This window comes from Natator depressus, chromosome 9 (assembly GCF_965152275.1).
Source record: "Natator depressus isolate rNatDep1 chromosome 9, rNatDep2.hap1, whole genome shotgun sequence".
Lineage (NCBI taxonomy): Eukaryota > Metazoa > Chordata > Testudines > Cheloniidae > Natator > Natator depressus.
In genome coordinates, this window is record NC_134242.1 from 88,374,313 (window position 1) to 88,516,297 (window position 141,985).

Below are 141,985 nucleotides of genomic sequence, written 5' to 3' on the forward strand. Positions count from 1 at the left end.
TTGGTCACCTGAGGGCCGGGCAGTAGAGTTCAAACCGATGACCAGAGAGGCGAGAAGAGGCATTGTGGGACACCTGCCAGGGGCCAATTGCAGCGCTGTAATCGACCCGGGTGTCTCCACCGGCACAGTAAGCTCTAACACGGCAAGCGTGCGGTTTCTGCGCACTACGTGGCTTGGCAGTGTGCACACCTCGGGAGTTACGGCGCAGAACGCTGCTTCACTGCGCTGTAACTTGCCCGTGTAGACGAGGCGTAAGTCTGCCCCTCCAAATACTGGTGTGTCCGACCTTGCCTAGCTGGGAAGAGCTGATCCCACACAAGTCCTGTGCCAGCAGCAAAGACGCAGCCCCTGCCCTGAGAAGCTCACAGTGGAATGGCAACTGTGTAAGGCAAACTTTCTAAAAACTGCGAATGTCTCGCTTTTTTCATTTCCACAAAAATGAAGTGAGTGAGTGAGCGTGAGGGCGGGGCACGAGGCTGCAGCGGCGCCGGGGAGGCGCTGGGTGTCGCTGTTCCTGCGGCCGCCTCCCCATCACCCCTTGCTCTCTAGCCCCGCCCGTTCCTTCCCTGCGCCGCCATTGTGGTGACCGGTTCGTCGCTCCGCACCATGGTGAGACAATCCAGCCCCATCCGCTGCTGCGCGGGCTGATCCGCGCCCGGCACCGGGGCCCGGGTCTGCGGGCTCCCCCCGCCGGCTCTCCCCGCGTGGAATCGGGGGGTGGGACAGGCGCAGAGGGCGGGGGGCGTCTGGGACAGGAGCCGCCCCTTTCCCGGCTCAGCGCCTAGCCGGGCCAGCCACGAATCGCCCGAGCGGCTTCCTGGCGGGAGGCTCAGGCCAGCGAGCGAGGCCCCCGGCGGGGGTTGGGAGGGACTGTCCCGCCCGCAGCGCCCCAGGGCCTGGGGCCCGGTGCTGTCACACCGTGTCCTGGGCGCGCTCCTGTCCCTCGGTGCCGTCCTGCACCCCGCTGTTGCGGGGATTGGGACCCAGGGCTGGGCCATGCGGAGCCCCCCCCCCCCCCCCCCCCGCTCAGTAGGGGAAGGAGGCTGCCTGGTGGAGGAGCACTAGGCTAACACGTGGCCTTGATCCCTGGGAGGCAGGGGGGGGGGTTGAGCGCTCCCTGTCCTGTACAGAGGCCCCCCCGTCCCCCGGGATATTTGGTAGCGTTGGCATTGGAGACAGGATTTGTGGTCTTTACTGTTTGTGATGCCCACTGAACTCTGGAGGGGATGCAGGTTGTTGTGTCCCACTTAGCCCTTTAAGTACTGCTGCTCCCTCTCTCTGAGGTCACAGTTAGCTCCATATTTGTCAGGCCTGGTTGCACTAGTTTAAGTGTGAGATTAAATCTGTTTAACTAAACCAGTGTAGCTTTGAATAGGGAGAAACTGATGCAGCGTGTCCCTATGCACACAGTTGCACCAGTTTACCTCAATCTGTTTAACCTTGCCCCTTTAGTTTTGTTACCACTGATACTTCTATGTGTAGGCAAGTTCTCACGGGCTCAAGCGGCATCTGTAGGGAGGTCTCTGAATGCAACTTCTTATAGGGGAGAGTGTCTCTACTATCTTCCCTTTATCTTTTCATTCTCAGTCGTCCCACAAGACCTTCAAGATCAAGCGATTCCTTGCCAAGAAGCAAAAACAGAACCGGCCCATCCCACAGTGGATACGCATGAAAACTGGCAATAAGATCAGGTAAAAACAGCTATTGCTTTCTGAGAGTTCACAGCTTGCTGCCACACCTGATCAAAAAATATATATAGACCCATGTCTGCATTACACACTTCTGCTGGCACAGATAGCTTGTGTGTTGCTTGGGAATGGGAAGATCCGTTACTGACACAGATGTACTGACCAAAGCCCCTAGTTATACAAGCTCCATTTACGTTATGAGTAGTGGCAGGTGGATCGAAGAGTCTTGTACTCATGGATGTGTTGTGAGGAAAAACCATCTGTGATTACCCTCGGCATCCATCCCCTGTTCCTGGAATACAGTGTCTGGGGAATCTTACTACTAAAGAATTTCCTTCACTGAAGGTCTGTGTATGGTGATGGGCTAATACATAACATTTGGAGGATTTGTAACCACAAATCATTACCAGAATGCATATGTAGGCTGAAATATTGTACTTGATTTTGTCCACCTTTATTGCATGTTGGTACTTGCTTGGGCTAGATTATAAATAAGGATACAGTTTAGTCATGGAGGTCACGTCAGTCACAGATTCCATGACATTTACCAGTTTCACCAGACATCTGTGACTTCTTCAGCTGGAGCTGGGATTGTGTGTCCCTCTCCTATGGCTGCTGTTGGAGCCAGGACTGTGCGAACGTGTGTGCACGCGCACACCCCACGGCGTCGGCTGGGGCCATGCGCACTCCACCACCCCTTGGAGCTGGGGCTGTGTGCTGCCCCGATTCCCCCAGTGGCTGCGGCCACTGAAGCCAGGTTTGTGAGCCCCCCAGCCCTGCGGGGAGCTCCCCAGCCCTGCGGTTATTTTTTAGTAAAGTCACAGGTCATGGGCTCCTGTGAATTTTTGTTCAAATTCACGGTCATAGGATTTAAAAAATCATAAATTTCATGATTTCAGCTATTTAAATCTGAAATTTGACAGTGTTGTAATTGTAGGGGTCCTGATCCAAAAAGGAGTTGTGGGGGAGGGAGGTTGCGGTTCTGCTACCCTTACTTCTTACTAGTTGCTGGTAGCGGCACTGCCTTCAGAGCTGGGCAGCTGGAGAGCGGCGGTTGAAGGCAGAGCAGCGCCAGCAGCAATGCAGAAGTAAGGATGGCATGGTATGGCATTGCCACCCTTACTTCTGCACTGCTGCTTGCAGAGCTGGGGCCTCAGTCAGCAGCCGCCACTCTCTGGCTGCCCATCTCTGAAGGCAGCCGTGCAGATGGGTGGCATGGCATGGTATTGCCACCCTTACTTCTGCACTGCTGCTGGCTGGGCGCTGCCTTCAGAGCTGGGCGCCTGGCCACCCGCCGCCACTCTCTGGCCACCCAGCTCTGAAGGCAGTGCAGAATTAAGGGCAGCCCCCCTAAAATTGCCCATAACCTCATTGTGACTTTTACTAAAAATAACTGTGACAAAATCTTAACCTTTATTATAAATAAAACTTAAACTACAACACTTGGTGGGCATTTCTTAAAGTGCCTTAGGTTTATTTATATTGTCAGGTGCTGCAGGTGAAGTACAGAGCTCTTGCAGGAAAAACTCCCTTCAGTTCATTTATATATGTATATTTCTTTATTTTACTTTTATTCTTTCCACTGCTGGATCCCCTTTTTTCTCTGAGTAGCTAGTGGTTAAACTAGGAGGCTGGGAGTCAGGATTGCTAGGTTCTATTGTTGTCACTACAGCTAATTTGCTCTCTGTTTTTAGGAAAGTCATTTTGCTCTGTGCCTCGGTTTACCCATTTGTAAAAGGGGGATGATAGCTATCTAGCTGTGTTCTAGGCATATTGAGCATTAGTATTACTAAAGTGCATAATTTTAATTATTTTTGTCTTCCAACACTTAGTGCACCAAAAGCAAGAGTTTTCTGCCCAAAGTATTTGATAAAGCAGGCTGCAATTACAGTGCTTCATTCTGTGGGAGTACTGCCATTTTCCTGCTGAGAGTAACTCTGTTAATATTGCCTTTGATTTCACCTATGCATTGGTGAAACCACTAATCATTAACACGTACAAGTATGACATTTATAATCTTCAATTACGCAGGTTTTGAATGACTGCTTTAGTGGATTTCCCTGGGAAAGTGCTTTTCCATGCTGCAATGCACTGCTCTTGTGTTCTCGGATTCCACTTCTGTTGGGAATGTGAATGTTTTCTTCTGGTAAAAATGGTACTTGTGATGTTTTAAGAGCTAGCCAGTTCTTTACTGCCAGCACTTGAACTCATGAATTCTAGGCTATCTGTGACTGTCTTCTCTTCTAAAAGTGGCACAGTGTATGTCCATGCTCAGTGCTGCTGTCTCTAGGTAAGTTTGCTTCTGGGAACTTTCACCTTTATTTAAAGCTGCTGATATTATTACACCAATACGGGTTCATATACCTAGTGAAAAAGGAAAGCAAGTACCTATGGAAAATAGTTTAAAAAAGAATATGAAGTAATTTTCTTTTACCATAATTAATTGACAAATTCCCAACTAAACCTTTACAAGAGATTCCAGCTCCTTACTAGTGGGTTCATTCTGACTGTTATTGTGGTCTGTGTTACAGACTGTCAAGTGTGCCTTGCTTATTAAGTGGTGCTGCTTTTGTTTTAGGTACAACTCTAAAAGGAGACATTGGAGAAGGACCAAGCTGGGCTTGTAAAGAGCTGCTCTAATGGGAACTCTAATGACACATGCGTCTCTCCTGCCCCAAGTCCTGAAATACCCATTGCTACAAAAACCACCACTGACCCATTTTGGAGTGTTGAATCTTGTTGTTCTTCCCTCTCTCCCCCCGCACCGCTAAAAACAAAACCATACCAAACTGTAGTCTTGAAAGATAACTTTAATAGACTCTTTGGAATATTATAACTGAAAAATGAAGACTCTGTTCAATTAGTGTTCTTTATTTCTGTGCTCAAATATATTGACTTAATTTGTATTGCCAGTTTGCAGGTTTGTTAATAAATAATAAGCATTATTGATCCTTTGAATGAATGATTCTAGCTGAATTTATTACATGCGTTACTTGAGACGGGTGGGTAATCTGGAGAATAAAGACTGAAATTAATGTGAGCATTTACCAGTGTGTATGAGAAGATCCTGCCATCCCAGTCTCTTACCTGTACTATTTGAAACAAGCAGACCAAACTAGTATCTCCCTTTTGTACCCTTTTGCCATAATTATACATTAACAACCAAAGTTGGGATGCAATTTAGAAATATGAACTTGCCCTTACTTAAAAGAAAATGTCAATCTCTACTGAGAAAGAGAGGTGGCTGAACTAGTGAGGGTCACACTCATGTAGAATGTGCAAAAGACTCTACATGAATAAGTAAAATAATCAAACACTTCTAAAGCAAACTGGAAAATCCCAAGTTACCAGGACATGCCATCCTGTATTGTCTTAGTGCGCATAAATTGCTGTATTCATCTTATCTAAGACATCTTGCTACTATTTAACAGTCTGCCTAGTCGGTTTGCTTTATTCTGATAACCTTTTTGTACACCAAGGGCCAGATTTTTCAAAGGTATTTAAGCACCTGTCTGCATCTTCAGATTCCTAAGTATCTTTAAAAATCTGGCCCCAAGTTCTTTTGCAGTGACTGGGATGTTGTATATTCTCCAAAATCACAAACAATGTATATTGTGAAAATGAAGCGTAGAGCAATCCACATGCACTGGCCACTTCTTCACATTCAGCTGTGGTGCACAAATCGTTTTATGTTGCAGATCCAAAAGTGATGCATTAGGAAAACATTGCCGAGTCAATTTATTATTCTCAAATAGCCAGATTTAATTTTGGAAACTTGCATTTGGATAGCCACACAAGATTTTGAAGAGGTATAAAAGGTCAGAGATGTTGGGGATGACTGGAGGTGAAAATCTTTCCAGTTAGGGTTTTAAGTGACATCTAAACACTGAAGACTCTCTTCCCACTTCTGATCAGTTATCGGCACAATTGAATGATTAATGCTTCTAGTTACAACATAGTAAAAAAAAAAATTTGATTGTTTAGGAAGATTGCTCTGTGGAGGTGGGGAGGAATAGAGTTTGGGAATATAATTGGTTGAGTCATCAGTAATACCTGCATTCTGCAGTAGTGACCCTTAACTAGATGATGATGCAATTACATGGCACCTTGCATGCAAAGAGGGAAGATCTACAAAGATTTTTCTTGGGGGGGACTGAAACACGGTTCCAAAGCAAGGTGATTTGCTCAAGATCACACTGAGTGGGTGTCAGGGGGAACTGAGACCTGTCTTGATCCCCTGCTCTCCACCATGTTGGGTCTGGTATATACATTCTGGTTACCTGAAAATAACTCTGGTTTTACTTCTGTGCACTGATGTGGCAGATACCAAGCTAGCTTGGTGCTGAATGGAGCAGAGGAGTGAGCTGCAATTGCTGTCCCTTTTAAGGGAGTTTAGTTGAAACTCAGTTCCCTGGTGGCAGCACACCACATCCTGGGGAAGCTCTAAGCCTTTATCACCAGGCTCTGCGGGACCAGCAGAGAGACTGTCAATTTTTAAGAAGATAAATAGGTGGAGCTGATTTTTTTACTGGCGTTCATAGTAAGGCAGTGAAGGTGCAGCATGTACTGAGCTAGATCACATATTTTACTTACGGCAGCTTGTTGGGCCTTGCACAATTACCTCTCTCTCCAAAGGCATTTTGGAAATCCTAGTTACCAAAGGCAAGTGAGGCTAGTGCAGCATTTCTCAATTGTGGGCCACCATGGTTGCATGCAGCCACCTGGGGCTTTTTGTGTGGCCACAGCCTCCTGGGCAGTGACTGGGGGGGGGGGAAGCAGTGTTAAACGTACAAATAGCATTTTTCACAGAAACAGACTTACTAGCTAGCAAATCTTTTTTTAAAAAAAAGCCAAAGAAACAACAAAAAAGACAAGAACGTTGTGACAAAGTTCCTACTCTACCTTGCGCTTATTGGCAAATTTGCTCGTCTTGGAGCTTCACAGCAGCCCTCAGTTTGGCCATTTTCATGAACGCACAGTCCAGGTCAACTCCTCCTGTGTCTGACCAAGAGTTGGGAGGTTTGGGGAGAACCTGGGCCCGCCCTCTACTCCGGGTTCCAGTCCAGGGCCCTGTGGAATGCAGCTGTCTAGAGTGCCTCCTGGAACAGCTATGCAACAGCTACAACTCCCTGGGCTACTTCCCCATGGCCTCCTCCCAACACCTTCTTTATCCTCACCATAGGACCTTCCTCCTTGTGTCTGATAATGCTTGTACTCCTCAGTCCTCCAACAGTCCGCGTTCTCACTCTCAGCTCCTAACGCCTCTTGCTCCCAGCTTCTTATACATGCACCACAAACTGAAATGAGCTCCTTTTTAAACCCAGGTGCCCCGATTAGCCTGCCTTAATTGATTCTAGCAGCTTCTTGATCGGCTGCAGGTGTTCTAATCAGCCTGTCATCTTAATTGTCTCCAGAAGGTTCTGGAACCTTCCCTGTTATCTTACCCAGGGAAAGGGGACCTACTTAACCTGGGGCTAATATATCTGCCTTCTATTACTCTCCTGTAGCCATCTGGCCCGACCCTGTCACAACATACAAAGAGCATTATTTAGTAACGAATAGAGACAAAATTGTACATTATTTGTATTGAGTGCAATACAAGCCTACATAAAAAATTACAATGATTTGGACGTGTCTGTGTACATATTGATTTGTTTTGCCTAAAGTTAATTAAGTATTTCAGGAAAAATTGTCAGGGTGGCCACCGGCAGGAGTTGGTGGCTGCACTCTGAGGCCACCAAAAAATGTCTAGTGAGACCCCTTGGGCAAGTATTCGGTAACAGGGTTAGGACACATCAGTAATATCTGATCTTCCAGCAGCCCTTCCTGGGGATGTGTAATAGAAGTCTAATTTCTGCATCATTGAGCGGGGAGGATAAGTCTGCAACAGAAGATGAGCACAAAGCATTAATAAAGATGATTTAAATGCTTCAAATCTAACTGGAGACCGCATGCGGCAAGTAGTCTCACTCCAATTTTTTTAAAAGGAGCTTTCTCATGCTCAGAGGTTCTCCAGGAGCCCTGTGTCTGAAAGCTTGATCCACCGGAATCTCTTATAAGTTTTCCTCGTGTTTTGTTTTGTTTTTTTAATCCAAAAGTTTTTGTGAATCTTGAATTTTTTCTCTCTCCACAAGTACAACCACTGAGGAAGAGACCTGCTTGTTTGAGGCTGCAGGCGTTTAGAAGATACAGCACTGAGGAAGGCTGAAAACCAACCCTGTTAGATCCATCAATCTCACCCCTCTCCTTTCTTGTTTGCTTTCTTTCCTTAACCTGGGCAGGAGGGATCAAAGCAATTATACCTACCAGGATAGGCTGCTGACAAAGTTGCTCCCCATCATGAGGGTCAGGGCCGGGATGAAACCAGTCACTAGACAATCCTTTCAGAAGGTATGTGTGGCAATGCTGGTCCAGGCAATCGGTTAAACTGATGCTTTGTTGTACAGCTATTATTAGATAATTGTCTAGATAATACTTAGTCCTGCCCTCAATGGGGGGACTGGACTGGTCCCTTCCAATTCTATGATTCTACTACTGTTATTGTGCTATTTTATTCAGACAGTGGCAACTTCCAGCAGGGAGCTGCTTTTTCCTTGGGAAAATAACTCTTATAGTTGTTTTTAAAACGTTTCTCCACCGAATCTTCCTTTTGATTCAAACCCTACCTTAAAGGGACAATGGTCCAGACATAGTTAGGTCCAAACTGGGGTTTGGTGAAAACAAGCTTGCACAGAATCTTGGCTAACAGGCCTATTTCTGTATTTTAAATGATTATTATTTCAGTGGCCGCTTGCTTTTTTCTCTTTTCAGTTAGATCGAAAGCTCTTAGGGACAGGGACTGCCAGTTTATACCAAGCCTAACCCAATGGGGTTCTGGTCTAGGACTGAGGCTCTTCTGCATATAGCAACATAAATCATAGCTCAGTTAAATAAGTGTCCCTCCGCAGCCCTGGGAACCCAGATTTTGCAAAAATGTGCTAATGCACAAGAACCAGGAAATCAGGGCTGAGGTTTTCAAGGCTGCTCAAGGAATTTGGATGTCCAAGTCCCACTAATTGTAATGGAAATCAGGTGTCCAAGTCCCCTAGGCAACTTTGGAAATCTTTGCCTAAGTGGAGTAGGAACTGAGCACTCTGTTCCCATTATCTGTGCCGAGTGAAATGCAGAGTAATTAGACTAGTCGGGTTTAGTAGTCAAAGGCACTGTTGATAAAATACGTGGGGATATTTTGTTTTATAAATATTTTTTAATGTGACTCTTCCTCTGTAGGTATAAAAACGTGCAGCTGAGGCGAGAGGGCATGGGATTGCTAGCTGTGAGGTGGGATTCTGCACTGTAAACAATGGGAATGGGGGTATTGTAAGTTGAACGAGTTTCTTCTTCTCAGGAACTTGTAATTATAGCATCAGTTTAAAGGCTCAACTGTGGTGGCATGTAGTAATATCACTGATAGTAAATGGGTCCATGTTCTTGCTCCCCTTGAAGTCAATGGCTAGCTCTCTGGGAGCAGAATCGAGGCTCAGACCAATGAAAAAATGGGAAAACCCCATGCCTTCAGGTTTTTCTGTTAGCTGCAGGAGAGATACCCTGTGCTAGAAATCATTTAATTTGATTTTCAGACAGTTTTGGACTAACTTTTTCAATTGTCATTTGCGTTTCAGTATTTAATACAGGGGTCACAAACACACTGGCCGTCCTGCAGCCCACCATAGGAGCCAAGCTCCCCTCTGACCACATAAGGAATAGTTACAGGTGTTTATATTTTATTAAAACCCCTCTTCACATTATAGTTTTTAAAAAGTTAATACATTTTAATATTAATTAATTAAAGTCTTCCTTAGCAGAGACTTTTAATAGCATACTATATTACTCTTCATTTTTTTCATTTTTGACTATACTTTTGTATCGTTGTATGAAAAGGTTTCAGTGATGCGGCCCTCGGGCCAATGTACTGGTCCTCGTGTGGCCCTCGCGGGGATTTGAGTTTGAGATCCCTGATTTAATATAAATAAAATCTAGTTCTGCTGTGAAAAGGGATTATGGAAAAGTGGCGCCTTCTTAGGGCTGATGTATACAGAGTATTCATACTGATTTAACTAGATCAGTTTAGAAACAGTTCTAGTTAGATCCGTGCAGCCCCCCAGCGTGGACACAGTTATATTGCTATAAAGGCATTTTCTCCTGGTATAATTTATTCCCCTGTACTATATCTTCGTTTCTAAACCAATGGAGTTAAAGCAGTACAAAAAAGCCACTGAATAGATCAGGCCTTACCTAAATAAATCCATTTTCAGTGTCCGTTATGTATCCTAACTGCTAAACTAAGTCTTTATGTTTATTAACCCTGCAGTCCCAACTCAACTAGGAGTCAGCTGGATTCTATCTCACATCATCATATGTTGTTTACATAGTCCTGGTCAGTTACATCGGTGCAATCTCACTGAAGTCTATTGCCCAGGTATCACCGTGGGCCTAATTTGGCCTGCAGCATCTTTATTACTGGTGATGATGCGCAGCAAGGAAAGAAACTAGCTTGAGTCTCAGAGCCCCTCTTATATTTCCAGGGCTGGTAGTTAGAGGGAAAACATTTTCCCTTATAAATGGAGTCTAGAGAAGATGAGCATGAAACTCCAGAAGGCCATTTTACAGTCATTTCTCAAAGCAGAACCACACAATAAATAAATGGGACAGTTAAAAAAGATCTGATTCTGTGTGAAACCGAGGCTGGGGCAGCTGTTCATTTCAGGACACTCTGAGGCTGCCCCAAAACTTAAAACAAGTTGGGCAAAGTTCCATTTTTCTATAAATAACATACACTTCAGACAGGTGAGTAGAATCGGATTTACCTTTTTAATACTTACAAATCTGAGCAGTGATACATTAGAAAGAGGGATTAGTAACCACTCCCTTCTTTGTCTCTCTGGAGTGTGACTTCACCGCATGCCGCTGTACGTTAGTTTGTTTGTTGTTCTTATCTATGTACTCTTTCCATTTCTCAGAACAATGTGTCACCAGCTCCTCCTTCCTTTAGGAATCTGATCTAAGTTCCTTTCCTCTGCATGGAACCCACCCACACTAACTTCCACCTAATCTGGCCCCCTTTCCCTCCCACCCAGGGCTCCGTTTATTAGTTTAAAATCTTCAAACCCAGGTGCAGAGAAGATGTCTAGCGCCCGACCTTTTCTCCACGTTCTGTCCGTCCTTTGGAAGTGCCAGAGCTGCTTAAACAAGCTGCTCCTCCTCACTCCACCATTTTCTCCGTGCTCCACCACCCGAGTCAAATTGGGGACTTAAGCTTTTATTTGACCCAGCAAATAGCTTCTAGGAAAAGAAATGCACATGATACTTTCCAGTGCATTTTGAAGGCACATGTAGTTTAGTGGCATTACCTGTTTTCTGTATTTTTTCCTCTGTGTTCTTCCTTAGCAGAGACATTTAATGAAAAGAGGATTTTTGTTTTTGGAGTTTCAGCGGCTGCTTATTCCCCACCTGAAGTCCAAATCCTCTGTGACATCTCACTGTGGAATGTGGAATGACACGCTGCTAGCTGTCTGTCCAAGGCCCTCCGAGCACCCTGCAGACAGCAATCACTCTAATCTTACACTCTCACTGTGAAGTAGGGACGGGGCATTATCCTCATTTGGAAAAGAAGAAACTGAGGCACAGAGAGATGAAGTGCCTTGACCAAAGTCATGTGAAAAGCCTTTTGCATAGCCAGAAATAGACTCCAAGTTCTCCATCCAGTCCTGTGGTTTAACCACAAGGCTCCACTTCCTCTGTCACTCCATCCTGTGACTTGTGCCTTTGGACAGAGAGACACTAAGCAGCGAGAGCAGAAGAACTAAAGGTAAACTAGCACCTCTTGCCATACTGCTGTTCTCAGTTACAGCACTGGAGCAGGCAGGGAAACAATGTAAACGAAGCAGAGGAGCCTGCTTATCCCGATGCTCTGCTTCTAGGACCATGCCCTGGCCAACTATGCAAAACCTGAGTAAAGGGGCTGCACTTCTGGGTCTCCATTCATGCTGGAGAGGTTCAGCAGCAGGAGAAATGTTTCGATAAGAGACTTCCATTGTACAAGCAGAATAGTTACTGCAGGGCAAATCCTGCCCCCAGCTATGCGTGCACAATTGCTAAACAGTGGCCTGCCAGGGGAGTGGCGCACAAATATCTATGGGCAAGACCCAAGCCTGCGCAGGTTTTCAGAAGCCTTAGCCAATGGCTCTTGAGTAATCTCAGTGCACCAGCGGCCATTGGTTAGTCCGGGCTCAGCAAGTCTCCTGTACCAACCCTTGCCACCCAACTGCAGCCCCCTGGTCTCCTTCCCCAATCCCCAGCCCCAACCAAGCTGCTCTTTAAAACTAGTTCACAGGCAACATCAAGCTGAGTCTTAGCCACAAAGGACAATTTAAAGGTTTTGGAAGAATGAAAGTGCCTTTCTGTACATGCTCCTGAAGGATGGCAGTCTGGTGAACACCTGGGTCCTCTGTTCAGCACCAGAGCCACCAGCCCCTCTGGACAACTTGCAGTTGTTGTTGGTGTTCCACACCCCAAGCTGGGCCAGGTCTTCCTCTAAAGCCCCTGACAGCTCCTTCAGCTCCCTGGAGGCACCTGCTTTCAGGTACTGCCAGGCTTTGTGGCCGCTGTGGTCCCGGAGGCTCGTGTTGGCACCGTAGGCTCCCACCAACACCTTGATGACCATCTCGTGTCCCTGCAGGGCAGCCAGATGCAGGGGGGTCAGCCCACCACTGGCCGTGGGAATGTTGACATCTGCATGGTAGCCATTCTTCTCTGCACAGGTGATCACCTCGATCAGGGCCTCATGGCGGCCATGCTTGGCCAGCCAGTGGAGGGCAGTGAACCCTGTCACAAAATCTCTCCTGTTCAGCAAGCTGGGATCCACGTCGAGCAACCTCATGATGCTCTCAGGGTCCCCCTGGGCCACAGTCAGCATCCACTCATGCTCGAGGGGGTCAAGGGCTAAGGACAAGTCCTCAGGGCTCTGTTCCAACCTCTGCTCCAGCTCTTGGTGCATCCCCACAGCAGGGCTGCTGCTGCTGGCTATCTTCTGAGCAGCTGCAAGCCACATGGCTCCCTCGGCTCCACTGCTCTGCAGCAGGACCTCCTTCAGGCCTCTCCGCCGCACGCTGCCCCGGCCTATGGAGAGCCTGGCCGCATCAGAGCTCACATCCCAGTTACCAGAACCTCTACTACTCCGGCCCAGGTTCCTGATCAGGTCCCTCTTGTGTGACGGGTGGAGATTCACGTTCCCCGCTGCTGCTGAGGAGGATGATAATGCCAGGACTGTGGGGTTGGGCGCCTGGCTGTCAATAAGTGCTTCTGCTTGAGACAGGGAGGCCTCTGGCAACACATGTGGCTCAGTGTCCTTTGGTACCTCCAGACTCTCTTCCCTCTGCATCCTGGCCATGACGTCTCCTGCAGGCTTCACCATCCCCAAGATCTGCTCCCCCCGAGACATCCGTCTCCCTTTAAGGCATGGTCGAGGCTCTCTGTGCTGCTGGGGTGTGGAGAAGTGGTTCCCTGTCCCGTTGAGACTCTGACTCCAGGCTCCCCTCTAGAGCTCTCCGGCTGCAGAGCTTCCTGAGTCTGCCTTAGAAATGTTGCAAAGAGGAACCAGCATTTAGTTTCTGTGCTCAGGGGGAAGGCACTTGTTGTGAAATAAGTTACAAGCAGCAGCACACCCTTCAGCTGATCACTGATTTTCAAAGACTTCACTGTCTGCCATTTATTTACCGAGGGACGCTAGAGCAATTTCCCCCCCACTGCCAGCCCCTCCTCTCCAAACTACCTGCTCCCTGGTTCTTAAGATTCAATAAGTCCCCAGACGGGGGCTGTGTTTTCTCTCCTCTCCAGATTTTGGTGGCTTGTATGATAACATAGCTACATGACAACCCACTGGCCAGCTGGATCTGCAGATCCGGGACCCATTTGACTTCCTCCTTCCTACACACAAATCAGTGGTAACAGCAGCCAAAAAAAAAAAAAAAAAAAAGAGCTCAGTCCATTCAAGCTGAAAGCAGGCAGTGAGTTTTTCACCGGAACGGCTGCCACTTACCTTTCCAATTACTCCTGTGCTGGGTGGGGAAACAGAGCTCTGGGTGGGCGGTATTCCCAACCTGCCTCTCGCTGGGCACTTTGATGGCTGCTGCCAGCAGCAGGGCCCCTCCTCCTCTGCCCGTGGGTTCTCGACGCCTCTCCAGACGCACCAGCCTGCTCCTTGCCGAGTTCCTTTGTGTGAAGGTTGCCACTGGTAAGTTTTGCTGCATAGTAAAAGCTGTGGCAGGACCTTTGTCCTCCTTTTTGACTGAGACAGATTAAGCTGCTGCACGTGATTTTTCATTTCTGCTGCGGGCCTGGCATTAGCCTTGGCCATTGGTGATGTGAAACCGAATGCACCCACTTCCCAGAGAGCAGAAAAACACGCACTGGCCACAGCCCTAAAGCCTTCAGCCTGTGAAGGCACCCCTGTGGGCCCCAAAAGAAGGGTTGCAAGTAAAACCAGTTGGGCCAGGCACTTTAAGGGATTCATCTCGAGCATAAACAGCCGGATGGTGCAATATCTCTGGAGTTAGCAATGCACAGGAATGAAAGTGAGAGAAGTGTGCGTTTGCAAGAGCTAGAGGTAACTGTAGGTCAGAAGGGGCTAGGCTAATCTACAGGCTGAATATTTCTAGGAGGTGCTGAGCAGCTTCTAAATGGGGATGTCTTCGTTCTTCCATTGAAAGAGACTCTAAAAATCAGTGTGAGGCAGCTACTTCCCCTCCCATGGAAACTCCCTGTGATGAAGTGTGGCATGCTCTGTGTGTGTGTGTGTGTGTGTGTGTGTGAGAGTGACAGAAAGATTGACTGACCGCCATCTGCGGGATGGAATCAGAACTGCTTGACTAGCAGCTAATGAGAAAAGGAGGACTTGTGGCACCTTGTACCGTCTGCTGCCACAAGGCAATGGGTTGCTGCTACTGTGTAGCAATGCCGTGCCGCGTCTGCCAGCACCCAGGAGACATACGGTGACGGTTACCTGAGCGGGCTCCATGCTTGCGGTGGTATGGCGTCCGCACAGGTAACTCAGGAAAAAAGGCGCGAAACAATTGTCTGCCCTTGCTTTCACGGAGGGAGGGAGGGAAGGGGGGGACTGACGATATGTACCCAGAACCACCCGCGACAATGTTTCAGCCCCATCAGGCATTGGGATCTCAACCCAGAATTCCAATGGGCAGCGGAGACTGCGGGAACTGTGGGATAGCTACCCACAGTGCAACGCTCCGGAAGTCGACTCTAGCCTCGGTACTGTGGAAGCACTCCGCCGAGTTAATGCACTTAATGCACTTCTGTGGGGACACACACACTCGAATATATAAAACCGATTTCTAAAAAACCGACTTCTATAAATTCGACCTTATTCCGTAGTGTAGACATACCCTTAGAGACTAACCAATTTATTTGAGCATAAGCTTTCGTGAGCTACAGCTCACTTCATCACGAAAGCTTATGCTCAAATAAATTGGTTCGTCTCTAAGGTGCCACAAGTCCTCCTTTTCTTTTTGCGAATACAGACTAACACGGCTGCTACTCTGAAACCTGGCAGCTAATGGAGATTCTTCTAACTCAAGTCCTAGTGGCTTGTGCTTTTGGAGCAGCAGGACCTGAGTCCTATTTCTTTCGTTGTCTTGAAGTTCTGACTGGCACTCTGTGCAGCAAAGCGACACCCCCAGCTATAAATGCGCACACGCAAAAAGATCACAAGAAATTCAGAGGGCTGCAGCTTCCATTTTAAGTCCCCCAGCAATCCAAACCATATAATCGGGGGGACAGTTAATTTGCCTCCTTATTAAGCAGACCTTGAATGTGGCCAACAGTGTCCCATTGGCAGTAACCTCTCATCCTCCCCCAGGGGCTAGAAGTGCCGGCAGCCATGCACGCGCCAGAGAGCTGCCACTGCCCCTTTTAATTCCAGATTAACGCAGAGCTGGATGTACACCATCAGCAGCGTCAGGCTGCTGGCTCTTGACTCAGAGCCTGCCATACACAATGAGACCAGGCTGTGGCACACTCATGCTGCTCTCAGACAGTCCAGGAGTCAGCTGACTTCTGGAAGGTAAAAGCTAACAACAGGAGAAACTTCTCTCCGGCGCCCCAATCATGGCCATGGCCAAGGGTTTATTAATTAATAAGCCCTTTTGGGGTCCCTCCCTTCTATTGGCCTTTACTTCTAGTTCTCAGAAATGTTGTAGCTGTAAAGTAGTTGGTAGGCTGCGCACTTCCCCACACGTTGCACCAACACTGTGTCTCAACCCTGATAAGGAGGGACAGCCTGGCTAGAGGGATGAGTCCAGCCCTGCACTTCTACTGAGACTGCAGATGAAGGGACCCAATAACTGTGCTGGAGGTTTGTGTTAGAGACACGTCTGCTGGGAAATGAACCAAACTCACTTCACGGGGGCTGCCAAACAGCCATTGTAGCTGTTATTAGAACTTACTTGTGTTGTGATAGCGTGTAGGAGCCCTAGTCATGGCCCAGGAGGAGTCCGTTGGGCTAGGTGCTGTACAAACACAGGCAAAAGGATGGTCTGTAACAAGTAAGGGTCAGATGGGCTAGGGAGTGGCCAGCCCTGTTCTGAGGAGGAGCCAAGCAGGGAGTAGCTGGGACTCACCCACCCCAGCTGGACAGCAGCAAGTGACTGGGTCTGATGAGTCCCAGCTAGGGAATATAAATGAAGGCCCCAGCTCTGGGCTGGTGCTTGAGCCTGGAGAGGGCTGGGAGTTGTCAGAGGCGAAGGAGGAAGAAGACAGTGATGGTGATAACGCGAGTGTCAGCAGACCCTTGGCTAAGGAAAATCCTGCCCATTGAGCTGCTGGAGGCCAGAGAGTCTTGGCTGAGAACAGGACTACTACTTTGTTATTGGTCCATGGTACCTTTTTGGTGCTGGAGAATAAGCAAGGCTCTGAGGTAAGGGTTACACACACTGAACCAGGTGTGGCTGATATCAGATCCACCACTCTTCCAAAGGGCTTTCCAATCAGAGAGGGAAAGGCTCTCTCCTAACCTGGTCTGGGTTTGAACCTCTTAGTCAAGCTTGACTGTCAGAGACTCTGTCTTTCTCTTTTGGTGGTGGGGAGGAGGGTTTGCAGAGAAAATTGCTCAAGGAGGGAGGGGCACACAGCGGAAGAGATTAAGGTGACCAGGCTTCCGGTTTTCGACTGGAACGCCTGGTCAAAAAGGGACCCTGGCGGCTCCAGTTGGTGGTGCAATGGGGGCCCCAGCTAAGGCAGGCTGCCTGCCTGTCCTGGCTCCGTGTGGCTCCCGGAAGCAGCCACCAGGTCCCTGCAGCCCCTAAACGCATGGGTGGCCAGAGGGGGTCTCTGCACGCTGCCCTCGCCCCTAGTGCTGGCTCTGCAGCTCCCATTGGCTGGGAACTGTGACCAAGGGGAGTGCGGGGACAGCACCTGCAGGCACAAGAGCAGCACACGGAGCCTCCCTGGCTGCCCATGCGCCTGGCGGCCGCTTCCTGGGAACCACAGGAAGCACTGTCGGGACCCTGCACCCCCTCCCACACCCCAATCCTCTGCCCCAGCCTGGAGTCCCCTCCTGCACCTAAACTCCCTCCTGGAGCCCACACCCCACAACCCTCCACAACCCCCTTCCCCAGCCCTGAGCCTGCTCCTACACCCTAAACCTCTCATCCCTGGCCCCCTTCCCCAGCCCTGAGCCTGCTCCTACACCCTAAACCCCTCATCCCTGACCCCACCCCAGAGCCCACACCCCCAGCTGGAGCCCATGCACCCCAACCTCCTGCCTCAGCGTGGAGCCCTCTCCTGCACCCCAAACTGCTCATCCTCGGCCCTACCCCAGAGCCCATTCCTCCAGCCGGATCCCACGCACCCCAACCCCCTGCCCCAGCCTGGAGCCCTCTCCCACACCCTGAATCCCTCATACCCAGCCTCACCCCAGCCCAGTGAAAGTGAGTGAGGGTGGGGAAGAGCAAGCGAGGGAGGGAGAGGGGATGGAGTGAAAGAAGGGGTGGGGCCTCAGAGAAGGGGCGGGACTGAGGGCAGGGCAGGGGTGTTCGGTTTTGTGCGATTAGAAAGTTGGTAAGCCTAGAAGGGCTGCGAGCCAGGACACCTGCTATTTGAATTGTTTTTCATTCTTTCAAAGACCTTGCCTCACCTTTGGTAAGCGATCAGCTGGCAAGCAGGAAATGAGCAGAACAGCACAGAGTGGCCTCCAAAGGGCTGATCCTTTTGTGACTGCTGAGAGCTGCACAACTCACACATGGGCCTGCATTGCTAAGAGCTTCTCTGGACCAAAGCCTGCTTCCTGCTTGGCACAGGGCATTATGTGAATCCGCCGGTCCCCACTCCACAGCATGGGGCAGATACCTCACTGCTGCTACTGCAACCTTAAGGTTCTCCGTTCTTCTGAGGCTCTTCTATGCTGCTGTAGCAGATCCCTGAGAGAGGGGCTCCCCAGACCAGGCAGAACAGGTCTAAGGACTCCGTGCTAGCCCTACTGACAATGGGGTCATGGCTAGTCTGTGGGCAGGAAAGGGGGTATGGCTGGAGTGCACTGAGCTAAAAGGGAGCCATGGGACGCTGAGGATAACTTAGAGCAGCCCTAAGACTGCTCTAATGTACACCACAGGCCTCCAGCAGCCCCACAATACAGAGAGTACAAAGGCAGCTTAAAGCTACTGTCCCAAGGACAGGAACAGAGGTACCTAGAAATGGGATCTGAAACAGGCCCTGGCTGCTGCTGTCTCTTCTTTTAGATCCAGTTAGTTCCCCAGAAGCCGGGGTATTTGAGTTAGTTTTTTGATACAGAGCCAAACTGCACGCCCCAGAACACACACAGCCCTGCCATTGAAAACACTGGTAGGTACATGCTTGTAAACCATGGCAGAAATTGGCACACAAGGAGCGACAGATAATGAGCCCTTTTTTTGCCTTATGTTTTCCTCTGACTTTTCCTGGGCAGAGAGCACTGTGTTAACTGAGAGTTTGTGCTGTCATCTGACTGATGACTTTGGCCTGTGGGTTTTAATCTCTGTCCTCTGAAGCATCATGACCTAAATGACAACATGTGCTTTAGACAGAAGAGGTCAAAAATCTCGGGGCATTACGAGCAGATGAGGATCTTTCCGGTGCCATTAGGAAAGCATCTCTCATAAGAGGTAAGGTACCTTCAGGCAGCTGATCACGTGCTGCACATGCAGGGCATGTCAGACAGCTAGTAGCAGAGGGAAATAAAGCAAGTCATCTTGTATTAGACACTGAGATCAGCATAGCTGGAGGGAACTCCCTGCTCCATTGGGAAGCATTTGTGTTTTCAAAACGAATCCCCTGATGAGCTTGCTGGGTCCCATCGGCTGCTTCGGTGACTCTCAAGTGATGTCACTGCGGCAGCTCTGTCCTGCCACGCCACCCGATCATTCTGTTATGGCTGGCGGTATAACAGCCATTCGAGATCTCTCCTGTGCATCAGTGACTCCCATTTATGCACGTCTGTTTGTCCCTTATGGGACACGTGCTGCTCTGTGCTGCTCTGCCCTGCCATGTGGTATGGAGAAAAAAGGGGTAGAAAAACTCTAAAGGGAGGGAATTGCACCATCTGTGTGACCCCCAGGCCCTGGAGAAGCCCCTCCATGTGACCCCATGCAGTAGGGTTTGCATTGCTGTTCCCCTCCTTCCATAATCTCTCACACACCCACACCCACACCTGCTAAGGTCATAATATTTGAAAAATCGGAAGAGGAAATAATTACTCTGGTGAGGCTGCTAACATTAAACATTGACGTTCCTAGGGAAGGATAGGAGTATTTCCGTCCATCGTTGTTCCACTTAGAAATAGTGTAAGCCACTAGGGCTGCGTTGGAATGCCAAGTAATGTTTGCTGGCTTTTACTCCTGGGGGCATTGCTGTAGCCATGGTGAGATCAGCAGAGTGGTCGCTCTTGTTGCTCTGTGTTGCTTGAAGTAAACATGGCTAATGCATTTGGTAGTGGGACTAGTGGCTGGTTCAGTCAGCACAGTAGAGAGGCTTCATTTGAATGCAAACTTGTTATGCTGTGAGGGCCCCATCCTGTGAGGTGCTAGCTGTATTAGGAGCTCAGGATTTGTCCCACACTGACTCATCCAGTTTGAACTGTCCTGTCAGCCTCTCTTGGTTGCAAACTCCTTAGGGCAGACATGGAGTTTTCCTCTGTATTTTGTACAGGGCTGAGCATGCTCTGGGTGCTTAGCAAATAATAAGGATCACCGCAGTAACTACACTGGCACATTAAAGGGCTCATTCTTGCTCCCACTGAAGTCAATGGAAGTTTTGCCCTTTACTTCTCTGAGAACAAGACAAGCCCAAATTCCATCGTCTCTGAAACGTCACCGCTCCTGTTTTTTCTCCCATAGGTCTTTATTGTTAATTACGTATTAAGTGCTCCTCACCTCAGGATGGCTTTGATTTGCCCTGCCTTCTAGCAACCTTTCTTCCCCTCCCGCATCTCCCCTGCTCCTTGATCATCTCATTTCTCCTCTTCCTTTTTCTGTGCTACAAAAGGGCATTGTAGGGTGAGCTAATTCAGCCAGTTACCCTTTTTACTTAGGTTACATCTCTAATACAATCTCACTGGGTAACATGCCTTAAAATCCTAAATTTAAAAAATATAAGACTGTTTGACTCACCTTTTCAGATGGCTGCCAACCCCAGAGCAAGGACATCTATGTGACCTGTCACTTGTGCCAATGGGATCAGATCTGGGGAAGGAATCTGCTGCACAGAGAAAACACACTAACCTCTATACAGCACACACTGCACAGACAGGCAGGTAAATGTGATTGTGGGAGACTGCAGGAGGCAAGTAAGTGCAATGCAACTTGAAGAATTACAACCAATTCTGATCAAAACACACTCGGCTCCTCAAGGGTTTGTCCGGGGGAGAATCGCCTCTTAGCCTCTGTTTGACTCACAGGCTGCTGGACTGAATTAACAACATGAGCAGTTTTCTTTGGCAGCTGGGCACATGCTAAAGAAATTGGTAAAAAAGGAGGGTTTGTATCTGGAATACTGAACAGCTGAGAAAGCCATTTTGCAGAGTAAGTTTAAACCACAGCAGCTCCAAAGACAATTACATTAGGAACCAGACTTTGCGCAACGGGAAGCGAAATGGTGCCCATCCTGGGAATGCCGAAGCACAGTGAACGATGTATGGTGGGACTGTGAAGTACTTCAGAAAGGTGGTACTCTGCCACCAGTCTGACTCCACTGAGGGAGGCTGCCCTTCTTATAGACAACCTCAACTACGTACTTTGGTTGAGCCATACTGTGCACCCATTTTAGAGGCTAGGTGGGGAAGCCTGGATCATGTCAGGAAGCCAAAGCTAGTGAAGGTTAAAACATAAATGTCCATTGGTTTCCTCTTACGGAGCTGCGTGGTTTAGTCAGTGACCTGTGGTGGTTAGAGAGGACACAGGGAGCCAGGAAAATGGGGCTGCTGGTGACTCTGAGCTGTGGGAACTTGGACAAGTTGCTTAACTTCTCCGTACTGCTGTTTTTCCCTATTGTAAAATGGGGCTATGAAGCCCCACCTTTGTAATGTACTTGGCAATCTTCTGCTGGAAGGGGCAGAATGTTAATTAATTCTGATTATCGTTCTGTAATGGACACACACAGGTTTCTAGCTGCTGTGTATCTCATCATGCTAGGAAAATCCAGTACCTGGTTTCAAACCTTTCTAAGGTGGCTGGAGTGGCTTACCTCAGAGAATGGGCCAGGTACTCCATGCCTGTTGAGATCCACTGCCAGGATGGGCCCGTGGATTCTAGTTCTTTACTCAAACAAGACCCTCATTGGCTTCAAAGGGAGTTTAGCCTTCAGCGAGGGTGGGAGTTCACCTCCCTCTGGTGTTGTCAGAGAAAGCCCTTTCCATGAGGAAGTCTAAATAGTTCTATTTCCTTAGAGTAGCAAATTTGCAAAATAGTTATCTATGAGATCCTAGTCAGAGATATGACACTGACACAAGGGACAGAGGGACCCACAGAGGAAGAGAAATGAGTGTTACACAGAACTTCACTTCCTAGCAGCTCATTCTTGTTTCCGGCCGTCTCATTACTATCTGCAAAATATTACCCCAGAACAGTGAATGGTTTGATTCCATGCTATGCCGACAACTTGCCAGCAGAATGTGAGCTAGGAAAGTTGAATGGGTAGAGAAAGATGGTAAAAGCTCAATGTGATCTCTGCAAGATTATCAAACTAACAAGCTTCCTCTGGGGCCACATGAATATTAAATCATATTTGCACATGGTTAATCGTCTCTGTACACTTTAAATCCCAAGAAGCTGTTTACTCTGCATGTGAATTCTGAGTCTGCTCCTCCTGTCACACCAGCATAATTCCAGTGACTTCCACTGAATTATTCCTAATTTACACTGATGTCTGCGGGGAGATGAGACTGGGACACAATCCTGTGAGGTGTTGAATGCCTCCTGGTTTACTCAGCTTTATTCATAGATTATAAAGACAGAAGGGGCTGCTGTGATAATCTAATCTGATCTCCTGCCTAACACAGTCCACAGAACTTCCCTGAATTAATTCCTGTTTGAACTACAACATATCTAGAAAAACATCCAATCTTGATGTCAAAGTTTCCAGTGATGGAGACTATCACAGCCCTGGGTGGGTTGTACCAGTGGTTAATCAGCTGCATTATTATAAATTTACACCTCATTTCCAGTCTGAATTTGTTTAGCATCAACTTCCAGCCATTGGACCTCATGATACTTTTGTCTGCTGTTGCCCAGTTCTTTAGTGGTCATTGATTATTATTGATTTCCAATTAATTATTCATTTAAAGAGCTGTGGCTTGTAGGGGTCTAGTCCCAAAATCAAGATTATCCAGTTCAGTATCGGGTTGAGAGCACGATGTGCACAACAAAGACATACTGAGGACAAAGCAAAACTTTAAGCAATTTTATTAGCACAGTTAGTAAAGACACAAATGCTCCAAGCCGCATAAAATGATGGCAGTAATATAGTATGAAGCTAATTTTTGTACCATTCCTTACATCTACTGACACCCTTTCTTGGGGATCTGGTGGTAAAATACAAAGGTCCTGCTCTGTCTCTGGCATGCCAAAAATGTCTAGTGGTACAGATATCTCCTTTCATGGTTGTCTGGCCTATTAAAGGGCCTATGGGCTGTCATGAATATTGACAATACAAATACCCAGCCTCCTTTGTCCATATCTAACTTCCTCACCTTAATTATGTTGCAGTATCCTTATACTACAGATTAGTATACTAATGGTCTTGACCTATTATCATATGTACATCAATTCACTGCCCAGGCAAGTTTATGGTTAAGCATCTGCAAACATTTCTGTCCTAAAATAGCCAAGACTAGTATCAGTTCAATGTTCCTGGTATCATTTTGTACACACTCCCCTTCCCTTCCTTCCCAAGCACAATGTTCCCAGTACTCCAAAACTCAGGGTCACTGCTGGGCCACTTATTTATGCTAAAGTTCATAGGCCTCAAAGCCTTATGCTAACTGCTTAATGCCTTACAGGTTGTAGGCCTGTAGGTTCCTTGTGTGATTGTTAAATGAAATGCTAAGCTGGCTCTATAGGCTACACTCAAGCAGTTATTAAACTTCTTCTTAAACTTCTGTCCCTCTTATAGGTAATTATAGCCTGTGATCAAGTCACCCTTTAACCTTCTCTCTAATAAGCTAAATAGATTGAACTCTTTGAGTCTTTCAGTATAAGGCATGTTTTCTAATCCTCTAATCATTCTTGTGGCTCTCCTGACTTGTGTATATGGCTCTCACTAGAAATGCACCCATTCACTAATGATTCCCCATTCACAATTACATTTTGATACCTGTCTGTTATCTAGTTTTCAATCCATTTAATATATGCCTTGTTGATTTTGTATCGTTCTATTTTTTAATCAAAATGTCACATGATACTAAGGCAGAAGGCTAAGTATGTTACATCAACACTATGACCTTTATCAACCACACATGTAATCTCATCAAAAAGAGATCAAGTTAGTTTGACAGATCTATTTTCCATAAACCCATCAACACTGATGGTCCAGAGAGCTCCTTGGCCGGGTCTTTTAAAACTCTCAGATGCAAGTTAGCAGGATTTAACAATGTCTGACTCTAGTAGTGACTGTTTAACATCCTCCTGAGTTACTGTTGGAATGGAAAGTATTTCATCAACATACGATAAGAATACATCATCTGACTTTTCCCAAAATACGAAACACAAATATTTATTGAATACTTCTGCCTTTTCTGCATTACTGACAATCTTTTGGGGTTTTTTTTTGTTTTTGTTTTTTTCAGCCAATGTAGCCTTCTTTCTCAGTTGTGGAATTGTGGTTTTTTGAGCACCTAGTAAAATATTCTTAAACAGTTTCCAATTAGCATTCATTTTTTTTCTATTTAAATTTTCTCCCAGATGATTTGGCTCATAATTGTTTTCAGCTTTGTGAAATTGGCTCTTTGTAAAATACCAATTATATAGATATTACTGGTTTGGACTTTATTCTGTTTCCACATTACAAACATAACCAAGTCATGATCACTTGCACCAAAGTAACCACTAATTTTTAGTTCTGTGATAAAGATTAATTAATCTATCAAGATGAGGTCTAATACAGAATTCTTCTGTTGAATGCAACACTTTTTTAATTAGGAAATTGTCATCTATAATTTTTAGAAATCCTGAGCATGCTTTAGTACTGGCAGCATGGGACCTGCAGCTTATATCACTCAGACTGATAAATATGAAGGACCAAATCCTTTCTTCAGATAAACATGCTCATAAAAGTCAATAAGAGTTGTGCTCTTATGGCAAAGAATTTGGCCCATAGAATGTACTGAGATGGAAAAGGTCTATTTGATTATAGAGGAACTATTGCCCCTTTAAATGAATGAGGTCTCTCCACTGATTTAATGGCTGTTGAATCAGGCCCTTAGTCCATCCCCCACAGGGACCAACACATTTCCAAATGTGTTGTCCTGACTGGTTTTATGATACACTTCATGGGACATAGAAGTAAATAGCAAAACTGCTACTAGTTAGACTGGGGAAAATAAAAGACTTTTCAGTTGTCCACTAAAAAGCCGGGCACGTTTTGCTTTTTCAATCTGATGAATGAGAAATGTGACAAGTGGTTAAATATAAGGTTATGAGGTGCAAAACTGGTTGGAAAACAATTCCCAGAGAGTAGTTATCAGTGGTTCACAGTCATGCTGGAAGAGCATAATAAGCAGGGTCCCGCAGGGATCAGTTCTGGGTCCAGTTCTGTTCAGTATCTTTATCAATGATTTAGATAATGTCATAGAGAGTACACTTATAAAGTTTGCAAATGACACCAAGCTCGGAGGGGTTGGTTGCAAGTGCTTAGGAGGATAGGATTAAAATTCAAAATGATCTGGACAAACTGGAGAAATGGTCTGAAGTAAATAGGATGAAATTTAATAAGGACAAATGCAAAGTACTCCATTTAGGAAGGAACAATCAGTTGCACACATACAAAATGGGAAATGACTGCCTAGGAAGGAGTACTGTGGAAAGGGATCTGGGGGTCATAGTGTACCACAAGCTAAATATGAGTCAACAGTATAACGCTGTTGCAGAAAAGCAAACATCATTCTGGGATGTATTAGCAGGAGTGTTGAAGCAAGACACTAGAAGTAATTCTTCTGCTCTACTCTGCACTGATTAGGCCTCAACTGGAGTATTGCGTCCAGTTCTGGGCGTCACATTTCAGGGAGGATGTGGACAAATTGGAGAGAATCCAGAGAAGAGCGACAAAAATGATGAAAGGTCTAGAAAACATGAACTCTGAGGGAAGATTGAAAAAAATTGGGTTTGTTTAGTCTGGAGAAGAGAAGACTGAGGGGGAACATAACAGTTTTCAAGTACGTAAAAGGTTGTTACAAGGAGGAGGGAGAAAATTTGTTCTTCTTAACCTCTGAGGATAGGACAAGAAGCAATGGTCTTAAATTGCAGCAAGGGAGGTTTAGGTTGGACATTAGGAAAAACTTCCTAACTGGCAAGGTGCTGAAGCACTGGAATAAATTGCCTAGGGAGGTTGTAAAAATCTCACTGGAGATTTTTAAGAGCAGGTTGGACAAACACCTGGCAAGAATGGTTTAGATAATACTTAGTCCTGCCATGAGAGCAGGGGACTGGAGTAGATGACTTCTTGAGGTCCCTTCCAGTTCTGTGATTCTATAATGTGGACTTTATTGCAGATTCAATGTCTGACATTGCTGGCCATGAAATTTATAGACTGAATGTTATGGTCTGGTATTTTCACAGGTGACTAAGGGATTTAGATGTTGAACTCCTCCTTTCTTTAGGAGTTGGGTACATAATCCTCTTAGGCATTTTTGTAAATTCTGGCTGTAATCATTTGCATCAGACTATATTTAAACTTTTTTAAAAAATAAGAAACAGTGAGAGACATTAATCCAGTGCCTAGGAAAGATCAAATCATTTTGATATACCCTGGACAAATATACAAATATGTAAATACTTTCTTTTAAAAATCAAAGAATTTACTGAGACTCACAGATGTAAAATACTTAAATCCAAGCCCTAAACCATGAACCAGTCCCCGAGAAGTGTTTACAAACACTGCATTAGCATAGGGTGCCATGTGTTATCCAGATTATAAACTGAGAATACACTTTTAACCAATGAAGTGTTTTTTTCCTGCAAAGTCCATAGTTTCTCATTGTGTGTGCATTCTGTTAGTCCCTTGCTCTGCTGTGGGTAGCAACAGCCCACTCTCAGATTAATACGAATTTGATTAAACTTCCAAAAAGAGTGGATTAGGAGTTTTATTTAGAAGTATAAATCAAATATTGGTAGTTTTTGTTTACTGAGCTCATTGGTGGAAGTTATGTGTAAAACACAGAATGAAACGTGGGATGAAATCTTGGCTCCAGTGAAGTCACTGTAAGTTTTGCCATTGACTTCAATCCCGCAAAGTTTAGATTAGACCTCCTGCAGTTCTGGTAGGTCACTTGCAGATTTGCATGGGCTTGATGCTGCGGATCATTACTTGTGTGAGTTGCCCTTCTGCATTCACATATATTAAGAATTAAGTCCAATTTTAATAGACCAGCCACAAAGTTTTGAAAAAGGAGTTGGAAAATTAGTGTCTCCTGCTGCAGGCAATCTAGACAACATCTTTTGCAATGGAACTAGTCACATTATAAGCACATCAGCAGTAGAGAAGCGTGTGTGGTCCCAAAACAATATTGTAAGCACCTGATTGCATTCACCCAAAGGACCCTATGGTTCTATGAGTTAGTGATTCCCACAAGGAGATGAATACTTTCACTTTGCATCAAACTCACTGGGAGTTGAGGGTATTCAAAACATTATTGAATGGGCCTGATCCTGTACTACTGAAGTTGATGGATACTCAGCTCTTACAAGGTCACACAGGCTCAGTCCTGCACTGGGCTCTATTAAAGTGGTCTCTCTTGTGCCCATGTGGAGTCCCACTGAAGCCACTAGGACTCTATATAGGCACAGGCTGAGACAGAGAATCCCAATGGAGGACTGGAACCTCAGTTGCCTAAGTATGGATTTTGGTGCCTAAAGTTAGCCACTCAAATTTGAAAATGTTGGCCCTAGTTCCCAGACTGAGCAGAGCGGTGGCTCCTATTGGCTCCTTTGATGGTCATGAAAATGCCATTTCATGGAAAGCATCAGCTGCTTTGCACAGAGGTCTGGATTTTGCAGACTGGCAGCTGGAAAGAGTGGCTGATAATTGACGTGACAAATTGCAGGACTCTGACAAAGTAAGGGACTAAATCCATATCCTAGTGAAGTCATTGGGGGTTTTGCTGTTGAGCTGAGTTGAATTAGGAATTTGCCCATGATCTTTGTTTTTCGGCTGTTCTGTAGGGAAACTGGACTTCATAACTGAGGTACTGTGTTAAGACACAAAGCTGATGATGGGAACACATCAACATGTTTAACTTCCGTATCTTTGCCAGTATTATCCAGATCCTTCCTTTCTCTTGGGCAGGGATGTGCAGAGAAGGGTTTCATCAAAACATTCCCCACTTATTCTGCAATGGAGCCCAAGTAAAAGGGGGGCATGTGCTTGCACTGTGAGTGAGTGACTCACTTTGTTCTCCCATTTAGACAAGAATGTTTGATCTTAACCATAATCAAGGCCAGAGACACCCAGCATACACCAACCTGCATGGTGCTAGCCTTTTTTATATTTTGTCCCTGAAATATGCTGAGTACATGGATAATATTCCCCCCTTTTAGAATACTTGTCAGGTGTTTATTTGTCCTCTTTGGCAGGCAGGGGGCCATGAATGAGGGGATTGCTCCTTCACAGACAGGGAAATCACCCCAACTCTCCCTTCAGAGGGGTGGCAAATTTTTAACAAGGGGGCTGTTTATGGTCCCTCTTATCACATCAGTATTGTGGAGACTCGTTCTCACCATTGGGAATTCTTCTCACCCAGAGCTGCAAGCTGCTTGTTGTTATGTGTTTACAAAATATCTGAGTTTGGCTCAAGAATGTGAGTTATGATTTTGTTTGATATGTAACTATTTATTCCCATCTCTCACACGAGTTTTTATTTGAATCTCTACTCTTTCTTTAAAACGTTTCCTTTTGTTTTGTAATGGAACTCCAGTGCTGTGCATAATACAGGAGTGGAGGTCTGATAAAACTGGTAAACTAGGGCATACTGTTCCTTTGGGAGCAGAGGCTCTCTGGTTTCTGTGGGTATCCAGTGATCATGGGTTCATGTTGAAGGGACTCAGGGATTGGGGTCCATCCATTATCAACCTGCAAGGCAAAGACAGGGCTGGTGTAGCCCAAAGGAGACTGCTTGAGTGGCTGACAGGCTGGTTGTGCTAAGGAGCTAGCACAGGCAAGGCTCCCTCATGCTGGAGGCAGGTGGTAACAAGGAGGCGACTCAATCCTGGTGCCCTGAGAAGCATCCCAGCCACCACTGTCAATCCAAGCTGTCACCTCCCAGGTGTGCTGCAAGAACTGGTGTGATCTGAATTACAAAATGAGGCTATGCTCTTGTAATGGACCCCTGCTCATGTGTGGGGCCCCATGACTGTGACGCAGCTTTGCACAGGCCCCGGGATCTGCCAGCATGCATTTTATCACAGGATGGGGGCCTTTAGTAGATGAAAGTAATATAGTTGATGTCATATATTTGAATACAGCATTTATACCGTCTCTTATGGAATCTGAACTGAAAACAATGCATGTTGGCTTGAGTAAGAACACTAGCCCGTGGACTGAAAACTGGCCAAAAGGTGTTAAACCAAAGGTAGCGATAAGCAGAAATGTATCCTATTGGCGGAGATGTGTAATGCAGTGTCATTGACAGTGAGGTAAGCACCAGTCATCCTGGGAGCAGCTCCGTGCACCAGGCTGGATCCTGGGAGCAGCCCCATGTTGGTGCATTCAGTGCTTAATTTGTAACAAAAGGGGTGCTGGGGCTCAAGCACATGTTTTAATTTAATAACTGATGAGGGGCTAAGAACTGCCATGCCCAGAGGTGCTGGGATTTACAAACTGCCAAATCCAGAGGTTCTGGGATTTACAAACTGCCACGCCCGGAGGTGCTGGAGCTATGAATTGCCACGCCCCGAGGAGTGGGGCCTCAGCCCTGACACCAAATAACCACTGGGTGCATCCCTCTGCATGAGCAGAGCACCCCTAGGGGCTCCACCGACAGGAAACTCAAAGCTGGTGGCCTTATTTAACATCTTAATTAATAACCTGGAAGCCTGGAGTGAATTGTCTGTCACTGAGTTCATCACAGATGATGCTAAATTGGGACTGAAGCAAGTTCAGAGAACAGCAACCAACAAAAAGGGGGGGAGAGACTGAATATTGAGGAAAGATTAAAGGAGCTGACCACCCCTAATGCAGCACATGGCAGCAGCCATCAGAAATTTTAAAGGGAGTAAACACCAAAATGGGGCAGGAGCTATTTAGTGATGCACACGCGAGAAGGGAGATGAAGGCAGGGAACAAGGCTTGAAATGCAGGAGGACTGAGGAAGAAATGGGGGCAGTGCTGCAGGATCAGCGGGGGGAGGGATGCATCTACTCCCAGCAGCAGGGCAGGGCTGAGATGGGAGTCTGCATGGCCCAGGGCTGCAGGCCGCCGTGTGCATCCCCTGCGGGCAGGTGATGGAGGAACGCTTCCCCCCCGGGGGGGGACAGGGCGGGCGGTGCTGCAGATGGCGGAGTCTGGCCTGGGGGGGCCCCGGCAGTGGGGCAGAGCTGAAGCTGGCTGTGTGTGTGCGGGGGGGACAGCAGGGGAGCGCATTTCCCCCCCCCCCGGCTAGCGCAGGGCTCGCACCGGCCCCCCCCCAGCTCGCGCGGGGCGCTCCGCCGCCCAGACACATTGTAGCCGAGAACTCGCCCAGAGCTCGGGCCGGACCATTCCGAGCCGGGGGGGGGGGGAAGGTTCAGCAGCTCGCATTTCGGGGCGCCCGGCGGGGCGGGAGCCGGCTCGGGGCCAGCCCGTGGCCACGCGGAGAGGGGGGGCGGTGCGGAGGGGCGCGGGCGCCGTGCCGGGGTCGGCCTGCGGGGCGCGGAGGGCGGGGCTGCTGCTCCCCCCCCCCTCGGGCGCAGTGGGCGGGTCCCGGGGGTAGCTCGGGCTCCCGGCCGCGCGAGGGGGCGTTTCCTCTTCGGCTTCTGGCGGCGGCGGCGGCGGGGCCATGGCGGCGACCGAGATCGCGCGGCAGGTGGTGAGCGCGGGGCCGGGCTGCCCGGGCCGGGAGGGGGCTGCCGAATGAATGGCTGCCCCGAGCGGCGCCGTCCGGCCCCGGAGCCCGGGCTGCGAGCGGGGCTCGTGCCGCCGGGGGGGCCCCGAGCTGCTCCCCGGGCCCCCGCGGAGCCCCCTAGGGGAGATGGGCGGGACTGGAAATTGGGCGGTGCCCGGGCCCCGCGCGTCCCCGTTGCTCCAGAGGCAAAGTTTGGAGGCGAGGTCTGCCGCCGGGTAGCTCTGTCGCTCTCATCCTCCCTCTCCGCCCCCCCCCGGGGGACCCCCGCTTTCACCCCCTTCCTGGATCCCCCTTTTCCCGGGGGACCCCCGCTTTCACCCCCTTCCTGGATCCCCCTTTTCCCGGGGGACCCCCGCCCCCTACTTTGCTTTCCCAGCTCTCCATCGCGGAGAGGGGGGCAAGTGTGGCCCGTGTTCAGAGGGGAGAGTTTCTGTGGCTGCAGGGCTGTGCTGCATTTGCAGCTCATCTGCTCTCTGTCCTGTGTAACTCTCTGTGCCACCGTGAAAGCCAAAGGGACTCGTGAACCCGACAGGAAGGATGGGTCCATGGTTAGGATGCTACCCTGGTGCTTGGGAGACTGGGGTTCAATTCCAGGCATGGCCACAGGCTTCCCTGGGACAAGTCACTGTGCTTCACTCCCCCCCCCCCCCTGCAAAAATGGTAATAGCCCATCCCTGCTTTACAAGGGTGTTGTGATGTTGCATACAGGGCTGGAAGGCGCTCTCAGTGCATGCGGTAGCGGGATGTAAGTGGGGAAGGGTTCCGAGTAAATCCGCCCTCTGTTGAGGATGAGAGGAAGTTGTACGCATGGTTCTAGTGGTGGTGCAACTAGTACATCCTATCACTTCAGGGTATGTTTGCACAGCATTTTGGAGCCCATGGGAGCAAGCCCCGCAGCCCGGATGGACCCACTTGGGCTTACAGGACTCATGCTGATGCTCTAGAAATAGCTGTGGTGATGTGGCTTGGGCTCTGGCGCCTAGGGAGGGAGATAGCTGTTAGAGCCCAAGCTATACCTTTAAAATGCTATGTAGACAGCTGTTTTTAGAGTTCTATCACAAGCCCAAGTCTGTCAACCCAGGCGGGGAGGCTTGTTCCCACAGGCTCCAAAACACTGTGTAGATATCTCTTAGAGGTTAGACGTGAAGGGCCTGTGAGGTCATCTTGCCATAGGTGGACATTGGAATAGAAGGTTAGCGTGGTATTACCACCAAGGGCTATCCTTGGTTGATCCTGAAGTTCTTTTAACAATAATGTGGCTTTATGAATAAACGCTGGCATTCGTATAGTCGCACTGTCCCTAACTCACTCTGTTATGACGAGATGTTGCGTTTATCTAATCTTGGATCAGAAGGCTTCACAGGAAAGTGACTGGTGCCAAATCCATCATAAATGCAGTAAGAATTAACTTTTACATTCGCAGGATTAGGGACGTTAGCAAATTTTCTGTTTATTTCTAATATTAATGGGAAAGTCTTTTGCCACTTCCATTGCCGTGAATCCTTGTTAACTTGGCATTATTTCCCATCCATAAAGAGCCATACTTTACCATTTTTGTTCTTAGCTTATTAACAGCTCACTTTGCTAATAGACTTTTGAATCTGTCCCGCATTGCAGACCTCACTTAGGACGCAAACAAGGCTCTTCCACCCTTGTCGATTTTGGGCTGCTCTTTGCATGTCCCTGTGATATTAAGCACCATACATTTTCTCTTTCTGAGTAGTATTCGATTTAGCTCCTTTTGCATTTTCCTCCAGCTGCTCATGGCACACCTGCTCTGGCTTCATTCTTCGCACATGTCCCAAATATTTCCATCTCCTTTTCTGGATAACTCTAGCTATAAGGGGTTGTGGAACCCGGATGAATCTCGGCATTTGTTATAAATTGATTTCATTTAATACCTAGTATTTTTCTATGGCATTTACTGTTGAAGGCATTTAGACATTTGTCTGTACTTTTGGCGGATTTCCAGCTTTCATATCCATATGTTAAGATGAACAATTGAGTTGAATATTCAGTTTGGTTTTTAAACTGTAAATTTTCGATGACCACATCTTGGTTAAACTGGTGATTGCAGCCTTTGCCTTGCCAGTTGGTGACATTATTTCCTTCTGGACATCCCCCTTGGCATATTGTCATGGTATGAAAATTGGCACACTTCTTGTATTTCTTTGCCTTCTAAAATAAAATTCAGCATTGCATTCTCGTAAAGGGATGTTGCTCAGGACTGTTAAGCACTCATGTGATGTGGCATGGCTACTGTTGCAAGGCAAGGTAGACAGCTAGCTATTCACACTGTGTGATTTAAAAAAAAATATTTTTTCTTTAGACAGATGAAAAAAATGAATGTGTCACAAACTGAAAATGTCTTTATCCTGATAGATGATTCATGCTGTCGTGGGCCAAGACTTGAGGCAGTGGTTTGTTGTGCAGTCAGTCGTAGCATAGTGGAGAAGAAGAGCACTGTTATCTTTTGAGAGCAGTTTAAATTGTATAAGAAGGATGGGGGGTTGGATGGCACCAGGGATTCGTTGCAGGGATACATAACCTTTCATCCCTGTGTTGTCACTTTGATACCAGCCCAGGTCAGTAGTAATGGAAAATTATTACCACTTAATGGCTGTTGAGTGATCTCTAGGGAATAAGTGTGGTATTGATCCAGTTTTCAGGGAACATGTATCCACAACACAAAAATGATTGCTGTTATTGTCAGCCTTTGCTGAGATGCAAAGAATGAACTCCCCCTTTACCTCTAGAAGGCAGTTCTTTCTGCTCATGGTTGAGGTACCTTAGCAGGGCAGTGTAGATGAGCTTTGGCTACCTTCTCTGTAGATGAATAGGGTGCAAGTCTCGGTGGTTGTGAATGACACCTTTCATGAGCAATAAAGTCCTGATCCTGCAAGCTGATCATCATGGGCAGAAGCCTAGTGCCAACGTGGGGCCTATTTGAAGTCAATGGGTCTCTGCTTGGATGAAGGGGTTCATGTTGGGGAGAGGAGGTCAGCTTGCAGGATCAGGGTCTAGATTTGGATAGGAAGCTGTCATATGTAATTTATATAGTATAAGATTGAAAGTAATGGGAGGAGGGGTGCTGAATGGTTTTTTTTATCCAATTTTTTTGGTTGAGGGGAATTTTTCCTGGGAAAATATCCAAATAGTCTGACATCTCTGCAATCTTTGGCAAGGGCATCAAAAAATGTTAGCAGTGGAGCTTCAGAGTCTGAAATTGCAGAAGCACTTGACTGTTCTTGGATGTTGAATGGATGATCAGTGCAATCAAGTTAAACAGGAGACGGCCATAATCTTTTCTTGGTGAATTCAAAACCACTTTTTTTTTTTTTTTAAATTAACCTACTGATTTATTCAGTAATAGCTGGGAAAGAAAAAGAAACATGAAGCCCTTTTCCTCCAAAAGTGTAATGCAGGCATCTGAAGTATAGATGTTTACACTGCCGACCAGGGATTTCTGTCATTGCATAAAAGAACCACATACTTGTACAATTCAGAAGTAGTCAGTAAAAGTGCTGTTATAGGCTGTCTTCTGATCAGAGCAAACCGGGGTCTAAATTAAGTAGGTATCATAACACAGGATCTTGCTCCCAGCAAGTGAAGTTGCTTGAAAATTCTTCTCGCTTAAAAAGATTTTCACTTCATCTTTATCTGTTAAAAAGTTAGATACTTCCTTCCTAGACACGGTTATCAAAGGACAAACTTCTTAGAAGAAACAGTCAGATAATGGCCTTACCCAGATAAGCTCTTTTTTGTACGAGTTTCTGGACAATTTCTTTGTTAACAAACATTAGAAAATGTGTGCCCCAAGTTTTACATCCTGGACTCTACCTTAAAATTCTTATTAAGGGCAGTCCATGGCAGAAGCTCTTGAGTGCTCCAAGCAAATGCAGGACAAAATACTGCACCGACTGAAACATTTTCCTTCAGTTTTGAGCAAAATTAATTCAGATCTGCACTGAAGCACTCAGGATGATTTGTCACCCTCACTCATACCTTGTTTATGACCTAGACATTACATGTAGCAATATTCTGAGTATTGAGTCTTCATTTTGTACATTGAGGCTCTGGTCCTGAAAACATGTATTTGCATAAGTAGGCTGTGGGCAAACAGAACATTTTTGGCCCATGAGTCTCCTCTCCCCACAGATCTTCTCATTTCTGATGATTTTCTGGTATGCCCCAAGCAGCCTGAGTCTAAACCCTTACTTTCCAATACATTTCACTGCTTCTTATTTCTCAACTTCTGGACTAAAGTGCCAAGGAAAATTAGTGGAGCTTTCTTAGGTGAGCTCCACTATATTTCATAGGGATGGGTTTCATTTTATGGCTGTTCTAATTTCCATATTTCAGGGCTGTTTATTGTTACAACTCTCCTTCTTTAACAGTGTCTAGCAGCCTGATATTCCAAGTTATTTTTACATAGTCTTTGTGTTTTAATGTGGAGGTTAATGTGCTATGATTAAAAAGTTACTTACATGATATTTGCTGCTTTGTCTGTAACGGATATGCAGTGTGGTTTAACAGCATTTTAAAACCACAGGTGACTAGAGAAGAGTGAACAGGAAGTGAATGGTAGCTAGAGTTCTGCTTGGTGAAATATGCCTTGCCTCTTGTTTTTTATGGGTAAACTTTTTTGTTCCATCTATATCACATCTATATTTAGGGATGAAGAGAGAAAATGTGTTCTGAATGAGAGCCTGTACTTCCACCCACATTCCCTGTAGCAAATCGGGTTGGATTCTTAGAGTTTCAGTGTTTTAGGTAATATTTCAGCACTGCAGATTTAAGATTCGGTATTGAAAATGCACTTGATATTTCTCCCTGTCTCTAGTTAGAATCCTGTTTGTGATTCCTTCTCTGTTGATTTTGTTAGTGCTCATCAGTGGGGTGTTTCCAACAGGGTACTGAGGTAGCGATGCACACTTAGTGGAGACAAAACAGTGCCTGAGATTATTCTGTTGGTTTTTATTTTACTGTGTGTTAACATATGCTTGCAAAGGCTGTGTGTATTGCAACCTGATTCACCTCTTCTTCCTCCTGTGTATAATATTGTCTTATTGGTACTCCTTTTTGAATTACTAGAATGCAGAGCTGCATACTCAGAAGGCCTTTGAGATAAAATAAAATCCCTTGGGTGACTAGAACGGATTCCTCTAATAAACATGTGATTTGGAGGCAAGGTGCTTTGGAATTCATCAAGCGCCATATTTGGTGAACATGTTGGCAGGAGGAAGCAGACGCGCACACAAAATATGGCTGGGGGAACATATTTATACATAACAAGGCTGTAAATATGGCTAATGGCTGGAATGTATCATGGAGCCTCAGATTAAAAAAAAAATAGCAACCATGTCGTAGTCTATTCCAGATGCATTTCTTGAGAGCGTTTTCCCTGTGCTAAAATATCGTTTAGTTCAATGAAAGAAAAACACATTTTATGGCCTCTTAAAAAAGAATTTTAGATATGTAAAGATATTCATCTGAGAGACGAAAAAAAGAAAAGGAGGACTTGTGGCACCTTAGAGACTAACAAATTTATTTGAGCATAAGCTTTCGTGAGCTACAGCTCATTTCATCGGATGCATTCAGTGGAATGAGCTGTAGCTCACGAAAGCTTATGCTCAAATAAATGTTAGTCTCTAAGGTGCCACAAGTCCTCCTTTTCTTTTTGTGGATACAGACTAACACGGCTGCTACTCTGAAACTAAAAAAAGTGACATGGATGCATTCTCTCACACTGGTTTTGGCCACCTGTTTAATGTAATACTAACAAACTAATGATGTGTTTAAAAAGCCAAATGTGAATTTTCTGCACTGGAGATTGAAATGCCTTATTTAGGGAGATGCCTTGAATGAGAGAAATGTCATTGTGGGGGAAAAACTGTTCTTGCTATCACATTTGCATGCAAATATATGAGATTAACACTGAAATACAAATTTGGATGAGTCAGGCCTGGAATATGAACCTTTGCAAATAGCTTAGGTATTTTTATGCAGATTTCTAGCTTGTGTCCAGAATGGCTTATCGTAAGTTGACCTTTGTGCAGTAGCCAGGTGAACTTTTCAAAAAGGCTGGCAGTGAGAAGTGAGCTACCTGTTTGCTGCTCTGTGTATCTGGGATGGGGGGATGGATAATCCGTTTTGTTTCCAGGCTCATCTCTCTCTTTCACGGGCAGGTGCAGGAGTCGGAGTAAGGACCTGTGTCCTTTCGCTCCTATCCCTTCTGCTGAAGCTCCTGAGGTGGTGCAGGCATAGCTGTTGGTTTGTTTTTTGTGGTAGTGCTGTTTGTGGCCCAGGAATGGATGGAGCCTTGGGGAAGCCACTCTCCCTGCATTGTTTCTAGCGGACCCAGTGGAAAACTGGGAGTTGCTGCTGTTTGAAAGTCTCTTCTGGGTTTGAACCAGTGCAGCTCTATGGGGATTTAGCTACTGGAACCAGGCTGCCAGTGGTCGGGGGTGGGAGAGTGTTGCTGAGGAGGAGTCATTGTTGATGCAAGGCTCTGTGTGACTCCAGGGGTTGGGATTTTCTTTCTCTACGGATCCCCACGATCGAGATGCAGCACTCATGCATGCCCCAAATCTCTTCCATCTGAGAAGACTCGCATTTAGAAATTTGTTCAACTCATGGAGTTTTTCTGGACCGTCTGTTGCCTCTAGTGGATAAATGTGCTGGAAGGTACATGGTCTGCCAACAAACACTAATTATGTATAGTATTGTCTGTAGCTTGGACAGCAGCAATCCCAGAAGTATAATATGTGGAGATGGAAAAGACCTGTTAGGTCACCTAGTCCATCTATCTGCAGTGTGGGTTTATTCCCTATTGGTCCCTGCAATGATGGCAATTGTGTCTGTTGCTAATTGTCATTATTAGGATTTTACTGAACTCTAATCGGTTAACTAAGATGTTTGCATTTGCATCAATATAGAAAATGTTGCCATATTCAACAGCTTTCCATTCAGGTTGTGTTGGCAGCAACTGTTACAATACTTACACTGTACAGCTGTGTTGTGTTTCAGTTGTCTGATTATTGGGTAAGGTTACAACTTTGTTACTAATTCTTTCTAGTCCTCAAGTTATACTGACATTTTATTACAAAATAGCTATAATTACTGATTAACTTCTGTTTTCCATGACCCAGGGGAGGGTCATATGTGTTGCTTCCATTATAGGGAAAGTCTTGAGTGTCCCGCCCATCAAAACTTTAAAAAATTATAAATAAACTGTATACACACACAATTGCAATTGTTTAAACATAGTTCTCTAATATATTTCTGTGGCAAAGCAATTTTGCAACACAAATGGAATCAGGTATTTTGTGTGCATTGTCTGGAGCGGTTTATTAAGCAGTGAGGGAAGTATGTTGACAAGAAGCAAAGATTTATAATATGAACAGATCTGTTTTTGGACTGCTCAATAGAAGGAAGAAGTGACACATTCCTCTTGGGAGGTCTTAAAAAGTGTATATCAATGAGTGTGTTGTACTTAGAAGTAACTTTTAAAAATGTGTTTTAAATCATTCCAGGGTGAAGGCTGCCGTACTGTCCCTCTTTCTGGACATGTGGGATTTGACAGTTTGCCTGACCAGCTGGTTAATAAGTCAGTTAACCATGGCTTCTGTTTCAACATCCTGTGTGTGGGTGAGTATTTCCATTCTGGGAGATTGTATTGATGAACAAGGCTGCCCTGCAACCAGAAGTCATGTATAGGTAATTGGGTGAACAAGGTAGCTTTAAGAAAAGGAGTACTTGTGGCACCTTAGAGACTAACCAATTTATTTGAACATAAGCTTTCGTGAGCAACAGCTCACTTCATCGGATGCATAAAAATGGAAAATGCAGCAAGGATGTTTTTATACACACAGACCATGAAAAAATGGGTGTTTATCACTTCAAAAGGTTTTCTCCCCCCACCCCACTCTCCTGCTGGTAATAGCTTATCTAAAGTGATCTTTCTCCTTACAATGTGTATGATAATCAAGGTGGGCCATTTCCAGCACAAATCCCGGGTTTAACAAGAACATCGGGGGGAGGGGGGAGGAAAAAACAGGGGGAAATAGGTTACCTTGCATAATGACTTAGCCACCCCCAGTCTCTATTCAAGCCTAAGTTAATTGTATCCAATTTGCAGATGAATTCCAATTCAGCAGTCTCTCGCTGGACTCTGGTTTTGAAGTAGCTTTGATTCATTCAGAATGCAATTTTTTTTGGTCATCTGATCCATTTTCAGTAACTAAATGAGATTTACTGGCACTCTGAGAAGTCTTCTGCTGAAGTTGTGGGGGAATGTAATGTGCAATTCTACTGAGCAAAAGAACTGTAAAAATAACGTATAAGATCTCTGGCTTTTTTATTTTGGGGGGGAGGGATTCCCCCCCCATATTTTAATGCAATGCTTTTAGTAGAAAATAAGCTGTTCAAGTCAAATAATTTGATATGAGGCCGCCTTTGGATTGCCAGTTATTTAAACAATAATTGTACTGGTCTTAAAAAGCAAACAATGGGGTTTTTTTTGTTTTGTTTTCTTTTTCCCTATCCACTTTTTTTTGTACTTGTGTATGTGTGGGCGTGTGTTTGCATGGGAGTTAAGTTAGTGTTTGGACCAGGCTTTGTGTATGTCTGCATTGTCCAAGCTGCCCTCACACAGCTCTGTCAGGGCACCTCAGTCATGGTATGCTGTTACTGTATGATTTTATATCTTATCAGTATAGTATCTGATGGAGTCCGTATCATCTTTTGTGGGATTACAGCACCAAATGGCCCTTTTTTAGCACAGGTTGAAAACTGTATGAAATTAGGTACTGGTGTCACAGTTCGGATGAACATTCCTTAATAACTAATGGAACAAGACTACCATACTTCCGCTGACTGACCTAAGCCCACCCTCCAGAGGTGAAGAGTAAGTGTGTTCGCTGCTTTGCTGCTGCTGTTCCAGGTAGACTGCTCCTGCAGATCTCTGGTTTCAAAGATCTGCTGATAGATGAGGGCAGGGGCAAAGGAAGAGATGATTCTAGTGCTTAATAAGAACAAAATTTCCCCCTCAAATCCTAATCAAGACATGTCTTGACTCTGACAGTTGGTGCTCACTCTGTATGAAGTTCTCTCTAGGTATGTCTACACCGCAATAGAACACTTGCGGGCCTGTGTCAGCTGATTCGGGCTTGCCAGGCTGTAAATTGCAGTATCGATGCTCAGGCGGCTCTAACCCAAGCCTGAATGTCTACACTAGAGTTTTATAGCCCTTCAACCCAAGCACTATGAGCCCATGTCAGCTGACACTGGCCAGCTGCAGGTGTCTTACTGCAGTGTAGACAGACCCTTCCTGTCCATGAAAGATCCATGCATGCAATGCAGTGTGTGGCGCTTATCCACTGTGGAGTTCATGAGAGAAATTCAGACAGGAAGAGCAGAATGGTGAGAGATGAGCTCTGCCAAATGGAGCTCAGAGGAAAACTTTCTCTTACAATGGAATTCCTCTGAGAAGATAAACTTCATTAACAAATGGAGGGGTCATTGTCTGGCTCAGCTGTGAGGTGATTCCAGTGCATGTGTTTGATGTACCCTGTTGACATCGTAGATAAAACACTGTTCCCAAAGATGGAACTCTAACAGTATTTTCTTTGCTGTTGTGTTGTTTTACTCTTCTTTCTTTTGCAGTTAAGGTGCAGTGTTTCCTCTAAGATATAGATGTGATGGCAGGTTTCTCTTTAGGTTATGTATTCTCCTTGATATGTGGAGAGCAGTTGAATACTACTGCTTGTTTTTTTACTGTATGCAGGACAAAACTTTAACATACTAATCAAACATTAGTCAATATGAATAACAAGTATTAATAACAAGATTAATATTATCACAGTGAATATTATAAGTATTAATAATGCTGCTCATATAAATAATCATTACAGAATAGACACTTCTGCTATCTTAGCTTCATTTTCTGTAATTACAATTTTTTTTAATGAACTTTACTAGGAAAAAATCACGTAGATGGCTTGGCAAAGGGCAGAATATAAACTTTCTTCAGCCTTATTTGAATGGTTCAGGTTGTTCAATGTTTGCTTTTCTTATAAGTTTGGGTTAAATTCATGTTAATAAAATCAAACTCCTTAGCATTCTGAAAAAATAACTTTCTCCTCTTCATTTGTCAGGTTTAATTAACATAATGGCATCATCAGTTCTTCTCATCCAGAAAGCGTTCCAGGAAAGCAGTAAAGATGTGACATTTTAATGCAAAAACACAACAAGGGAAAGAATAGCTTAGTTTTGTGCCATTTTGGGACATCTTAAAACATTAAAAAAAGGCATAAACTGATTCCCCCCCCCCTTTTTTTTTTTTGTGTGTGTGCTAACCTCTTTAATACACCATACTGATGGAGGGATAATTCTTTTAACAGGAAACGGTTACTCAACTAGTTTATAACAAATTGCATAGTAAGACAGTTAAATATGAAAGAGCAACATTTAAACACTTCAATCTCAAGTAACCTTTGTTGGAAAAAGGAGACTATGTAGATATTTTTAATAGATACCGCATTGGTTGTAAGCCTGTTATTCTGCTCTCACTGAATCCCTTAATGTGATTACATTTTATTAAGGAACGATTTGGAAGTGACTTTTAATGATTAATTCAGATTAAGGGCCATTTTCAGCTGTCTTCTGCTGAAACTGATCTTTGATTTGAGATGAAAGCCAAAAATGGTAAGTGAAAAATAACTGAGCAACGTATTAGAAGCCATGAGGTTCACGAACAGAATCCCTGATAATTATCCCTCAGTGTAACCGTTTCCATTCCACAGCTTTAGTAATAAATGCTGGTTGCCTTCCACTTCAGGGTATTACTTGGATAAATATTTTGGTGCCTCAGACTGTTTCCTTTTTGCTGTCAACATTATTTAGTGACATGAAGCGAGATGATAGAATTGGGTGGCTGCTGAGCTTCAATACAGGCCAGTGCACATTATGGTCATGTTAGACTAGTATTCCACTGTACACAAGTGGTTCCTCCCGCTCAGGGAATCTTTAAAATGAAAATATCTGCTCCTCTTGCATTTGGAGCTGTGAGAAACTGACACAGCCCCCACACTGGTACTTGATCTCCTAGTTTGTGACACAGCCACTCTGGGAAAAGAGACCCAGCTCCAGCAGATAAGAATGGTCTCGAGTTTTTTCACAAACTGTGTTTCCCAGTTTCGCACGCCTACGCTTCTCGTTATTTGCATGCAGTGTAGTTCTAGTCTCATTATTTGACAGCTTTATACTAAGAAGTGAAACTGTATTCGTGTTGGTAGCCTAAACTGAGCCCTGTGTTAGAGGTTCCGGTCTAGGTATCATTAACAGTTGTGCTGTTGGATGCTGGGGCTGAAGTTGGTTCATGCGCTGTCTAGTGCATTTGGGATGATGTGATCATTACAGTTCTCAATTACACTTTTCCCAAAGAGAACACTTTACTTGTCTGAAGCAGATTTGACAACAAAACTGGGTGGATTCAAAGGCATCTGGCTGACATGTCAATCTATGGTGCCAAGAGACTGGAATCGCCCTAGATGCCTGCAGTGCTTGATGATAACAGAGTAGTAATGTTTGTGAGCTGTGACGTTGAAGGGGCCATTGTAAACTGTAATACTTTAGATCTGTGGTCTTGATCAGAATGGGTTCAAAATAAGGAAGTTGCTTACAATACATGAGTGCTCTTGAGAAGAGGAGAGGGAAGTATCTTGTATGGAGTTTTCTGAATTTGGGGTCAAATTCTACCTTCACATGCATGTATGCAGCTCCTGCTGATTTCAGTGGAGTTGTGTGCTTATAAGTCACAGGAGAATTTGTCTCATTGAATATAAAATTAGCTTTCGAGCCAATAGGAGTACAGTCTTTGTCTCTTTAAGTCACCTGAAAAGCTATTGATAATTGTTTTTTTGTTCATCATCGTTTCACCTGCCTGGAAATGGCGCTGCCTGTCACTTGATGGCTTCAAAGTACCTCTTTTGAAATGACAGGTTTCAGAGTAACAGCCGTGTTCGTCTGTATTCGCAAAAAGAAAAGGAGTACTTGTGGCACCTTAGAGACTAACCAATTTATTTGAGCTACAGCTCACTTCATCGGATGCATACTGTGGAAAGTGTAGAAGATCTTTTTATACACACAAAGCATGAAAAAATACCTCCTCCCACCCCACTCTCCTGCTGGTAATAGCTTATCTAAAGTGATCACTCTCCTTACAATGTGTATGATGATCAAGTTGGGCCATTTCCAGCACAAATCCAGGTTTTCTCTGCATCTGACGAAGTGGGTGTTCACCCACGAAAGCTTCTGCTCCAATATGTCTGTTAGTCTATAAGGTGCCACAGGACTCTTTGCCGCTTATTCTAGAATAAAATCACTTTTATTCTGGAATAGTGGCCAGCTAGGTGCTTTATACTAGCATAGCTATAGCAAAATAATTATACCGAGTTAGCTATGCTGGGAAACTTCCCCATGCAGACAAGCCCTAAGGGAACTATTGTTCCTCTCTCCACAGGGAATGGTTTTATCATGCGGAATTGCCTGGGTGAACCCTTAATGTAGCCTAATCTCTTTAACAGGTAGTGTGGTGTTTAGAGATGGTAGTCTACTTTCCTAGCATACCAGAGTATGTGTGGAGGGGAAGAAGGTGGAGGAAGCAAAGAAGTGCCTGCTTTCCCTTTAAAAGACTTTTTTTATCGGAGGGGAAATGCTCAGCCCCAGTGATTGGGCTTTTTTTTTCTTTCTGATTGCTTGCTGCAGATCAGCGCTTGGAAAAGTGGTGTCCTGGCTCAGAAAACCTTTGTTCTGGTAGGGCAAGGGAGTGCCACCCTTGGGAGGTTGTGAGTTATCATATCTAAAAACTCACTAGTCTCTCAGTCTGGCAGTACTTTGGTACTGGTGCAGGATTGAATCTAGCAGCTCCAAGGTCTTGGGCTAGTTTATTTTTCAGTCCTTGAAAACACTTTGATTTAAAAGCTAAAATTCATTCACCTTTCATGTGCTTCTCATGCTTCTTTGTGCCAGGCTTGCCAATTATCAGGGATATCTGTGCTCCTAAAGGGCTTTCTGCTGAAGCTGAATTCGTGAAATGACATTTTTTCACTGAAACTACCAGGATGTCACAGGCACAGGGCTGTGTGTTGCAGGATCAAGGAGAAGGTGGTTTGTCAGGGGAAACTGCTTAAGAAAGCAGAAATATCTGAAATAATTTGCAAAGCAAAATACTGGCCATGGCATGGACTTATGACTAATGCTTCAGACTAGGGAGATTGGTTCTGTGCCTAATGCTGCCACCCACTCGTCATGTAACCTTGAGCAAATCAATTCCCCTCTCCGTGCCTCAGTTTACCAATCTGTAAAAAGGGAGAATACACTTGTAAAGATCTTTGGAAGCCTTTTGTGAAGGTTGCTACGGAAGTGGAAAATAAAAATATTGTTGTATTGCAGTGCAACTAGTCAGTTCAACTGTTTTACTCTTCCCCCACCAAAAAATTAAAATAAAAATTACAATTCAGCCGTGCTCGCTGCTGCTGCTAAGTGATGCATGCAGTGTATTCAAAGTCATGTTGCTTTTGCTTTTCCGTAGGTGTGCAGGCTGTCAGAGCTTCCTGATACAGCAAATTATAACAATGGCAGGTCAGCGCTACCTTCCTTTCCTTTCACTAAACAAATTCCCAGGCACGCTTTCGTGGCAGGGGGGCGGCAAACACTGCTGTAGTATTGCATGATCCTTAGATACATCTTCCAGTACTGAACTCTGTGTGTGTATAATCTTGACATCAGGCAGCAGCTTCTCCGGTAAGGATTCTCTTGTTAGTATTTTCGCACTGTAACACTCAGAGTAATACATCTCCCTTCATCCCCATCCGTTGTTTCTGTTTTCTGTGGAAGATTCTAATGCCGTCAGCTGGAATGAGCCCATACTACTTTGCCTCTTGTCCTTTTTTCCATACCATCTGTTCCATCTGGACTTCTCTCTCTGTATAAGAAGCAATTGGCACCATTTACATCAGCTGAAATTTCCCTCCAGGCCGGGCAGGAACTCCTGAGAGATCCAATAATAATCCTTCGCTTTATCCCTTGTTCATTTTAAAATAGCTTTGTTCCCTAGTTTCAGTCAGATGTCTTTTAAAAATAGCAGAGTTCATTTAAAAACTGAAAATGATTTGAAAATCTCATTTTTTTTTACATTAATGCTGACCCCTCAGCTTGTCTTTTGTATTTCTCCCATCTTATACCACAAAATTCATTTCTCTCTTGTTTATAGTCAGTTGTGCTTTCAGTTTCTTAGTGCTGCAGTGTTTGGGTTTTTAAACCTGGCAGGGAACTATTTATTATTTTAAAAACTTAAGTCTTCATTTTATTTACACACACGCGTGCGCACGTTTTTGGTCACAGCATTTCCATTGGTGTTAGTTTTATTGTAAATTTGGGTTAAGTTTTATTTGGTGGGTGTCCCTCTTAAATCAAAATACAAAAAATTGTCTTAATTGGGATTTGAAAAGAAAACCTACGGAAACAGATTTAGTCACTTTCACATTGATAAGATTTTGTTTTTACAAAACCTAAATTTGTGTGGATCTAAACTTACTTATGTTGTCCCTGCTTAAAGCAACTGATATGATTTTATACTGCACCATTGAAGTCAGTGGGAGCTTTCCCATTGACTTTGATGGGTTCAGGATTAGGCCCTGTATTCTCTTTTCTTTTTTTATTATTGAAGACACTGGCTTGAAAACATGCTCTTTTTAAGGGGTCACCTGCTTCTTCTCCCACATGAAGTCACACTGACATTGCAGTCCTCTAACTGTGTGTTGTAACCAGATTATATTGATTTTAGGTGAGCGGTAATTAGCAGGTGCAGGCTCTATAGAAGCAAAGTTATTGTTTTTGTGCAAAAGCCCTTACTGCTAGAGTGAGGGGAGGGAGACAGCAAAAAGGGATGACTTAATATCAGAATGATTTCTAAATAGCTTTCCTGGGGCATGGTCAGCTGTTTAAGGTTTACCGAATTTTAGACTTGACCCCTGCTGGTACACGAATGGGGAAATGCATAGTGGGAAAGTGTGCACTAAAGGGAATATTGAGTGTTTCCTTATTTTTCATACACTGTGTTCACCGGGCACAGGTTCTGTCTAGTTCCTCTACTCTCCCGATTCTGAGTCACCTGGTTAAGCATGTTCCCATTAAAGTCGGTGGCAAAATTCCCTTTGATTTCAGTGAGAGCAGGATTCAGCCCTTATTAGTTGTACCATGCATGCTTCCTGACTCCTGGATTTCTCAGGGAGGCTGGCATCCATCTGAACATGCATGCTGCTACTTCACCACTCTTATCCCACCAGTAAACGCAGTACAGCTTGGCAGGAATTGCTGGAAATACCACAGCCTTCTCAAAATCTGTTTAGATTTTCTTTTTTTAAACTACCATCTTCCTGGAATCCTTGAGAAAGTCCTTGTGGGGTCATAACAGGCATCTCTTTGTGCTTTCTGCTGTCTTCGCTCTCAGCGGATGTCTTGAAGTCCTGATCTAAATTCTGGCAATAGCTGCTGGGCTCAGCCATGCTTTACATATTTGCTCTCTGTTTGGCTTCTTTATTGGGGCAGGGCAAGCAGGTGCCCACGGAGAAAACATTCTACTGCAGCCTGAGTGAAAATCTCCTGCTGTCTGTGTTTTCACCCCCATGTGATCCGTCCTTTTCATTTGTGTACTCCTGTCCTGCCCTCAGGCTGATGTGATTGTCAAGCAAGCAACTCAGGGAGCAGCTGCACGCTCAGTTGTAGTGCTTTGGTTGCCCGGTGCCCTCTTCCTTTAGGGCAAATGGTCTTCGATCTGCAGTAGAGCAAACTGTGTCAGTGCATTAATGTAGCACAAAAGAGAGTACTAATAAAAATGTGGATGGCTACAACCGGGATGTTGTGTTTTAGCCCATTTTCCTTTTGATTTTTGTACTAATTCTTGTCTAAGGTTAGAGTGTGACCAGCAATCAAATTCATGAGCAATCCTGTCACTTATATTTGCACGTACCGGTAGATAGGTATATGAGGGAAGCTGTTGTTATATATCTCTCCTCTCCTCTCCTCTCCTCTCCTCCTCCTCCTCCCCCCCCCCCCCCCCCCAGTAATATTTATACACACACTGTTTCAATTTTAAAGTTGTAGTGAATTCGGGTGCTCATGGAAATATGTTAGAGCTGTAACCCTGGAGATCAAAGGCCACTCTGTCCTCAGAACAGGTCGAGTGTGGTCACAGCCGTGAAGGATTTTCCTGTACTGCCTTGCTAGTATACAGTACTTCAGCTGTGTTCTGGAGGAGTCGCCTTCAGGGCTGTGAAGGTAATCGCAGGCCCTTAGTAGGGGGTTGCATACAGAGGTTCTTTAAGAAGGAAAAAACAGACAAGTACTGTAACATTAAATGCAAGTCTGGGTAACAGGACTACAACACACTACCTTCCAAAAACGTCACGGCTTTTTAAAAACGAACGTGCAGAAATTAGGAAGTCTCTCCTTCTCCTGAAGGTAGTTTGGTTTTTGGCTGGGGGGAGTGCGTGCGCCTGCCTGCCCCCCTTCCTCATCGCAAATTCCCCAGCAGCAGAACCTCAGCCTGTCAGGCTCAGCAGTGAGCATTTGTCATGGTGCCACAAAGTGGGCGGGATCAGTTAGGCTGCTGAAATGTCAGCAGATGCCAGCTGGCAGGCACAATGACTTTTCAGCTTTCTTGCCCTAAAATCTAGCCAAGTCCCCAGTCCTCAGGAATAAAAGTTCACAGGTTTTAGCATCAACTCTCAATCATCTCACTAACTTTGAAAACTAACTGCATTGCAAAAATGTAGTCAGAGGTGGAAGTACAGTAATGCGTATTTTTTTCCTCTCTCCTCTAATTCTGGAACACCTTAATTTAGCTTCCAGTCTACTGTTGGATAGATGCGAACTATAAGGAATTTGGAGGGATGGAGCAGGGAGGGAAACCGCTTTGGACAGAAAGCTGTGTGCATCTAAAAACCGGTGGGAGTGGGGTAATAATGGAAGCAGTTTTACCATCAGAAGATGCTTTAGTAGAAGTGTAGGCTACCCTTGGAATTGAATGCACTGTTCTCTTGCTAGAACGTGTGATAGATAAGTTTGGGTTAAACTCTGCACTTCAGCCAACCTATGTACTGGGAGTTGTCTGTGCTATCTGGGTAAGGAAGCGTGCTCAGGTGTTTATAGATTCATAGATACTAAGGTCAGAAGGGACCATTATGATCATCTAGTCCGACCTCCTGCACAACGCAGGCCACAGAATCTCACCCACCCACTCCTGCGGAAAACCTCTCACCTATGTCTGAGCTATTGAAGTCCTCAAATTGTGGTTTAAAGACTTCAAGGAGCAGAGCATCCTCCAGCAAGTGAGCCGTGCCCCATGCTACAGAGGAAGGGGAAAAACCTCCAGGGCCTCTTTGAATCTGCCCTGGAGGAAAATTCCTTCCCAACCCCAAATATGGCTATCGGCTAAACCCTGAGCATATGGGCAAGATTCACCAGCCAGATACCCAGGAAAGAATTTTCTGTAGTAACTCAGATCCCACCCCATCTAACATCCCATGTGTTGGTAGACTGGGTCCAAGTAGCAGTTCAGTATTGTTCCAAGAAGCGTGGAAGCGGGTTTCAAAGTATTATTTTTGTAACTTGTACTGCCACCAGTGTTTTAGGACCCAGATACAGCAGGCAAGGTCCCTGGCCAGGCAAGCACCCTGATCCTGCCACTGGATCTGGGTAAATGCATGAGTTTAAGTATGTAAATCACATGTGGACTTTAATTCTACAAGAGGGTGGGTTTCCATACTTCAGTTGTGGATTCTGCAGAGACCTCTACAGGGAAGTGACCAGAGCAGCTGCATGCTGGAGAGGATTCTGCCAACTGGAGAATATTCTTCCTCTGTTTTGGAAATGAAGTTTCTAATGAGCTCTGTGTTTGACAGTGATGGTCTCCTCTCTGCTACAGAAGAGCTCGGTTCAAGGCACAGTGCAGGGTCTGAATGCTGCTTCCCCTTTGCCTTTTCACCTCTTTCATGTCCAGGTTTTAATGATCTAAATGACGCTGTGAAGTCTAGTGGCCAGCGAATACAGGCCTTCCATTGTACGTGACTTTCTGCTCACTGGACAGTTCATTTGGAGCATGGGTTCTGTTTCCATCTGTTGAAGTTTCACCCCTGCTAACTTTTCTGAAACTGAGGGGCTGAACTATCAACTCTGATAAAATGTTTTACCACTTGTTCTCTTTTTATTTTTAAGGGGAAACTGGCCTTGGTAAGTCCACACTGATGGACACCCTTTTCAATACTAAATTTGAAGGTGAGCCAGCATCTCACTCGCAGCCCGGAGTTCAGCTGAAATCCGGTACCTATGACCTTCAGGAGAGCAATGTTAGTCTGAAACTGACCATTGTGGGCAGCGTGGGCTTTGGGGACCAGATCAACAAAGAAGACAGGTAAGGAAAAAAGGATGAGATTTGTTTGTAAGTTGGTTAAGTCAGAGAATAAAACACCAGGCACGGGTTCCCCATCTGTTCCCTAGCCTGGCTCCATCCAGGCTCGTCCAGGTGGCTTTGAAATGGAGGTGCCTTCTCACATCTTAGGAATCACGTTTGAAAACCCATCTCTGTCCTGCTGTTCGGAATGGGATGGTGGAGAGGAGGCAGTTGGCCTTCTCGGAAGCCTACAGAACGTCCATGCTGCACGGAGCATTGGCCAAGAGACAGTGCTCATATACTGCAAGCTGTGTCTACCCGACTCGGTATCCCCAGCTGCATCCCATCCATTAGATGCCTGTGCTCCACCTGTCTAAAGAGCAGAGCAAGCTGAGGTATTTCCTCACTTGCTCTCTTGTGCTCAAGCAATGCAAACCACAATTACAGTCCAGGGGTTGCTTGTCTTTGTTGGTTGCTGGCTGTGGTTTTTCAAACAAGGTTATGTGATGTGCCCTTAAATACTCTGTGAGAACTGGTCTGGTCCTTGGCAGCTAGCTTCCCAGTGCCTGTAAACAGAGTGGTCCAAGTGTACATCCATTCTTCTCAGTGTGCTGATCACAGAAATACCCTCCTCCTAAATTGTAGCTTTGTACAGAGGCTCTCTGGATGGTTTTACTTTCACATGTTTGTTTTTAAAAGCACACCCTTCCCCCATCTTGGCAGTTAAGTGATAGTCACTCTCTTTTTGTACTGTGTCCAGCACTCAGTATTCCAAATCGCTTTACAGGGAAACTAAATGAGAGCATGTTGCTGGAAATGGACTTCTTGCTGTAGGAGGACTGTCGTGTTGTTTAGGAGGTGGTATTGAAAGCCATCCCAAGAGAGTAGAAGTGCAGTTCAACCCATGGAACTCTTGGCCACATGACAGTAATGAGGCCAAGACCTTATTGGGATTCCAAAAAGGATTAGAGATTTATATGAATAACAATATTATCCAAAGTTATGAGAGAGAAGGGTATATAAACCCTCATGCTTCAAGGCGTAAGTCGACAGACCACTAAGTTCCATGGGTAAGAAAGGAACTTATCTGTAGGCAGGGTATTCCATATTAAGCATGCTTTCATGAGTTTTCTTGCACCTTCCTCTGAAGCATCTGGTACTGGTCTCTGTCAGACAGGGTACTGGACTAAGAGGACCATTTGGTATGGGAGTTCCAATGTCCTAGCACAATGCAAATTGCTTACAAACGAGCAAGTTTCACAGGAGATTAGGTGCTGCACTGTGGGTTAGTAACCAGTGGATGACTTTTCTAATAATGGAGCATAATAAATGGACAATGCTCTGTATTGCAAGGTGTACAGTTCTTTTCTTCCTTCCTCATAAAGCTATAAGCCCATCGTTGAGTTCATTGATGCCCAGTTTGAAGCCTACTTGCAAGAGGAACTGAAGATAAAGAGAGTGTTGCACAACTTCCATGACTCCCGTATCCATGCCTGCTTGTACTTCATTGCACCCACAGGCCATTCCCTGAAATCCCTGGACTTGGTAACGATGAAGAAGCTCGACAGTAAGGTACGGGGCAGATCACCACAATCATCTATTCCTTTTCATCTGGTTACTCTTCAAAACTATGTGAAACCTCACTAATCTGTCACGGGGCTCCTCCCCATCTCTCCATCCCTCATGCTAGTGCAGATTAGTGGGGTCCTGCATAATATCCTGCAGCGTTACTGAGAAGGCTGCATAGTACACACTTGAATTCTATCATGTACCTAAGTTTTGTTGCTAGACATGGAAATTGCTTCTTTTGTGATTGTGACTGAATGAAGACCAATCCCTTTTATCCCTGTGTTCCTTTCAGGTCAATATCATCCCTATCATTGCCAAATCTGATGCCATCTCCAAGAGTGAGTTGACAAAATTCAAAATTAAAATCACGAGTGAGCTGGTCAGTAACGGGGTGCAGATCTACCAGTTCCCGACAGACGATGAATCGGTGGCTGAGATCAATGGGACGATGAATGTAAGTAACATAGCAGCCGTGATTTGCTCAGCGCAGAGCTGATTTTGATCTCCACTTTCTGTTTTATTCCACTCTAAAGAGCAATAAGAGGATGTTGCTTCAATTTTATATTTATAGTTCAGTTCAATCCACAGTGTGTTGAACAGCCAACTCTGCGGCCAGCCTCTTGTGCTGTTCTAATCCGCTAGTTCTCCCAGTTGTCCCTGGAGTTGCAAAGTAGGCACAGCTTGAATTTCTAATATTAAAAAAACAAGCAGAATCGTCCCTTCCCTCAAAATATCCTTTAAGGCCACCTTCATACTTCCCCTTAATGTCTTCTGTTAGTTTAAAATGTGCTGATACTATGTGTTATTTTAAGAGATGCACTTTTTGGAGGTGGGGAAAGGGGTTGGTTTTTGTTCTGAAAGTGACTGTTTTGGGCCAATTCATTTGTGGGGGGGGATTCCATTGTCTCAGTGTAATTTGGCCAGGGATCAATTTAGTGTGTGTGTTGCTCCTCTTCTGCCTCCTCTCCCCCCCCCCCCCCCCAGGCTCAGTAGTCTGGTTGCTCCAGATTCAGAGTGTGATGGGCTGAAAGGCTCTTCTATAAATTCTAGCAAGGGGAGGTGTTAAAATCTACCCCTCCACCCTGCCCCTCTGACCTTTAGTCAGCTGTCCCTGTACTCTGCTAACATGGCTGTATTCGTAGATGCTCCCCATAGATGTGGGGTCAGGGGCTTTGTTGGCTTCAGGCAGCTGGTTCTCTGAGGGCGGGCGTACCTCTGCAGGAATGGAGGGGGGGTGTGTGTCACTGGATGTTAGGGGAAGACCAGGGGGTCCTCAGTCTTTTCAAAACAAATCCTCTCCCAAGTTATGTAAACTCATCCCAGGCCGGCAGAGTCTCATGCTTTATTTACCACCTCTCCGACTGGCCGGTCACAGTTGAAAATAATGCATCCTTTTAGCCACTTCGCGGCTGTCTTGACGTCCATGTGCTGCAGCTGCTGACAAACGAATGGAAGATCAGGGCAGATGAGTAAGTCTGGCCCTACTACGGGAGTTCTGGGGTATGCTTTATTCAGATCAGCGTTGTCTGTGTTAGACACAGTGATACATTCATACCCCTCTGCTGTTCTCCACGCCCCCTCCCACCCCATCTCCTGGGTCTTTTGCCCAAGTGGTTGGTACTTCTGCATTCTTGTTTCTTGCAGAGTCATACATTTCCTTGGGTCTTCCTTCTCATGTAGCCACGTCTTTGCACAGCAATAACTCCCCTTGCTGGCTCTGATCGCTCTGTGTTCTGCCTTGTTGCTTTCACAGCCAGACGCTCATCTGGCTGGGTGGTCTAGCTGCCTTGCATTGGAGGCACATTGATGAAGGTGGCATGTTTTTGGCCATAACAAGAAGGCAGAGGGACTGTTGCTGGGACTAATAGTCGTAACGGTTCCCCTCCCCAAAAGGGCATGTGGCACATTAGCTTTGTCCAAGTAACAGCTCTTTCCCTATGGCTCCAAGAGATTCTCCTGTGCAGGTCTGGGTTTCCAGTGTAAAACACCATAATGCAAAGAGGGGCCAAACTTTCAAAAAGGCAGCCCTACTCTGCCTCTCATGGGCACCTCTTGCACCACAAAGCTTCTGTTAGCAGTTTTTGTGCTTGTGGTTGAAGTGTGGCTCAGACACCAGAACCTGTGCCACTCTGTCTGAACTCAGGGCAAACTGTCCCTGTAAATACCTTGGCCCTCTTGAAAACTGACACCCTCATGTTCTTGTCTCCTCACATCTCAGTCATTTTCTGAAGACTTTTGATGGAAAAGGCATTTTCTCTCTAAAGGTATTTGGACAATATTTTCTCTGGCTTTATCTAAGGAGAGCATGTGAAAGGGAGCCAGCACTGCGAAGGGTTGGAACACAGGACAGGGCGTTGGGGAAACCTGAGTTGTGGCCCAGGCTCTGACATTGGCTGCTTCATTGTGTTGGGCGTGTCACTTAACGTCTGCCTCACTTTCCCATCTGGGTAATGTCTACCTGGAAAAATGTGATGTGAAGTGCTAAGAATCTTTATTAGATGGATATGCTACCTACTGTGGCTGCTTTCTGTATTTTCCGTTGTGGTTTGATCTTGCCATTTGAATGGTTTTGCTGTTGCATCTCACTCTATGCATGGATCCTTTTGCTATTTTAAGATTTGAAATAATGTTGGGAAAAGGTAGACTCTGAGAATCTGGTGATTGACAGAGGAATAGCCACCACTTTCTTAGTAATGCTAAGGTCCATGGTAAATATCCATCCATCTGTCCCTTGGTCATTTCTGTTTCTCTTGAATGGGAGTTGCCATCACAGATTTTAAATACACTGTAAATTGCCAGCGGCTGAACAGAGAGAGAGAGAATCCCATTTAAATCCTCACATTTAACTGATAGAAATCGTAATTGCCAGGTTTATGAGGACTAATGATTATACAGGAAAGAATCCAAATTTGATTCATGTATTTTATCAAACCTGGGGAAGGTGCATTCTAGTAATCTGTTTTATTAATTGCATAAAATGAATCTGCTTAGATTTCAGGTGCTGGAGATAACCTGGCAGAGCGATTGAAACCCATAATAATAGTGCGTAAGGCAAAAGCAGAGAGATTTTTTACTTTCTAAATTATATTTAGAGCAGAAGATGATGAGCCTATTTGAAAGACTTCTCTAAAAGAAAGGGAGGCTTTCCATTTCTTTTCTCATTTCTTCCCAGATCTGCATACCAAGGGCAGAATTAAGTTTCTCTTGAACTATCAGATCATTCATATTTGTGCAAATCAAAACCCTCCTGAACTGGGAGAATCAATCCTTATATTGATGCTGTTGCTGGGTTACTTGATTTGATCTGGAGGAACTGACAGGGCTGTTTGCTTGTTTAGTGTATTTTTAAAAGATTGTATCAAGAGTGCCAGGAGCATTGCATGGGCCACTCTGTTATGACAGTTTGTAAAAATCCAAATAAACTAAAATTAGAATAGCGAAGGAAGCTACTTTGCTCTTAAGATTAAAATAACAGCCAGATGATAAAGTAGTTCAAACAGATGGTGTTCTGTCTTTGTGGGCAGAGCACAGGATTTTGAGCCAGAACTCTTGGGTTGTATTCCTCCTTCCAACACACACTAGTTTGACTTTAGAAAAGCTACTTCAGTTTACTCGTGTGTGAAATCAGGGTAACAATTGTGTACTTCATAGGGGTGTTCTGAAGCTTGATTGTTTGTAAAGTGCTCTGGGTTACTCAGATGAGAGAGAAGTTCAAACGATTTTAGTAAGGGTCTGAGCATCCAGATTTGGTAGTAGGCAAACATATAAAGCCTGCGGGTTGTTATCAGAAAGCAAAGAGCCGAGAAGTTAAATGTAAAGCACTACTGTGATGAGAGAACATTAGATCTGAAAGGTCCAGGGTATAATCAGAATGTCCTTGTAAAACACATCTGAAGGCTCATTAGATGAATATTAAAATCTTTCTGAACTGACTCTTTCCAAGAAGCTCAGTGAAAAGCTGGAAGCCAGCTCTGAGACTTCCCAAGCTTGTAAAGGGCTAGCACTGTGCAGTCGTTGCAGTTTATAAACTGGGCATTGTGAAAGAACAACTCTGACTGGTGGCTGAAGAGTCTGTGTGTTTCCAGCACAGTTGCACAAACTGGCACCCAAAACACTTCTTCAACTCAGTAATGTACCTCGAGCATTTGCAGCTTGAGATAACCGCTCTTCTCAGGTGGCTGATGGCCCTTGGTCCTCAGCCTGGTGCTGCTCAGAATGCCCTAATTGCCCTGGAACTCATAGGAACCATGTGCTGCTGCTCGCGTGAATGGCAAGTTTTAAACAGGACTTGGGGAATTAATAGAGGTCAAAGTCATGTTAGAGCAAAAATAATCACCATAGCCTGTGCTACCCCTGTGAAGAGCATTTAATTGGCAGACATTTATAGAACTATCGTATTAGCCAAACTGGTCTCCTTCAGTTATCCAAGTCTCTGAGACATCCAGCTTAAGTTTTCAATCAACTATTGAATTGGAAGCTACGGATCTAATGCAGCTTCACACATACTATGCCACAGAAGCACAGGAATTCAGACAGAAACTCGGTATGCTGGCGCTCCCAAGCAAGGTTCTCAAAACATCAGGAGACTATTCTAAAAACAGCCAAGCCAACTGGTCATCAGAAGATTGAACCTGCTTCAGAAAGGGTGACCAACATCCAGCAATGCAGCCCCTGGACTGTAAACATGTCCTGCATTGTGCCCAGCCAGACCTGCTTGATATCTGAACGTCAAGCAAATCAATCGCAAAAACAAAGGGGTGAAAATAGGCCAAGTGAATGGTGGCTATGAAGGTCCTAAAAAGCCAAAAGCACAGTCCGGAAATTCTTGTGTGATATGCACCAGCCTGGGAACCACAGAAATGGAAGAAAGAACTCAAGATGGGAGCCAACAGTCAGTCACTACCTACAATAACTAGTGGGTTATTGAAGGGAAAGGGTCAGCAGCAGGAAGCACATCAACTGTAATTATACACACAGACACAGACAGACAGAGAGAGTAACCATAAGAATGACACCAACATGAGAATCCACCATGTCTTCATGGCTAAATGCAGGCCAGCTGTCTAGTGGAAGGCTCTCAACTAAACGATGGTGTCACAGTCTCTGGAAGGAGTATTTTCTAGTCCTGGAAAGACACCTGTAGTCTCTGCACTTTAAGTACCTGAATTTTCTTTGACAATTTCTAACAGTTGTACTTGAACATGGACTGACGATGACTGATACCATGTTGACAAACACAGCATAAATGCCTAGATAGGCTAAATGCCACGTTCTGTTCTTAGTTATGCCACTTACATATCTGCAGCAACATCGTCAAAGTTATTCCTAATTTTTGCCAGTCTAACTGAAGGCAGAGTTTAGCCCTTGATCTACCTTGTTAATCTCTTTTAGTCTGGTTACATTTTTATCTTTTCTTTCAAATATTTGTTTTCTGAAAGCTGTGTTCTGCTCTTCCTACACCCTGCTGTGGGAAACAAATTTCCCATTCATAACCTTGTAGGTGGTAATATCCTGTTTTTCTGGGCAGTTGCTAATATGAATTCATTCCACTTCCGTGAGTAGATGTTTCCCCTTTAGGTCTCTGGACTGTGTGTGTGTGGGTGTTTGTAATTTTTCTGTCTGAAAAACCAAATACATTTTAAATGAGGACACAAAATGTTTCCAATTCGGTAACTGTTCAGTTGTTTTCTTTAAATGAACAGCACTGTATTTCCAGCCCTTCATAGTTAGCCGATTTCCAGCAGATATCTGCTTTCCAGCTGAGAGGCCGGATCCTTCCCTTTGGCCACTTTGCTTCCTAAAGCTCTCTGTACCCTCAGGCAGAGGGAGTTAAACCTAAACATAACGGGCCCAAGTCTGTGCTGACTTATCCGCAGCCGGTTGGTTTCAGTGGGAGTGGGAGTTGGTTTCAGAGGTGTCTGTCCACGCAGAACGTAGCCCAGAACATCCTCAGGGCGTTGAATGATTGCATGGTCCAGCAGAGCTGAGAGTCTATCTCCGCATTCAGCCCTTTTCTTTTTATACAGTATATTCATGTCTTCACTATTCTGACCATCAGAATGAGAGCAGTAGGGCCCAGGAGAAGGCCACATGGCTTATCTGAGTCTGTTGTGGATGCTCTCAGGCAGTTTCATAGTGTTTGGTTGGTTGGTTAGTAGCCTGATTTAAAGCCAAGGGTTGTATTTTCTATGTCACTGACATGTGCAGGTGGAAAATAGCTCCTAATGCTTTGTTTGAAGCTCACAGCATTAAAATTACTAGGAACTCAGTCCTGCTCCACTCAAGTCAACAGGCGAACTCCCATGGCAGGATCAGTCACTAGCTGTTCTCTGTGCACCACTGCGCCCACCCCCACCTTTCCTGGGGGGATCCTCTAGGTGCAGAGATTCCCCCTCCCCCCATCCCTACTCACTTTCAAAACCCTGTGTCATGTCTGACCATCCTTCAAGTTGACTGGGGCTGCCTCTGGTTCCCTTTGGGACTGACGTGTGATTCAAGGATGATGCCAGAGTGGTGCCTACAGAATGGCGGGCTGGTGCGTCCTCCCCTTTTCTAGGAACTCCACCTGCTGCGCCCCCACGATGCTCATATCTCATGTCTGCTCAAGGATTGAGGGGCAGATCTCTGGTCTCAGGCTCTGTGTGTCAGTGAGTGGGATGAGCTGGCTCTAATACAACCCTGTCAACTTAAAACCAAATCTCTCCACATTCTCCGTCTTGACTCTTGTCGCTAATCCAACAAATTTGTGATCTTAAACCTACTTGTGATCTTAAATCCTTATTCTTTATTCCTGTGAGCAAAGACAAGGTCATTGATCTTACTGGTGTAATTGGTATCCCACGGCTACATTAATTACTCAGAATTCAGTGCAGCTTAATGGCTCTTACTAGCAAATGTCAATGCATGCTATCCAGCATATGGGGCTGTGGTGGGGAGAGCAGGCAGAGGAGCTGGCTGCTTATTTTAAATGATGAAACCCAGAGTGTGATTTGTTCACTTCTGTGCAGAATGCGCTATAATCCTCTGCCTACCCCCCGCCCACCTTTCAGATCTAGTTTTTCACACGGCCAACAGAATAACCTACCAAGAGAGCAGCATTTTTAGTTCAGCTGCAGAAGTTTTTCTGAAAGATTTTAGAGGGATGGAGTGTACCCACAAGCCCCTGACTGCTGACTTTTAACGTTTATAGAGCTCTTTACGTTTTTCAAGCTTTCATCCGCACGGTGACCCTTTGAGGTTGCTAAGTATGGTCCCTATTTTACAATGGGAAGCTGAGACTGAGAGGTTATGTGGCTTGCGCAGGGTCACCGAAGGAATTGGTAGCAGAGCTGGGGATAGACCCTGGAAGTGCCTAGCTTCGAACCCTACACTCAGTCTCCTAGGCCATGCTGTGTTCTATTACTTGTGGGATGCCAATATCCCAGAACGGAAAGTTGGGTGAAATTCTCAAATCTCTCAGGCTTACTGCCTTGGGGTGGAAAGCAGCCTCCATTAACCTTTCTGCACATCTGGGCAGTGAGGGAAAAACCGTGCTCCAAAGCCTGAAAACTGGCATAGCAAAGACAAATGGCAGAGAGGATCACTCTGAAGTTTACAAGATGTGCAAGTGCAGGGAAAAATGTGCATTCTTTGAAGGATTAGCAGGCAAGCTGGTGGATGCAGTTTAGGATTGCTTTAGCTGGATTAATCCCTGTATTTTTCCAAGCCAAGTCCCAGAGTCCATGTGCTTATAGGAAAATTGAGTTAATACATCCCAGCTAATCAGAGCACCACTTCGGTTCTCCCACCTTTGTGCTATTCCAAAATGTATCTCTTTGGTTTGTCCCCCTGACTTGACCTGGGAATCTCTCCTTCCCTCTAGTGTGGAGTGAGTCACTTGCTGCTGTTGAGTTCATGAGGTGTGTTTGAGGCAGCCAGTGGCTCAGTGAACAGATCAAAAGCTGTTGGAGAATCTAGTTTGATCAAAAGGCTCTTGTGCAAGACTGGACCACTCTGAGGATTGGTGGTGGGCAGAGCCTTTTATTTTCTAGGTTGCAGGTTCAAATGCAATGCAGGCCATGGTAACTGCAGGTGGTGGCCATCTTGCTGGTTTTACGTACGCTCCCAATAGTTACTTGCCCACATCGAGACAAACCACCACTGGCATCTTGGCTGGTAGGCTCGGTGCAGAGGCCAAGGTACGAACGGGAATGGAGACTGACCTACCCCATAGACATGAGGGTCCCTTCTGGTCAGGGCTGAGACATGTCGGCAGGGAAGGCTGCTTCTGTTCTATGGCTAATGCTCCACAGAACAGCCTCCAGGACTATTAAGATGGTCACAGTCACGAGTACTGAGTTCTCTCTCTCATGTCACTCATGTGAGTGTCTTAAAGAGGGGAAATGTGTGAGAGCTGAAAAAAGCAAAGGAGGCTCCGAGAGGGGTCTTGCTGCTTCCACACCCCCGCAGGATTAACTCCTCAGGCCTGTTAGGACAAAAGCAGAGTTGGTCACAATGCAGCCAGTTCAGCTTGCTTGAGACTTGGGGAGAGTATGTCTGGCAGGAGGAGCCAGGTAATGAGTAGAGAGCGGTCACATTAGCAACAGAGGTCCCCAAAGCCCTTCTTTGTCTTGACCTGGGGCCACTGCCCCACCCCACTTTAGTGACTGGGCTTATGGGATGGAGGGGAGACTGAACTGGTGTCTTGGGGCCTGTGTTCAACAACGTCTCACTTGGTAGCTGTGGGTAATCCAGACGGTTTAAGTAGCCATAGTAAAAGGTGACTAATACAGACCTGTTGAAATGTTTCAGGCCCACCTGCCGTTCGCAGTGATTGGCAGCACAGAGGAACTGAAAATAGGAAACAAAATGATGAGAGCCCGTCAGTATCCATGGGGCACGGTGCAGGGTGAGTGCTGCTAGCCGGTGTTTCCTGGGTGTGCTGGGACCATTCTCCCCAGAGGCAGTGTAATCTCATAGGTGGAAGCACCACTGAGTCCCAGTCAGTCCGCTGCTATAGCTCTGCTGCTGACTTGGGCACCTCCATGCTGTAGTTTTCCTGTTAGGGATTACCGTCCATATTCTTCATTGTGATTGCTGTGGGCTCTTCTTAAGAGAAGCTGCTTGCAGTGTCAGAAAGGGTTACTGACGTCCCATCATGGGGTTGTGTAAGGCTGAGGGGTGTCTGGAGAAGATATCTCTCTCTCTCTCTCTCTCTCTCTCTCTCTCTCTGTGTGTAACTCCTTCTCACAACTCTGTACAGTTGAAAATGAAACTCACTGCGATTTTGTGAAGCTGAGAGAGATGCTGATCCGCGTGAACATGGAGGATCTTCGCGAGCAGACCCACACCCGCCACTACGAGCTGTACCGGCGATGCAAACTGGAGGAAATGGGATTTAAAGACACTGACCCAGACAGCAAACCATTCAGGTGTGATCCCTGGAGCACTGATTGTAGGAGAGTGAGGAGCTGGAGAGAGACTTGGAGGGCCCTGGTAGGAGGCTGGGTACTGTATAGCACCGTGTGAGTGCTCTGTGACCTGGTTCTGCAGAAAACGCCAACCTCCTGAAGTGTTCGATCTTGGGGATCTTAACTGGGCTCTGTGCAGCCTGGCTGATTTACCCTCCCTCCCGGTCAGTAATGAGTGGGAGAGCAGCCACCACAGCTAATTAACCCCTCAGTGTGGGCCCAACCGAAGTGAGAGAAAAGTGGGGGAAGGAGAAGTAAACAGATGAAGGGAGGATGTAGATGGGGTGTGAGTGAAATGGGGATTGGGGAGGAGAATGCTAGAAGCGCAGAGAACTATGGGAAATCTCTTTATGAAACAGAGAAGCCTCTTGCCCCATGGGAGCCCCTGCTAGGCATAATGTGGTGGTTTCCCTTTGAACAAATGTCCGTCTTGAAACACTTTGGCTGACTGATTTGCCAGCCTGCTCACGCCAGTGTCCAGAGGTGCTCTCTGCTGTTCTTTTCCACCCAGTCACAACTAAGCTAGACCTCTTCCATAGGAACTGCAGAGACCTGGGGTGAGGCTAAAACAGTCAGAGGGTGGTTCTTGGAGGTAGTGGGCTAGCCAACTGCTGCATCAGACAGGATCACTGTGACTTGTTAGTCAAACCATGAGGCTGGAGAGCCCATCCATTCAAGCCCTTTTAATATATGGCAGTAGTGTGATACTGCGCAGAGCTAATAATGACCTGGAAGGAAGGACCCTTGGAGACATATGGATTAGCGAGCAGCATGTGAAGGATCTGATGGTGAAGTTCTGAGCCAAAGTCGATTGAAATAAATTGAAAGCCTTCCATTGATCTCAAAGGGCTATGGACATGGACCTGAATGGAGAAGTGGGAGAAGGAAAATGGGCTGGGTGAGGAAGAAGGTGGGGCGGGCGTGGGGGGGAAAGCAGCACAAGAAAAAAGCTTGACTTATAATGGGGATGTGAGATTCTCATAGAGTTGGGGTGTCTGAAGCACTCCATCTTCTCTGAAGCAAAGTCAGTGCTCCTGCTCCCAGCAGGAGGCCTAAGGAGGGTGTGGTACCTGGTACATTCATTGGCAAATGACTGACCTTTAACAGTCACTCAGATTGCAAAATGATGGAGACCTAATTTGCCAAGTTTGGATCCAGAGTCAGACTTCCCCAGAGTCCTATGGGTGTTGGGATGTGGGTTTTGAGTTGGCCCCTTCTGTTAAGATGATTAATGGCATTAGAGCAGCAGGGTCAAATTCTGCACTGTCATGTGCATTCACCCCAGCCATCACCCTCATGGATTTTAATGGAGATACACAAAATGAGAGCAGAATTTAGACCACTGATGATTACTGGGTTTTTTTTTTTTTTTTTCCTCCTTAGCTTACAAGAGACTTATGAGGCCAAGAGGAATGAGTTTCTGGGGGAACTGCACAAAAAGGAAGAGGAGATGAGGCAAATGTTCGTCCAGAGAGTTAAGGAGAAAGAAGCTGAACTTAAAGAGGCCGAAAAAGAGGTAAAGGCAGCTCTGTCTCCAATCTCATCCGCGGCTGGGAGCATTAAATTCACCTCAAAAAAAGTTGGCACTGCAATTGCCATTGTGTAGAGAACATGGCCTGGCTTCATGGTGACACTCAGTAAAGAGAGAAGGGTTCAAATTTGGGCTCAGGAATGAAGTGTGTTGTGTCTGTTTTATGAGGGGAAGAAATCAGGTTGTTACATTTGCATGCCATAGGAAAATGCAACATTCTTCCATTGTGATGGCTACCAGACAATATCGCAGTACCATAAATAAATGCACCACTTTCACTGTGCTATGTCTGCGTGCCTGGCCTAGGGAGAACTCAGACCCCCCTAGTTCAGTTGTGATCCCTGGTCCATTGTCCCATTTGCTTTACTGAACTCCCCTCCACACTGCGTGAGTGTGCCGAGATGCAAGGAGTGAAACTGAGGCCTTGAAAGAAGCTGAATCCTCCGTCTGTTTTCTTCATGTGCAGGGAATTTAAATACACAATTTCCTGAGAATCATAAGGGGAATAAATCCTGTAGTGTGATGGCCTGTGAGAATAAAGTCTATGGCATGAAATAGCTGTAATCCATTTAGGCTAGAGCCTAAAGCCTATAATTTACTAACCTCTGTCGTTAATTAGGTACTTAAGAAGAATTTAAGAAATAACTAAGAGGTCCCATTAGAAAGTAAAATAAATGGATTAAAATAAATTAAAAAACAAAAGTTGACTGCTACCTTTTGTAACTAAACAGCACCTACCACTTGTCCCATCCCATCCATACCTTTCTCAATGATATATTAATACAATAACATCTAGATTGTAAACATTTTAGGGTAAGGACTGTTTACCACTCTGTTTGTGTAGCACAATGGGGTAATAAGCATGTGATTTCCTGGGCTGTATAGCATGTTGTTATGAACCTATGATGACAGTCTCATAGGATCCTAATCAGTTCCCCCAGGGAGAGTCAGGTGAAGGAAGAATCAATACAGTATTTCGGTGTTCTCTGGAATAGAATGGCTGCTAATGCCTTGTTCTCCTTTGATGATCTGTCCCTTTTTGTCACTCTAGCTGCACGAAAAGTTTGATCGTCTCAAGAAGCTGCATCAGGATGAAAAAAAGAAGCTGGAGGACAAGAAGAAATCTCTGGATGATGAAATCAATGCATTTAAACAGAGGAAGACGGCAGCTGAATTGCTCCAGTCTCAGGCCCAACAGGCTGGAGGATCACAGACTCTTAAAAGAGATAAGGAGAGAAAAAAGTAAGTGGCTAACCTGGTGGTGTTTGCTTCCTGGTAGTGATTTTCCTTTATTAGTTTCGAGAGGTGAACTGGGTTCTTTTCATTTAAACTTCTCCAGTACCATTTCTCACTCAGTAGAACTCGGCATCCCTAAGGGCCGACTTTTCAATGAGACAAACCTTCAGCCCCTAGTATGGCTGAATAATAGCCTGAAGCACTTGACCATCACATTTCATCTTGAAGAGCAAAGAACCCAGTGCTAACTAGGTGAGGTAATGTTGTGATTGCCACTAGCCAATGGGTGCCTTAAACCAGGCCTAGTCAGGTCTTTCTTTTTTGGGGGCTAGGATTCAGCTGTCTTTCCCTCTGTCTATGCCATGTCGTTCAAAAAAACCGAACCTGATGTGATGTTTGTTCAGGGACCTTCCATGTTGTTGTCCTGTGGACAACGTGTGAGCAACATGATGGAGAATGATCTCATGTGGTCTAGAGAGGTGCAAGATGATGGTTCTCATACGGAGCTCAGTTTGCCATAGTTAAATATAAAAGCAAGGAGAGCCCTGTAGCCACCTGGAGGTACCATGAATCTAGAGCAGGGTTTGAGCAGTGGATGTATCAAAAGATGAACAGAGGAGCTTTTCTTCTCTCATTAACCTGTTTATTTAAGTCAGTGATACTCACTGAGGCTGGGGAGCTGCAAATGGCTCTTGAATGTGTCTCCTGTGGCTCTTTGCAGCACATGATATTAACACACTGTGTGATTTAATTATTAACCAGTCTGGTTAATAACTTAATCAGGGTGCTTTTACTGTGTTGCCAACCAATTGTAGATGACTTGGTCAGTCATTTTACTGGTAGAATAATAGATGGTAAATGAAACAATGAATTCACACAACTGTGGCTCTTTTGGGTAATGTTGATCGCTAATTTAGCTCCTGAACCACTGAGGTGTGAGTATCCCTGATTTAAGTGAAGGGAGAGCTGAGTTTTTCCCTTCTCTGGAGCTCTTCCTATAGCTCCTGGTTACATTGTGGACATTTTCCATTGAAGCTAATCACCTTAGATACATACATGCAGATCCTAGGACTAGTAGTTGTTACTTAATGAATTCTAGCTGCTTCAGAACAACATAAGCCAAGTAATATTTTCTCATGGGAAAATGTAAGAACCTGGTGTGTGACTCGAACTAGGTGAAGAGATTAAGAGTGAAGAGAGGATTTCAGTGGTATTACTTTGGTGGGAAAACTAGTGTAACAGAGTGGAGAATTTGAGTCCATAACCTTTAGTCTGCAACCACTAGAGAGCAACATAGTCATGCATACTTAAACAGCCTGTCATTCCACCTGGAAGTGGGCAGTTATCGTTTCTCTGTGATGGTACATTACCTGAAACAGAGTTTCACTGCCATCTTATGTGTGTACTAGTAGCATTGTGCATATAACTGATGTGATACATTTTTATAGTTTCCATGATTGACACCTGTCTAGACCACCTGTGCAAATGCAGAGTAAATCTTGCATGCAGTCAGCAGTCCTAAATAAACCAATTAGTCCTGTTAATATGAAGAGTACGGGAGATGCCTGAGGAGCCTGATGAAAATTCTTGTCAGAACAGGGTGGCCCCTTTTTGTTTGGATTTTATTTTTTGTAGCTGTTTCATCACTAGTTCAGCAGTTAAGAATCAGGTGCAGCATTTAAAATGCTATTTTAGGTTTCATCTGAGTTCTTCTAATCTGCTACAGTCTCAGTATTTCTCTGGGCTGCACAAGTCTTGTAAAGCTGTGGCTACTGACTAATTGGCTTTTCTGTCCTTTCCTCATACGTTGGTTCCTTCAGCCTGCTAGTCATTTTTATCTCTGTTTTGAGTTCCCTTCAGTTCCTCAACAACTTTGTTACTGAGGTGACCAGGACTGAATTCAGTGATCTAGAGGGCAAAAGTCTGTCCTCCAACCTGAATCGCACCTTGCTGCATGTTCTGCACACGTTCCACATTTAGAGCTCACTGACATCCATAGAAATGTTACTTGCCAAACAGGAACAGTGATCTGCTCTGTGGATTGAAGATCTTTTGCCCTAAGATTGATCTTGCCAGAGCTGTATAGGAAGAGAGATTTTTATTCCATGACATGGTGTGTCTCTACAGTATAAACAGCTCCAGAAGCACCCAAGCGTGCTCTGTGTATCTGAGTTCAGACACCCCCTTCCCCCCATGTATCATTTGTAGAATTCAGCTTGATTAGGCCAAAACGGGTTAGTACTATCTTCAGTGAAAGGTTTAAGGGCCCAGAAAACCACCATCAAGAGTTGATATTGAGCACTGAAGCCAACATAGGGATCAGAGTGATTGAGTAAGAGGGTTCGGTGCTCGCAAATACAATAGCTGTCTTTAAAATGTGATATTGTGCTTTGCTGTCTACCTAAATATTACAGTTGATATTGTCCTATATGTTCCGTTACAGTATTTAGATCGGAAATCTCTAACAAGCCATGGATTATATATACAGTACTTTAACTCTTTCATTTCATAGTGGCTGAACATAAACTAGCCCTTCTCTTTCCCAGCACGTCTCACTTCTTTGTTTAGTTCAAACTTCATTAATTGCGCTAATTCATGACTTGATTTCTTTTTTTATTGTCATTCCATCATCAGTAGTTCTTACTTGTGTGCTGTTTTACAGTTAACTGCTGTTTGCTGCATGGTGCATGAGGTACATTGTCCTGGTAAGCTTTATTAACTAAAATAGACCTTGCAGTGGGGTGAATTACAGTTCTTAAAAACAACAAAAAAACAAACAAACCTAAAGTCAGTAAATTTTCTCACCTCCTTGCCCCGCTGTGGATGTATTACCAGTCTGTTGTTCTGCATACACTGATACAAAATTACAATGCATAGGTGCAGTGTGTGTGTTCTTTGAAGATGCTGCAAAGTAATGTGCATGGTTATTCCTATAGAACTGTTTTGATTTGTAATATTAAGACAGGACATTTCCTTTTGAACTTCACAGCCATTTAGCTCGTGTCACTAATTTAAAAGTTGTGTTCTTTTAGCCCTGTAGAGATAAATTATATTCTTTAAGCTTGTAGGCCTCTCAGATACTATGGTAACAGTTGCTATAGAAATGCATATGGTGATAATAGAATCAAGCTAGCTGTTGAAAATTGGCTTTGTTTTAATCTAGGATGGAGTGGGCAAACGTTTTGCACTGAGGGCTGCATTAGGGTTCCGAAACGGTATGGAGGGCCAGGTAGGGAAGGCTGTACCTCCCCAAACAGCCTGGCCCCCTCCCACTTCCTCCCCCCCCCCGACTGCACCCTCCAGAACCTCCGACCCATCCAATCCTCCCCCCCCGCCTCTTCTTGTCCCCTGACTGCCCCAACCTCTATCCACACCCCCGCCCCCTGACAGGCTCTCTGGGACTCCCACACCTGTCCAACCGCTCCCTGTCCCCTGACTGCCCCCCGGGATCCCCTGCCCCTTATCCAACCTCCCCGCCCCCTTAACATGCCGCTCAGAGCACCAGGACTGGCAGCTACACTGCCCGGCCGGAGCCAGCCACGCCACCACGCTGCCTGGCAGGAACTCGCAGCCCCGTCACCTAGAGCGCTGGTGGCACGGTGAGCTGAGGCTGCAGGTGAGGGGAGACACTGGAGAGGGGCTGGGGGCTAGCCTCCCTGGCAGGTAGCTAAAGGGCCAGGCAGGACGGTCCCGTGGGCCGGATGTGGCCCGCGGGCTGCAGTTTGCCCACTTCTGATCTAGGGTGTAGTATTATCTCGTGGTTAGAGTGCAAGACTTGGTTTCAAAACTTTTATTCTTGATTCTGCCACTGGTTTACCTGTTACTTGGGGCAAGTCAATGAACTTCTCTGAGCCTCCATTCACCTCTAGGCACCATATAATCACAAAGCATTGATTATGTTTTAAATCAGCTATTGTCAAATAAGACAAAATCCAATTCAGGTTGATTATCTAAAGCGATCCAGGATCACAGGCTGCAGGCTTCCATAAGTCAGATTGAGAGATCAGAAACATTATTTATGCTTTGTATATCGAGCAAGAGGTGCTAATAGTCTTTAATATTAAACATGGGATTTTTGGCAAAAAAGATTAGCACCCCAGATACAGTCAATCTTCTAAAACCATCCCCTGTAAGTATGCACTGACACATGCCTCTTTGGGCCATGCCATGCGCACTCAGAATTAAGGTAGTTGCTACAGCCTTATGGAAGAGATTGGTCCTGCAGAGAGGCTACAAAAATGCTTCTTCCTTAAATGGGTCAGTACATTAGTCCTCAAGGAATTTTTAACCAGCCTTGCAAAACTATTCACCCTGTATAGGTAGGTTTGTCTTGACTGCTATATCATTGGATCATGGGTCTCTTCTGCCTCTAACGACTATTCTTACCACATGCGTAGCATGGAAATGTTGTGGGCTGCATAGCGTTAGGGAAACTTCATTGTCTACATGAGGAGCTATGTCCTCCAACGCCGAACAGGGTAAATGTAACTTGCAGTCAGCATTCAGGGTCTGTGTTGTAAAGGGGAGGATAATTTATATAATAACTTTTGAGAAATGCACTCATCTGGCTGAAGGAGACAGGGAAAGCCACCCACATCTCTATGGGATGGATGAAGAATAAACTGATGATTACAGCTGTCTACTTACTTTTCCTAGAGCTGGAATGAATAAGTGTATATGTGAGTTTTTCTATTTCCTACTAGATAAATAGATGGTGGGGCATCAGCCCTGTCAACATTAATAGAGGCTGCATGCACTGCCGTAAGAACATGCCCTTAAAGTCATAATATTTACCCACCTTTTAGAAAGAGAATCAGAATCATATCCATTTGGACCATCACACACACACTTACTATAATATATTTAAAAGAAGTTCTCTCTTTAGGATCTAGCTGTTAACAAACCCACAGTCTGTTCTTAAACAGGGAAGTAAAAGCCAGTTCTAGTTTTATTCAGAGAGGGAGGAAACAATTCTAATTAGAATAGGAAGTAAGTGTTCGATTGTAAGTGAGGCATTTGAATTGAAGTTAACGCGTTTACCAAGCTCCACTTAATGGTAAGATCTCCAGAAGTGTCCTATACTGATTGAAATAAACCAAAGAAATCTCTCGAGCTGTCTGACCAGATGAGTGTTCTTGCTGCTGATAACAGTGTACAACAAAGAAAAGAACAATTCTTTGCTTTTCAGGATCTGAACGTGAAAAATAAGCTCAAAGAACAGCTATGTTCATTCTAGTGCAGAGTACAAAGCTTCAGTGCTAAAATGCAGTTGGAGTGAACTTGTTTGGCAGTCCTTGTAACTGGATGCTGTTGTGCGCTGGGCTCTGAATCCAATAAAGTTCTTTTGTTCAAAATACACAATTGCAAGACAGTGCCTTTTGAATGGATATTTGTCCTTACTGAGCTTAATATATATATCTGGTACTTTTTCAGCAATTCAAAAAATACTCGCAATACTTACTGATCCCTACAGTATTCCAGGGTGTCACTGTTTTGCAAGGGTATAAATGATCCACAGATGATAGATCCTGCAATCTGCAGAGATCCAAAAGGATTGTTTTAAATAGAAGCCTGGTTTATCCCACTGCTTTGTGTGCCTGTGTGAAAAGCATGTCTTGTAATCAATCAAATTAAACTTTATTAACACGTAGCAACATTTTCATTTGTTTTGTATGTTAGGAACCATATTGATTTTTATTTTTAAATTAATCCATAAAAACATTAATCTGCCTTTTTCTTTCATTTTCAGTTCGGGTTTCCTGTAGAACCTTTCCCTTCGCACCAGAACCGAATGCTCCCACATTCAGTTAACATGCAGTTACGCCACTGTGCCTGTTTGCCCACCTTTACCCCCCACTCCCTTCCTCTTCATCACTCTTAAAAAAGCAAAAGAGTCTGCATCCTTGGCTGTCTTTTTGGTGAAGAACCCAGCAATAACCTGTGTGGAACTGACAAGAGATGCTAAATGCTGCTATCTGTTCCCTGGATCAGTAGCACGTTTGCCAAGCGCTTTCAGAACTAATGTTCTCTGTCCTAAATTGTTATGATTATTTCTCTCTCATGTTTGTTTCACGGCTGCATGGTAAGAGAGCACGGCTGCTTGTTGGTTGCATTTAGTGCCATGACTCCTGAGCCTTATCACAGATTGCCTGTGAATGCTGTAGTCATGCATTTTGGTGAAATGTGGCTGCCTATAGATAGAGGCTTTTCTCTTTTTGTTTTCATTTCATGTATAAACATCTAATCCCATCATTATTTAGATGTGCTATTGTTTAATTTGAGTAATTTAAGTGACTGTTACAAAACTTGCCATGCTACCAGGAATGGGCCTGAGCCAAAACCCAGAGGATGGAACAACCTTCCGCCCCAAACTTCGGGAAAACTCAAATCAGGATCCAATCTTTGCAGCAAAATCCCTGTGATTTCTTCCCTTTCCCAATGGTGGACAGAACCAAAATGCCAGATCCAAACATCTCCCTTGCCCCCCTGTCTGGGAGATTCAGATCTGATCTAGGCTGCCCTATTAATTTGATTGCCCTATCACTACGATGGGTTGAAACAAACTCTGGATCCAAACTCAGGGAACGTTGATGGCTTGGGCCCATATTTACTTGCTAGAACAAGCTGGTGTTTATGAAGAAAGATATGTTGCAATGTTTCCATGTGACTTGTTCTTCAGGACCTGTCAATTTTTTTTATTTTTAATATACAAAGTATTGCCTAGAAAAGATCAGCATGTGCGTTCCTAAGCAGATGCTGCCAAGTTGCTTAAGTTTTCTATTCAGCAAAAGATTTTTTTAATGCGAGATTTGCACGGAAAGAGTGGGACTCTTGCCACTGACTTCAGTGGGGCCAGTATTTCACCCCATGGCCAGGTACACTTTGATCACTAAATATACATCTTACCACAGTCTGCATGTAAGTGTCTTGTATATTTCTTGATGGGGAAATGTTTAAAATAGTCTTCCTCAGACAGTGAATTCTGGTTAACATTGCATTTTTTTGCCCTTCTTTTACAGTAATCCATGGCTCTGTACTGAATAGTAATCCCTGAATACAATGGGCTGGAATGGACCTTCATTTACTTGTTAAATTGGGGGTTCTAATATAAACTGACAGCTTCTCATAATATTTCAGTCCTGGCCTTCCTATGCAAAACTGCTCTCTTAGGTATCTTCATCATGAATCTGTCTTTACTGTGTACTGATGGTTATTGCTTTTATTAAAACATGTAACATAAGTCAGTAATGAGGTTTTTGGACATTGTAACTTTAAACCTCTAATTTTTTCTTCTATATTTAATGGATCCCCCCCACCTAAAATATTAAGGGATGTGAAAATGAGTTCTGTGCTTCTTTTTTGTGCTTTCAAAATAACAGTACAGATTCAAATATATTTATTGGTGAGTTTAAGAAGACAACAGCACCTAGATTTGATTATGGTATGACTGAGAGGTTAAGAACTTTCCTTGTATCTTGGATGCTTTGTATAATAGCTGTAAAAGATTAATTCTTTCTCATTTGATTGCCTGAAAATGGACATTTTAATACTCATTTGAAATTCCTACTGGCTCTGATCCTGCAGTCGGATCTGTGTGTGCTGGGCTCTGCCTGGTTGCGGGGTCTGCAGGCACAGATCCCATTGCAGGATCAGGGTCTGTGTTGGCAAATATCGCCTTTTATAACACATTTTAAACTTTTTAAAACTCTGTGTAAGATAAGCACACTTACATTGTCATTCTGGGTGTAAAATGATCTTTCAATGCAGAGTTATATGCCGAGAGATAATTTTATCTAGAAGGATCTGAAGTGTGCACATCTTACAAAGTTTGAAACAAAACTCCCTCCTACCCCCCCCCCTTCCCACCCAAATACCTTTCTGGTTAAATGGTAGCTGGTAACTTCAATGTGTGTGTGACAGCTTTGCTATTGCCAGAAGATTAATCAGTTGTCTGCACATGCTCATCTTCAAATTAAGTACTGATCGACATTGATAGCACTCAGGTAAACTTTTCATTGTTTCTACTGAATATCATGATTTTTATATTCACGGACAATCTTTTGGGACACACACTGCCCCAAATCTTCTGGCAAACTCCTGGCTCTAGGGCTGTACATAGTCCTACATTCTGAAGTAGTTAAGCATACCCTGATACAAGGTGTTCCAAATAGTATCATTCTAAGGCTGGCATATAATCTGTTCTCTGTGATGTGCATTGATGTTAAGGGGGAGTTGAGTTTAAAGTACTAGAGTGGTGTGTGTATTTAGTCCCCTTTCTATCCATATAATCACTCAAGTGGTCAGTTAACCTCGTGCAGTAATCCATAACTGAAACTAAGGTGTGGCCTCGTTTTAGAAATCAGGACTATTAAAACTCTGTATTGCAATTTATTTATATTGTCTCAGGTATCCTGTTTCACTGTAAAGACAATTTTTTCCCCAAAAAAAGCATTGGTTTCTTTTTTAGAAGTTGAAATATTTTAAGCTTTTGCTTCTTTCAGCTATGTGGAATGTAAGCATGTTTTCCGAAATCGGTCAGTTTCACTTTGTCAGGGGTTCCAGGGATTAGCTGAAAGGGGCTTTTCATCTTGCTTTCACTTGCTGCATTGCCGGTTGTTTTAGATCATTTGACTTTTTTTTACAATGCTATTAAAAGTATTTTTTAAACAAGTTTTAACTTGTCTGGTTTTCTTCAAGCACTTTGAGCAGCCCCTGCGGGATCCGTAATTGCCTAAAAATGATGCATGTGCCCATCTCTCTTCTATTGTTTTCATGTTGAGTCTCTATTTCTTGCTTTTTTGAATGTCCTCCTTTTTGATAATCTCCTGTTTTTCTCTCTTTCTGTAGCTTTTTTTAAGTCTGTCCTCGCCAGCTGCACTGTGTCTGAGGGAGAAGACTGCCAGTTGTAGAAGAGTTTAGGGATCCTGTAATGTCTGGGGGGAAACAAATCTTCAGTGTTAGTGTCTTGGAAAGAAGCTCTTTTCTGACGTGCATGGTATTTAAAATTGAAGTGTCTTGTATTTTGTGTGACAAGACCGCACAATATTGGGGAAAGTTGATCATGTACAAAAAACTTGGAGGAGCAACAGAAATGTGGTGATTAGATTAACGAGTAGTGAAATTTTCAAAACGTTGGGTTACAACCATGTTTTTTCCTCTAATTTGGCCTAATAGAAAGGTCATGGACTCCCCTAAGGATCTGTTGAAGCCTGACAGGGTGTTTTCAGAATGTGAGTTCATTGGTTTGTTCTGTAAATTGTTGCGTTTGATGAAGGAGATATAAACAAGGGGTGATTTGCCACATTGACAGCCACAAAATACTTAATTTTAACAAGGAAGTAAAGCAAAACAAAATGTTTCCATTACTGTCATTTGGTGCCTCCACCACATTATTAAACTGCATCACCTGATTGACCACAGGTTGAGTGAGATTTTTTTTAATGTGAAATCATTTATTGTGTAAAACACTCCAAATAGTGGGACCTCTCCCTGTGCGCTTTAGTTAGAGAATGATCTTGCACTTAGTGTTATTGAGATGGGAGGGGCGGAGCTGTCAGTGGCTGGTAATGCTCCATCCAAATACCATGTGAGTAGAGTGCAGTGTCCTTAAAATGCATTTGATGCCTGTCCTAGAACTTTTTGCTTGTCTCGTTCTCTCTTGGAACATTCACTGCATGTTTCTCCAAACTGTATTCTACTGTCTCTCTCCTTTATTTTTTGTTTCCTTTTTACAAATGGAAGTGTGAATAACTGCACTGCATCTCTATATTTACATGACAAACATTAAAGAACCAGCACTGTTAAGCGTGATTCCTTTCTAACTTTAATGTAAATTTTCAATTAAAAAAAAAAATGCAAAAACCCAGCCGTGTCCTGCTGTTGTTTGTGTTGTGGGAGTCCCCTAAATCAATCAATCCGCCAGTCATGTTTTCTCTTCGAAGGAAATGTATGCAGCTCAGTAGATGAGCCGCTTTGCATTGTAGCCAGGATACTGGGATTAACACGTTTGTCAGAAGTCTCACAGGTTTTTTAATGGAAAACACATTGAGAGGCTAGGGGGAGGGGGTATTGGTGCTGCAGGGGAGGTTGTGCGATTTTTACATCTCATCCCAAGTACTTCATCTCTAGACAACACCCTTAACTCTGTGCTGAAGCTTTAGCGCAGTCCTGACTTGATGGAAAGTGCCCCCCACTAAATTGCCAGCACCACTTCCTGCAGCACACTCTGGGTTGTCTTGGAGATCTTGCATATGATTCTTTCCCAGGTCTGTCTCTCTGCTTAGTTTAGGAGATCAGAGCCTGAGATATTTTAAGTGCAGGTGAAAATACAGAACTACCTTAAGTATCAGGGGGTAGCCGTGTTAGTCTGTATCCACAAAAACAACAAGGAGTCCTGTGGCACCTTAAACACTAACAGATTTATTTGGGCATAAGCTTTCGTGAGTAAAAAACCACTTCTTCAGATGCAACTACCTTAGAGGCCAAAATGTACGGTGGATGAAAGCTCTATAAATTCAACGTGGATTTTCTCTAAGCCCGTTGCACTTTAAGATAAAGAATTGTTTAGCTGACTTGTTTCAGAAGGCAGTGTCAGGCTAGTAACATTTCCTTGTGTGTTACTAACACTGCAGATTATTAAAACTGAAAATGTAAATATTTAGTTTGCTCTTTGCCTTTTATGGGATGTTTGCTTTTTGCACTGTGAGGGTGGCTGATTTAAACTAGACTGGTCTGAACCTTAAAAATGTTTGTTTGGGTTTGTGTGAAACCTCAAATTGATAGAACCGTTGCCCAAAATGAGCAATGAAATATTGTATTTAAAGTATCCAGAACACAATGAAATACAGTATTTAAAGTGTCCAGAACAACCTGTCATGTACTTACTGTGTATTTCATCTTTATAACACAGTTTATATTTGTCTGCTTTTATATACAGCTAACTAAAGCAGTACTCTCAAATGGGAAAAAAAATCCAGTTTAAACTAGGAGATGCTCAGTTGGTTGAGGGAAGACTGTTTCTGTCAAAGTTATGAAACTGTAGGCGAGCTCTCTGAACTGCAGACTAAAAGTACAGTGAGATCTCTAAGTGGCTTCTCAAGGGGCTAACAAACTGGTTGCTTAAGAGGTGGCTTTAGATACAGTTGGAGCAGAATTGTACTCAGTGCTCTACAATTTTGGCGTATTCTTGTGGGGTCCCAGAGCCCAGGCTGCACCCCGAGCCCAGACATCTGCACTGCAGTTTTATAGCCCCACACTCTGAGCCCTCCGACCTTGAGTCAGCTGACATGGGCCAGCCAGGGGTGTTTTATTGCAGGATAGACATACTCTGAATGGGCCTACCATTGCAATTAGCAGTTCATTTTCAAACCTGCAGCATGTAGTAGGGCAGCTCTGTGTTTCCAATCAGTCTAAAATGTCCATTTCCTTTGATTGTTGCTCCCTGATTGATTTCACCTGTGAATTGCTCTATTGCAGGAGGGCCTCGGCCATTGTATAGCTTTATTGCAAAGGACTTGATACTGCTTTATTGAACTACATCCAGGCCTCCTGGCTTGAGGAGCTGGACTTGGGGTCACAGATGAAAGGGACCAAGGATGCCTCATGCATTCTTTAATTGCTGTGTGTAGTCTATAATAACCCTTGAGTATCACACACAGGGGCCTGATCCTGCAATCAGCCATATTAGCAAGTGGGTGTTATTTAGGCACTTATTTCCATTTATGTAAATGGAATTTATTGCAGAAGGGATGCGTGGCCCTGACTCACTGTATTATCAGTTGCCTGTATCTCTTTTGGAGGTACTGTTCTCTTTCCTATATGGGATCCAATTTGATGGCTATCTATAGTAACAACAGTGTAGGCATTGGCTCTTTCATACACAGGGCAACATTAGCCACCTGCCTATTCTCTGGAACCCCAGAAGTTTGCTCCTAGGGCAAATTTGAGACTCTTGAGTTTTCAGGTCTTTTGTCTCCCCACAAGTTGGTGTTTAATCAAGGTATTTGGGCCAGTAAGTCTGACCCCCCACTCCAGTGTGTCAATGTGCATCACTGTCTTCAACCCACATCTCGACAGTGATGCAGTTTCTGCTACCACCATCACTCTCCAGGCTCTTGGGATGCTTTGTATTTTATCTTTTTCAGAGATGACAGTCGCTCATTGCATAGACATAATCTCCCTGAGACATGGCAACCGAGAGGCAGAAGGTACAGGAATTGCAAGATGGTGCTCAGCATGCTGGTCATTGGGTCTGTGCCTGGGGTATGAAGGAATCCTCCTTTCCTCTGTGCTTTCTCTGTCTTTGCCGTTATTACCATGGTTTAGTGTGTCTCAACCATCCAGCACCAGTCAGAGGTAAGTGCAGAAACAAATGGCTTCTGGTCTCCAAATGTAAAAGTAGGGTTTTTCCCAAAGCAGCCAGAACTCTTCACTTCTTGCTGTCCACTCTCCTCTCTCCAGGGTTAATTTTGTTTCTACTCTGTGTCCCTTTCTGGTTCTCATGCACTAGCACACCACTGCAATGTTTGGACTGCAAATGGCGTGGGGGTGGTGTTTACACTGAAATTGCAATGAGAAATGTTTTGACAGTCAGGAAGATCATTTCCTCTGATGTAGTTAAGATTTTACGTTTTAAAAATATACTGTCCAATAATTTAAAAGTACATTGTTAGTGTGTGTGCACATACACATCTGCATCCATCCACCCACCCAGCCTTGAGTCCCCAGGGCTTGGGGCTGCTGGGTATACAGACCCAGGCCTGATCTTGCCAACAGTTACACACATTAATACCACTGACTGCTTGTGTGCAGAAAGCTAAGCATGTCCATATGCATTTACAGCATCTATCAGTAGGACAAGGGGGTCAAACTTGTAGTGATAGTCGCACAAAATAGGTCTAATATTAGTCAATGAGCAGGAGCTAAATTCTCATTTGTGCTCAGTTGGGTGCTCTAAAAATGTACACGGGCTATATGCATACGTGCTAAGCCTCTTTGTCTCCCTTCACTTGATAACCCTATCTGTGAAATTATCTAGAATCCCAATCTTGGGAGTGATCTGGCTAAGATCTACTCAGCTAAAAGGGGGGGGGTTGGGGGGGGGGAGAAGAAGTGCTAATGTTGGTCTTACTGCAATGGGTGGCTTATGAGCCGTGATGCTTGTCTCACACGTAGGAGTCATCATCCTGCAGGCCCCAGTTGACAATAGTGTGCGTTAGACCAGCCAGGCCATAAACAAGCCTTGGCTCTGCCGGGACTTACAGGAGACTTATTGCTGTTGGGCGATGGGTGGGGGGGAGAACAGCGCTCTTTTCGGCCTGCTGGCTCTGGGCACCTGGGACAGTGAGCACCCCCCCGGCCCTGGGCAAGCTGGTGCCTATCGCTCCAGCCCCGGCGTCTGTGCCTATACAAGGACCTGCAGGTTAACTTCTGAAGAGCCGCACAAGACTCTGCAGCCACGCGTTGGCCACCCCTGCTTTACGCTTCAGAGCACGTTAGTGCGGGTGCAGCCGGGCTGAGCCTGCAGCTAGTGCGCGTTGGGCAGCAGCAGGTGCCGGCTGCGGCTCCCTCCCGGGCCGCCTTGCTGCCTTCCGCGTGCAGGGGAGCAGCCCCCCAGCCCGGCCAAGCGCTGCCCCTCCGCCCTGGGCCTGCAGCGTTGTGGGAGCCGGCCGGCCCCTAGCTCGCCCGGCCCGCTGCAGCGGGCGCCACGTGCGGGCCCCTCCCCTCGTGCTGCGGGCTCCAGCGCCGGCGCTCCCCGGCTGCCGCAGCCCCCTCGGGGCACCGCTAGGTGGCGCTGTGAGCGGGGCCCGGTCCTTCTCGTGCTCGCGGGGTCTCGCGGTCTCTTGATGTCACGCCCACGTGACGAGCGTGCAACCAAAAAAAAAAAAAAAAAAAAAAAAAAGGTTACAGTGTAACGGGGTGCGGGCGGCGCGTGAGGGGCCCGGCGCGGGGGTCGCGGCCGCACGTGCGGGGCGCGGAGTTTGCGCGCGGGGCCCGCCCCGGGATCCCCGGCTCGGCCCGGCTTCTCCTCCGCCCGCCCCGGGCCGCACGTGGGGCCCGGCCCTCCCTCTCCCCGCAGGCCGGGAGCCGGCTCGGGCGGGCGGGCAGGCTGGCCGAGCCGATGGCCGGCGGCTGGATGCTGCTGGGCGGGGACTTCCTGAGCCCGCCGCCGCCGCCGCCGCCGGTGCCGCCTCCGGAGCAGCCGCCGCCGCCCCCGGAGCCCGAGGCGGTGCCCGAGCCTGTGCTGGAGCAGTGGCGCCAGTACCAGGAGAGCGACTGGCACTGGGGGCTGCGCCGCCAGTTCATCCTCCGCCACCTGGCCGGTTACCCGGGCGCTGCCATCGACCAGCTACTGTCGCTCTCCGTGCTCTGGACCAACCACGTCTTCATGGGCTGCAGGTGAGGGGCCGGGCCCAACGTGGGGGATCCGGCTTCCCCCCGGGGGAGGGAGGTCTCCTCCCCAGGGATAGGGGGTGGCCTTGGGGCAGCCTGGTTGGGGCGCCGGGGCCGGTTTTTCCCTTCCCGGTAACTTGGTCGCGTTGGCAGAAGCGTGGGGAAGTGACAGGAGGAAGCGCCGAGTCAGTGGGTTCCTTCCTTCGCTCCCGTCCAACCCCTGCTCATTGTGCTCGGCTCCCGCCTCCATCTCAGACCCGCTTTCCCGTTGGGTTCCTCCCCATCTTCCTGTCCCCCTCCAGATCCCACCTTTCCCCTCAGTGCCTTCCATGCTGCTCCCCCTAGGTTGCTTGGAAACCCCTTCCATAATCTCTCCCTGAAGGCTCCCATTCGCCTCGCTCAAACTGCTCCTTGAACCCCATCTCAGACAATGGACGTAGACGTCAATGGAAAAGAGGGGGGTGGCTATATTATTATTTTATAGCACCCTTCCAAAGTAACTGCCCACTGGAAGGTCTTCTGAGTCCATTGGAAAGAGTTTCTTGCAACATCAGCAATTCTGAGTGGAGCAAACCAAGCTAAGGCATCAAATATGGTAAGAAGGTGACAATGGACACATTTAGGACACGCTTTAAGGATGCCACCAACACGACTTTTACAGCAAGCGATAATATGGACACCACCTGGAAAGAGAAAAAGAGGGCGACCTAGAGAAATATTACACAGAAAAATAAAGGAAGAAGTGAAATCCATCAGCATGACACCCAGAAGCCTGAACAGACCAGCACAAGCCTGAAATTAATGATGGAAACTGGTGGATGCTCTATATACCTGAGGGAGCGGGAGAGTAAAGAAAAATGAAAGGATGAGGCACTCAGACAGAAAGAGCTCTCATCAGCTAAAGCTTCTGGCTTACTGTGAGCACTGCATGGGTCCAGATCTCCACCTGACAGAACTGATAGCACGGGGTGGCCAAACTGTGGCTCACGAGCCACATGCGGCTCTTTTACCGTTAAAGTGCAACTCGCAGAGCCCCCCAGACTGTTCGTCCACCTATCAGACTGGGGCGGTGGAGCACAGGACCTCTGCCTTGCAGCAGGGTGGTGCGGTAGAGGCTTCTGCCCAGCGGGGAGAGGGGTCTTGGGGCTTCAGCAGGAGAGGGGCTGAAGTCCCAAGCTCTGTCAGGTGCCTCCCGCGGGGCTGAAGCCCCGATCCCCATCAGGTGTGCCTCAGCTCTCGAACTTCTGAAGATTGTTGTATGAGGGTCAGAGAGCCAATACGTTTGGCCACCCTGTCACAGCAGGATGAGGTCTGAAATGGTAGACTTGATAGATAGCAGGGATATAACATACACCTGAGGGCTGAGGCAACAGCATGGGTTATAGTTAGTTATGCAGTTACTCTCTTTGGGCAGACTTGATAGTTCCTTGGTAGGTTATGTAATTAGTGTAAACACATTCATTTTCTGTAAGTGATGCTGTAGAACTGCATTTTTAGGAGTGACTTCGAATGAGTGTGGAGCCCTCAGGAATAGATTTTGGAAGGGGCAAAGTCATAAGGGGCAGCACAGAAGAAGGCATGGAGATATTGGTGAAGGTATCATCAAGCTGAGCATCATATGCAGAGCAGAAAGTATGTGGGGAAATGCAAAAGGAAATCACAGCAGAAAAGTAGGTGGGGCCTGCATAATAAAGGACATTGAACGCAAGGAAGATAATTGAAATAGACCATAATAGGGAGGGAATACCAGTTGATTCTGAAGTCTGAATATTCCACTCTTGACCATTACTCTACAGATGCTTTCTTCTTTAGTTATTCCTTTTGGTGCATCCCACTTTCCGAGCCCTAGCCTAATGCTGCATATTTGAGATGTAAATGCTAAGAGCAAACTGAACGTTTCCTTGATGTTTTTTTATTGAATGCTAAACAGAATCAGTTTTTAACACATCACCTCCCAAAATGTAGGAACTCCGTGCACGACAGCGTTTCTCAGCCTTTTTGACACCAAGTACCGCTTGCTGCCTTCCTAATCTGTATCAGGTCAATCTCAGGGACTGGCGCTGGTCCATGGAGGGATGGTTGATGGTTGAGAAACATTAGTATAGGGAGAACCTGAAACTGACCTGAAAACAAAAGTGAAACTGGTCAATTTCCATTGTTCAAGATGAGAAAAATGCAAAAAGTAAGCTGTATAAATAGTGAAAAGTAAGTTACATTTTTAAACTTTGTGGTCTTCTTAATTTTAGGGTTTTTTTAGAAAAGATAGTTGTATGAATAATTTTGTCTTTATGTATTTAGCGTTACTTAAAGCATAAAGCACCTGTTATAAAACATCTTAAAACTGAATTTTCTGGCTATGTTAAAACACACTTCAATAATGGAAGAGCTATGTAGTTACTATCCCTAGACATGGCAATCATTAACTTGTGGAAACCACAATATAGTAACTAGGATACTATTTTAGATTTCCACATCCCTGCTAGTCAGAATGAAAGGGCTGCTTTTCCTGTGCACTTTGACTGAAATTTCAAAAGTTAATGATTTTTGGGGGTGAGGGGAGGATAAAGAAATTAAAGAAAAATAAGTACTTGCTGATGACTTAAAAAGTATAGTGACTAACTTCAGTGAGGTAGGTAATACTTAAGCAAAGCTCTGAAACATTAAAAGGTAATTTAGACTTAAAATTTAAGATTTGTTAGTCTTCTTATGAAGCCTGTCTTTAGTAGACGCTTCTCATCATTTGTCTGAATTTCTGTTAACTGTCTTAGTTTGGATCTAAACATCCTCCTGCAGTGTTCACAATCCAAACGTTTCATCGTTGTGCTAGTGTGAGAGCACCAGAAAGTGAAACTGGTTACGGTTTTTATCGTTTAATCCATATGCAAATAACATGAATGGCATATTGTGTTTTAATATTTAACACTTAGACTGTAAGCTCTTTGGGCAGAGACTTTTTGTTGTATGTTTGTACAGCACCTAACATAAATGGGGTCCTGATCCTTGACCGGGGAGCCTACCACAGCACAAATAATCATATCCTCATGTGGTGTTGACAGAAGATATAAGGAAGCACTTAATAGTGTTTTAAAAAACCTATGGTATTTAATCTGATGATGTCCCATTAACCCATTTTCAACCATGGTTGCATGTTCACCATCTCTTTAAAAACTGCTAGGCCTAAAAATCAAGACCCACAGTTGCTTATGGAGCTAGGGTACCAGTTACCTTTATTAATGAGATGCATGCAGACTGACTCCTGCACTTGTATGGAACCCTGCTGTGCACAGGTGCAGGGTGCTGCCTGCCTGCATCTGGATGCAGGGCATTATCTGTCATGTGACTGGTGGCAAGGAAGACCCAGTTACTGAGGAATTACTTGTGGATTACAGAATGGGCAACCCTTATTATTTCTTCGGCATTTTTACTGCCAGCTTACAAAGCGGAGTAGGCATATTTAAATCAGTTACATAAGACTAAAATGTCCCCTGTCTGCACTGGAGATTTCTTTATTCATCTCTTCTACCCTGGCCCAACACATGAATTAGGAAGGCTGTCAGATCTTGAATAATGATGTTACTGAACTCTCTAAATGTGTAAGTGGTGCTGCACAGAACCCACCAAAAAATAGGGTTACTTTCCCTGAAGAATTTACAAACTCACAGTTGATGCACAAGGGAATAGTTCAGATATGAGAAGGTGCAGATGCTGTCAGTCAAGAGATTTGTGCAGGAAGACTTCCCCAAAGATACCGTGAGGTGCAAAATTAACATGCCCTACAGTGGTGGAAAGGACAGAGGAGGAGAATGACATGTGACTCTTATGAAATATAGCTGAATTTATGTGTTCTGAAAAAAACTTCTAATCTGAAATGGTTTTTGCTTTCCAGGCAAAGTGGAGGGGAAGTTTGCTGTTTAAATTATATTAACTAATAATTTGTTCAAGCCCTGGTTGTTAATCTTTCCCAGACACCTGCTAATGGGAGGATTGATCCATTAGCCAGAAGTAGTTCTTGTACCCTTGTGGTTGGGTGCCATCTTTCATATCCTCCTCTAGCTGAAAGGGGATAAAGTTTAAGTTCCAACCCTCCCTTTGGTTGATGGTAGAGAGAAAGGGCTTCCATTTTTCCACCTCGTGGCTGTTGGTGTGGGGGATAGCATCCACTACTCTGTGTCTCCCTCTGCTGCCATTTTTGCTTCCCTCTCTTCCATGAATAACTCTAGCGCTTGCCATTGTTGCTGAGGCTGCTTCCAGTTTTCTCAAGCAGCAGCATGAAATCAACCTGTTTCTTGGCAGTTTTAATTGCTGCTCACAGGGTTCTGAATAGTAGCTGCTTGGAAGAGTGATGAGCTGCAGTGTCTCTGCAGACTTAGGAAGAAGTTACTGCCTCAGTTTACATTCAGAGAGCTTGCTCGTAATATTTGTTACCTTATATTTAAACGCAAGCTTAAATTCTGGTTAGGTCTCCATCATTGCAAGGAAAGCTTCTCACATACCACCAGTGAGTAGACTTTCCATACACATGTAGCACCAGTACTGAAAAGCTAATCAAAGGCCATTTGCTTAAAAAAAAACAACAACAATGTATCTCTAGCTTTTGTGCTCAGAACCTAATGATGACCTTAGTTTTTGTCTGCCTTGGTAGACATAAGATGCTGACCTGATCCTCTGCTTAATTTAAATACGAGCCCTGTGGTAGAACACTGTATCCTTTCTGTACTGTGATGGAAAATCTACAGCACATGGCTTTATGCAGTGTTTTCAGGGCATCCTTTGTTAGAGATTTTTCAGTTCAGCTTTTGCTATCTAATACACTGAAAAGATTTAGTAAATTACAGGAGCTGGAATTCTGTAACACTGATGAATTCTGCTAGATTAGAACTGCAAATGATCTTGGCAGTTCTAATGCCACATTCTTTTGCAGCAGGAACCAGACTTCAAGTAATGCAGGACTCCTTAGGAAATAACACTATCATACTGTCACTTTTGTGGCGGTGGGATTTAAAATGTTGCAGTGACATCAATGCTAATTTAAAAATAAAACTGCTGTTTAAAGTAGTAATTGTTAGTAAAAAGCAGATGAGTTCCTACAGTAAAAACTGAAGCGTTCCTTGGCTGCTGTCTGACACCAGTGATGGCAAATGTCTGGTGACATGTCACAGATTGTCACTAACCTTTTTGTCTAGGCTACTGGCAATGAGTCACTGTTTCAATACTGTTCTGACTCCACTGAACTAAAACCCAATAAGTTTTCCTATTTTCCTTGTTGCTGTATTAAGTGGTACATTTCAATAGCAAATACTTTAAAGGGAGCTTCAGTTTACTCATTCAAAACTCCATTTAATGACTTGCGATGAATGATTGGTAGAATATTTGATGCTAAGATACGTGAGTTTGTTCAGAATCTGTATGAAAAGTAGTGACTTGTTGCCTTATTATAGATTTCTTCTCTAGGGCCCCAAGTCTGCAAGGAGAGCCATACAGACAGTCTCCCGACTTCTTTGGGTTCCACACAGCCACATAAATCTGCTTGCATGGAATTGATGACAGGTTCAGCATAAACTTTCACCACCATTTATTAGAGCCTGATCCAACGCCAGTAAAGTCATTGGAAAGACACCTGTTGACTTTAATGGGTATTGGGTCAGGCCGGATTTGACTTGAGTTTTGCTTGTAATGTCACAGGCAGCTTTCTAGTCCTAATTTAACTTAATTAGGAAGTATCCACAAGCTACGCTACATTATACAAATATATTTCCCACAGGCATATTTTTCCTTGTGTGAGGTGGTAAGGTCTTGCTGTCTGCATGGTTGCAAATACTGAAATCTTGGTTGTAAAGACACCAGGGTTTGGTACTAGAAGTGGAAGAGGTCTAGTAAAAACCTGGCAGCATGGAGCTTTAGTGTAGCAGGTTCTAATGCTGTCTGTCCTTGAATTCCACACAGGTATGGCTCGCAAGTTATGGAGAAAGTCCTTAAGATGGCTGAAGGTATCGATATTGGGGAGATGCCATCATTCGAGCTGGTACCTCGTGCTAAGCCACCAAAAAGACCCTGCTCTCCACCTTGCTCTCCCTATGCCAGTGAGTATATTTGCCTGCATATCAAAGGGGACGTCATTCTCCATTGCTGCTTCAGTTATGATTTTCGGATCACGGGAACTGCAACTGCAGAACAGACCAACGTCTGCCTCTGACTGTAGCCAATAGTGGATGCTTCCGGGGGGAAATGGCAGCAGGCCAAATAAGCAGTGGACAACTTAGTGCACAGAGTTACATCACAAGCAGGCTGGATTTCTCCTCACCCCAGCTGGTGGCTGGCTTATGGTAGAAGTAATCAGAGTTGTGGCATTTGGGGAACTTGCAAAAGTTTAAAAGCCTGTGGTCTTCTGATTTAGATGTCAGGGTTTTTTTTCCACTGATCTCAAATGAACTGGGTTATGATAAATATGCTGCAACAGAGGTGTCTAGATGTACATGGCAGCCTGACCCATATTAGCATTGGATCAGATTGTTCTTTCCAAGTGCTTGAGATGGCCTTTTGCTTCACTGGTGAAGTCACGTGCCTGGCATTTGGGGCATGGGAGTTAAATCTTTTACTGTCGTTTGAACAGAATACTACTGGTGTGGAGAAAGGATGTCCTTATACTTACTGTATTTATGCATCAGATATTTAATTCTTCAGATTGTCTTCACAGTATTTGTTTATGTAAAATTTGTGTCTTGTTTCTAATCCAGACACATTCAAATTAGAAACGAGGCACAAACTTTTAAAGTGAGGGTGAAGTGGTGGATTCTCCCTCTGGAAGTCTTCAGATCAAGACTTTTTGGAGGATATGCTTCAATATCAATTATAGAGCATTTTTCACCAGATCTTTACAAAGGAGGTCAGTACCATTGTCTGCATTTTGCAGACAGGGAAACTGAAGCACAGAGAGGTGAAGTGACTTGCCGCAGTCAGACAGACCTGGGATGGCACCCAGGTCTTCTGTGTCCCAGTCCAGTGCTCTATCCACTAGGAAACACTGCCTCCCCCAATTTAGTCTCACAAGGGTGTCGGGGCAACAAAATGGCAGATGAAACTCAATGTCGATAAATGCAAAGTAATGCACATTGGAAAACATAATCCCAATTATACATATTATATGATGGGGTCTAAATTAGCTGTTACCACTCAAGAAAGAGATCTTGGAGTCATTGTAGATAGTTCTCTGAAAACATCCACTCGGTGTGCAGCGGCAGTCAAAAAAGCTAATAGAATGTTGGGAATCATTAAGAAAGGGATAGATAATAAGATATAAAATATCATAGTGCCTCTATATAAATCCATGGTACGCCCACATATTGAATATTGTGTGCAGATGTGGTCACCCCATCTCAAAAAAAGATATATTGGAATTGGAAAAGGTTCAGGAAAGGGCAACAAAAATTATTAGGGGCATGGAATGGCTTCCGTGTGAGGAGAGATTAATAAGACTGGGACTTTTCAGCTTGGAAAAGAGATGACTAAGGGGAGATATGATAGAGGTCTATAAAATCATGACTGGTGTGGAGAAAGTAAATAAGGAAGTGTTATTTACTCCTTCTCGTAACACAAGAACTAGGGGTCACCAAATGAAATTAATAGGCAGCTGGTTTAAAACAAACAAAAGCAAGTATTTCTTCACACAAGGCACAGTAAGTATGTGGAACTCTGCCAGAGGATGTTGTGAAGGCCAAGACTATAACATGATTCAAAAAAGATAAATTAATGGAGGATAGGTCCATCAATGGCTATTAGCCAGGATTGGCAGGGATGGTGTCCCTAGCCTCTGTTTGCCAGCAGCTGGGAATGGGTGACGGAATTAATCACTTTATGATTAGATTACCTGTTCTGTTCATTCCCTCTGAAGCACCTGGCATTGGCCACTGTAGGAAGAGAGGATACTGGACTAGATGGACCTTTGGTCTGGCCCAGTATCGCCGTTCTTGTGTAAGTTACTGTGCTCACTATAGGAGTAACTGGAATTGTTTAACCAGTGTTATATAGATCAGACTAAATGATCTGATGGTCTTAAAATCTATGAACCTGAGTAGTATAAAAACCACTTTTTCACAAAGCAGTAGGTGAAGTGGAAATAATTCTGCAATATCTTGCCTAGGAATAAAAATTTCACTTACCTATTGCATACATCTTCATACAGAAAATCTTGGTATCTGTGATGTGGGGAGCGGGAATTCTGTACTCAAAAACTTACTAGTTACTGCTGGTGATCATACTGTACATATTCCCTCCATGTTGCAGAACTTATTTTTTAATGCTGTAAATTTCACTCATTCCGTAGATCCAGAGCCTCCCAAAAAAGTCCTCCCCAGGTTCCGCGTGAGACCTCGTTTTGAGCCTGTACACTTTGTAGCCAGTAGTGAAAAAGATGAAAGAAAAGAAGAGCCTTCAGACAACCAAACACAGGAATCAAACAAGGATGCAAACACAAACAGCACTGCCCAAACAGTCGAAAACTATGTGGATTTTGTTTTTAACAGTTTCAATACCCAAGAAGCAGATCCCCAGTTCTCCAACTCGGTGGGTTTTGGTTATGCAAGTAGCCAGACAGCAGCCACCTGTGTGGTTTTGAACAGCATGGACACTACCCAGAGTGGTGCTCCACAACTTTCCACTTCCTCTTCAGTTCTCCAGTCTTCATCAGATACTTTCCCCCAGTCAGTTATAACAGCAAAGCAGTATTTTATTGACAGACTCTCTGCAGCAATCTGGAAGAATCTTGCTAACCCAGATGCTAACACTGGGACTGATAAAATTAACTATACATATTTGTTGACTCGGTCAATTCAGGCATGTAAGACAAATCCTGAATATATTTATGCTCCTCTAAAAGAAATTGCCCCTGCCGACCTCCCAAAAAATAAGAAGCTTCCAACAGATGGCTTTGCTTGTGAAGTGAGATGCCAAAATGTCTACTTAACCACTGGTTATGCTGGCAGCAAAAATGGATCCAGGGATCGAGCCACAGAATTAGCAGTCAAGCTGTTGCAAAAGTCTGTAGAAGTTAAAGTTGCGCAGCGGAAGTTCAAACATACCTATCGAGAGGACTTAATAGTGTGTGAGTCTGGCACATGCCCGCAGGAATTGCCTCCTGCTCTCAAACAGCTTGATGACTTTCTAGCTGCCAACAAAGATTTTTCATCTGGGCAGTCTGGTTCTGATCCCTTGCAAGGTTCTAGTAGTTCAACCAAACACTGGACTAATTTTGTCCTCACAGAAAATGCGAGCGATGCTATAGGGATACTTAACAACTCAGCTTCATTTAACAAAATGTCAGTTGAATACAAATATGACTTAATGTCAAACCGCTCATGGCGCTGTAGGGTGTATTTACAGGACCACTGCTTAGCCGAGGGATACGGCAGTAAGAAAACTAGCAAACATGCAGCTGCAGATGAGGCTTTGAAAATTCTTCAGAAGATGCAGTCCAATGTGACACCCATCAAAACAACCCAGGTTCAGAAAGTGGGCTGTTCATCCCGGAGTTCTGGCAAAAAGAAAGATCTGAAGGATCTTGTTATCTATGAGAACTCTGAGAATCCTGTGTGCACGCTGAACGACACTGCTCAGTTCAACAAGATGACAGTGGAGTATGTCTTCGAAAGGATGACAGGCATGCGGTGGAAATGCAAGGTGATGCTAGAAAATGAGTTCATCGCTGAAGCAGTTGGGGTTAAGAAATCTGTGAAGCACGAGGCGGCGGAGGAAGCTGTGAAAATCCTCAAAAAGACACAGCCGACTGTCGTCAATAACCTGAAGAAGGGCACCATCGAAGACGTCATCTCAAGAAATGAGATTCGGGGCCGCTCAGCAGAAGAGGCTTTCAAACAGAAGATTAAAGAAGACAACATAGGGAATCAGATTTTAAGAAAAATGGGCTGGACAGGTGGTGGGTTAGGGAAAGATGGCGAAGGGATACGAGAGCCTATTGCAGTGAAGGAGCAATTTAAAAGGGAAGGACTCGGGCTTGATGTGGAAAGGGTGAACAAAATTGCTAAAAGAGATATTGAGCAGATCATTCGAAATTATGCACGCTCAGATAGTCATGTTGACTTGACTTTTTCTACAGAACTTACCAATGATGAGCGGAAGCAGATACATCAAATTGCCCAAAAATATGGTCTTAAAAGTAAATCCCATGGGCAGGGCCATGATAGATTTTTGGTGGTAAGCAGAAAGAGACGCAAGGAAGACTTATTAGACCAACTGAAGCAAGAAGGCCATGTTGGGCATTATGAACTTATTATGCCTCAAGCTAATTGAGCTTCATGGTGTCCAATTTCATTGGTGAATGCATAAGGAGATGGAGTTTCCTAGATCCCTAATTAAAGAAACAGATGCTGCATTTTCTTGTTGTGGGATATATTAATATTATATTTTACTTTGCTCATTTAATTTCTAAAACTTTATTAGAAAAAGAACTTACAAAGTTCTGTCCAATTGTATTAGCACAACCCAGCAGCCAATAGTGCAGTTACTGTATGTGTCTTTGATATTACTTGTTCCTTCCCATTTTAATAGTTTTGTAATAGCAAAAACACATGTCCAACCACAAAAAAATTGACACCGTTTAAAATGATAGTTCCCTTATTCTTTTTGCCCCAGGAAAGAAATTTTGCCTTTTAAAAACAGGGGAAATGCAGTTCAGAGGAAAAAATATGTAAAGTTGGTATTAACTACAATAAAAATACAGTTTTATTTCCAGAAAAAACAGGATTTGCCACATTTTGTATGTATCTTAAATTTTGTGTGAAACCTCAATTCTAGAAGAGTTAGCAAAGTAAAATGCCTCTACCTTGTGTGTGTGTGTGTTTATGTGGGGAAAAGTCTTTAACCAGCTTAATGATACAACTTTCTTTATAACTAGTGTTCCAGTTTATTCATAAATTTTTTGCCATACTGAGAATTAATGAGTGCACCCTAATCAACTTTGTACTAAACTGAGTTAATGCTGGAAGGATTTTTACCTAGAAGTACTGCTTGATATGTGCAAATGCCATGGTGGCATGTAAAAACCTGTTTTTACTTTGACTCTGAGCTCTTAACCCTGAGCAAAATCAAATTGTGCTTCATTATTTCTATTCACTACGTTAATGTATCTGTATGTCAAGGAGAGATTCACACGTAAAAGTCTTGTGCTGCTCCAATACGTGGTTTGAGTGTGGAGTGTCTCCAGGACTGGCCCATCTGGGCTAGAAGAGCCCTCTGCCTGAAGAACAAATAGTTGGCTTCTGCAAGTCACCATTTTGGGGATGTGTCCTTCCACCATTGCTGAACTTTTGGGAATCTTCCAAAAACCAGTCCCTGAGCCATACCTTGTAAAACAGATTAAAACTCAACCTCTGGGTAAAGCAAATATAAATTCTCCTGTAGGTGCTGCTTGTTCAGATGGGACCTACTGTGTCTTTTCCAGCTTGAATATCTGATTCACTCAGCCAGCTATGATAGATATTCCTCAGTAGCCACTCTCCTGTTTGTCCCTGTGCTTCACTTTATCATTCCTGCCTCCCATATCTGCCTCTCCATCTGTTTACATTGCCCTCTAGGTCAGTCCATCCTCCTGTGTTGCCTTTTATACCCTTGGCTTTGAGGAGAGGGGGAGTGGCCCCACCTGGCACTGCAGAAGATCCTGGTGGCTCATGGCACAGGCGGTTTGAATCTCTCAGGTGTGAAAATAGAGGCTCATCTTGAAGAACTCATTACAGGTGAGTAGCATTCACTTAGGAATGAACAAATGCCCCCCTGTGCTATCCTTGTTTTCATTAGCACGCCTCACCCCATCTTCCTAGGGCCTGTTTTGCTACCTAGGTCCCCTAACTTGGCAGTGGTTCTGCAAGCATGTTCTCTCTTCAGATTCATGCCACTTGCCCCTCTCCCTCTGAATTCTACTCTCAAGAACTCAGGGTTTTGGAAAATGGTACTAAGGAGGCTGGGGTCTGCATGGCATTTTAGATCATCTCAACTATTGGTGCCTCGGTCCCCTAGCAGTCCCTGCTTTTCCAGCAGGTTCCCGAGGGACAGTAACTCTGGGGAGTGTGGCAGAGGCAATACTTGCAGAACCACAGTTCCTAGCGAGCAGCCCTTTTCCTGGAAGCTGGCTAAATATAATGGTCTTTTCACAAAGTATGCATTTGGTATAATGTGCTGGAAATATTAAGTATGATCATAGTGAGCAGGGCAGTTGCTGGGATTTCAGTTGAAACTTCAGGATAGAGAGCTGCTCATCAGTCATATAGTCCTGTTTAAGTAACCAATCCCATCCTTGAGCTCAGGAACTGAGAGCCCCCATCTTTTGCATAGCTATCTAGACTTTTTTGGAGGGCAGGGACTATGCCTCTTATATATGCCCAGAATTTACAACGTTGTGGAAACTATGCTACAGTTTTCCTTCCTATCTCTGTTCACCTAGTAATTTATGGGGAAGCTCACTCCTGTATTAAGCTATGATGATGCCCTAGGCTTGTCTGGCTTAAATCTCTAGATCATCTTTTGTTTATTTTCAATGACATGTGGGGGCTGGGCTTCTGCACTTAAAATACTGAGGTGCTTCAGTGAAGACACTACATCTGGTGGCAGAGATATTCCACCTCCTCAACAGGTGCTAGCTAGGTGGACTGAGAATTCTCCCATCAACTTTGTGCTGTCAACACTGGGGGGTTTCGGTCAGTTTAACTGCATGGCTGAGTTGTGTGGATTTTTCACACCCTTGAATAATGTAGTTATATAGACCAGGCCTTACTGTTTCTATGTAAGTAGTTAAGTCTTCCAAGAATCAAAAATGCATTTGCCAAGAGGCTTGGATTTTGACCTATTGCTGTTATGAAATGGACATGCTTTGTCTGATGCAGAAAGTACCACAATAAATGTAGATATTTAGCGTATTTGGGGAAAGTTGTAATCATCCTGATCTTTCTCAACTGTTAGTACACACAGTGCCTAAACTAACTGGCCTGTATTTCACTAACATAGGTGGTGATGCTGGTCTATTTAAGTGGCTGTATAGTTTAAACCACTGCAACTCCTGCTGTAGGTAGAGCCCTGCAAATCCAGAGACCAATTTAGGGGGTCATGGACAGATGTGAATCCAAATTTTATAGCTAAAGCTCTGCATATCTACAGCCAGCTGCCTTACATCCATGGATCAATTAGCTGTAGATACAAATTTTGTAATACACAGGGCTCTAGTTATGGGTGTGTACTTGAGTTTATTTTAGGACTATCTAACTGAAAGCCTGAAACTGCATTACATCTATCCTGAGTGATCATGCACTAGTTAAGGGGCTTATCTGTATTGAAAATGACATCAGTTTAACTCTTGCTTGAAGTGTAAGTGATGATGCCACTCTGACCTAATCTTCTAGCTTATGTAATCAAGTATGCAAAATTTGAACAGATCTGCAAGATGAGGTCACTGTAGCCCATTTGTGAACAGATAGGCCTGGAGAGCTCTTTGGAAGTTTTTTTTACCAAGAGAAGTTGGCCAAATTAGAGATTGCATGACCCTCCCCCATGCCAACAACAGCACAAACACAAATGGTTACTTTTCAAGTACTATTTGAATTAAGCTAAGTATACATCTGTGGTTCATGCACCATAACTAAATGATTAGCCCTTTGAACAGTGAAACAGCATCTACCTCCAGGGATCCAAACCAATAAATGTTAGCTTCTACTACCCTGGTTAAATAGATCTCTTGCCTCTTTATACAATAAGGATATAAGGTTACACTTTTATTTACAAGTTTTGAAAAATGTACAGTTTCTTACATGGGTTACTTATGCAAAGTTATACTTCTCAACAGACCAATGTGCACATGAATTATGGGGACAGTGGACACCACAGTTATAGATCTCATCTCACACTGCTGTTTAAAAAAAGTACTGCCTCCAGAATATACAAACTTAGTCTTGCAAAAGATTGTAAATTCAAACTCATACCTTTTCAAACAAGGAAAGATATTTTCATTGAATTGGGTGGAAACTAATAAGCACGTAGCTGTTGCTCACACACGCACCTCACCACTAATTTACGAAGAGCAGGAACGGCACAGCCTCAAGTGCCCCATCTTACAATTCTTAATTCACTTTCCACAACAGAGTTGCAGTCTGGCAATATTTTAACTGTTACAGTTAGATAGAGGGAATCAAGTGCTAATGAATGTGATCCCAGCTTTGAAGCTTTGTTTTTTCCTACCTCAATTTTTTTTTTAAACTCAAAATAGTAAAGTTAGCAAGATTTTGAACTTAAGTACAACAGCTCAACATGGGTATGTCCAGTCAGTACCTCACTGAGAGGACTAAAGTAACCTATTTCATCAATATCCTCATAGGCATATCCTTTAAAACCCTATTTTTGTAAATTAAAAGGAGGTACTTTGCATGTCACCTTAAGTACCATAACAGTAATCATACCTTATCTTGCACCTGAAGTGCAGAAGTAGCCAGTATCCTCCATTTTCACTATCTGATTAGTTGGACTGCCATCAATCAGTTATGTTTTGTATTTCTAAACATTTGACAACCCAATAAGACCAGGGAAAAGAAAAGTTAATTCTTCCCGCAGTACTTACAAATGCAGTGGGGTCTAAAACCAACAGTCGAGGTAAGTGACCAGCCTGGACAGATCAGCACTCTAGTAATATCAGTTAAAAAATGTATATACGTATATAAACATCCCTTTTATCAAGCTACACATAAGCATCACTGTGTATAACACAATTACAATTAAAAGCTTAGTGTACACTACAGAAATGCACAATACTGCCCTAAGACTGGAGAAGGGGGACCACAGAAAAATGAATTCAGCATCAGTAATTCTTTTGCAAGTAACCCAAGTACAGTACATTTGACTTCAAAATGGGTGCTTTCTGATGTCCAAGGAAGGGAAGCTTCAGCAAGGGAGAGTGGCAACAGCACAAACAGCTAGTTTGCGTTCAAAGTAAATGCAATGATGCTAGGAGGAAGATGACTCAGACACTTCATATATATTTTCCTCATCACCAGAGTGTTCATTTGCATCATCCAGGGTCAACAATCACGCCAACTCTGTTCTACTATTGCAGAAACCCGTTTTTCATATTCCCGCTTATTCTCTTGGTATAGTTGAGCTGCCTGACTGTTTGCTGGACTGTTGGGATTCGGCTCATCCAACAGAGACTATTAAAAAACAAAAAAAATCCTGTCAATTTCATAGGTATAACACTTGAAAACTTATTTCCAGTAATTAGTTCAAAAAAGTCACGTGTTCCTTCTGTTCACTGTAGTCAAGCGGTGTAACCACAAGATATTGCAGTGTATTCTGGGTTATTTGCTATTATCACAGATACTAAACCCTCATCTTTCACATGAGAAGTCTGAAATATGTAACCAGTGTTCTGTAGCCATAACAGTATTCTCATTATAGGTTCTAAAGTCTAAAAGATTTCTCTCCTGGTTTTACATTCCCCAGTTAAATCAAAATAACCAAGGACATAGTATAAGACCTGATTAACATAACTTTGTCATTGGGTACTTAACTCTCTCCCCACCTGCCCTCTACCAAAAGACTCCCTGTAATTGATTAGAATCATTAGCAGGCATAATCAATTATTGTAGGTCAAGGTCCAGACTCAGGGAAAAATCAATACTGATAATAAGTAAATAAAGATGTCTCAGTCCATTCAAAAGCATCTGGTGGTCCAGATTTGGCCAATGCTCTGCCTATTGCCTACCCCTGCATTAGACTGTTTAAGTCCATTGCTTGTTCTTAAGGTAAACAAAGCAGAATGGTGGTAATTTGTGGTGGAACCTTTGCTCAGAACTAGATTTTTGTCATTAACTGAGATGTGTCATAGCAACTTTACATGCAAGTATAGGATTACAATAAATACTGGAAAGTCATTTTACCTGTATGGATGTTAAGATGGAGGACACATCATAGGTTGGACTCCAACGATTCTGAAGAATATCCAGACATATACTACCATCTGCGTAGACTAAAGGAGGGGTTAAAGAGAATGGTTGTATAACAATATAAGATGTGATAAGATTGAGGATAGGGTTCAAAAAACAAACACAGAAGTGCCACACCAAATTTTTGCCAGCATTACTCAATCTTCTGAAGCCTAAATAATGAAACTCATTAACTTGTTCTAATGTATGTCACAAGCCTTAAAAGTTGATGAAATTTAACAGAAAAATGACTCCGATCTCTTGGAAAAAAAAAGTCAGACTTTGTTGCTAAGGAGAGTTACCTAGAAATTAAGTAATGTTTTTAGACTGCTTATTTAAAAAAAAAAAAAAGCACACACACCCAACTTGCTCCCTTGTGACCTCACAGTTAGGGGCTATGAAGAGGTCTCTATCATGCTACTTCAAGCAAGGATTAAGTAGCAGAAACAAGTTTACTTTGAAGAAACAACTGTTTTCATGCAGGTGACTACAGTAACTAAACAAGGAACAGAGAAGCAAGAAATTGTTTAAGGTGGTCTTTCCACTCACTAATTTAAGGAACCCTCCCCCCAGTTAATAGTGCATTTGATCCATACCTGGTTAGCAACTAAACATGAAAGTTCTATGGCGGTTCTATTTTTATTCAGGTCCCAGCAAACGTTTAATGAAAAGCCTTTGGAATTAAAAGAGTTATGCAGGCCACAATGCCATATAATTAGTCAACAGCTACAGCTGGAAGCAAGCATAGTATCCAAGATTAAGAAATGCAATCTGACATTGAATTGAAATATCCACTCCTGAAGGCAGCCACCAAAACAGAGAAAACAATCTAGCTAGCTTTGATTGTACAAGCCACATTTCTGAATGCAGTGAGTATGAGAGAGAGAGACACTCTGTACAAACACTGCAGCTGGTATTATAAACCACCATGGTACTGAAGCATAGACAGAGCTGTTGAGAGATGCAGGTTTCACAGAAAAGGTCAAATTCAGCTTAAAAGTGACAAACGTAAACTTTAAGAGTACTGTTATGCCTGTAAATGTCAACATGTATTTACAAAGATTATTTTGCGTGAGGCCACATAAGGACAAAGAGGATCCCACTTGAGTGTTTTTTTGTTTGTTTGTTTTTCAAAAGGGAAATCTATGTAGCAAAGTCATAAAATGGAATGCTGTGACCTCAAGCGTTTTTGTTTTTAAAACAAGGACAACGTTCACGTAAGATTCCACTCTTTCTGGTTAACTGAATTAACCAGACTTTGTGTAAATGAACATGATTCCTTTCCCTCTCCACCGCTCAGTGTGGAAGGCCTCTTTGTCCTCTAACCCAGAGAAATTCTCTGAGCAAACAAACAGATGTTTAACCAGAAATACAGTAGCCAAATAAGATGGGAGCCTAAGGGATTCACATAACACTGCTCCATAAGAGTTGTGAATCAAACGAGTTCTCCCCCTGCCCTAGAGTCTGAGTGCTACTTGAGCCACGTCCAATCCCTGCTCCCTCCTGTATCAGACTGAGAGCTAGTTCACTTGTCACATAAAAACAAAGATGTTTATAAAAAGATTACACTGTCTAATCAGCAAGCCTTTTTTTTTTTTTTTTTTTTTTTTTACTCTAAGTGCTGTAATAAGCCACAAACCACAGAATGATTGCATCTTATATGGGTACTTACCATTTGGATGAAACATTTTAGAGACAAATCTAACAGTAGGTGGCTTATTTGGATATTCTTCTGTGAATTCTATTGTAAGTTTGAAAGTTCCTGGAGTTGAAAGAGAAAATTATAAATAACTTTGTTCAAGGACATCCATATGCTTCACAAGGGATGGGCAAGTATCCTCCATTTATAGATGGAGCATAGAGAGGTCCAATGCATTATCCTAACGTCACACACAAAGTTGGAAATAGAATTCAAGCTGTTCAACTCCACCATTCCTCTGCTCTAAATCCTAGACAATGCCTCATATTTTGAGCAGCCTTTCCAAATAAAAGAATAATATTCACCATTATTCTCTTATGCAGAACTGTCCTACTCAGACTATTCAGAAATTTTAGATGAGGAAGTCAGTCTGTCCTCAGTATCCTGCCAAAGATCTCGTTCTCTTTAGAATAACTCTTAAACATCCGGAAGCATAGAAAATAGTTGTTCTGCAAGTCCAGAATATTGCTCTTCCCTGCAAAGCAGATTCCTAATGTTGGGAATGGAACAATACATAACTGGACTTATTTTTGTTTTGAAGCTTGATGCTTGTAATAGTATTTAAGAGATCAGATTTCTAGGAGCCTAATGCACGTGACCTCCCTTGTACATCAAGTTGTGTGGAACCTTTCTGCAACATTGTCCATTTGCTGAATCCATGATAATCTGCCTTGAGGAGCCAATACAAAGAAGTTTTGGAGGATCAATTATCTGCCAGCCATTTGGTGCAATCAGAGCAACTCTGTATGGCTTGAGACTACCAAAACTTGTGCCCCTTAAGAAACATGTTAACATGAGACAAGAATTGAGATGGTTAAATCCTTTGAGCCCAACAACCTTAACGTAGCTTCTGCTGATACAGGCTATTTTTGTCCTTCTCCTAAAGCTATGAGGATGTGGGGAAATAAGTCAGTCAACTAAGCTGCAGACAAGCAGAGTCCCACATATTGTGAGTGCTAGCAAAAATTCGAATAGGACTGGGTGAATGATGAACTCTAGAAACACCCATCACTTGGAAGTGAATACACTGAACCTTTTTACAGTACTATCCTCGATCCACCAAATCAAAAAAGCCAGACATTGTGTAGTATACACAAAGAGGTTAAACAGCCAAAAAACAACATATGAAGCTAAAAAATATCCTCTTTACAACTGAAGTCTCCTGTAACTGAGATATATCCTTGTACCATCTATCAGTGTCAGGTTAGCATATACAACCAGTTGCCATGATTAAGGGAAACACTGCAATTTTACTTTTCTTGTAGTGCACCTTCTTCCCAGACCAGTGACAGCTTAGTTTAGACCTTTAGTTTAGAGCTTAAAAAAAAATCAGATATCTTGAATATAAGAATTCATGTCTCTACACTGAGTATACGTTAATACTAGTTATTGTTAGTATTAATTGTACGCATTTAAATGGTATTTGTTAAGTGGAAAGAGTGGTTTTAGCCAAACATTAGCTGTTCTAGAAATCTTCAAGCCTTCCCTAGTGGAAAGCATCAAGGGACAGCCAAGGAGTATTTTTATTTGTCAGCTCCTTTCCCTTCTGTCAGAGGTCAGCAGGACTAGCACGATAGGATGCCTGTAGTTTGTTCAGCAACAGCTGAACAAACAGCAACTCCAAAACAGCAGTAATAATTGTATTTCTAATATGCAGATGGCAAGTGCACAGAAACCTGAAAGCCTTCAAATGCAGTGATGGAGAGTCTAATTTTCTAATACTGCACTTTTGGTACACAAGCTGGCTATAAAAAGCAGCATCATTATGATTCCAATGCCATTTATGAAGACACTGAAGCTCAGATAATGTTAATATGACATGCCTGTTTATATTGTATTAAATATTTTTAATTTATGGAATTACATATACATTTTTACAATTACTGGGAATCTAGTCTGTACTACACAAAATTAGGGAGGCGGGTAAGAGATCAACTTGGAAACGGATGCGCCATTAGGGAATCAATTCCAACATAACCCTGTCTAGCTGTATTGCTCATCCTACGTAAGGAAAGGAATTAAGTCTTATTTGTGTCCACAAGCAGAAGATAGACCTTGTTAAATGGCAACATCAACACACAAATGCTTTTTAGTGGAGTTCTATTCCTCATGCTCTTGGATTTGAGGTTTAGGAAGGCGAATCAAGCTGGACTGCCAGACTTTACCACAAGCAATGCTTCTTACAGACTGTTTGGGCAGCAAACAGATCACAAAGTGGATAAGCATCTGGCTGAAAACTGAGCACAAGCTACCACAAATGGTGTGCCTATGACAAACATCAAGGGGTTCTCAAAATACATCTGTAAGACATGACTAGAATTATTCTAGAACAGTGGCTAGAATGTTAAGAGGAGAGAGTGGAGAAGCCAATCAGCCAAGAACAAACAATATCAAACCCCATTTTAAACAGATCCTACTGCCAGGCTGTTGAGGAAAAAAGGCACCCTGATGTCCTGCTTAACATAGTGAGTTTACTCAAACAGCCCTGTTGTAAGTCAAAATGCATTTATTCACTTATTGTGGGCCTCAGTGCACTCATTTATCCATGGTTCTACTTGAAAAGATTTTCACAGCCTCTCACAGAAGTCTCGTTGTTTGGCCTCACTAAAGACACATTACCACTCCGAAGTTTTAATGAATCAAACTGCAAGTCACTCATATTTAAAGGCTACATGAACTAAATAAGTGTGGTTCTGCAGACCATACTCAATAATAAGGGGAAAGAGAAAAAAATTGGTAAGTAACTCATGCAACAGTCTTATAAACATATGGTAAGGCAGATGCATTCTCTTCTTTCAAGGGCCAACAACTTAATCTTTGAGGCAAGCAATGGATGGTGCATTGCCTAGGATGAGACTACCTTGACATGACTTCCAAGTTCAGGGTTGCTAAGTCAGGCACAATAACGAGCAGTGCAGACCACCATTAAAACATGGTTTTCGTATTAGAAGTATTACCCCACATGGCAACGGAACAAAAAACTGGATGGACCTATAAGGTTCAGTGCACCTCACGTAAGCCACCAAGGACCTTTGAAGTTGGGCATCCAGAGAAGGGCCTCAGAGGTACACAAACACAGAAAGGACGCAGGCAGAACAGATCCCATAAATGGAACTCTCACCATGTTGGATGAGATCTGAGATTCTCATAGCACCAATTTAATCCATCATGTACCAAATTCTACAGTTAGTCACTAAACCCCAAATCTCTTACTCTGCCAGCTAACACTGTCACCAGGAAGTGATTGCCATGAAAAAATCGTGGGCTTACAAATAGTGAGTGACCCAAAAGAAATGCATCATCTTGGTCACAGCCACATTAGTCCCAGACACTCAGGTTTTTTTAATATGGGATTTAAAAGTACCAACCCCTGCATGAGCTCAGAGAAGAAGGCTGTTGAGACACGGATATACCTTTGACTAGTTCATGAATAGCTGAACAGCTGCCAAACAAACCTGAAGAGTTATTACAAATTACTCAGGACAGGCAAAGAAGGGAGTCAGGTACCTCTTATGTTAAGTAAACTAGTCTACAAGGGCCTGCTTTCACACTTGAAATCTTGTCAGTTTACAAATAGGCAGTCCTGGCTTCTTGAAAGTCATTTAATTGGACACCACATGCCTATAAAGCTTCCTCTAGACAGGACACAAAAATTCAGGGGGAACAGCTTAAGTTTGAACAGAGTGAGGTGGCCTGGTTCTGAGTGATCACTCCTGGCCAGACTCAGACTGATGGTATCTGTAGTACAGTTAAGAACTGCACTCATCTGAACCAGTACAAGATGAACCATTGGTCTCTCCTTAGCATGGCCAAGATTTTTGCTGAAAGATTCCAGCACAAAGTTAAACACTTCCCTCCCTCACAAACTGAGATGTCTCTGGCTCAAGCAGTTTTTTTTCCTCTACCATTACCAGAGTCTGTAGTTTAGGTGAAAAAGAGATCCACCGTTAGCGTCCTCCACTGGAGAAAGTTCTAATCTACATGTACTCCATGACCCAGAGACCAATTGTGAGAATCTATCACAAGAAGAGCCTCCTTATTGATCTCCCTTTGCTTGTCAGAAAAGGGAACAAATGTTTGTAGGTGTGGGAGTAGGCACAGTCCTGGAAACAGGAAACCCAGACCAGTGATTATAGCTTGTGCTGAGAACACAAACTATGCCCCCACCTCTTTCCCCCTTATGGATAGTAAAATCCCGCTTTCACTGAAGTCAACAGCAAAACTTCCACTGACTTCAGTGGAAGAAGTATTTCACCCTGATCTCCTGTGGTACTTTAATGTATTAAGCACAGCATTCTGGATAATAGCAAGTGAGAGACAGCTGTCCTCTGGGAATAATGCATTCCTAATGAGGCATCACAAGATCAACCAAGACAAAAACGTTCAGACTGGTTTGATGCCTAACGTGTCGCCGTCTGCTGCTGGTAAAAAAAGATGCTGCAATGAGCTGCCAGACCATTAACAGTCCAGTATTACTGAAGAAAGCGTTTTAGAGTCAGGTCTTACTAAGCCAGAATGGGTGTAAGAAACTAAACACCACTACGCTAACCTTAGTGAGAGGCAGAGCACAAGTTAAAGGCACCACTAAGCTACCCTAGTAGTACCTGGAGATCTCACCACCTAGAAGTGTTGGTGCTGATATGCTGTGCTGTAGGAAGTAAATATATTCTGGTCTGTCCAAGATATTAAATTTAAAAGAACTCCCATAGACTCTGGTCGGGAAAAATTAGCAAAGATGCTGTTTCTCCTCCCTCAAGTATGAGATGGGAATCCCAATGGGCACCAGTGCCAGAGTACCTTCCAAGGAACAATCCAGCAGGCACCAAGACTATATGCTCTGCTAAAGCTCCCAGAGTGCTTGGATATCAGCATGACACTTAAAAGCGCACACAGTGAATGAGCACCAGTCCCAAGTAATGCCAGAACCCACTCAGCCCCAGGTCTAGATCTAAGCACAATACCAATACTGAAAGCCACAGCTGACATTAACATACCAATACTTCCAAAAAGCTGTTCTACCACCTTCAACATACCAGTTGGAGTACTGATGTCAAAAGTCCTTAGTAACTAAACTTCTCCGTTACCCTAACACTGAGCCATAGAGATAGGAGAGGGAGACTCCAATGTTTCAATCTGCAGGAGATACAGAGGAGAGACACCCCCAGGTATTAATCCATTCCAGTAGTGCACCAAGAACCTGGGCCTCTGAGCAGTTCTGGTAACATTAGCGTATCGAGGCCAAGGAGACAAAAGGGAGTATCTTGCCTTATACAGTTTCATAAATTGAGAGGAAATACCTAGCACCAAGCACTTCAGAAAAAAAAGGATACCCAGGCTCCAGACTAAGGCACAATATAAGCTGGAGCTGCATTAATTAGAACTGAGGCAGCTCCTGTGACGAGCTTCTCGACAGATCAAGGATGAAAATGAAGTGGCTGAAATACTCTTGGGTTCTGAGGTACTGGAAGTTAAAGCATGCTCAGTAAGGTAAAGCATCAACTCAGCCTGCAAGGTGTCCTCAGAGAGTCAGAAGCTTTAAGAGCTAGAGTTTGCCATAGGCTTTCAGCATGAGAACCAAGAATAATTAGAGTTTCCACAGTATGCATCCGATGAAGTGAGCTGAAGCTCACGAAAGCTTATGCTCAAATAAATTGGTTAGTCTCTAAGGTGCCACAAGTACTCCTTTTCTTTTTAAGAATAATTAGAGTCTTGTACTGATGGTACTTTTATAGAGTGTTTCACCATTTTCAGTTCATTTGCTTTGAATATTTGACAGCATTTCATGTCTAGTGAGTTTCCACTATGTGTGCTGGTCTTTCATACAGCATCAGTGAAGTGAAAACATTTTTAGAGAAAATAAAGCCAAAGAAATTGGCATAGGATCTTAGGAGTAGGTGCAAATAATAAACTTACCTTTAACTCTATAAACTGACTAAATTTCAAGTTGGTGTCCTTTTAAGTTGACTAAAGCAAGGAAATTTAAAGTGAAGGGCAGAGTAGCCATTTATTAATAGAGCCTAGCTTTTGCATATCATGGGATTTTAAAGATCACTTCCTGTATTAAAGGTACTGTGATAGACAATCCAGTGAAACATTGTTCTGACATAGGAAAATTCAAACTTGTGTAACACTCTAGAAGCTTAGAATGACATCCAATATGCACCCTTTTCTGTTTAACACAAATACCTAGGTTGACCATTTACATTTCAAGCATGAAAATCACTTGAAAAAAATAACCCAGGGTTATGATAGAAATGCCAAGAGATTCTAAAAGTGCTTTAACTAGACAAAGGACAAAACACAGCTGACGACTGCAAGCTGATCTACATTTGTTTTTGTGCATTGAGATAGTAACCAGATTCTAAGTTTACAAAAAAGTTAACACTTTTTTGGAAAAGGGAAGGAGGGAATGTTCCAAGGGTCAGGGATGAAACTAAACTAAATATCAAAGTTCTGCTCTCGAATCTGCCAGGTGAATCTCAACTAATGGTATGTTCTCCTGACCTGTACAGAATTCTCATGAGGAGAGCAAAATATCTAGTCTAAACCTGTTGCAAGGACCCAGGAGAGTAACATTTTGAGATTATGTGAAGCTTTCTTAGTTTAATTCTTTACACAACAAACAGATAAGAACAGACAAGGAGAGGATTTTAACTGTACTTACCATCTTCAAAAGGGGTCCCCTCAGGCCTGGAAAATAAATAAAAACAGCTATTACACCATACACCCCTTTGGTCCCTCCCCACCACAGAAACAGGCTTTAAAGTTTTTCACAGACTTACAGACAAAAATGCCCTAGTGGGTGCCCTGCGTCTAAATCTGTAAGGGGGAGGGGGGGAGGAGGGATGATGTGCGTGGGTGCAAGGTTTTTCAATCCTAGGGAGAGAAGTGGACCTGGACCCTCCTAATCTGTATTCCTAAAGAGTGCATAGCCCAGAATGGGGGAGGGGGCACGTGTGTAGGACGAGGTCCCCCTTTTCTTAAGGCTATTGGGGAGTGTATCAAAGGCCCCAACGTAACATTCACAAAGTGGAGGGCGCTCCTCTAGGTAACAGATCCCATGGCTATGCACAGAAGCTGCCCTGACATTCGCACGGCGCAAAACCCCCCTTCGGCGGCCACCGCCCGGCACGGGCCAGGGCTATGGGGAAAATCTGGGAAGCTGTCGGGCATGCGGGCCCCGTCTCCCCGACGCTGGTTCGGCCCCACCCACCCCCGTTTCCTCCCCGAGTGTGCGAGTCTCTCCTACACCGGCTCGACCCCCCGTTCCCCGCCCCGCCCGGCTCCCCGGCCCCGGCCTCACCCGAAGATGACCGCGTTCCACACCATGATGTTGTTCTCGGAAGGGGCCCCGCTCACCCCGGCCGGGGGATCCTCCTGCAACCTGCGGGGCAGAGACACAGACCAGCCGTGGGACACCTCGTCACTGACCCCGCCCACAGCCCCCCCTCCCTCCGTCAGCGTAGCCCTCCCCTCCGCGAAAGGCGCAAGTAGCGCACCTAGCGAGTAACTCCCCTCCCCCTCCCCGGTGAGCTGCGCAAGTACCGTAACCCAGCGGGTAGCTCCACTGTCATGAGCAAGCCGCGTAACCCGCAGCCAGACAGCGTGGCCCTGCGTTACGCAATCAGCGTAGCGCTCCCTATCCCGCCGCCATGTTAGGCTACCCCCTCCTTTCCCGGTAGAGGCCCCCTTAGCCAGCGAGCTCGTTACCTCTTGAAGTCCCGCATGAGGCGCCTCCGGGCCGGAGTTGACATGGCGGGCTCAGGATTATAAATCACTCATACACGAGCCCGAAGAGGGAGATAAGAACGAGGCGCCCACGGCAACAGCGGCTGGGTCCGACTGAGGCGGCGGGGGCTGGAGACAAGCGAAACTGGCCTCTACCACTGTGCCGGGGACACGGGGGGAGGCTTGGGCGGCAGCTACTACTGATTCCTGCGGCTGCGCCTGCTGCCGGGCGATACCACTGCGGCGGAAGGGGAAGGAGGCGGATGCAGCTGAGCTAAATCAGACTCTACCACCACGGGCGGCGGAGAGGTGGGAGTGGGGCGGTGTCTAAGGAACCAGGGGGCTGTACCACTGACGCGGAGGCGGGGGAGCAGGAAGTGCTGACGCGGAGGGGGGAAATCTCCTTCTCCGTCTCTGTCAGCTCGGTGCTGTGCAAGGCTTTCCCACGCCGGATCCTCCCCTGGACTCCGCATGGGGGGGGGGAGAGAAACCGGGCGGAGGCGCTCTGACTGCTGGGCGGGGAACAGGGCAGCGGGGCCATTTGCATGTGGGGAGACGAAGCCAAGGGGGATTTCCACTTGCCGGGGGCTGGGGCAGAAACACCGCTTAGGGATCCTAATTTGATTAGGGGGAAATCTTAAAACACTTATGGGGATAACAAGAAAGGGGGTAAGGGGCACGGACTGGTCATTAGGAGCAAGGAGGGGTCGTAGCTGGTTTCTAGAGCGGGCGGGGCTTCCTATCTTTGTGAAGTACCACAATGCATCTAAAGCTGCCCTACCTCGTGGGTGGGGGTGTAGTGCTAAATACCACTCCTGGGTGGCCCCGCTAGGAACCCCAGGCGCTGGTTACTCGACTAAATGCCAACCTTGGCTGGATCAGAGAGGCAGAGGTAATCATTGTATAGACTTTGAGTGTTCGCTGCCTTTTGTTCCATTTGTGTGTGTCTGGTAAGCATGTGTCTAAAGAGAATCTGATCCTTATGCATAACAACATATTCTAGGAGTCACTAAACGATTTTCTGTTTGTATAATGATTTGGCTGTCTCATTATTCCCCGTATTTCCTTATACTCCACCTTAAAAATCAGTTACCCATTGGGGCAGTCATTTTACTCTTGCTAGAGAGTTGAGTTGCTGTAAATAAATCACACTAGATAGTTACACTGATTGATTCAAAGTAGCTGTGCAGTAGTGCTGAACAGCTGAAAGGAAAGCCCATGCTACTTGTGATGTTCTTGGGAACATATTGTCCCCTTTGTATGTGAGGTGAGGTTGTTTTCTGTTGCTTGTATTTCTTTGAAACCAGCATCCCATTCATTACTTTTGCCACCGATAAAATGCTCTCTATACATGTTTTGACAATAAATTAATGACACATTCTTGTCTCCCTTTGGTTTTTGGCAAAATGATTTGCATCTGGAAAAGCCTAATTTCTCTGTATTGGTCCCTCATGTTTAGTGGCCACTTGTCTGCCATTTGCCATCACTAAATATTTTTTCTCTTTTATACTTTTTTCTTTATATTTCCATTACAGTGGAATACCCAGGAATCACTACTGTTCCCCTGACAACCAGTTTCCCCCCATATACACACACACTACCACCAGCACCACCACCACGAAGCTCTTGTCCCTATAGCCACAACTATTGCTTGTCAAGAGAAACAGTGGGAATCACTTCCATTCACCATCAGGACCTCCTGCAATCCAGACCATAAAAGTGGCCATACTGGGTCAGACCATGGTCCATCTTGCTCTGTATCCTGTCACCTACAGTGGCCCATACCAGAGCTTTTGAGGGAGTGTACAGAATGGGGCAATTATGCAGTGATCCACCCCTATCTTCCACTCCCAACTTTTGGTATCCACTGTCAGCTTCTAGTGGTTACTGTTGTTTCTCATCAGAGAAGAGTGCTCCATATGGGGGAAAACTATCTGGCGTGCCATTTATAGCTTCCCCCGCTGCAAGGGACATTGTAATAATCTAGTCAGACCTCCTGTATAGTACAGGCCATAGAACTTCCCCAAAATAATTCCTAGAGCAGATCTTTTAGAAAACATCCAATTGTGATTTAAAAGTTGTCTGTGATGGAGACTCCACCGCGGCTGTTGTTTCCTAACAGAAACAGGAGTCTCTTAAAATTTCCTCTTGGCCCATCTACAATCACATTGCCTGAATGGAATTTCCTAATATTTTCCATGACAATCAGATTCCTCCTGCCTCTTGGGACAGGATTTCAGGAGCGCAACATTCTGATGACAGTCCATCTGCCAGGGTCCAACTGTCAATGAACCTTCTGATCCCAACACACCATCTCTACTGTTATTAAATACCTCTCCAACTGCAATGGCACTTTCTGACCCCAACATTCCATCCCGTCTCTGAAGGGGGCATTACATCTGCTTAAGGGGGAAGGTAATGAAGGAGTTCTTACTTATGAGACAGAAGGAGGTTTTATCCTGCTTATGCCGTATCAGACTTCTTAACTGCTTATAAAGGGAATGGGCGGCTTCTTACTTGCTTACAAAAAGGCAGTCCCTACAGCTAGGGTGGCTTCTTAATTTATTGGATGCAAGAGGTTTCTAATCCAGTTATACAAGCACCAGTGGGCTTTTTAACTGTTCACAGGAGTTTTTACATCTGGTTATAGGTGTCCAGGTTGCTTCTTAATCTTCCAAAATGGCGAGTGGTTTCTTGTAATTTTCATTGAACCATAGAAATGTAGGGCTGGGAAAGACCTCGAAAAGTCATCAAGTCCAGTCCCCTGTACTGTGGGAGGACCAAGTAAACGTAGACCCTCCCAGACAGGTGTTTGTCCAACTTGTTTTTAAAGGCTTCCAATGATGGGGACTCCACAACCTCCCTTGGAAGACCATTCCAGAGCATAACTACCCTTATAGTTACAAAGTTTTTCCTAATATCTAACCTAAATCTCCCTTGCTGCAGATTAAGCCCATTTTGTGATAGAGCAGTGAATTTCTTACTTGCCTTTAGGGTGTGAGAAGGAATCTAGAACATCTGCTCCCTACACTGATGTCTGACTTTACAAATACTTCTATATTAGTGGGATGAGCTGACCCATGCTCACTGAAAATACACAAGATATTATAATAATATTAATAACAACAACTGTATTGATAAAGTACCCCTCTGCTGTCATGCATGGTAGAGATGAATAGGAAACCTGTATTGAAAACAAATTGCAGGTTTGTTACTTCTATAGGGGGAGAGAAAGAGAAGAGTAAATTGACTTATAAGGGCTATTTGCTGAACTTCTTGTAACCACAGGCAGAAGTGCAGCCCCTTCAGTTCTACAATATGGCGTATAGCTTCCCTTATCTTCGTAATAAGGGTGCAGTCTAGGGAGACTGCAGGCTTCCATGTGCCATGTTCTATTTTGATCTGAATGGCCCCTGTTTGCATCAGAGCAGTGTATAGTATCCTGGGCCAATTATATGCACTGCAGATGAGTGTGGCTGCAATCTGGTCAATTTATATAAATTTGATGAGTCCCTTGGGCTCCTAGCAAATTGCCAAGGTGACCCTTGGCTGGGCAAAAGTATATGCTGTGCCTGCTTCATATTTAAAAACAAAACCAAAAAACCTTGACCACCATTTTGTAGCTTGTACAGGGTATCTGGAAGTGTTTTGTATCCTCTATATAATAAGAGTCCAGGAATCTCACTGTGTGTATCACTGGAAGCCTATTATGTCTGTACAGTCAGTGTGAAGCAACAAAAGCAGCTACAAGCATAGTTGAGGCTCATTTTGTCCACAGTAGCACCAGGTTAAATCATCACTGTATTTTGCATTCTGTTACAGTCAAATATTTAAAATCTCAGGCATTTTGACTTAATGAATTATACCCATGCAATGTACAGCAGCTACCGTAAGGTATGCATCTATGCCATCCCAGAGCCCTAGCCCATTGTGATAGCAGAGGTAACTCAACCAATCACCTTACTCTACAGCCAATTGGTATGCAACAGTTTCCTCGGTTGTATGAGGGAGACTGCACAGATGGTTGATTACTTAGCCCAGCTGCTACAGTTCTTCAAACCACCCACACCATAACACAACCAACACACCCAATCACCCCAAATATGCATAGCCCATCATGCAGCAAATGCCTCTCATTTACCACCCGCACAAATCAACACAAATCTCCCAGGATTGTCCCTCAGTCGGTGTGTCGTTCGGACACCTGGAATGTCTGTTGAGTCAGGATGAAGTGATGGAAACAACTACATGCATGGTTGAGAGCTCTTTTTGCTTAGAATATCCCCAGGTTCAGTCATCATAGGCCTTTGAGAATCAGATGGACTGTTGTGGTAGTCCAAAGGTTCTGTGGCAGTTTGCATGTGACTTGTAACAGCTGATTAGAAGAGACAGGAACAACAGCTATGTGGGGTAATAAAGAGGGGATTGTGCCTTCAGCTCGCTACAACACAGTGAATGGAAATAAAAACCCTAAAATACTACCTACCTATCTGGCTTTACTGCTGCTGTATATAATTTCCTGTTCACAAATACATTTTGGGTTGCATTAGCATGTTTACTGCTGAGGTGTTCTGTGATCATGTTTCCTACTACGGTGTTCAGTGATATGGTACATATACTGGTACAGTAACTCCTCACCTACCACTGTAGTTATGTTCTTGAAAAATGCTACTTTAAGCGAAACGATGTTAAGCGAATCCAATTTCCCCATAAGAATTAATGTAAACGGGGGGGGGGGGGGTTTAGGGTCTAGGGAAATGTTTTTCACCAAAGAAAGGGACTCCACTCCATATCATATGCTCAGTTCAACTGCAAGAAATCAGTGTCTCTCTCTGGATGTGGGAAAAGCCCTAGACTGAGTTGAATGGAACTATTTGTCATTGACTCTAGCGGGAAATGGTTTTGGCTCCAAATTTTTTTCAGTTGGACCAAATTTGGCATTTTGGATCAAATTCAGAGCCAGAACAAACAAAGTGTTTCTCCACTGATGGTAGTGAATTTGCATCTAGTAACACAAGATATGAACTTGGTCTTTTATTAATCCATTTTGACATAAAATCTATGTAATTATATTATGTTCTCTTGACTTTAGAAATAGGATTTGTCTGGATAGTTACTTATACACCCCCATCACTATGGTATCTGAGTGTTTCCCAAGTTTATAACAATAGCAAGTACCACAATCAATGAACAGCTGCAGCACTAGAGACAATGTATGAAAAGTAGTCTATCATTCCCTCTGGAGTAATCTCATTCTGTAACACTAAAAAGTGTAAAAACTACTAGGCTAAACTATTAGATAATTTGAATAGGTTACATTCCCTGACACCCAGCTTGTGCTCAACCACTCCAAGGTGCTGAGTCCCCTCAACTTGCATTTGATTTCAGTGTTCTTCACAGGATCTGGTCCATTAGTATTTCTAGATTCTTAGATATTTAAATTTTGCTTCAGTCCACATGGAAGATTATTATTAAATTGTACAATAGCTCCATACTTAGAATGTGAGTTAGGAGTTTATACAATAGGTAGTCCTTATAGGGAAACATTTCCACAATAGAGGGGGATAAAATATGTGTGAAACTGACAAAGAATAAAGCTTTTTTCATACCTTGATTTTTCCAGCCAGGGACTAGATTAAATTGTTTCACCTAACAACTCAGACTTACTTTTTCTGCACTGTACTACTGTATGTTTTGTTCATACATTACTATACAGAAGTTTGCACTGCATTTATATCTTGGAGAATATGTTGAACTTGCAGTGCCAAGAACTGCTTGTTCTATTCTGTGTGTACAGGATTTCTATTGCTCACAGAAGGTTTGTCTAGCTGGAATAAATTTGTGAGTAGTTACAATTTTTTTCTGGATTTATTTGTACATTTTTATATACCATTTGCTTTTAAAACCCAGTAAGAGTTATTGACAATTAAACTGGAAATTCAATTTCCTAACTTCAAGCTTGGAAATATGAATAACATTCACAGAGATTTATAATATATGTTTTCAAAAGCAAAAAGCAACTTTCAAATCACTTGTATGTAACATGGTGTATATTACTGACCTGTGACAAAGATAGACATTGCGTAACCACCATATGCAAAGGAAACATATGAACCAAACTTAATTTAATGCTAAGACCTCTCATTTCATTAAATTAAGTGGAGCTCTTTGCAGGATCTGGACCTTACTTTCCTGCATGTATTTTCATTTTGCTTGGGCAGGATATATTTTCTGGATCCAAAATAGATTCTGTAAACATTGGAATCAAAGGACAGTCCTTAGCGAAACAGGCTTCAATATCCTTAGGTTATAGTTTCAGTATCTTTATTCCACAGTATTCTGAGCCACCATAAGGGTCTCTAACATTTTTAAATACTTATTTCTCTTTAATTCTCAAACATTTTGCACTTGCAGTATATAGAGCCTGTTACCTGAGGCTCATAGGAAATGTAGAAATTGTCATACTGGATCAGATCAGCAGTCCATCTGGCCCAAGATCTTATCTCTGACAGTGGCCAGAACCAAATGCTTCAGAGGATGGCATAAGAAGCCTGCAGTAAGCATATATGGGATAATCCATTCTGCCCTCTGCACCTACATCTCATCCTGATCGCTAATAGAGATTGGCTTAAGACCTCCAATACAAGGCTTAATATCGCTTCCAAAACTTTTATTGTGGCACCTTAGAGACTAACCAATTTATTTGAGCATGAGCTTTCGTGAGCTACAGCTCACTTCATCGGATGCTGTAGCTCACGAAAGCTCATGCTCAAATAAATTGGTTAGTCTCTAAGGTGCCACAAGTACTCCTTTTCTTTTTGCGAATACAGACTAACACGGCTGTTACTCTGAAAACTTTTATTGTCACTACTTAAAACTCCGGATTTTTTTGATTGGCTATTCATATGGCTAGCTCTTTTTTAATCTTAAATTATTTGGCTCCCAAGGTGCTTTATTAATATTAACTAACTTCACAATACCCCTGTGAAGAAGACAGGCAAGTAGCATAATTCCCATTTAACAGATGAGGAAACTGACAGAGACAGGGGGAGGTATTGGATGAGAAAGTGATTTTCAGCACTAAAATATACACTGCTTGTCGTATACAAACATTACAATCTGGGTTAAACTGCTCATATGCAAGATGCAAGGCAGTCTTGGGATTTTCAGAAGCACGCAAAGGAGTCACATGCCCATTTCCCATTGAAAGTAACTGGAGTTGGTTGCCTAATTCCCATTAGTGCCTTTGAAAATCTCCTTTTCTACAAGTGTAGAACATAGATGCTGCAGCATCCTTCCCTGTATGGGCTATGCTAATGCAGGCCAGAGAAATCCAAAATACTCATGCTCTGCTACCACAAGTCAGAGCAACCCCTTTAATATACAGTGTGTTATAGCAGGGAGCTACTGCCAACACAATGCATATGCCCCCCCTCTAATACACACCATGTAGGGCCCCTTCTTGGGTGCATGTCACAACATATAAACGCCCCATTATATCATGCCAATTCAGTATACAATCTAGGCTACTGCAGTCCCTACATATATCCCAGGACAGCACCCCCGTGTATTCCATCCATCCCAGGGCAGCTCCCCCTGTCCTAGTATATAGTATCCCAGGACAACAGCCTCCTAGAGCATCCCCCCCTGTGTTTACCATCCCAGAGCTGCCCGCCCCCCATTGTACACCGCGACCTCCCCCCAATATAACCACACCAGGCCAACTCTGCCCGTGTTTACCGCCCCGATCTCCCCCCTTTATACCCTCCCAGGGCAACTCCTGCCCCAGCGTACCCCCCCCGCCCCGGCCCAGCAGCGCTGAGCCCCGCCCCTGCGGGGAGGCCGGCCGAGGCCCCCGCCCTAGGCCCGGCCCGACCCCGACGCAGGCCGAGGGGCAGGGCCTCCGCCGGCTGCGCTCGCTCGGCGACGCCATGCCCAAGGTGGTGTCCCGCTCCGTGGTCTGCTCCGACACCCGGGACCGCGAGGAGTACGATGACGGCGAGAAGCCGCTGCACGTTTACTACTGTCTGTGCGGCCAGATGGTGCTGGTGCTGGGTGAGCCGGGGAGCGGCTGGGGCCTGGGGGCAGGGGAAGGGACCCGGGGGGAGGGGGCAGCTGGGACCTGGGGGGAGGGGGAGGAATCTGGGGGGAGGGGGCAGTTGGGGCCTTGGCGGGGGCAGGAACCCTGGGGGAGGAGCAGTGGGGGCCTGTGGGGAGGAGCAGTGGGGGCCTGGGGGTAGGGGCAGGAACCCGGGGGGAGGAGCAGTGGGGGCCTGGGGGGAGGGGCAGGAACTCGGGAGGGGGCAGCTGGGGCTTTGGGGGGGAGGGGCAGGAACCCGGGGGGAGGGGGCAGTTGGGGCCTTGGGGGGAGGAGCAGGAATTTGCGGGGAGGGGCAGGAACCCAGGAGGAGGGGGCAGTTGGGGCCTGTGGGGGGGGCAGGAACCTGGGAGGAGGGGGCAGCTGGGGCCTTGGGGGGGAGGAGCAGTTGGGGCCTGTGGGGAGGGGGCAGCTGGGGCCTTGCGGGGGCGGGGGGACTAAGGGAAAGGACCCTCGTCTTGGCCAGGTGTGTCCCTACAGATCCCTGAAGGCCAGAGGCTGGGATGACAGCTGCGTGTGTGGTGTTGTTTGGTGGGTCAGTTTGGAGGTCACAGGTGGGAGGGGATGTTGGGCATCCCTGGGGACTGAGAAGATTTTCAGATGACATGGAGGCCTCCTTTGCACTTCAGAATGTGCCTGGGATGGACCAGCTGACCCAATGGCCTCCCACCACCTTATGACAATGGGGTCCCTGAGAAAATCTGAGTGAGAAGTAGCTCTGCTTTCAGGCCTTTCTTCCTGGCCCTGCCATTCTCTCCCTTCACGGCCTTGGGCGAGTCACTTTCCCTGTATTTCAGTTTCCCCATCTGCAGAGTGGGAGGGATAAAGCTTCCGTAGATCCCTGGGGAGGCTGAGACACTAAATTCATTAATTATGAGACTCTCTGAGTATAAAGGGATGGTAGAGTTCTCTGATCACAGCACTAGAAGACAAGAGCTCCTGAGTCCGCAGCCCATCTCGTACTAATTTAAGCCAGGTACTTCAGTTTTCTGGGCATGAAAGTTTGTTCAGAGCTTTGGATATGTAAAGTGCTACAGACTTGCTAAGTATTAACATTATTTGAGAGATGTCACAGAGTGGTGACAAAACTTATGTCCTCAGTTTCTTAAAATCCTTGTGTTGGGATCCCTTTTTTTTCCCTGTCTTCCCCTCCATCCTTAATGGTGCTGGGTTGTGATGAATCTCCAGCTGAGGTGAGGTAGAGTTTGCTCATTCTGGAGCCCAATGGAGGGAGAAGAAATACGGTACTGCAATGTTGGGCATTCTTCTGTGCCTGGACTTTGATCAGTTAGGTTGCTAAATCACTCAACGTTTGTCACCAGGAGATCATGCAGAAATCTAACAGAGTGCACCAATGCTTTTGTTTGGCTGTTTTTTAGTGTGTGTCGGGGGGGGAGATAATGAGGTGTTTAAAGAAAATGTGTGATGAAGAAAGTCACTAGGTATTCACCCAAAAAAAAAAAATTGGCCCTTCAAAGTTTGTGTCTCCATCTCAGATGAACACTCCCCGACAATCAGAACTCCCTCCCTTAGCGATGGATCTGAATCTGCATTCTATAACAGCTTCTCTCTTCACTTCTGTAGACTGTCAGCTGGAGAAGCTGCCCATGAGGCCTCGAGACAGAGCTCGGGTGATTGATGCAGCCAAACATGCCCATAAATTCTGTAACACAGAGGAGGAGGAAAATGTTTATCTCAGAAGGTAGGAAACCTTCTCTTCCTCCATTGGCTTCCTTGACAGTTGCTGTGACACTGTTGCTGTTTGTGCTTCAAATTTTTGGATGAAAATAACTCCTAAAATTGGTAACCTGAGTACTGCTAAATCTGAAGTTGTTAACACTGTCATCAGCTCATTTGCTGATATTAAAGAGACATGGTCAAATAGTTCAGGTCCCCATTTGAGCTACTTCAACCATATGATAGAATGCCATATGAATGCTAATTCTTTTTCCTATTTACCAGAGGAAAAATTACTATTGATGATAAATTAAATTTGAAAAACATTATCTGGCCCTTATTTCATGACCACAACAAAAGCAGACGTGAAGCAAAACTATTTAATCTGAAGTGAGCAGCTTCGAAGAAGCTTGAACTGCCAGCACCCTTGCTGTTGGATTTCTGATAAAAGGAGGTCATTGAGAGCCTATTGTAAGTCACTTTTATAAATACATTGGTCACTGCAATACAGAATTGACAGGTTAAAGTGCAGCCTATTTGGGGACCTGGTGCTTTGTTTTCCTCCTCTCTTGGATTTCAGGTAAATTGCAGCACTCCTGCTTTCTAGTCTTGCTGTGACTTTTAACTCTGTTTGGGAATATTAGTATTAAAAATCTCGTACACATTTACATGGCCCTTTACAACATACCATAGACTGAGACACATTCTCTGAACCAAAGAATTTACAATCTAGGAGAGAGAAGACTAAAGGCTTGTCTATATAGACAGTTAGGTTGTGGCAAGCTGGTGTGTGAATCTATCCACGGTAGTCAGACAATCACAAATTGTTCATGTGGACCCTGCTGCCATGCACTGAAAGTTCTGTAGTGTGCTTGGCTCTACTCTCATTTCAAAGTGAGGCAGCAGGGTCCATTGAGTCAATTATTGCACAGCAGGCTTGTGTGGGGTAGATTTAGACCCGAGTTTGCTGTGAACTAAGTGTTTATATAGACAAGCCTGAAGACAAAACAGAACAACAGCTCAAGTAAGGAAGGACGTTGAGATTTCTTTAGGGATAAAATCAAGGTAGCAAGCCTTTCTTGGAGAAAAATGTTTTTAAAAGGGGTTTAAAAGAAAAGGTGTCTTTGCCCTGGGCCTACCACTACTTCACTATGGTCTGTTGCTGTGTTGTGTCTTCCTGCCTTCTCTACTCCTCCAGCGATTCTAGTTTTATGCCCTATTCATGATCTCTTTCCCCCATGTCTCTTTTAGTTGGTGCCCAGAATAAGACTATGTATTACCCCTTTGTGGATACCTAATGAATTGCAGATCTGTTAGGTATACACAGTCCCCAAGCCACTATCTCATTGGTCATTTGGAGTTATTTCTGTTTACTCTTAGGAGAGTGCATTAGAAACACCTTTAGTATCTAGACAGCAATAGCTGATGCCTTCCCACTTTTCTGTAAATTCTCTCTTTCTCCCGCAGACCAGAAGGTATTGAGAGGCAGTACAGGAAGAAGTGTGGAAAGTAAGTGTCAGCAGATCAAATCGTATTATTACAGCATAAGAGATGCTTGTTTTTTACTTTTCATTGTGTGTCACGCCCCCTTAGAAATAACATTTCTTCTTGTAAGAGTAGCTGCTGGACACATGAGATTTTTGACTTGTGTGATGTGATGTGAGTATTAACATTTTGTAATCCTGATCCTGGTCAAGTAGCTGGGGCCAGAATATAAAAAACAGCCTTTTACCAGCACTCCCATTTGTCACACTTTTATTGCACTTTTCATTTTTGTTGCATTTCTCAATTTGGCAGCTAAGGAAAGCAGGGAGAGAGTTGAGTATGTATCACATAATGGAAGGAAAGACCAGACTGTATTATAAAATGGGCTTTTGAGAAAATCTGTGACTCTTCACCTGTTGACATTCTAATGTTTGGTCTATGATCTGTCTCCTTCTTTGATGATTGGTTACCTGAAAAGAAGTTCCAGCCTGTTCAAAAAGGCTAATTAGCTACACTGGACAGTTTGCGGTACAGGCTGTTTTTAGAGCCCGTTTGGTAAATAAACTACAACCAAGTCATCTGAGCATGAGACTGAGATCTGCACTCTTTCACCAGTAGATGTGTTGTTGTTTCCAGGTGTGGACTTCTGCTCTTCTACCAGCACCAGCAGAAGAATGCCCCAGTTACTTTCATTGTCGATGGAGCTGTGGTCAAGTTTGGCCAGGGCTTTGGGAAAACAAACATATACACTCAGAAACAAGAGCCTCCCAAAAAGGTAATTAGACTTAGATGAGTTACAAAGCTATCTTTGCCTTTCGAAAGGGTGTGAATGGACAAAATGACCTAACAGGTCTGGCCATCTCTGCTAGAATGCCTGGCCCCTGTGCTATGTCACTCTAATGATCCCTTCTAGTTTACCTGAAATAGTGGTGTTGACTGCATTCAACTTCTGCCAAGGAAGACTAACATGAAGTTTTTGAAACTGGAGGACAGAGGAATAAGGATGGGAAGGGATCCCTGCACCTGTTAGATCTTTGGCCTAAGCAACCTAGAAGATCCATTTGAAAGCATCTCAGACTCAACACCTGAATATTATCTTCTCTCCAGTTCTTGGTGTTGAGTACATTGATTCCAAGAGCTGGCACTTCTTGGTACTAGCAAACCCATGTGGTTAATCTTACTGTGCCTCCAATAAAAGATTTACAGGAAACACCTTCAAGGCTATGGAGTAGAGAAAAGTTATTGGTAACACTAATGTGCACTGAACTAAAGCAAAATCTCTTGTTCGTGTCCTAGGTGATGATGACCAAACGGACCAAAGACATGGGCAAGTTCAGTTCAGTCACGGTCTCCACAATTGATGAAGAGGAGGAGGAGATTGAAGCAGTGAGTTTTCTTTGCCCTGCTGATGCCAACAAGATACCAAGTTACACAGCGGTTTTGTTGGGACACCAAATCTAAGCTTTCCAGAAATTTCTTGTCTGAATGGCAACGCGTTCAGTTTAATTCCATTTTAGCCTTTCGGTCTGATCCATACATAAGGGAAGTCCATTATTCATCACATAGAAGATTTGAATTTTGCCGGGGAAGTTCAGTCAGACAGAATGCTCAGTTATCCATCTAAGTATTTATATTGTGCTCTTCACTTGAACATTTCTGTGGCTAATAAGATTCATGCCACAGGTGTGGATCATCCTACTAGTACGAGTGAGATAGGTATCTTCTAGGACAAGCTAACAAATAATGCTAGTGAGTTCCTATGCAGTAGCCATCCTCTCAGCACTGTCTTCCTCTCTATTCTAGGAGGGCTCCTTAACGTACTTTTCCCTCTGTGCAGCAGTTTGAGGGGAATTGTGACCTCATTCCTGCCTCTCCTTCCTTGTCATTCTCCTCAGTTTATTTTGCATTCTGCAATGCTCTTGATTGAAATGAATGGGTGATCTCAAGTCAGGTGGGTTCAGATTGGTTAAGACTGCATATAGATAAGCAGATAATTAATATATTTAACATGCAGATGACAGTCTCCTCATATGGTAGTATTAATAGTCTCCCATCTGGTAACACAGAATCCTTTTGCCCTTATGATCTCCCCTGAACCACCTCTGCCATGCTAATGAAGAGACCTGGTACAGAGCACACATTACATATCAACCTTTCTTGATTGCATTTTGCACGTACCAGCCAGAACACGGTGGTGATGACTACAGTTGGCCAGTGGCTTGTGGTCCTGATTCTTTACTTCCTGTTCTAAGCTGCTGTTACCATGCACTTTAAACAGCAGGTGTGCTGTGCCCTAGAGGTGACTGTATTTCAGTGGCACTGAAACCTATCACTTTATAGTTTGCCTGTCAATCTGAGGCATTTTGAGATCTTTTGGGAGGACAAAAGATATACAGCAGCAAGCATTATAGCACAATGGGGATCTTTTGACAGGTGCAGGCCCCACACTAAAGTTGGGTAGTGCTCGCATTGTCACTAACTTTATACTCTGCTGGAAATTGATCCTATCCATCTCACTTGTCAGATCAGTGAGGCAGTGCAGTTCTGGCCTACAGTATAACACAGTGGCACTGTATATTTTTCAGCGAGAGATTGCAGATTCCTATGCACAGAATGCTAAAGTGATTGAGAAGCAGCTGGAACGCAAAGGCATGAGCAAAAGGAGGCTGCAGGAACTGGTAAGTCTGTTTTGTTTTCAGTGCATTGTTGGTGAAACTGTATCTTTGTGGGGTGTCCAATTCCCTTGGGTCTGTTGGCAGTATACATAAGCAGCATATCTTAACACCCTACAGTGGGTGTACAGAGTTCATATGCAGCCTTGGGGGTGGGCAGTTGTTAAGCTTAACAGTCCAAATTATTTATCCTTTGCATTTTTAACTTGAATTGAAAAAGTTATTAAATAATAATATTAAGAAAATCCACACAATTATTGTAGGTTTTCCCCCAGTTGTGTAAGCTCCTGTTGTTAGACATCACCATATCTTACCTCTCCTACCCGTCCTATGAGGAGAAGACTGTACTGTAGAGGTTTTCTCTCGTCCTCTAAAATTGAAGATCATAGAAAATTATACATAGACCTACTCAAAAAGGGTAGTTTATAAAACACAGTGCAACCAGGGCAACCTCTGAGGCCAGATAGCCAATGAATGGTCAGATCAGAGCTGGGGGAAATTATCCCAGAACTTGAGCAACAGAATGTGCCTTACATTGTGTCCTCAAGCCTGCCACACTCAGGCTTTAGCGTAGGCTACAACAGGGAGTAAGTTACAGAAAGGAGGGCCTGCCAGTGCAGTAGCTCCTCTGCAGTCCTGCAAAGGACAACCAACAGTAAGAACACGCTCAGTGATCTTAACTATGGCAACAGGCTTATAGAAATTGGAGATGGGAAAGATTTATTAGATTATCTAGCTCACCTTCCTGCCAGTGCAGGATATAAAGTGTGAAATGGCCTCTTACGTATCTAATACCAGACCATTTGGGGCTTCAAAGATTGAAATCCACCTTCTGATTTGCACCCAGAAACAAAGAGAGTAGTGAATGAAGAGACTTGAAGCGTTTCGTTCTGCACTTAGCTGTTAGGTGGCTGCCTGCTGCATTAGTAGTGCTCAGACCAGAAGAGCGTACCTCAGAGTGCTGGAGAGAAAGTTACTCATGATGATGATCTTGTGTAGAGTTTTCATTCTGTTCCAATTTTTCTAATCAGGCTGAGCTGGAAGCCAAGAAAGCCAAGATGAAAGGAACCCTGATAGATAATCAGTTCAAATAAAAGGAACCCACATCAGATCATGCTCAGGCAGCTGACTATTTGGAGAGGGAGAATAACCAAGAGCAACTCCTGAGACTCGCAACAGAGAATTCAGTCAACCCTGCAGATCTTAAGTACAACTTTTAAGAGCCATGCATTGAAACCAGCTTGGAAGGTACCACTGTCTCTGCTAGAGGCTGTACTTTGATCTCTGGTATTTTAATACACTGAAGGACTTCCAGGACTTTTTTTAAATTACACTTCTGTGCACTCTCGAGTGTTTTGCCTGACTTTTGGGGTAACATCTGTTCCAGGGGAAACCCTCTGCTAGGTGTGTGCATGGAATTAAGACACTGTTACAAAAGATCAGTGTGTGTTATTTTCAGATGTACATAAGGTATTTACTGGACTCTTAGATGTATAGGTAAAGCAATAATCTATGCACAGCAAATAAATCCCTTATAAAGTAAGTTGTCCATGTTCTTATTTAAAAAACAAGTCTTCAAATCATGCAGTATATACAAAGGGAATTCTCACCCTAGCACAAACTGGAATGGTAATAATCTATACAAATCTTCAACATGTTTACTTAACTGAAAATCTTCACTGAACAGACTTGAAACAAGGTCCAATGATGCAACACGATTGGTAAGCAGTGTGTGTTTGAAAACGCCCAGCTGAATTCTTCTAAAATCATAGGAATTGCTGGGTTCCCAACACTTTTGAAAACTAGGCCATTTGGGTGCCTAACTAAAGGTACTTAAGAATCCCTACTTTTGAAAATCGGAAAACAGTGGTGATCAAAAAGTTTTTAAATTCAGTTTTAACAATGAATTGGTACAGATGTGGCAGAGTGAAGTCCAACCCTACCTTAAATGACTGAAAACAAAAAGTGGCTCTACCGATGCCTTCTTTAAATTAAAGAATGCAAATATAAATATCCTAGGACTTCAATAAAATCCATTGACTACCACTTTTAACTTGACTAGTACTTCTGTCTCTAAAGTCTAAGCAATCTGTTACCCAAAATGTTGTTAGTGTTTAGACTTATAATGAGTAAATGGATAGGAAGGAAATTTAGAATGTAATTACTATTAACTATGCACTGAAAAGACAATAAAAATTCATGTATAATCAGAGTTTCAGGTTAGAAGGGACCACTGGATCAGCTAGTCCAGTGGCTCTCATTTTACTGGTGACCCCTTTCACATAGCAAGTCTCTGAGTGCGACCCCCGCTTATAAATTAAAAACACTTTTTTATATAGTTAACACCATTATTAATCCTGGAGGCAAAGCGGGGTTTGGGGTGGAGGTTGACAGCTCATGACCCCTCATGTAATAACCTCATGACCCCCTGAGGGGTCCTGACCCCCAGTTTGAGAACGCCTGATCTACCCCCTGAACCACGTGTATACCAAAGGCCCCCTAAGCCACCCAGCATCTACACACTAAACCCAACTACTGGAATTAGACCCACATATATCAGCCCACAGGAGACTAAACTATTATGTGCCACAGGGAGAGAATAGGAGGAACCAAGATGCACCAATGCCAAGGCCCCTGCAATGTCAGGGAATTGATTAGGTGAGATATAGCCACAAAAATCCTGGCAAGTGACCTGCACCCATATGCTGCAGAGGAAGATGAAAACTCCCCAAGCTCATTGCCAGTCTGACCTCGGGGGGGAAGAATTCCCACCTGACCTCAAATAGGGCGATCAGTTAGACCCTGAGCATTTGAACAAGAACCAGCCAAGCAACAGAGAGAGCATGCTCAATGCTGCCTCAGAGCCCTGGCCACCCAATCCAATGTGCCAGCTCCAGTCACGGCCCCTTCTGATGCTAAAAGGAAGGAGACCAAAAACAACCCTCTGCTCGTTAGAAACGTTCTTCTAATTTTCAGCCTGAATTTGTTCATGGCCAATTTTGTGCCAACATTGTCCTTTAGCTTAAATAGCTCTTCACCCTACCTCTTGTTTATCTCCAACGTAGTTATAGAAAGCAATCATATCCCTTCTCAGTCTTCTTTCTGCTAGGCTAAACAAGCCAAGCACCTCCCATCTCCTCTCATTAGATAGGCCCTCCATTCCCTGCAACATCCCAGTAGCTCCTCTCTTCCCCTGTTCCAATTTGAATTCCTCTTGCTGAACATGGGTGACTAGAATTGTACGCACTGTCCCAGATGAGGTTTTACCAGTGCCTTGAACAATGGTATTAATACTTCTCTATCTCTTCTGGAAATGCTTTGCCTGATACGTCCAAGAATCACATTGTTTTTTTCCCACAGCTGTGCCACATTGGGGCTCAGCCAGCCTATGATCGACCTACACTCCCAGAACCCTCTCCCCCTGCATTGCATCCCACTGATTAAACCCCCAGCTTGTAGCAGAAATTTGTATTAGCCCCAGGGGCATGCACAAGGGGCGGCAATTAGGGACCTGTCCCCCCAATAATTTTCAGGGACACAGAACTCATCTGGCCAGGGGCTGCAGTGGGGAGAGCGAGCTCCTCCGGCCCCGGCTGCAGGAACTGACAGCTCCTTTGGCCCCGGGGCTGCAGCAGGGGCACAGAACATGCCCCTGCAAAAGGAGTCAAATTTTTAATCCTGTGCATTTCCCTGGTCTGAAGCCTGTTTCAGAGGCTCATTAGTTAGAAAACACCAGCGTTGTGTGTAACAATGGAGAGGGCAAGAGAAATAGTGACTAGGTGGAGCTGTACCAAAGGGCATTGGCTTTACAAAGGAGTCAGAGAACTTGTCTGATTGTGGTACCACAGTCCAACCAGCAGAGGGCCTTACTGGATAGAGTCAATAAAACTGAAAGAAGGGTGTCTTAGACTAGTGATTCTCACCCAGAGGTATGCATACCCCTGGGCGTACGCGGAGGTCTTTTGGGGGTACATCAACTCATCTAGCTATTTGCCTAGTTTTACAACACGCTACATAAAATGCTCTAGCGAAGTCAGTACAAACTAAAATTTCATACTGTCAATGACTTGTTTATACTGCTGTATGGACTATACAGTGAAACGTAAGTACAATATATATATATTCCTGTTGATTTATTTTATAATTATAGGGTGAAAATAGCAATTTTTCAATAACAGTGTGGCATGACACTTTTGTATTTTTATGTCTGATTTTGTAAGCAAGTTGTTTTAAAGTGAGGTGAAACTTGGGGTACGCAAGACGAATTAGATTCCTTAAAGGGGTACGGTAGTCTGGAAAGATTGAGAGCCACTGTCCTAGACTTTTGGCTTTGGTGTCAGTGTCCTTTCCTGATCTCAGCAAGATAGAACAGTGCAGAATCAGAGTGTCACTAACTCAAAAGAGTTCTACTGAGATAAGGAAACATACAGTTCAATGTCTTTGTCCTTTGAAGATCTTGTCACATTTCTCAACTGCAGGCCTGCCCCACTCCATGTTTGGACTTAGGCTGCTGAAAACCAGAGAACTTTTCTTCTCACTGAGTGCCAGGGATAGGAAATTGCTTTTAAAACTAAAAGTCATTCTTATTCAATACGATTACAGCGTGGTCAGTGATGTCAGCTGGGATGCTGAATTTAATTTAGCCTATGGTTGGCACTAAACCTGCTCCCACTAAATTTAATTTAGCCTGTGGTTGGCACTAAACCTGCTCCTACTAAAGTCAGCTATAGCCAAAGTCCTGTTGAATGAATACAAAGACAGAGCTCAGTTCAGGACCTTTCTCTGGCAGGACATAAAATTACCACTTGTTACTTCTGTGTGTGTGTGTGTGTGTATGCATGCACTGTTGTATGCACAAGTTTTCATTAATTGCGTTAAATCAGCTAGAATAAATGAAGCTTTGAGAAAAGACAGCGGAGTTAAATCTCAGCTGCTCTTAACAGTCACTTGTGACATTTTTTCCCAGTGATTAATTTCTTCATTCTCAGAATCTCCAGCAGTATTAGCAGGGCAGTACAGGAAAATGTCATTTTCTCCTAGGTTTGGCATTCGAGGACCAGCCTCTGTACAGCAGCAGGTCTGATTTCCTCTTGTGAATAAAGATCTGTCTAATAGTTCAGTGATGGACCATTATATCTATAATTTAAAACAAATCTCTGCTCATGCTCTGCAACGTCAATAGAGCTCTGCCTGGATACAAAATTTGTATCTGCATTCAATCTGCAAACATGGTCCATGGATATCTGCAGATTCGCAGGGCTCTAACCCTTGACACAGCCAGCCACTAGAAAGGGGAGGAGGGTTTGCATCGCAAATTCTAGGCCTTGCAGCAGTACAGTTCACTAATATGTTGTATGGATGAAGGAGACAGGCAACAGGCTCTCTGTTATAATACACCGCTACACATTGTTGGTTCAAACCCCATATCTAATTAGGTCTACTCACCCCAGAAGGATTTAAGTTACTTTTTTCCCCAACTCTAAATGCAATAGGGCATTGTGGTGATGTGATCCCTGTGCTAGGGGCAGGAAATCTTGGGCTCCAATCCCAGATCTAGCACTGAAATAAAAAGTTACTGACTGTTTCCAGGGAAATTCTCAAGTTCCAGTAACAATTTTCTAATGCTCATCAGTCCCAAGATAGTCAAACAAACAAGAATTTATTTTCTTTCAGAGCGCTTGTAAAGGCCAATTTTTGTATATTTTACACACAAAGCTCTGTGGAGGGTGCTGTAAAAAACTGACTTGGGAATGAGCTCATGCAGTGGGGATAGTACGTTGACCTTTTACTCTTGGAAATCAGCGTCCATTGATTAAGAAGTGACCTGGAAGGCAGGAAAAGCAGATTCTGTTCCCAGTTCCACTGCTGACTGGCTGTGAGATCCCGGGGAATTTTCTACACTTCTTCATGCTGCAATGTCCTCGTCTGTAAAACGCTTACCCACCTTTGTAAAGGGCTTTAGTGCTATATATGTCCTGAGTATAATTATTACTGTTACATTCTTCCTTAGGGGGTGTCTGCACACACAAGTTGTCCTGTTTTACCTATCCCGGTACAGCGTATACCTGATATCATAGAGACAGTTATATTGGTAGGAAGGTGCTTTACACTGGTATAGCTATTCCTACACAGGAAGGGGAATAAGACCTTGTCTACACTAGGATTTGTCTGGTATAGCGAATAGCCTAACCTCTACAGCGAAGTTATATCAGTATAACTGTGTCCCCACTAGGGGTTGTGCTGACATGTGACATTCCCCACGTCACCAAACAACTGCACAGTCCCTCTCAATGAGCAGAGCCGCAGGGGACATTTCAGGTCAGGCATGCGCTAGGCAATGTCAGTGTAACTCCTCCTCCTGCCTGGCTGATCCAGTGAGTGACTTTCAGTGGAGGGGTTAAGGTTGTAATGCTGGTGGGATTGGGAAGCCACTCCCCTCTGGGGAGTCAGCATTCACAGCTGGGCGGAAGGAGGGGGGGCCACTCCCTCCTCTTGCGTATGCAGCTCTGTTAAGGCATGTCCTAAGAGGAAGGATTTTGCAATGGGTGTTTCGATGAGACACTTGAAACTTCCCTGGTTGTCTCCGGCTGACAAGCCTGCCAATAAACCTCAGCTCTGACACAGGGCAGCGACAGGGAGCCCTGATCTCTACCAGTGCAGCTGCAGGTGTCTGAGAAAGCTGCGGCTGAGGGAACAAATGCTCCTCATGCTTGTTAGTCTCTTTGTGCATGTTCGGGAGCCCCCAGGTGTGTGACATGTTACAACTCCCACAAGAGGTCAACAAGCCTTACAAACACTGCTACTGAAAGGCGTGGCTGGAATGGCACACGGCTGAAGGTGGAGCCCTAGCTAATATAGTGAACACTTCCTGTCTTCACATATATCCCTAAAAGGAAATCCAGCTCTGCTAGCTCCCAGCTGTGACCTTCTGGCAGGTGACTTAATAAAGATTGTGCTTTGCCTTTCCTGAAGGTCATTCGCAGAACATACAAAACAAATATCGCCATTCAGCTATTACAGTATCCTTGCTCTGCACCTTTGATACATAATCAGCTCCTTCTGTCGATAGAGTATATTTAGGGCCCTACCAAATTCACATTCCATTTTGGTCAATTTCACGGTCATAGGATTTTAAAAATCATAAATGTCATGATTTCAGCTACTTAAACCTGAATTTTCACAGTGTTGTAATTGTAGGGGTCCTGACCCAAAAAGGAGCGGTAGCGGGGTTGCAGCGTTATTGTAGGGGGTGGGGGTGTGGTACTGGTACCCTTACTTCTGCGCTGCTGCTGGCAGGGTGCTGCTCTCCGGCCGCCCAGCTCTACCCCCCTAAAATAACCTTGTGCAATTCCCTTTTGGGTCAGGACCCCCAGTTTGAGAAATGCTGATCTCCTCCATGAAATCTATATAGAATGGGGTAAAAGCACACAAAAGACCAGATTTCATGGGGGAGACCAGATTTCACAGTCCATGATATGTTTTTCATGGCTGTGAATTGGTAGGGCCCTAAGTATCTAAATGCAATAGGCCAGCATTTATTTTTACTTTTAGTTAAATCTTCAGGGTAACATAATACTCCACAACATAATAAATGCACTGTAACTCTTGGTGTATGCTAGTGTGAAAGGCTTTGAAACCAAACTTGAGCCATCAGCGTATCAGAAGTTACTTAATACTTTTTCTCTAGAGAGACACCCACTTGCTGTGTCATGATGTGGCTTTATGCATCTGGTAGGGTGACCAGACAGCAAGTGTGAAAAATTGGGACAGGGGGTTGGGGGGTAATAGGAGCCTATATAAGAAAAAGACCCAAAAATTGGGACTGTCCCTATAAAATCGGAACATCTGGTCACCCTAGCATCTGGACCCCTGTTTTAGCTTGTCCATAGGAACATGGGAAGTGCCATATCAAATCAGACCAGTGGTCCATTTAGTCCAATACAGTGGTCAGTAGCAGATGCCCCACACAGAGGTGCAAGAAACCTCAAAATTGTCAGTTAATGAATAATTTGCCACAGTGCAAATTTCTTCTATGCCCCCTCCCCGTCCCCTGCCCCAGACACCAGTTCCGGTTTGGTTTAACTCCTGAAGCTAGGGAGGTTGGATTGTTATTTGACCTACCTATCCATCTGTAGTTCTTAAAGAAAGGCCGACATGCCCATTGAAAGGTAGTGTGAGATTTTCAAAAGGGCTCAGCGTAGGTTTAACTCTGCTCTCCCTGAAACCAACACAAATTGTACCTTAACTTCAATGGAAGCACAGTTAGGCCAAGGCTGAGCGCTTGAAAATCCCACTGCAATGGCCAGGTGGTCTTTAGCGATTAGCTTGTTCCTGGTAAGTTAAATCAGTCCGAGATAAAAAATTAAGAGTTATTTTAAAAATATATACATTTCAAAGAGTACTTTCCCCAAAATATTAATTTTAATTAATTGTATATGATTTTAAAGCTCTTTAATAATAAATATTAAGGTCACTATACTAGGAATTTCCCATCATCCCTCTACTTTCACTTTGTAAATGATAGATAATAGCTATTATTCACTATTAAGAATGTAAGTGTAGCCTCTGTTTAATGTCTGGATATGGTTACATCCTACCCTGGAAAAGGAATACATTACATAATTGAATAGATCTTTTGAATCTCTAGCTGCTATGAGGGAGCCTAATACTTTTACTTGAGATGCAACCAAAAATCTGTCTTCTGACAAATGTCTGAGGTCCTAAATTTTTCTCAGAATGCAAAAAGGAATGTGTGTGTCAGCCAAATTCCAGCTTATTACAGTCCAGGAGATCATGTGCTTGCCTGATCATTTATTTTAATTGTACCCATTTGTAGTTACACAGAGTATCACTTCCTTCGCTAAATCAAACAAGGTTGGATTGAGGATAAACTGGTGATGTTACTTATTTTATCTTGTATTTCTGAGCATCACTGCTAACAGAAGGCAATATTTATTTAGAAAGACTGTCTAGCTTCCTCAATATTATATCTGGACCAAGGCATTTGGGCAGAGATCACTTTCTTCTCTGCTGGGAAGTTGGAGTGCACTTCGGGTAATATACTATTTACAACTATGTGGCCTCATTAACTGAAGTAAGAGTTAATGCACCATAGACAGCACATTAGTGCTTGTAAATCAAAATTGCTTGGACAAAAGGTACTATGCAATTGGCTACCAAAGCTCTGAGGTTTGTTCCAAGGTAATAATAGGCTATTCACATGGCTTAAACAAAATAATGTATTGTAATAACTGGTGGTGCATGTATTCCACTGCCATCAACTGGATGGAATCAGAACCACTTTGTCATGTGTCATAGGCACTGCTCTGTTAACAGATTATAAGAACTCTCCTTAGGGCCTTGTGTTTTAGGAACAGAAGAGTCAGTGTTCCTTCCTGGTTTTGTTGTGAAGTTCCATGCAGAGTGAATTGATTTAAATCAAAGCAATTTAAATCACCAATTTTATCATGATTTAAATCAGCAAGCAGGAAACCTTGATTTTAAATCAATTTTAATCTGGTTTTGCCTTTGTACAGTTTAGTTATTTTCCTAAAGAAAGGTTGATTTTCATTAGTTCGTAACTATTTAAAACATGGCCTTTAAACTAAATATACCTCCTACACTTAATTTGGTACTTCTTTTGCTAATCAAGAGAATACACCACATCTATACATGTTAAAGTTATTATATAATTGACCTTACATTTATTCAGATTTGTAATTTTTATATTTTTAATTTACTAGTGATATGTGTCAAATTCTACCTGGATGAAAATTAAATTTAAAAAGAGCATTGTAAATTTTGTTTTATTTGCATAGAATTACCTTGAATGTGCTGGATACATAAGGAAAAATATCAACAAGTTTATCAAAACATGTTTTGCATTTAAAACTGATTTATTACATAGAGGAAGTATTATCTGTAGTTAGTGACGTGTGACTGTTTCTGGTCGCCATGTCTGTCATGATTTCAGAACTAGTAGATCTCATCCTCTTACACCCCATTTCTGTTTATAGACTGGAAGAGGAAAACAAGCTTTCCTGCTTTTTTAACACCCAGTTTTTTTTAAAAACTCTGAATGAACTAGCCTTTGCACTGAACTAGTTGAATAAACTGAAAAGAAGAAAATATTCTCTCTGCACCTGGCTGAGCAGCTACTGCTGTCAAAATCTAGTTTAGACATCAAACTCTGGTTCCAGTTGCTTAGCCAGTGACTTTGACCAGTTCAGTGGTTTGAGTTTCTTTAAAATGTGGCAGTGACCATGTACTGCTTATTATTATTTTTAATTAATTTAATTATTTTAAATTGATTATAGTAAATGTAGGCCTTCCTTAGGCTTTTCATAATTTAAAATTTTAATTCTAAATAAATTTATTTTAAAAAATAAACCTGTATTTAAATTAAATTTTAAAAATCCATTTTAATTTAAAAAAAAAAAACCTAAGATTTTTATCCACCCTGGCTGTGATGTGCAGCATAGGGATAAAACTGATCGCTATGGTTTGGTTACAATAACATTTGAATGTAAAGGTCAGAAGCTTTCTACCAATCACATAAGATCAGGAAAGGCTTTAGATTGTTTTAATATATTTGGTTTGAACAGTGTGTTTCTGTACAAAACAGCTCCAGCTTTTTCATGGCAGGCTGTTCTCACCCACTGAGATGTTTAAACATACACCAGTGTCCTCCTGCAGAGGAAGGACTCGTCATTGTCTATAGCACAAATTTGCAATGTTTGCTAAATCTTTGGGAAGTTCATATCCTGCTCCAACTCACACAGTCATTTGGGGGAAAGCTCTGATCCTAAACAAAATCCCTATGGATTAATCCTTTCTAACAATATAGACATCTCCAGAATCCACCCCCAACCCCAAACACCCACACTTTCATCCATGCACTGCCTCGACCACTGGAAATCATAAAGCTGAGCCTGGTGTCCAGTTTAGGAATACAGGAATTGCCTGGCTGGATCTATCTAGGTGCACCCAGTCCAATATATGGTCTCTGGCAGTGACCAGCACCAGATGCTTCAGAAGAAAGTGTAAGAAACCACAATAGCAGATTGGGGTAATCTGCCCTTCACATTTGGTCGCATCCTGATCTCTAATAGTCTGATATTGGCATAAGTCTGAAGCATGAGGTTTTATATCCCTGTCAACATTTCTATCATCATTAACTATAACTCCAGTGACTCTTGTTATCCTTATAAATGTCCAATCTCTTTCTGAATCTTGCAGAATTCTTGGCCATGAATTTCCTGTGGCAATGAGTTTCACAGTCTTAGAGCTTATCTACACAGGAAGATTGACCGAAATAGCCAGTGTGGACACTATTCCAGAGTAACTACTCCAATTTGGAAGTGCACTAATTATTCTGGAATAAAAGTGACTTTTATTGCAAAATGGAATGGCTGCACAGGGAGCTATTCTGGAATAGATCATTCTGTAATTGCTATTCTAGTCAATTTCCTAAGGTGGACAATCCTGGAGTCTTAGGGCTGGTCTATACAAACAGTTAGGGCTGGTCTATACAAACACCCTGGTAAACTGGGGTGTAAATCTATAGCAGGGTAGCCTGCCGTGCACTGTCTGGCCGTGTGGACGCTGCTACCATGCACTAAAAGTTCCATAGTGCCCTGTGATCAACTCTGCTTTGAAACAGGCGTCGATCAAAACAAACCACAGAACTGTTAGAGCGCAGTAGCAGAGTCCCCACGGCCAGACAGTGCACGGCAGGCCACTGGGCTGTAGATTTGCACCCCGGCTTACTGTGCACTAACTGACCTAACCCTTAGCTTGCAGCGCTTGTTTACATTTGTAACAAAGAAAAAGTAAGGATCCACATATGCTTCAGTGTTTGCATGGTCAGGGCCTATGTGTGAGTAGCATGGGGAACAACTGTGGCTGTCTGATAAGAGAGGGGATCTGATTCCAACTCAAAGAGAGGAGTGGGTCACACTATGTGTGTTAATTTCAGAGAAACATGATGTCGACTGATCTAGCTTTGCCCGGCAGCATAGGAAATGCATCTAAAAGAGTCTGACCACAGTCGGTGCTGTAACCACTACCTTTTAGACTTAATAGTGTCATATTTTAGATTGGATACCTAAGGGGGAAAAAGCACCACTGTTAATATACTAATCAACCCCCTCTGCCCCCAAAGGGAACCTAATTACAAACACAAGGCCCTGATGAGCCCTTTAAACTTCAACAGGAATCCTCAATGTTATGCAAATATGCCAACTACGTACAGGCAGCAGGGACAGGGCACAGGACTCAGGGCTGCTCAAGGACGTGACACACCTGCTTTTTCTGGTCTAAACCAGCTGTGCAACCTGTAAACTAGGTGCTTTACAAGGCAGATTGCTCCAGCAAGTACAGGTGTCTCCGTGCCTGGATTGGTCTAAACTGAATGAGGCCAGCCACGTCACTCAGGCACCCTAAATAAAACCAACATGGTGGATTTGGTTTAATAATCCTGGTTAGGACAGACTTCGGTTGGTTTTAAAAAATTCTCTCTTCTTCTAAATACAGTAAGACCTCACTCATTCATGCACTCACACTAAAGTCCAGGAGACACACTGTGGATTTCTGAATTAGAGAAATGTGATCAGGAATTCAGTGATCCAGCCGCACACGCTGTGGCTCATTAACTGGTCGGGGAAAGTGTCATTTCCTTTTTGTACCATGAGGCCTTATTGCAGCACTTGGGTATTCACCTTTACTGAGAAGTAAGGGGGAGGTTGCTGGATTTTTTGTTTGTGTTTTGGTGGGTATGACTGGGTTTGTGGAATAGCTCGTTGAGAGTTAATGCAGCTCTGATTTAAGTACTTATGTGTTTACTTAGAACTTTAAGAATGTAATTATCTATTAATCAAAGGGTAGGTTATTCACAGGACAGATCCTACTCTGGGTGCTTAGATAGCGCACTGGACAGCTTACAGCTGTCCATATTTATCTTACATTGTCCACAGTGAGGAGAGTCTTGCAGCTGAGGCACCGGACCGGGACTGATCTCTGGTCAGGCCTGGGCTGTACCACACACTCCCTGTGTGAACACGGTGAAGGCCCTTAAGGTACGTCAACATTGCTCCCTGCCTGGGTCGACAGACTGTTGGTAGCGGGGCTCCTGCTAGCACGCTCAGAATAGCTGCATGGATGTTACAGTACAGACAGAGGCTCAGGCTAGCCACCTGAGCTCAGACACAGGGGGTAGGCTGGGCTTGAGCTCAGCAGTCTAGCCCAAGCCTCTGCCAGTGCCTCAGTGTCCACACCACTCTTTTTAGTGCACTAGTGCGAGCCCCGCTAGCATGAGTCTGTCTGTGTGGGCTCGGAGGCTCATTCACAGCTGCCGTGTAGACATACCCTTCGGCCCAGACCCTCAGTGATATTTACACTCCTAACTTCCATTGGTTTCAACGGAAATTAGAAATTTAAATAGCGATGAACATCTGGGCCTTAATCTCTCTGTACCCCAGTTCCCCACTGGTAAAACAGGGGTGATCATACTTCCTTCTCCCCACCATTTGTCTGGTCTGTTTAGACGATAAACTTTTCTGGGCAAGGACTGTTTCTCCTTGTCTAGCGTCTAACACAAAGGCTCTTTGATCACAGTGAGGGTTTCTCAGTGCTACTATAATAATAATAACAAGCCTTGCTGAAGCTGGATGCAAACATCTCCCTTATTTCTCTGACTCCCTTGCAGGCTGAAACAGAATAGCTTCGATTTAATAGAAGAACAACAGAACCCCACTATCATATATCTCAGCTCTGGTGCACTTTGGTGCACGCTACAAGCCTGTGTGAAAGGGCAACGTTTGATTGTGGGTTGTTTGATTTGATTGTTGATTCTCTTGTGACAGTTCATGCACAAAGCACTTCACGTTAATTAGCTCTGATGGTTTTTGTTTCGCAGAGGGGCTCAATCACTCTCTTTCTTTGTCAGTGGAATATCTGGCACAGTCACACATTTTTAAAACTTATTTTCCCGTTTTGTCTTTTTTGTCTATCAAGTTCCTGTCTTTCCTAGGAGTGTGTGGACTTGCCGCAAACTAGCAAACATTGTTCTGTGTCTCTAGCTACCTGCCAGCAAATATGTTTAAGGTTAGCATATCTCCAGTAACAGCTGAGCTCACCACCTAAAGCAGAGCAGGGAGCTGCAGTGTTTGCATTGCTTGATGAATAGGAGTTTCGTGCACCAAACAACTGCAGAAATAGGTCTGCCACTGTGAGGTGCTGAGCATGGGAGCTGAGGACGTTTAACACCGTGTAGAGCCCTTAAGGAGACTCCACCTCTAGCAGGTGAAGCACAGAATGAGCTTAGGCCTTGGCAAGTGCATAAAAGGAGAAATGGATATTCAGCTACGTTGTTTCAAAACATCTTCTCATGTTCAGCCCTTTATATGGATACAATGTGACTATATAATAAAGGAAAACCATAACGCTTTCAAAGGTCTGCCTCCAGCAGCCAGGATCCCCAGAACTTCACTGTCCTTCCCTACAGCTATAGCTAGTCCGGCATCAGATGCCTTTATACCAGTATAACTGCATTCATACTGGGGGTCTGTACCCCTTTTACCATAGGGCTGTAGTTAAAGCAGTACAACTTGTGTGTGTAGACAAGGCCTTAGAGACTGAAGCTCCATCCCAGAGCCATTCTATCCTTCCTAGAAAAGATGTGGCCTGATCCTGAGGCCAGTAAACTCAGAGGGAGACTTTTCATCAACTTCAGCAGGCTTTGGATCAGGCCCATGGTTCCTTTGAAAGGATTCCAGGTGGACAAATCTCAGACCAGCTTGGACACAGAAATCAATTTAAGTCAGTTTCAGTTATTTAGCATAAGTGGCACTTTCAGGCTCTCAAGGGGGGGCCATGTTTGGGATGCAAGCACCACATCTGTACTGGGTTTAGGCCTTGTGAAAACAGGGTGTTTACAAAAATAAATGTTGAGCCAAATCTGAGTGACAGTCTCCCTTGAGATGGTGTATGAAACACATTCACGCAAACCGTGTTTCACTGCAACCCAGTTCAATGGGGTTTTATTTTCAACCCAGAACTCCAGGGCTAGCTGAGGGTTCAACTTTGCCATCTTTACTCATGTCAGGTCGTACCTTATTCCATGAGCAGTACCAGTGGCAATGACAAGGAATACCCCTGGCACAGAAAACTTGCCCTGCCCCTAGGGCATATTAAGCAAGGGGCAGAAGGAACTATGGTTCGAGTATTCTTATGCTCAACTATTTCCCAGCTGCTGCAAGGTCCAAAAGGGCCATGGCAGCTGGAGCACAGGTTAGGAAAGCCCCCAGGTGTGCCATAAGAATGGTCAGACCAATGGTCCATCCAGCCCAATATCCTGTATTCCGCCAAGGGCCAGTGCTTCAGAGGGAATGAACAGAACAGTCAATAATAGTGATCCATCCTCTGTAGTCCTCTCCCAGCTTCTGGCAACCAGAGGCTAGGGACACTTAGAGCACGGGGTTGTGTCCCTGACCATCCTGGCTAATAGCCATTGATGGACCTATCCTCCATGAACTTATCTAGTTCTTTTTTTGAATCCTGTTTTGGCCTTCACGACATCCCCTGGCAATGAGTTCCATGGGGTGATGGTGAAAAAGTACTTCCTTTTGTGTGTTTTAAACCTGCTGCCTATTCATTTCATTGGGTGACCTCTAGTTTGTGTGTTATGTCTTAGGAGTAAATGACATTTCCTTATTCACTTTCTGCATCGCAGTCAAGATTTTATAGACCTCTATTATATTCCCTCTTAGTCATCTCTTCTCCAAGGTGAAAAGTCCATCTTTTTAATCTCTCTCACATGGAAGTTGTTCCATACCCCTAATAATTTTTGTTGTCCTTCTTTGTACCTTTTCTAATTCTAATATATCTTCTTTGAGAAGGGGCTACCAGATCTGCAGTGTGTCTGAACTAGCCCCAGGTCACTTCAAGATAGGCTCCCCTCTCCCTGTGCAGGGATGATCCAAGGGCATTCAATGGGATGACTTGCAGAGTAAGGTAGTACTCAGCCACAGTAAGGGAGGCACAGTGCAGCCCTCGTGATGTCAGTGAGATTACTCACAAGAGAAAGCTCTGAGCGCCGTGAGCGTCATTATGCAACATTCTTGTTCATGTCAAACAATCTGACCTTAACTGTTTGACATGAACAAGAATGTTGCCTAACGAAGCCTGGCAGTTGTGGAATGAGAGTGTAAATATAACAGCAATATGCAGGTGGTTTTGACATTCCCAATTTGCTGAGTGAGCTGCATGAGTTTATGAGTATCGTGCTTGCCTGTTGTTTCTATGCTCTGCATCAGTGCAAACAATTACAGCTGGGAAGTAACATGGTGCCAAACACCCAGAACAACTCCTCTACTGCTGGGGGCCTGGGGCGTGTCTACGTGTCTTCCGGCAACTCGCAGAAGCTACTAGATCGCACGCCCTGGTTCTCATGGGTGACTTTAATTTTCCTGATATTTGCTGGGAGAGCAATACAGCGGTGCATAGACAATCCAGGAAGTTTTTGGAAAGCGTAGGGGACAATTTCCTGGTGCAAGTGCTAGACGAGCCAACTAGGGGGGGAGCTTTTCTTGACCTGCTGCTCACAAACAGGGAAGAATTAGTGGGGGAAGCAAAAGTGGACGGGAATCTGGGAGGCAGTGACCATGAGTTGGTTGAGTTCAGGATCCTGACACAGGGAAGAAAGGTAAGCAGCAGGATACGGACCCTGGACTTCAGGAAAGCAGACTTTGACTCCCTCAGGGAGCGGATGGGTAGGATCCCCTGGGGGACTAACATGAAGGGGAAAGGAGTCCAGGAGAGCTGGCTGTATTTCAAGGAATCCCTGTTGAGGTTACAGGGACAAACCATCCCGATGAGTCAAAAGAATAGTAAATATGGCAGGCGACCAGCTTGGCTTAATGGTGAAATCCTAGCGGATCTTAAACATAAAAAAGAAGCTTACAAGAAGTGGAAGGTTGGACATATGACCAGGGAAGAGTATAAAAATATTGCTCGGGCATGTAAGAATGAAATCAGGAGGGCCAAATCGCACCTGGAGCTGCAGCTAGCAAGAGATGTCAAGAGTAACAAGAAGGGTTTCTTCAGGTATGTTGGCAACAAGAAGAAAGCCAAGGAAAGTGTGGGCCCCTTACTGAATGAGGGAGGCAACCTAGTGACAGAGGATGTGGAAAAAGCTAATGTGCTCAATGCTTTTTTTGCCTCTGTCTTCACTAACAAGGACAGCTCCCAGACTGCTGTGCTGGGCATCACAACATGGGGAGTAGATGGCCAGCCCTCTGTGGAGAAAGAGGTGGTTAGGGACTATTTAGAAAAGCTGGACGTGCACAAGTCCATGGGGCCGGACGAGTTGCATCTGAGAGTGCTAAAGGAATTGGCGAATGTGATTGCAGAGCCATTGGCCATTATCTTTGAAAACTCGTGGCGAACGGGGGAAGTCCCAGATGACTGGAAAAAGGCTAATGTAGTGCCAATCTTTAAAAAAGGGAAGAAGGAGGATCCTGGGAACTACAGGCCAGTCAGCCTCACCTCAGTCCCCGGAAAAATCATGGAGCAGGTCCTCAAGGAATCAATCCTGAAGCACTTACACGAGAGGAAAGTGATCAGGAACAGTCAGCATGGATTCACCAAGGGTAGGTCATGCCTGACTAATCTAATCGCCTTCTATGATGAGATTACTGATTCTGTGGATGAAGGGAAAGCAGTGGATGTATTGTTTCTTGACTTTAGCAAAGCTTTTGACACGGTCTCCCACAGTATTCTTGTCAGCAAGTTAAAGAAGTATGGGCTGGATGAATGCACTATAAGGTGGGTAGAAAGTTGGCTAGATTGTCGGGCTCAACGGGTAGTGATCAATGGCTCCATGTCTAGTTGGCAGCCGGTGTCAAGTGGAGTGCCCCAGGGGTCGGTCCTGGGGCCCGTTTTGTTCAATATCTTCATAAATGATCTGGAGGATGGTGTGGATTGCACTCTCAGCAAATTTGCGGATGATACTAAACTGGGAGGAGTGGTAGATACGCTGGAGGGCAGGGATAGGATACAAATTGGAGGATTGGGCCAAAAGAAACCTGATGAGGTTCAATAAGGATAAGTGCAGGGTCCTGCACTTAGGACGGAAGAACCCAATGCACAGCTACAGACTAGGGACCGAATGGCTAGGCAGCAGTTCTGCGGAAAAGGACCTAGGGGTTACAGTGGACGAGAAGCTGGATATGAGTCAGCAGTGTGCCCTTGTTGCCAAGAAGGCCAATGGCATTTTGGGATGTATAAGTAGGGGCATAGCGAGCAGATCGAGGGACGTGATCGTTCCTCTCTATTCGACATTGGTGAGGCCTCATCTGGAGTACTGTGTCCAGTTTTGGGCCCCACACTACAAGAAGGACGTGGATAAATTGGAGAGAGTCCAGCAAAGGGCAACAAAAATGATTAGGGGTCTGGAACACATGACTTATGAGGAGAGGCTGAGGGAACTGGGATTGTTTAGTCTGCAGAAGAGAAGAATGAGGGGGGATTTGATAGCTGCTTTCAACTACCTGAGAGGTGGTTCCACAGAGGATGGTTCTAGACTATTCTCAGTGGTAGAAGAGGACAGGACAAGGAGTAATGGTCTCAAGTTGCAGTGGGGGAGGTTTAGGTTGGATATTAGGAAAAACTTTTTCACTAGGAGGGTGGTGAAACACTGGAATGCGTTACCTAGGGAGGTGGTAGAATCTCCTTCCTTGGAAGTTTTTAAGGTCAGGCTTGACAAAGCCCTGGCTGGGATGATTTGATTGGGGATTGGTCCTGCTTTGAGCAGGGGGTTGGACTAGATGACCTCCTGAGGTCCCTTCCAACCCTGATATTCTATGATTCTATACGTAGCTACACAAACTTATGAGCAATCCTGGGGTGGGTTTCAGGGTGATGAAACAAAGGTTTGCTTTTCACTTCTCCCCCTTCTCTTCCCTGAACCAGGTGGCCTGGCTCAGACAAGTCACTGGTTTGACCTCCCAGCAATTCCCAGTCAGGATGTGAGTGACTAAATTACTGAGATGGGTCCAAACTGCAAAGTGTGATCCTACATCCAAACTTCCCCAAAGCTGAGGGTTTAGGCTGCTCTTTCACCACTTCTAGGGAGTCCTTGGCTCTTTTAGTCTGTCCAGCTGGGTTTTACTTTGCCAGGAGTGCCTCGTCTTGCTTTGACAGTCACAATAACATAGAGCAGTAAAGGTGAAAGAACATTTTTAAACGTCCAGATCAATACCATTTTTGACTGCTTGTGGTTTGTAACTTTTTTCCATTCATTTGCTCAGTTGTGTTTGTTCCTGGCCATTGCTGATCCCTAGTCTAACAGCAAGAGCAAAGTAGAAAGACGAAAAAAGAAAAGGTGTGAAAATCCGACATGAAATCTTAAGTCCTCTGCTTCAAAGCCCTTTTTTAAACAAGATGGTCTGAAATCTAGTTTACTGAAGATGTATCGAAATGCTGACCGTTTCAAATACAAATTTGCTGCATTGATAAAATCAGTTGTGTGAATACTGTACAAATAAAGGCAGCAGCTGGGGGCCCGGGTCAGATACGAAAGTGAGGAGAGCTGTACAAATGCGAAGAAGGATTCCTAACACATTGGCTGGCAACACCTTTAACTCAGGAGAGACAGATGGTTTGAGGCCTGATCCAAAGCCCAAGGAAGTCAGTGGGAGTCTTTCCATTGGGTTCAGTGGGCTTTGGATCAGGCCCTCAGTGGGCTACGCTGCAGGTGTGGCATAGATAAGCTCCCTGGTTCAAAGTCCAAGAAGGCTGAATCAGCACTTCATCCTCCCAGGGTGGGAACATGGAGTGCCAGGAGGTGTGCTGTGTGGAAGGGCTCGTTTCGAAAAGCCTTTTAAATCCAAAGTCCTGTCAGCACGGACTTTAAAGATCTTTGGACTCTTCTTATAAGAGTTAAGATTTTCCCAGGGTACATCTACACTGCGATAACCTCCCCTTCCCAGGGGGTCTCAGACAGAGCCCGGGCTCCAGCCTGAGCCCAAAGGTCTGCACTGCAATTTTATAGCCCCACAGCCCGAGCCCCCGCAGGCCCCAGTCAGCTGACCCGGGTCAGCCACAGCCATGCCGCAGGTCTTTTATTGCAGTGCAAACATACCCTCAGTGTCTTTGTTAAAGAAATGTCCCTTTCCATGGCACTGTTGTGCAATGCGCTTCCTACTAGTATCTCCTCCAGAGGCTGTGTTTCAGTGATGAAGACGTACACTGTATAGTATACCCATCACTTAGACCTGGACTGAACACTCTCGAATACTGGGAAAGTTCAGAGTTGGATTGGCACTTTGCAACTGGCCCACATCTCTGTAATGGGCCAAACCAAAACCCAGGGCCCAAACACCCTGCATTTTGGAAAAGTTTGGATTTGAACTTCACAAGACAAGCATATTGCTAGTATAAAAGTGAAACACTTTGGGATCCTAGGGGCAGTGTAAAGGTCAAGCAATTTTAGCTGAAATCAGGTCAGTAGATTATTTCCAGAGGATGAATGCTCTTGTGGATTGGGATTTAGGAGACGTTGGGTCAATTCCCAGCTCTGCCACAGACTCCCTGTGTGACCTTGGTCAAGACACAATCTCTGTGCCTCGGTTCCCCTTCTGTAAAACAAGGATAATAATTCTTCCTTTCTCCCACTCTTTTTCTGATTTGTCTATTTAGGCAGGAAACTCTTCAGTTTAGGGACCGTGCTTTTGTACAGCCCCTAGCACAATGGGGCAATGATCTTGGGTGTTACATTTAGGCACGGCTAGAATACTAGTTAATCACTCCAGCGTTAGCAACCTGGAGAAATGGTCTGCATCCTTCCAAAGACAATCACCAACTGAAACATTATGATTGGGCCTCATCCCTACTACAAGGCTGCCTGTGGTAGGAGGCTGCTTATCTTTGTTGCCAATGGGATTGTATCCCAGGCTAAATAACCTTCCTGCCACCTGCAAAAGTAAAGACCTTGTAAGGGACCATTAAAGAGCAGCCTGCTATGCACACGCACGTGTTGGCTACGCTCCAGCTTTCAGAGTAAGGCAGTGAACTCCCAGAACCGGAAAGTTCAGTCCTATTTGCTTCTCAGACGATGTCTCCTCATATATAGCAGCACCTGCCAGTGACTCTGAGGGGGGGAATGTAGAGACTGACCTCAGTCTGTGGGCTGGTCTCTTATGAAATGTGGCGGCTCACCCCAAATGCAGAGAGGGGGTTGCGGCACTGAGATTAGGGGCCTGCTACCACACAATTCATTCCATGTTACGGCATTGTCAGTTCAGTTACATGGGGCTGGATTCCCTTTGCCAATTAGTGTCTTTAATTAGTGGCCTAAGCGCACTCACAATTACACTTCATTCATTCAGTCTTTACAAAGGGACAAGAACTGGCTTTCATGGAGATGGAGCGTTCTAGCCCTCAGGAAAGTGAGGAGCTGGCAGAATGTACTAGATACATTGCACTACGCAAGCTGCCTTGTATTCCTGAGCCCCTAAGCAGACACTGCCGATCGCTCTAATTTCCAGAGTATCCACAGGGATCCAGACTGTGACCATGACATTCATATAATTACAGCTGAGGCCTGCTTGTGGAATCTGAAAAGAGAGTCTCTGTAGTTACTGTGGCACCTGGCCTCATCAGCCTAATTCATGCCTGTTGCTAGGAATGAGACTTTGGGCAACTCAGTTCCCCTCATTAGTAGAGGGAGTAATACCCCCCAACTAGTGCACAGAGATGGTATGCGTACCACTTTGTGCTGAATGGAGCTGCAAAGCTGGAATTGTTTTTCAAACTTCCCCAAATCCAGTGTGCTAAAGTCAAGGCCAAGTGCAAAGTTTGGATCAGTCCATTCCCACTCTTCGGGGAACGTTTGGATCCAGAGTCATGGTTCGGGCTGTTATAGAAAGAGGGGCCAGTTGCACAGAGGTCAGGTGCAGTTTTGGTCTTGAATCATTTCTCTCTTTTGGTTACTATTTGTAAAGTGCTTAGAAAGATCCCAAGCAGGCAGTGCTAGCCCACTGGGGGCCCTAAACAGGAATATTTTTGCCCTGCCTCCAACACATAGTAAAAAAGCAAATATCTCCTCGCCCCTTCCCTTGAGCTGCTCAGGGCCCTAAGCAGTTGCTTAGTCTGTTTATGCCTAGCACTGGCTGTGGTCCCCAACCAGAGCACGAGATCCAGCCCATCCCCTGGCATCTGGGGGACTTTGGCCCTGACTCTGAACTTTGTGACTAAGGCCCATCTCCTGTGATCATGCTGGCAATGCACTGCCCCTTGCATTCCTACACCCTTCTGCTAGATGGACTTCAGACTAGCATGCCTGACATGACACAGGTGTGGGGCGGGCAACACTTGGTTGAATGAGAAAGTAAAGTCCAACCACGCTGACCTAGCACTGGAGGTGATGATGCCTGTGCTAGCTGGGCTCTTACGGGAGGAAAACGAGAGCTGACTGAAGTCTTAGGAAGGGCTGGCTCTCCTTTAGCTCACAGCTATTCCAAGCATTTAGCACCATCGGCCTCCCAGAGCCACGGGCAAATATTGAATATGAGCCTGTGTGTAGCCTTTCTGCGTCAACAGGTCTTTAGCAGAGGATTTACAGCGGCTGGGCTGCCAGGAGGTTGTCACCGTGCCAGTGAGCAGGATGTTGGGAGCCTTAGCTCTGCCTAGGGTGACCAGACAGCAAAGTGTAAAAAATCGGGACAGGGGGTGTTGGGGTAATAGGAGACTATATAAGAAAAAGATACAAAAAACAGGACTGTCCCTATAAAATCAGGACATCTGGTCACCCTAGCTCTGCCTAAGATCTTATTTGTACAGTAACTGTTTGAGTGGCAATGTGCACAGGGAATCATTAACGTCAATCAGCAGCTGAGCCTGGACCAGACAGAGCCCCCACAGACATGAGATTGTCAATATGCCGGAGGAGGTTTTATGTAAAAACCACCATCATAACAGACACCCTTTAGGTAGTGTGCTTTAGGGTATCAGCCTGGGACCCAGGAAACCTGGGTTCAAATCCTGACTCCTCCACTAGGTTGCTGGGTCACCTTGGGTAAGTCTTTTCCCTTCCCCAGGGGTCTGTTTTCCCAATAATGGCACTGACCTCCTCCGTAGCATGCTTGAGATCTCCTGCTGAAAGTGCTTGCCAAGAGCTAAGTATTACTAACACCTAATTAATTTCAGCAAAGAGGTCAATGACTGGAGACTGAATTCCCTCTCAGAAAGGATTCTCCCTCCCCGCTCAGGTTGAAGTATATGGGGAGAATGATGTAAGGAAACTTGCCATACGACTGCCTGTGCTTTCTATTGGTGAGTAAAGAGAACATTTACATTATTAATATGACAGGTTTCAGAATAGCAGCCGTGTTAGTCTGTATTCGCAAAAAGAAAAGGAGGACTTGTGGCACCTTAGAGACTAACCAATTTATTTGAGCATAAGCTTTCGTGAGCTACAGCTCACTTCATTGGATGCATCCACTGAATGCATCCGATGAAGTGAGCTGTAGCTCACGAAATCTTATGCTCAGATAAATTTGTTAGTCTCTAAGGTGCCACAAGTCCTCCTTTTCTTATTGTTAATATGGGCCATGTTCCACTGGGCGCCAACACTTGGAAAAAGGCATGTTACAGAAATGCCATGAAGTACACACAACGATGTCTATCATGTACCAAATGCTTTTAACTGGTGTTCTTGAGTTTTCTTAGCTTGATTAAATCTCTCCCCCCTCCCCGACGGAGCCCATTGCGTGGAATGGATTGCTCCACACTGGAATGGTTTGTGAAAGTGGAATGTGAGAGCAAAAAAATAAAAGGATCAAATTCTCTTCTCCATTACACTGGTTCAACCCTACCAGATAATGGCCCATTCACTGCCACTAGATGAAGACTCCATGGCAAATGTACCAACATTCTGATTTTTACAGACCGCATTTTTTAGGACTCAGCTCCTCTTGAGCCTAGCCTGTATGGTGGAGCCTAGTACAAGTCAGTCTAAGCACCATCCTGCTGTACTCGAACCAGGCCCACCAGCAGGTCTCCCGCAGCACCACCACTTGCAAAAGTAGATTCAGTACTCACCCTCATCGTAAGTCTACGCAGCCGTGATTTCACAGCCTCACGTTTCCACCTCACACTACAGGGGGCTAGTGGGAGGAGAGAAGTTCCAGCGGCATGGACCATGTAAGCCACGTGCCAACAGGAAGCCCCCAAACAGCAGCATTTCAGGAAACCCCTTGCAATTCAGTAACATCTAGCAACCAGCCCCTAATTACTGAACCCATGTGTGTGGCACACAAGGGTTCTCCACCCAAATATCTGACCTAGAGCTGCCTGATTGGGATGAAGCATTAACGTATGTTGAGGGAAAGGGAAGTGCTCTCTCTCAGTGTAACTCATACCCCTAGCAGCTGCTTGACTTTTAAATACCAGGCCACAATAAGCACAAGTTGCTGAGTTACTCTGCTCCTGTGTGTGGACTGGTTTGTAAATGACCTTCATCTGTTATATACAGGTTGGGAGGGAGAGGGTCATAGTGAAAGAATGGAAAGGCCATGTGTGAAAAAAAAAAAAAACAAATCACATAGCAAAGGCTCTTGGGTAGGTAATCTGGGGAATGCAGAGGTGCCTGCTCCATAGTGTCTCATTTAGTTCCCTGGTGCCATTGTATAGTCAATTACCTAAAGTTCATGCTCCATCACATTCTTGAAAAAAGAAAAGGAGTACTTGTGGCACCTTAGAGACTACATTTATTTGAGCATACGCTTTTGTGAGCTACAGCTCACTTCATCGGATGCATTCAGTAGCTCACAAAAGCTTATGCTCAAATAAATTTGTTAAGTCTCTAAGGTGCCACAAGTCCTCCTTTTCTTTTTGTGGATACAGACTAACACGGCTGCTACTCTGAAACCTACCACATTCTTGGACATCCAACTGGTCTTGCTGGACTAGAAGCAAAATGCTCTGCACCTTCACACCGCCACTCACAGAAGCATTACCTGAGGGTGGAAGCCCTGGCAAGCTGGTAGGAGACAATATTCCAAGTATGAATTCAGAGTGCCAATCACGCATAGCCAAATAGTGCCTGCCCTTAGATTACTGCTGTAATTAATGAGGTTGTGCCTTCTAATTCAGAATTAATTTTCAACAGTAAAAATGACTCTTGGCACTGTGTAAGGCAACTGTAGGGCTATTTGTGTGAGTCACACCACTCCATTTTGATCTTATTGGAAAAATGGCTCTGTTTGAGTTAGAGACTGAGGCTAAGGGTGGTGGTTTAGGAAAGGGCCTGGAGTGACCTTCCCTCCTTAAAGTCAGGTTTAGGGATGGGAGGGATGCATCCGAACAGGATAGATGCACCAAGTATCCCATTGCCCTATATTAATGTAAGCTACACCTGCACATCTAGGTGGGGCAATACCATAGCTGCATTTCCTTTGTGGGTTAAAGGGATGAGGTAGAGGTTATGTAGTACCAAGCAAGGTCCAGTGGCTG

General features: G+C 44.5%; 6 protein-coding genes and 1 non-coding gene across 12 annotated transcripts; 5 read left to right on the forward strand and 2 right to left on the reverse strand.

Moving 5' to 3' along the window:
- The first annotated feature begins 500 nt into the window (after positions 1-500).
- On the forward strand, positions 501-4,646 carry RPL39 (ribosomal protein L39). The gene is made up of 3 exons (XM_074963173.1): positions 501-609; positions 1,588-1,691; positions 4,267-4,646. The coding sequence occupies exons 1-3, from the start codon at positions 607-609 to the stop codon at positions 4,313-4,315; spliced, it is 156 nt and encodes a 51-aa protein (XP_074819274.1). The 5' UTR covers positions 501-606; the 3' UTR covers positions 4,316-4,646.
- LOC141994288 (small nucleolar RNA SNORA69) lies at positions 3,560-3,691 on the forward strand. Its single transcript, XR_012641077.1, has one exon. It is a non-coding gene; the product is annotated as a small nucleolar RNA SNORA69 (small nucleolar RNA).
- Positions 4,647-11,986: 7,340 nt separating the features above from the next.
- On the reverse strand, positions 11,987-14,275 carry SOWAHD (sosondowah ankyrin repeat domain family member D). 2 transcript variants are annotated; one of them, XM_074963175.1, is made up of 2 exons: positions 13,765-14,275; positions 11,987-13,295 (listed from the first exon to the last, which is right to left on the reverse strand). In XM_074963175.1, the coding sequence occupies exon 2, from the start codon at positions 13,165-13,167 to the stop codon at positions 12,097-12,099; it is 1,071 nt and encodes a 356-aa protein (XP_074819276.1). In that variant the 5' UTR covers positions 13,168-13,295; positions 13,765-14,275; the 3' UTR covers positions 11,987-12,096. The 2 variants fall into 2 exon arrangements, with proteins under 2 accessions (XP_074819276.1, XP_074819275.1); XM_074963174.1 differs by having other exon boundaries at positions 11,987-13,299.
- Positions 14,276-29,895: 15,620 nt separating this feature from the next.
- Positions 29,896-72,566, forward strand: SEPTIN6 (septin 6). Of its 4 annotated transcripts, none has more exons than XM_074962568.1 (10): positions 29,896-29,914; positions 38,052-38,166; positions 48,796-48,991; positions 50,356-50,542; positions 50,832-50,993; positions 59,330-59,426; positions 59,781-59,949; positions 61,372-61,504; positions 62,571-62,761; positions 71,603-72,565. In XM_074962568.1, exons 3-10 carry the CDS (start codon positions 48,825-48,827, stop codon positions 71,610-71,612), a joined length of 1,116 nt encoding a protein of 371 aa, XP_074818669.1. In that variant the 5' UTR covers positions 29,896-29,914; positions 38,052-38,166; positions 48,796-48,824; the 3' UTR covers positions 71,613-72,565. The 4 variants fall into 4 exon arrangements, with proteins under 4 accessions (XP_074818669.1, XP_074818666.1, XP_074818667.1 ...); XM_074962565.1 differs by lacking the exon at positions 29,896-29,914 and adding an exon at positions 30,361-30,480 and having other exon boundaries at positions 71,603-72,566; XM_074962566.1 differs by lacking the exon at positions 29,896-29,914 and adding an exon at positions 30,436-30,477 and having other exon boundaries at positions 71,603-72,566.
- Positions 72,567-76,874: 4,308 nt separating this feature from the next.
- NKRF (NFKB repressing factor) lies at positions 76,875-88,318 on the forward strand. The gene is made up of 3 exons (XM_074962569.1): positions 76,875-77,152; positions 83,090-83,226; positions 85,467-88,318. Exons 1-3 carry the CDS (start codon positions 76,875-76,877, stop codon positions 87,446-87,448), a joined length of 2,397 nt encoding a protein of 798 aa, XP_074818670.1. The 3' UTR covers positions 87,449-88,318.
- A 2,434-nt stretch (positions 88,319-90,752) lies between these two features.
- Positions 90,753-102,768, reverse strand: UBE2A (ubiquitin conjugating enzyme E2 A). The gene is made up of 6 exons (XM_074962570.1): positions 102,524-102,768; positions 102,117-102,197; positions 101,478-101,503; positions 94,787-94,876; positions 93,070-93,158; positions 90,753-92,340 (listed from the first exon to the last, which is right to left on the reverse strand). Exons 1-6 carry the CDS (start codon positions 102,565-102,567, stop codon positions 92,212-92,214), a joined length of 459 nt encoding a protein of 152 aa, XP_074818671.1. The 5' UTR covers positions 102,568-102,768; the 3' UTR covers positions 90,753-92,211.
- A 7,630-nt stretch (positions 102,769-110,398) lies between these two features.
- STEEP1 (STING1 ER exit protein 1) lies at positions 110,399-117,970 on the forward strand. Of its 2 annotated transcripts, XM_074963177.1 has the most exons (7): positions 110,402-110,596; positions 112,224-112,341; positions 113,784-113,825; positions 114,438-114,576; positions 115,098-115,187; positions 116,387-116,479; positions 117,505-117,970. In XM_074963177.1, exons 1-7 carry the CDS (start codon positions 110,473-110,475, stop codon positions 117,565-117,567), a joined length of 669 nt encoding a protein of 222 aa, XP_074819278.1. In that variant the 5' UTR covers positions 110,402-110,472; the 3' UTR covers positions 117,568-117,970. The 2 variants fall into 2 exon arrangements, with proteins under 2 accessions (XP_074819277.1, XP_074819278.1); XM_074963176.1 differs by lacking the exon at positions 117,505-117,970 and having other exon boundaries at positions 110,399-110,596; positions 116,387-116,569.
- The last annotated feature ends 24,015 nt before the right edge of the window (positions 117,971-141,985 follow it).

What these genes read in the sequence shown, in the direction of transcription:
- STEEP1 (XM_074963176.1), top strand. Translation starts at nt 110,473, where the DNA reads ATGCCCAAGGTGGTGTCCCGCTCCGTGGTCTGCTCCGACACCCGGGAC. An exon ending in TACAGGAAGAAGTGTGGAAA is followed by an intron (nt 113,826 to 114,437) that starts GTAAGTGTCAGC and finishes TGTTGTTTCCAG; the next exon opens with GTGTGGACTTCTGCTCTTCT. An exon ending in AGGAGGAGGAGATTGAAGCA is followed by an intron (nt 115,188 to 116,386) that starts GTGAGTTTTCTT and finishes TATATTTTTCAG; the next exon opens with CGAGAGATTGCAGATTCCTA.
- UBE2A (XM_074962570.1), bottom strand. Translation starts at nt 102,567, where the DNA reads ATGTCAACTCCGGCCCGGAGGCGCCTCATGCGGGACTTCAAGAG. An exon ending in CTCATGCGGGACTTCAAGAG is followed by an intron (nt 102,198 to 102,523) that starts GTAACGAGCTCG and finishes TCTGCCCCGCAG; the next exon opens with GTTGCAGGAGGATCCCCCGG. An exon ending in GGGGACCCCTTTTGAAGATG is followed by an intron (nt 94,877 to 101,477) that starts GTAAGTACAGTT and finishes TTTCAACTCCAG; the next exon opens with GAACTTTCAAACTTACAATA.
- NKRF (XM_074962569.1), top strand. Translation starts at nt 76,875, where the DNA reads ATGGCCGGCGGCTGGATGCTGCTGGGCGGGGACTTCCTGAGCCCGCCG. An exon ending in CACGTCTTCATGGGCTGCAG is followed by an intron (nt 77,153 to 83,089) that starts GTGAGGGGCCGG and finishes AATTCCACACAG; the next exon opens with GTATGGCTCGCAAGTTATGG. An exon ending in ACCTTGCTCTCCCTATGCCA is followed by an intron (nt 83,227 to 85,466) that starts GTGAGTATATTT and finishes CTCATTCCGTAG; the next exon opens with ATCCAGAGCCTCCCAAAAAA.
- SEPTIN6 (XM_074962565.1), top strand. Translation starts at nt 30,451, where the DNA reads ATGGCGGCGACCGAGATCGCGCGGCAGGTG. An exon ending in CAGATCAACAAAGAAGACAG is followed by an intron (nt 48,992 to 50,355) that starts GTAAGGAAAAAA and finishes TTCCTCATAAAG; the next exon opens with CTATAAGCCCATCGTTGAGT. An exon ending in TGAAGAAGCTCGACAGTAAG is followed by an intron (nt 50,543 to 50,831) that starts GTACGGGGCAGA and finishes TGTTCCTTTCAG; the next exon opens with GTCAATATCATCCCTATCAT.
- RPL39 (XM_074963173.1), top strand. An exon ending in AAAACTGGCAATAAGATCAG is followed by an intron (nt 1,692 to 4,266) that starts GTAAAAACAGCT and finishes CTTTTGTTTTAG; the next exon opens with GTACAACTCTAAAAGGAGAC.
- SOWAHD (XM_074963175.1), bottom strand. Translation starts at nt 13,167, where the DNA reads ATGTCTCGGGGGGAGCAGATCTTGGGGATGGTGAAGCCTGCAGGAGAC.